Source organism: Apteryx mantelli, chromosome 4 (genome assembly GCF_036417845.1).
Source record: "Apteryx mantelli isolate bAptMan1 chromosome 4, bAptMan1.hap1, whole genome shotgun sequence".
Classification (NCBI taxonomy): Eukaryota; Metazoa; Chordata; class Aves; order Apterygiformes; family Apterygidae; genus Apteryx; species Apteryx mantelli.
The window spans coordinates 67,270,957-67,404,383 of record NC_089981.1 but is presented as its reverse complement, the minus strand read 5'-3'; the positions used below and the strand labels follow the sequence as shown (position 1 = coordinate 67,404,383).

The 133,427-nt window shown below is 40.2% G+C and overlaps 2 protein-coding genes across 4 annotated transcripts; both read left to right on the top strand.

Annotated features, from left to right (window-relative positions):
• Window positions 1–25,812: 25,812 nt before the first annotated feature.
• STON2 (stonin 2) lies at window positions 25,813–89,251 on the top strand. Of its 2 annotated transcripts, XM_067296885.1 has the most exons (8): window positions 25,813–25,900; window positions 26,352–26,606; window positions 33,394–33,591; window positions 50,561–50,589; window positions 56,061–56,067; window positions 74,907–76,742; window positions 83,674–83,876; window positions 85,026–89,251. In XM_067296885.1, the coding sequence occupies exons 1-8, from the start codon at window positions 25,813–25,815 to the stop codon at window positions 85,107–85,109; spliced, it is 2,700 nt and encodes an 899-aa protein (XP_067152986.1). In that variant the 3' UTR covers window positions 85,110–89,251. The 2 variants fall into 2 exon arrangements, with proteins under 2 accessions (XP_067152986.1, XP_067152988.1); XM_067296887.1 differs by lacking the exons at window positions 25,813–25,900; window positions 26,352–26,606; window positions 50,561–50,589; window positions 56,061–56,067 and having other exon boundaries at window positions 33,272–33,591.
• Window positions 89,252–102,567: 13,316 nt separating this feature from the next.
• Window positions 102,568–133,019, top strand: GTF2A1 (general transcription factor IIA subunit 1). Of its 2 annotated transcripts, XM_067296889.1 has the most exons (10): window positions 102,829–102,844; window positions 107,666–107,813; window positions 110,804–110,905; window positions 112,692–112,899; window positions 115,442–115,506; window positions 117,679–117,754; window positions 119,737–119,870; window positions 120,736–121,056; window positions 125,074–125,163; window positions 128,411–133,019. In XM_067296889.1, exons 3-10 carry the CDS (start codon window positions 110,891–110,893, stop codon window positions 128,516–128,518), a joined length of 1,017 nt encoding a protein of 338 aa, XP_067152990.1. In that variant the 5' UTR covers window positions 102,829–102,844; window positions 107,666–107,813; window positions 110,804–110,890; the 3' UTR covers window positions 128,519–133,019. The 2 variants fall into 2 exon arrangements, with proteins under 2 accessions (XP_067152989.1, XP_067152990.1); XM_067296888.1 differs by lacking the exon at window positions 107,666–107,813 and having other exon boundaries at window positions 102,568–102,844.
• Window positions 133,020–133,427: the final 408 nt, after the last annotated feature.

The following is a 133,427-nucleotide window of genomic DNA, read 5'->3' as shown; positions in this document are numbered from 1 at the left end:
AAAGACCCTTTCGGAGATGGGTTGCTCACACTTTCATTTCTTTAGAACCCAACTTTTGGGCTTTCCACATGACACTGGTTGCAATTCCAGGTTTGGGGAGATAACTTGGAAAAAAAAAAAACTGTGTTGCAAAATGCTTAAGTTATATTTTTCCAATTCTCTTGGGTGGAATCTTCCTTATTTACTTCCTTCTAGTTCTTTTCTGCACTTTTCTTTCTCATTTCTTTCCTACATTCCAGTCATAGGCAAAAAAAGAAAAGTACTGTATAAATTAGATGTTTCAGTTTCAATCTATGCTTTCTTATAAATGAGATCCATTTCTGTACGATACTCATTTTAAATTTTTTCTTTTTTTATTGCTTCTAATTGCTTTAGGTGCAAAAAATTTGTATCTTGGAGTTTTTCAGCCACAAGGGGCCATCAGATATTAAATGATGACTTGGTCATGTCAAAATATTGTAATTCTGAAAGTTTAGAAAATAACTGACTTCTACATTCTTTCAGTCATTGTCACATCATGGGAGGTGTGTGTGTGTATGCATTATATATATATAATATAGGAACTGGCTTAACTATTTGACTGCAGGAGCTTCAGAAACATGCCTTACAAATATGAGAGAATTACAAATAGTTGGCTATTGAGTTTTAATAAGTAAAAATTCCAATGAAAGTCCTTAGAAAAATCAGGATATCTTACCTTTATATTCTCCCACAAACTCTGCCTATTTGTCTTGGCCATTTTAGCTTCTGGAAAGATGGGCTAAAGAATTACCTTCCCTGGACTACTAAAGCTTTTCTTTTATATATACATATGCATATGTATATCCACTAACCTGCTAGTACCAAGTGGTACAGTGATGATCTGTGACAGGTTGCCGAGACTGTATACATTGTATTTCTGGATTATTTGCATCTAAATGTTTGTCCTTTACATCTAGCTCTACTGGATCACTGTCCTAGAGGATAAAATCTTAAGAATGAGTTTTCACATTGTGCTTTGGGTGGGGGGAAATAACTTCAAAGATATTCTGAGTCTATCTGGTCTCTTTTAATGAAAGAGCACAAAACTTAGAATATGTTTGCCCTGGAAAAAAAAAGCATACGGAAGTTCTTCAAAAACATTGTTCAGATTTAGTGTGCAGGGTCTGGACAGATTTATAATCCAGTCAAAATTTTTTGCTTAAATTTATTAAGCATGAAACTGTTCTCCAATCCCCAGAAAAGATTTTATTCCTGTTTACTTCTCATCCAGGGAAGTGTTCCTTAGCCAACACTTGACTCTTCCTGCTCTTCTCTCTCATCTTATATGATACTGTAATTTTTTCTTTCTTCTTGGATTTTTACAGAAAAATCTTACTGCAGTTTGTTCTGTCATCATTGCCCTCTTCTCTGATTCTGTGGCAGAGAGTATAGCTTTACTCATTGCTAGCAACTTGGCTAGAAATTCAAATATTCAGATACCTTTCCCTAACAATATGAAGGTCAAACTGCAACAATTTCAGTAGCTAATTCTCCTCATGGGTCAAGTGCCTGTTCTGTCTGATATTGTTCAAGTATTTTTTTCAGCTCTTTTCTCCTTCTTTTTAGCGTTAAAATTGCACCCAGTAGTATGAGGGGTAGAGGAGAGAGAGAGAGGAAACTATGAATAATCTGTAAATATACTGTGTCCTCTAGTTGTTTGTGTATTTTTTTCCACATAAAATCTTTTCATGTTCCTATTTAAAAAAAATTAAACTCAAAACCAGCACTTTAGAACAAAATCTTTACAAAAATGTTCACTCACATTTAAAATTGAATAGCTTTCAAATCGATGTTCCTCTAAACAAAGTTAATCTAAATGAAATATTTCTAAGCCTTGATCTTTGAACTCTTAAGTTAGCTTGTATACCATCTGAGTTTCTCTCACTTTGTTCCCTCTTTTCTAATAAATATTTTCCCTAATGCTCACTGTCCTTTTCTTGCTATCAAATAGAACTTGTCCTTGTAATTGTCTGCATTTTAACATAAACATCATTACATGAACATCAACATGGAAAGCACTGTGTTGCTAAATATGCTGGGGAGTATGTATTTGCATTGTATTTACTATGCAAGACATGGCTTTTTAGTAATGCTTCTGCTGATTTTGTAAAAATCAAATGGACTAAAAGTCAGAGATTCAAGAAGTTGGTCCATACATAAACTCACTAGCAAAAAAGAAAACCTTAAAATAGACTGCTTCCTATAGGTCATGCTGTCCATGCTAGTCTGTCTTGCTGTATCTTTTTGGAATATTATGTACAGACAAATGTGAACTAGTTGAGCCATAGCTTCCTGGACAATGGCTACTGTTGCAAAGTTAGATCCCCATTTTCTGAGAGTACAAATGCTTTTTCACTAAAACAAGTGAACATGTTTTACATCAGTTGGTTTAAAAAAAAAAAAAATTATCTTTTTTGCTAATGAGACCATCTGGTGAAGTATTTATAAGCTGTCCAAATAACTTAAAATATGCATTTTACAAAAGTGTTTGCTTCTGTCCAATCTTACTTTGATGCTTGCTAGGCTCTGAATTTTGCTATGTACTAGCAATGAATTCTGTGACTTAATGGCATATTAAGTGCTTTCAGATACGATGTTTTTATGTTTCCCAAAATCTATCAACAACAATTTTAAAGAAAAACCTTGCTTGCATTGCTAGTATCAAAAACAGATACGTGATCCAAAAATCAAATACACTTCATCATAAACATAAAGACTAGGAGAGATCATTATAGCTGATGTTACAGCTACCAAAGAAATATGTGGCATGCTGCCGTTTACAGCTTACAAACACTGGCTTAATAAAAAGAATCTCTCTTGGAGAATCATCCGGCTTTGAATTAAAAAACTAAAGGCCTGAAAATCTACTCTCAATGAGTTTTCCAGTGTTTAATTACCTTTGTTACTGATGCTGTGGTTTACTCTCCTTAAATGCTGTTGATGGAGAGGAGTTGAATTAGTTTTGTTCAGGCTGTATTTAGTTTAATCTCTGGTTCCCATCAATCTGATGATTAGACTGGACAGTTCAGTAAGAAGAATAGCCACACATGCAAAAAAATATATATATATTTTATAGTGTAATCCAAAGGTTCATGTCTAAATATTCATCTGTAAGTGCATAGGTAAAGCATTTCTCTTACAAATAATTTTGAGTCTGACTTGATTGTTGAACTCTATTTGGAGGAATATTGCACAGAAGGGAGGTGACTATAGTGAGGGAATTCAAACCCAGTGAGATAAATGTGGTGATCTCACTGCATACAGCTGTGTTGGCTTTTTCTGCTGCTTTGCTAAACAAACAGCCTTGGCGAGTTTCCTGCTAGGAATCTAGTCTTTCACCCCATGGAAGGCAAAGGGTGCATGGTGGTAAGAGCTTCTCAAAGCAAAACAAGAATAAAGGGGCTTCCTGGTTAATATATTTTCTCTCAGCAAAGAAACATTTTTGTGACTATGACTGCATTAACTGCGTTTGCCAGCTCTGGTGTCTTATATATTCAGTGAAGAGCTCCATAGAGATACAAAGAAAAACTAAATTGTTTTGCACATGTGAAACTTCTTTCTGTTACTGTTTTGTTTTGAGGCCCAATTATTACGCTTGAGTTTACAAGCCCCCAAAAGTTTGTTCTGCGCTGCCTTTGTCATTCTTAGTTCGAGTCCGAAAGATAGACTGATAGGAAGTATTTTTAAATGTTTCTGATGGTATTTGTTAATCATCATAGAGCACAGCTGTCTTACGTTTCGAGTAAACAGTCTGCAAGTCATCCTTTGGCTGAAAACTGAAACACTATATGGTAAATACTAAAAATGGACAGTGGGGGAAAGAAATCACTTCACAAACTAGGAATAAATCTGTTCTTGTAGCATTTCACATATAGTGTTGCATTAGTCTTTTAGGAGCTCTCTGGGACTGTGAAATGTGCTAGAACAAAAGGTAAACTGTGTCACTTTAAAACATTATTCCTTATTTAAACACAACAAATAAAATATTCATTTACACTGTCTGCTCAGGATTTCCAGATGCCAAAACCTAAAGATTTTCTTGCAGCTACAGGAAAGGAGGTTTTCAAATGATACAAGTAAGCTTGTTTGCTAAGTCTTGAACTCTCCCTGTGATGCTTCTGTGCTACTAAGCTTTTGATACTTCCAAATTCCTATACTAACTATATTATTCATAACGCTGGTATCTTACAGACTTGCTTAAATCACAGCAGAACATTCTCTGCTGATGATGATTGCTTCAGTTTTCTGTGCATGGCAAAACAAAGGTGCTTAGATGCCTGAACAACTTTTCTTTGTGGAAAACGTCCCATCTGTGTGGGGAAATGAAGGTGATGATGATATGGCCTAAAAAAGAGCACCTTTGGTGTAGTGCCCCAGCGTTACTGGTTTTAAACTCATCTTGCCAATTATGATTCTGAGGAACTGAGACATGACAAATATATGGGCCATATTAATCTCTCCTTTCAGGCTTGCCTGTGTCAGCTGAAGCAAAGACTGTTCCTGTGCCTCAATATGTGCACAAGGTAAGGAAGGCAAGCAAACAATCTTTGGGCATGGCACCTTTATAGGCATTTATTTTCTCTGCATGGAGTCGATATCAACTTACAGACTGAGGAGCATGCACAGGCAAACACCGGTGAGGCTGTACTCTCTGTGATAGTGCATAAACAAGTATGAGATGTACAGAATTACTTAATCATGGAACCAGTTCCATGTAGGTATAATTTCTGGAGATGCTTCAATACACTTTGCATTGGGCTTTTATTGGGATACTTCTAGGGGTTAAATCATTCTCCAGAGATTGCGCTGGCATTGCCTCATTTTGTTCAATACTATGAAAAATATTTCACTCTCTTAGCTAATGTAATTCAGCCAAGCCTGCAGGGAGATTTGCTTGAGAATCATTCATATTTTGGATTGGAAAAAATTAGAATAGTTAAGTGTTTCCCAAAACAGAATGAATTATTAGTATCATTTTTAAACTAAATATTAATATAAAAATAAATTCTGATAGGCTGCCAAGTTAAAAGAATGAAAAATCAGGTGATGTATGTATACAAAACAAATTAGAACAGGGATCCTTCTAGCATTAAGCAGTTGTTCAGTATGTGTATTCATAATTATGATCTCAGATTCTCTAACCTTGTAGAGTTTCATGTTACCTACATTTTGAATGTAGATCAGAATTCCAAAATAAAATATTTTATGGTTAATATGCAATACTATGTCATATTCTAGAAAAGGGAAAGACATATATAATCTTTATTATTCAAACCCTAACTGTTAGAGTAAGCAAACCAGACTCTTCAGAGTGCATTAAATTATTTTCTTATTTTGGGAAAAAAAGGTGTTCTAAATGTGTTCCTATTCGGATCAGCAGTTTTCAAGCAGAAATTTAATATATAGTTATTTAAATACAGTAATTTGGTTTCTGATTCTCTAATTCTAATTCTGAGAAGACACAGGAAAGCATAAGAACTGTTTTATTTTTTTAAGCCAACTTCTATGTTACCTGCTTGTGCTTCCATTCTAGATCTTATTAGTGAAAGTGTTTAGGAAACCAAAAGGTAAAAGTTGTTGAATCATATCACAAGTCCAAAAAGAATAATGGTATTAAACAGAGTTGTCTGTGGTAATGGTGATGATAATAATGATAAATAATTTTGATGGAATAAATAGTTCAAGAGAGTCAAATGTTCTAAAGTGATCATGCAGCTGTGTATTAAACAGGTGTTGAATACAGCAACTTCAGTTTACTTAATATCAGAAAAAGTAATTGCTATTACACACAGCTTAAACCTCTTATTCAATCTACAGAAAAGAGGGGAAAGTACTAAATAAGCAATATATTACATGCAAGTCTTCTTACTTTAATGATTTTTTAATGAAGAAACATCCCTTTCCTCATCCTCTAAACCATCTAAAGACTATTAATAAACACACCATGGTGGGGAGGAGGGGGAAAAGATGGCAAAGATGGAAAATATAACTTCTATTCCTGACGCTGATTCTTAATTACAACCTGACTGATAAAGAAAGCACACAGCATAAAGTTTTATTTATCAGTGCAAGATCACCACTGCCAGTATTGGACTATATGTGATATCGTTTTATCTACCTTTTTGACTATAGGCTTATAGCACTATTGTAAAAAGTCAGCCTGGAATGGCTAATCCTGACTGTTATTTACAAGGCAAAAGAGGAAAAAGAAGAAATGGGGCTCAGGGCTTGACCAAAACCAGGGAGGTCTTGACAGCCTGGGAGTCCTGATCTGTCTCTATTTCTGGTCAGGGTCTCTCCCAGGTCAGTACATTAGAGGTTGATGATGTCATATGCACCCTGGATTTATTAAAGATGGGGAAGGAAGAGAGAAACTATTAGAATATTAATCCACAGTTATTTTGGTCCACAAATTAATTATGAGAAGGAACAGAGAGGCTACCCTTGTGAACATAGCCTGTGTCTATGTTGTAAAATAGTTAATCTTTACATGTGTACATGGGTATGGCTGCTTTTCTAAATCTGTCACAGCCCATGAGGATTACATGTAACTAAAAATAATTTTTCCAGATAGTTTTATCTTGAGAATCAAATTTTTATGTTGCTGGTTAAAACTATGCATCATGTGCAAATAGTGTTTGAAAATCTTTGATCTGCCTGTTATTTTCTCCCAATTACCTCTAGCTGGCACTCCTGTCAACATTTTATGCTAGAGGATTTACCCTGCTTGTGTCACAGTGGCTTTGGTTTTTCACTGTGTGGCGGTCCCCAATTACTATGTACCAATAGTAAGTCTTTGAAACGTCTGTGAAAGCTCTTTCAAGACAACATACAAAATAAGATGAACGAGATATGCTAGACTGCCAGGCCTAACGCCAGTTATCATAATTGTGTGGTTATGTTGCACTTTTCATTTCAGAATTCCCAAGTGTTTTACAAGAGTATTTTTAAAACTGTTTGTTCCTTTGAGGAGGAGTTATAAACTCGTGTGATTTTTAGAATGAGTCCCCAGTACTACTTAGGGCAGTTAAACATTATCATAATTTATTAAGGTTATTAACATTTCTCAGCTTATAAGGTTCAATTTTCTAGGAAGCTCTTTGGTGACTTAATACTTGCCAGCTCTGCAGAATCACTCTCTAAATCTGCTAATGGATGTGTACATATGCATCTGTGCTCATGTTTGTACGCATGGTACACGTTCATTTTCCATAACTTTCCTTTCATTAGAAGTCTTGAAATTGTAGTAGGGTTAAAAGTTAAAGGTTCTAGTCATTTGTATATGCAAATTATGGTCTGAAATCTTTAAAGATAAAGATAGAAATAGAATTCATATTTTAGATTAATATGGTTAGCTCTGTAATACTGCCATATAATGCTTACACAGTATCTGTTTCATAAGCATTGCAAATAATTATATTAATCTTGATTAATACATAATCTGAGGATATTTGCTCATCTTTTGTGAAATTCATCAGGGTCTAACAATGTAAGTATTGAGATAGCTATTCATATTAGAACTGGGTATTACAAAAAAGTCAAGGTTGTAAAGTTATATTGACACATTTGAGCATTTTTAAGAATTCCATTTGAATGACATTTATATCTTATATACCATCGTGTATACCTTAATGAGATATTAGTGTCCTACTATTAGAAGTTCTTAATGTGGAAATCTTACACCGAAGGGCTGACCGTGGGTAGGATAGTCCATAAGGGAAGGCAAGAAATAAGCGCCAGTAAGGGTAGGAGGAGAGGCAGGACAGTGCCCTGATTCGGACCCATCTTCACAGCCAGACGAGGACAATGCTTACATGGATTAACCCCGGGAATAAGGCAACAAAAGTCCGTTTCCAGATCCGCCGCCGCGTCCTCGGGACGTTGCCCCGAGCGCCCCCGGCGCGGCAGCGGGGCCGGTCGCGGGGAGCGGGGCAGCCGCTGCTCCCCCCCCCCGGGGGCTGCGAGCGGGGCCCGCGGGCAGCAGCGGCAGCGCAGCCCCGGCGGGACCCCGCGGCCGGGGCGGGGCGGGGCGGGGCGGGCGGGGCGCCCGGCCAATGGGGCGGCGGCGGCGGCGGCTGGGCGAGGCGAGGCGAGGCGGGGCGGGGCGAGGCGAGGGCCGTGCCGCCGCCGGGGCTGCGCCTCAGCGGGCGCCGCTGCGGGCGCCGGGCTCCTGCCCCGGTAGGTGTCTGGCTGGTGCCGGGAGGCGGCGGGGGCCGGGCCGGGCCGGGCCGGCGGCCCAGCCCAGCACGGAACGGGAGCAGGGAGCCGGGAGCCGGGGAGGGGGCGCGCCGCTTCCCTGCCGGGCTGCTTGGTAAGTGCGGCGCGGGCTTGCGGGCTGCGTTTGAGCAGGGGTAGGTCAAGGAAAACGCGGAGTCGGAGCCCGGGGCAGGTCGAGGCAGGTCGGGAGCCGCGTCCTCCCCCCGGGCGCTGCTCGCACCCGGGCGGCTCAAGTTTTCCCTCCGCTTGGCGGCTCGCAGCTCCCCGGCGGGGCTCAAGCATCGCTCCTGGCCGCCGCCGCCTGGACCGTGCTTCAGCCTGTCCCGCCTTGGTTCTGGCACCCTTTTTGGTAACTGTTTGTGCTGAAGGCTGTTTACGATGTGCAGCCTAGCAACCCGCCAGTGTCCTCTCCCAAATGAGCGCTCTCCTCTGCGTTCGTGATAATCACAGAATCACAGAATCGCTGAGGTTGGAAGGGACCTCTGGAGATCATCTAGTCCAGCCCATAACGTACATCATGTCCGTGTACAGGCACCGGGGGCTTGTGCGCTGCATCTGCAGAAGGGTTAATGAATCATTAACAGCAGCGTGTGGAAGCTGCCTGTATCCACCTACCCCTCAGCTGCTCTCTACAATTGCTTCTGTTTGGGATTTTTCTTTCTTGATTCTGCTGAAATGTGCTGTGTTTTAAATGATTTTCTGTGCTGAATATTCTGCAAAGCAAAGACAAATTGCCAGTGATCTTTCTATGGTCTATTTTGAATATATTATATAAATTATAGATTAAAAATTGTCAAAGAACGTATTCCCACACAAAGTGAATTTTTATGTTGATATACAACTGGGCGGACCCCTCCCTGCCCATCTGTAAGTCCTTGTGTTAGATATCCTTTCCACACTGTAGCTCCACTTTTCTTTGTTGATTTTTGCTAATTATTTTGTTGAGTGTAATTTGCTGAAATCAGACTAAACTCTTCTGTTTTTGTCCCATGATTTCATCTTTTTTGAGACTTGGATTTTTTTTTTTAATTTGTTCCTCTTTGAAAAACTAACGTTTGACTCCTTGACTGGATCAGGTGATACTTTACAGCTCACCTCTTCCTCTACTTAGTCAGGCCTTTTGATGGGAATTATCCTTAGAATAGCTTCACATGGTTTGAGGGCATTTTTAGTACTGTCAAGGCAAATATATGATGAACACAACGTTTTATACTTGTGAATCATCTGTGAATCATTCTTGTTTTCTGTGAAATGTATATTTTGTAAACTTACTAGTTTGGGCAAGTAAATTTCATGGTAAGGGTTGCTTGCAAAATGCTTATGCCCACTGTGACAGGTGATTCTTGGATTTTTTTTTTTCTTCCTCTGCCTAGATGACTAAAATGTACCTTGTGTTACACCAACAAGTGAGCTGTGGAATTTGTATGAATATTTTTCAGATAATCAGATCTATTAGCAAATAAAATGTGTTGCTTATCACAAATAAGCTTGAAGACCTGCTTCCCCCATCTACAGTGAGATGTATTACCTGGGATTCCCTAAATACTTAGAGTTTCCAAATGCCTAGGTTTGGAAAGGTTCCTCTTTAAGGAATTTTCACAGGTTTAGCTGATTATAACTTAAGGTGGTATTTGCTATGAGTTACCTTTAATCTGTGATATCATGCTTTTCTCAGGTAGTAGTTTTGGGGTTCTTCTGTGTAATATTAAAGGCTTTTCATGATATTCTTATGGAGATCTCAAGTAGAAAGCAAGTAGTAAGACTCTACAGTTCCTCAGGCAGATCTAAAATATAGTATTGCCTAGATACAGGAATACAGCTGGCAGCTTTAGTGATCACTGCTCTTTTATAGTTGAGCCTTCTAAATTATTTTTAAAATATCAAAGCCATTAAGAGCATGACAATTAACCTTTCCAAGAACAGAAATGGTGAGTTTTTTTCTCTCACATGGTGCACTGTATCTCCATTCTGACTACCTGTACCCTCCTATGATTCGTGCCCTTAGTTATCATTAAGGTCTTGCCAGTCTACCTTGCTCTTTAACTGCAGGCCTCTCCTTTATTCCTTTATCCTTTGGCTCCCTAGTTACATCAGTGACATAATTAATATTCTGCTATGTGGTGGTTTAGATAGAAGTCCAATGGGCACAAGGTAAAGAACAACAAATACATCTCAATAGCTGCCAGTTCCAAATCCCAAGTCCCTGTTTGTGCTGCCTTGCCAGCCTAACTCGCTAAGCACTAGCAGCTGGTACAGGTTCATGCTTGAGAAACCCAGACTGTGTGTGGGCTAAAACCATGCTGTGAGTGGGCTAAATACATCATGTTTAGAGTCCTTTCTTTTCAGCTATGTCAAGTCTGGCATCAGTAAATGAAGATGAGAAATAGTATTTATGCAATATGTGTACTAGAAATCGCTCAAGAAGATGTTTTGCTGTGTCAGGCTTCTGTTGCCCCTGTTCTGCAAGTGATGAGTTCTCCAGCCAGAAGGCAGTTGCCAAGGTGGGACTAGCTGCAAGCTTTTAGGTTCTCCTGCTTTAATGCTGCTCCTGATGGTATCACTTCCTCAGGAGGCTTTTAGCCCAAGTATTGCACTGAGGCTTTATGCAAAGCAGCCATCCTAGTCTTTGCCAGTAAACAGAATAAGTTAAATTTAAATTGGTGAAATGCTTATAGACAGGCTGAAAGTAAAAGTCTGACCTAAGTCTGAAGCTTTTCAGCAATGTTAGCTTTCACTTTGAAAGCAGGAAAACTAAAAACATTCTCAAGCAATAAGTTATAGAGCTTTAAGGATTCACGTGGTGGGATTCTGTGATATAATCTCGGCCACTGAAAAACTGGATGTGTCGAAGCTAATCATTTTAGTTTGCTCTGTGGTCAGCTCAGACAGGAGAGCCTTCAGAAGGCAATTCTCGCCTATCATGGGTGTGGAAGAGCTGAATTCTCCTCTGGAGCTGTCCTTCCCCCTCTGCTAACTGTAGATAGAGCCTTAAAGGCTAACTTAGAATACATGACTTTAAATTGGCTTAAATTAGGTAGCCTGAATCCCACAGAATTCATCCTACCAAACTAAGGCTTATAGAGGCCCTGATCAGCAAAATTCAAGAGAGCCATTTTCATGGGTCTCTGTGGCTGTTCACTGTGGAAGTGCTTCCAAGACCAGTTCAGAGATGATCTGAAGTAAAAACTCCTAAAAGCAGTAGTATTGAAGCTATACCCTTAATGCCAAGTGTTTCACCCTACAGATCTGCTCCTATTGGTAAGGCTTACACTGCTTGCTAGTGTAAACTTAACATATATCATCTTGAGCTACTTGTTTCAAATTTTTCAAATGTAAACTAATTCTAGGTATATATTTACAGGAAAGTATGAAGGAAATATAAACACCATAACATACTGTTCAAAAAGAAGTTACAGTAAAAGAAGACATTAATGCATGTGTCCCTTGAGTAGCTATAGACACAAACAGTACTTTACTATTAGAAAATACTATTATAGAAAGTATATTACTGACATATGTAGGTTTCTTAAATATCAGTTCTGTAGAGATGCAGTTGATGAAAGGGAGCCATAAAATTAGAGCCTTCCCCCTCACCCATTCCAAAACTGCCCTCAGTAGGTACTTTTCTCATAGTAAATATTTCCTAAAATGTTGAAAATATTTTCTCAGCAGTCATTTATTGAGGTTCATCAGTCTGCTTCAATGACTTGTCTAGAAATATATGTAATACTTTTTTTGGAAATTTACATTTTTATTTACTGGAAGAGGTCGTGCTGTATGAACATCTTGATTTGTTGTGCCATTACTTCAAATCAGCAGTTGGTGATTTCATCTTATATTGCTCAGAGGCATTCATATGAAATGTGAAATAAGCCTTTGAATAACAAACCAGTGCTGGTTTCTCTTGTTCATTCTTTGCAGAGTAAGGCAGGATTGTGTATTTGGTATTGACAAGAAAGATGGGATACACAGATTGTGATCCTACTTATATTTTTCATTGTGTAAAGTCATTTATCTTGAGTGTTAAATGTGGCTCCTAAGCTTTGTTGCAGGCATTTTCTCTCTGAGAAGACAGAACTAAGTGAAACTCTCAGGGAAGAGTCCTAAAAAAAAAACAGGTAGCGGCCCTAAGGAGAGTAGTGAAGGAGGAAGCCAAAAAGCAGCATCAAAAATACCCTGAAAAGGATGGGGGATGTTACCTGGTAGCAATAATAATAAATACCTGCATAGAAGCCCTGAGGGGTCAGCAGTACATACCTTAGGGTTTGGGGAAATAGCTGGATTCCCTGGAAGAGGGAGAGATTTTACTGGGTTAGGCAGGATCTAAACTAACACAATGTACCAATGAAAGGGGAAATTGAGGCAGACAGTAGAGACAGGCAACATTATTTTTGGCTGAGATTCAGCTGCCATAACTTAGGTGTGATATGTGAGCCTAAGTTAGTTGCCGTAGGCTTTCTGGAGGGTGATTCACCTCCTTCTCGATAGCTCGGATGAAGGGTGCTCTGGGGGTGTCGTCTTCTTTCTATTGACTATAAACAGAGTATCAGGTGACTAGCTTAGATGTCTAACTCTGGGTGTCTAAAGTTAGATGATTCATCTCCCTTTATTCAGGTAACTGAACTAATGTCTCAGCGTAATTCCTTTGGCTTAAAACTAGGATAGAATTGGCCTGTGTGCCTCAAGAGCCTGTGAAGGTGCTCTACTAGTACAAACCATCCTCGTATTCACAGAGCAGCCAGTGTACCCTGCTGCTGAGGTTCAGAGCAGGGCTCCTGCGGTCCCTGGACAGCAGACCTGCCTGGTGAGTGAGAGAAAGTCTCTTTTTGCTGAGCTGTGCTTCTTGTCTCATTACGTTCTTTTAGGCCAAGTTCTAATTGGCATTTATAGAAGTGAGTGAGTATTTATAGAAACTGAGTCCGTCTGTGGGCTCTTGGGTTTGCCCGCTGTGAGCTGAAATGAAAGAACTATCTTTAATTTACTTTTGAAAAAGGGGATGGGTATATTATGTAGTAATTTTGTTCTCTCACTATCTAAACCAGGGGCCTCTTGTGAACAGAAGGTACCATTTTGCAGAATTGCATGGTGGTTTTGTGGTTGTGTGGGTGATTGAGACTCATGGAAAAAGCACTACTAAGCATTTTTGAAGAGAATAAGTATTACTAGCTGTGTTTCTGAAACTTGAGCTACTCAAGCTCCATAGCACAAGGGCAGTTTACTTTGCAATAAAAATGTTTCAATAGAACAGCTGTAGGGAAGAATTTGGCCTATGAAGTTTAATGATTAGTTGCTGTTTAATGACTAGCTGCTCCTCAGGACTGAAACTTGCCACCCATAATTTCTCCTTACTCTGATTCTCGACATACTGTTTCCAGTTTACTGAAGTTGAAATACTTGCTTGGCTGAAAATTATATCCCCTCATATCTCATTCATGATGGAAACATCAGGTGTATGTTCCTAAATCTCATTCCAAATTATAAGGTACATGAGTTCAGCATGAGGAGTAAGTGCTCAGAGGGGATCTGGGTGCCTGGGCTTTTTCAGTATTTTCTGCCAGAACCCCAGGTGTCACTAAAGGGGGTAAAACGGTGGTAGAATCTGGGCAGATGTTGGCTTTTTCTCTCCCTCTAAATAACTCATCACTGTGACCTCTGCAATTTAATTTAATTGTCCAGGTCTCTCTGAATGGAGGCATCTGTACTGGTTTACCACAGTACATGTGTGCTCAGAGTTTGGCACCAATATATCTATATTGACTCTTTTCCAAAACAGATTGCAAATACTCCCTGTATTCGATCCAAGCGATTGGTATGAAAATGCTTGGAGCTCAAATTAATTGAGGGTGGCCACAGACATTTGGGAAATGCAGTTTCAAACAGCCAGATTAAGCTCTTCTGTGACAATGAAACAGGCATGAACTATGAAGTTTTAATCTCTTCTCTTAAGGAACTTTGTCAGCCAAAATTCTTCTAATTTTGCTAATCTTCAGCAGTGTATAACATGCTTTTGTTTGTGTCTGTATGAATTATGCTGGAGTCAGATTTACAGCTCTGCTGCAGTGAGTCACTGGCAGGCCTGGTAACGGCACATCAGGTCCCCGTCCCTTTTGCTTACTCCTGTGCTTCAGTTTTTTGTGGGTCTGCGTCTCTGTGAAGGAGGGAGGTAAATATCACTAAAGTCTTTTGAAATCGACTTCTCTGCCTCCCATTTTCAAAACTGGTCCACTGAGTAGACAGTTTTTGCCAAAAGTTAACTGGACTCGGCTTCCTACAAGCAGGGGAGAGAACAGAAATGCTGCTTTAACATTTGCTTTGAACTGGTATTTCCACATATCATAATGCTGTGCAACTCAGAAATACCCTGGGCTGAGGAGCAGAATAACCATGTTAGCTTATTACTACGTTAGCTCTGGTGTGGCACCAGGGTAACCTGACAATCACAGAATCACACAGAATGGTTGAGGCTGGAAGGGCCCTCTGGAGATCATCTAGTCCAACCACCCTGCTCAAGCAGGGTCACCTAGAGCACGTTGCACAGGATCGCATCCAGGGGGGTTTTGAATATCTGCAAGGATAGAGACTCCACAACCTCTCTGGGCAACCTGTTCCAGTGCTCTGTCACCCGAGGTGTGGGTTTGTGTGTGTGTGTGTGTGTGTGTGTGTGTGTGTGTGTGTGTGTGTGTGTGTGAAAACCAAGTAAATAGAAACCATAAACTGATGCACCAATAGACAGAATTTATCTGCAAATCCTTAAAATTCTTGCTCTTCCATGTCCAGAGCAGGCTCAATAGGCAGCCATGCTGCCAGACACAAAGCACTTTTGGTTATATTACCTAATAGGAATTTCAAAAAAGGAGAATATTCAGATTTTAAATCTTGCCTTTGTTGTCTGAGTGCCTAGCATCCCTCTCAGTGTACGCAATGCATTATATTGATTTCTCAGCAAGATGAATGAAATCTTTATGAAGTTCTTTCTTTTGCTTTGTTTTTGTGAAAAGAATTCAGTCTTCAAGAAAAAATAAGCCTGTCTTAAACTTAAACCTGTTTTTTGTTTTGTTTTGTTTTTTACAATATTGCTCTACTAAAGTACAGAAATAACGCAGAACATGTTATGCATAAATCAGACCTGATACCTTAATTTAAAGAAAATTATCTTTCTAGTTACTTAAAGTCTGACAGCATCCAGGAATGTAATAAAAGTGAAATTCTTGTCTAAAAAATTTGGGAGGCAAAATGTTCCATCAGCCAAGTCCAGTTGAGAGCTGAATATGTCGTGACTCTAATTGTCTTACCTCATAATATTCATCTCAGTGTCTTAGTTTCCTCATGCATAATTTAAAATATAGGTAAGTAGAACATTTTTTGTTAGGTATACAGAATGTCTGATAGCCTTATGCATTTAAACCTTACATGATTGAATGTTAAATCAAATGTCTGCTGTTTGAAAAGGAAGACTATAAATTTTTTTTTCTTTGAAGGACTAAGAACTGAATCAATTGTCTGAATAGGAAAGAACAGTGAAATGCCTCACCGTAGATTTCCTTTTTTTTTTTTTAAGGAACATTAGTTTGATATAGCCAGCTAGCTTGTTCTGTATCCTCAAAATGCGGAACTTGGAAAGATCAAATCACATTCCTATTTATGTGTGAAAGCTGGAGATTTTTTTTCCTGCACATATAAATGGTTGTTTGTTTAATTTTAGATTTTATATGTATCATATGCAAGTACATATACCCAGAGAGCTTGTATACCACTGGCTCAAGCCAGGATAAAAGGGGCTGCCATCACTGAAGCTTCCCCTAAAAATAATACTCAGTTCGATCTGCAGCAAACCTTCTCCCCAAGGTCTCTGCACACTCTGTTAGTGTTCCTGTAACACAGTGCTCCCTGCTATTCAGTTTCGTGGCAGTCTGCTTCAGCAATAATGCCCTAAGCATTGAGTGATTGACCAATGTCCATTTCTTTTTTTAGTCTTAATCATTTTGTTTGACTCCCTGGTGGCTGATAGCACTGCACATGTGTGTTGGCAGTGCCCCTGACTATTCCGTTTAAGCCGTTGCAAGCACCCTGAAACCAGGGACTAGTGTCGACCTTTCTATGCTCTTTCTTTGACAGCGAATTTACATGAAGTTCAATGTATAATACTGCATATTTGTCAATATCCTAAATTCTTCATAATTGAGCATTAGTATCAGATTAAAAGATGAGCACCTCATGGAAGCTCCACAGTAATGTTTGCAATAACTCTTTCGGCAGTATTTGATGCTCTTGAGTGCAACTGCTCTGTGTTCCTATGGCTGATATTCAGGCCTGAAATGGCTCCTCCTGTTTCTTCCTCAGCAAAATCCCAAGTGTAATAAAAGGCAAGTGATTTGCTGTCCCCAGCTGAGATTTCCCCAGCCTGGCTCCATGTACCATTGCGCTATTTGCATGATCTCGTGTAGATACATAGCAATGTGTCTTGGATGCCTTTTCTGGAATGCACCAAAATACCTGCTGTCTCACAGGCAGAGCTGATTCTATCGAAGGGATGCCACAGTACCATAAAAGAGAGGAGCAGCAGGCACTCACTGAAACCAGTCAATGCCAAAGTGCTGGTAGTTAGCAGAATATTTTGAATTTCATTTTCAGCAAAGGGGTCCACCCCTTTGCATCAGAGGTAAGAAACCTTTTGTATTCTGTTCAAATTCCCAGTGAACCCAGAAGATGAGCTAGCAACACTGAGGGACTGTCATCTTACTGTCCCTTCTTTTTAGATGTGGTCTTGCTGTCAGAGATATTCCATAATAGGTTCTTTTTTTGTCCCTGTAACATGTTTTATTCTTACTAACACCACTGTGTTTTCTTATATGCTCTGTTCCAGATCAGGTTAGTATACCGCACACTGTAATTCATGTTTTGATGATTATAGAGAAATTACAATTAGAAATAAAAATGCATTAGACAATACTGTGATGCAAACATACTTTTATGTATTGTGTACGAGTTTGACTTGTCAAGAAATCTGTTTATGCTACTTAGATAATTTTTGATACTGGCGCCTCAGGTGTTGGGTCCCTTTAAGTACAAGCTTTGCTCAAGCATGCCTTTTTCCAGAGTTGCTTTTCACTCTCTTGAAACAGGGGTAGTCATGCTATAAACACGCAGAATCATCAAGTCTAATGGGCCTATATTTAGAGCGTCTAAAATAGAGAGTGACAACAAACACAGTATTTGTGGATTGCCCTGAAGGATTGCAGTGTCCTGGCATCATAGTAAATTGCATAATCTCAAATGGCTATCCAAACACTGGAAATGAGGAAAGACCAGTTGGATCATCCAAGGAATTTTTCTGCCAGAGCAGGCTTATTTCCTTTGATACCTCTTCCAGTTTGTTCTATTTTGTCTGGCTTCAAATATTCAACCAGGACTTCCTCAGACTGGGAGACAGCCTCACATATTACAGTTCCATTTATACAAAGCCCTCAAGCAGTATCTCCCTTCTAGCAAGAATCCCTTTTTAAAGCCTTTTCCTTTGAAAGGTGCTGATACGGCTTGGAAGTTACAGCTTTAAAGTATAGCGAAGACTCAAACAGAACACAGTTTTCTTGCTCACTGTTCCTAATCTCCCTTTCCATTCAACTTTCTGCTCGGAAAAGTTTCTTTGATTTCTTTCAGGACTGTCATCTCCTTAAAGGTTCTTGTTTTTCTGCTGCTTTCACAGTCAGCTTCTGTGTTTTTTCCTCCCTCTGAATCTGTTTTCCCATTCTGAGGCTCACAGCTCAGCTAAATGAATACCCACCCTCTAGGCAGGCATACAACCTGCAGTGAAGCATCTCTATCTACAGAATCCAGTTTCTGACTTGTCTTGAATGTGGCTAGTGTTTTGAGTGCTTGACTTCTTTCTCTTAACTTTCTTAGTCCCAAATGAGTTTAACTGGTACTGAATGATGGCAACTAAGTATACTCACCATTTTCAGTGAATTTTTTTCACCTAACTGCTAGCATGAACGATAGCATGAATTCAGCTGGAATTCAGAAGATAAAGCCCTGATTTCATTTGTGTGACTGAAACCAGCCTTGAGGTGTAGGAAGAAATTCACTGGCTCTCCTTTCACTGATGGAGGCATTACCAGTTGTACAGTGAACACTGTCTAAAGCAGTAATTTGTTGCAAGACATATAGGCAATGCTAGAATGGTAATATCTGGCAGAATAGAACGGCTTTTCATAAAAGCCAGGATGTGCCTTTACTAGAAGAATGCTTATCATCCAGCAAAATATTCCAGTAAACTTTTATGATCATTTACTTCCCTGTTTCTTTTGTCATTAGTCCCAGTTAAGATGAAGAATGTGTGCAGGCAGAGCTTTGCGACCTGTGTTCACCTCCTGCCAGGTTTATGTAATGATATCAGGCTGTAATGCCATAGTTGGTACTAGGATGATTAATTATAAAACACTGTGCTTTCCACTTCAGTGACTGTAACAGGAGAGAGGAGATGACTGAGGAAAAAAAAATACAGCTTGATAATCATCACAATAGCAAGTAAGGTAAAATAAATTTGGGGGGATTCAGTGAATGGAGTACATCTGTCTAGTTTGTCTGTGCATGACTTAGACAAGAACATACTGATAAAAGCTTCCATACCAGATGTGCAAACTGAGGTGCTCCGTGGGAGCTTTCTTTTGAAAAAGGTGTCCCTTACATGATCCACTTTTTCAGGTTTGATAGAAGAAATCACTTTTTTAACACAGTTCCCTCCCCATCTTATGGATTGGAATGCACAAGAAATGATATGTTGTGCAATAGGTGGCACTATAGCAAATTCACCATCCTGAACCAACATAAATTAAGCTTTCATAAGATAAAGTAAGTATGGGTCAGAGAAAGTTCGAGACAGGTGTAGTAATGGGGTATAGAAGTCTGGGATCTGAGCAGAGATTCGGACTTCTGCCTCATGGTGGTTTTGAGAAAACGAGGAAAGGTTGAAGAGGACTGTGCTTGTGTCCTCTCATAAGGGGATGTTACCACCATTGCCCCACTTTTATTTCATTTAGATTTTTTTGTTGCCTACTCTTATGACCCACAGAATTTCAAAGAACAAGGAAAACCTGATTTAGCTGTAAAAAGATTCTGAATTAGTCTAGCTCTTGGGAAGTTAAACACTTAAATAAGTGTTTTGCTTATTTTTTTTCTCCTACTTGTGCCATGGTGACTGGAAAAAATCACAGATTTTAGAAATGCAAATGACCTGCTGAATAACTTGGCATGTTTCCTACTGTTACCTGTGATTTTTTTTTTTTTCCCCCCAGTCTAGTTTTAAAGCACTGTTGGTCTATAAAGTAAGAGTAGTGTTTGACAAAGACCAGTCTTACTTTGCCTCAGACTAGTTTGAGTCGCAAGGCTGGCAGTTTGGGAAATTATTCTTACAATTTTAATGCAGTTATGCTTTGAATGTATCATGGGCCCACAGTGAGTTATATTTAAAGAGCCCCAAAATATAAAGCTTCTCCTACTTTCCTAATGTGACTGGGGATGTGAAGTATCTCTGCCAAACATTTTGTCTGGTATCCTCCCTTAGTTTCTCCCTGTTACGTATTATTAGTAATTGTCAAAAATAATTTCATTTCTATTCTTTTTCTGTATTGCTGATCTTCTACAGTGCCTTTCTACATTACTCAAGTTCTTGGGAGTACAAGGAATAGAGGAAGAGACTGTACAGTTTTCTTCCAGTATCAGCTTTTTCCTCCCTCTAAATAGTATCTTATCTGGTAGCCTCTAGTTATGAGGCATTCAGAATTCATGAAGTGTTTCTAAAGTATGGCCTTAGCAGAAGAAAGAGAGTGCACTGCCTTCTGAACTCCCTAAATATCCTGATATTGTCTGCAAGAGAGGGTCTTAGGTGTTCTGTCTCTCAGATGGAAAATAGAGGAGCTTCTATGACAGATAAATCGTGATGTAAAGAAAACAGCAGCTGCTGACCTTTGGGATATTAGCCTTGACAGAAATCTTCCTGAGGGAGACACTTATCACTCTTATCCACACATCACCTACAGGCTCTCTTTTTTTACTGTCATTAAATGTGGGCTTCCAGCATTTGTGGGGCATGGTTTTATGTTTGGTTGTTGGTGTTTTTGTGGTCTAGAGAAAATACAGGCATCCCTAAACATCTCAGCTCTAACACTGGTTCTGTCACTGATTTGCAATGTGGATTTAGACAGATCATTTCTTATCTGTTGGAATAACTGGGCATAGCCATTACCCGGTGTGACTGGGTCCTGTGCTCAGGAAGACCCCGACCACTTTTCTGTCATTCAACGTGCCAGATGGCCCTACTCTGCCTCGCTCCATCTCTGTCTAAAATTGCCATTTCTATCATCAGCCCCAGGGGATAATAATATACTAGGCTGTATACAGAGAGTGCTATCAAGGCTCTTGTTGCTGTTCACTCAGGAGTCAGCTGTAACAGGCAAAGCCATTCCTGTTCCAGGGAGGTCAGAGGAGCCACTTATGAGTGGGTTCAGTTTGGGTCCCTTGGAGCCCTAATTCTTCCCTATATATCAATAGCTTTCACACAAATGAGTAGTGCATGCACCAAATAGTGACTGAACCTATTAGGGCAATGCTGAAATCTAGGAGCTCCGTATAATAGCACGTATGAGTCACAGAGTACGTAAAACTGGTGTAAGTTCTAAAACCTGGTGTAACCAGAAATTTTCTCAGGGGCAACTTATGAGCTGGGGGACCTGTATACATGGGGAAAATATGATCTACAATATCAAGAAAGCAATACATAAAATAATTGAATATGATTTCTTTTCTCTCATCATTTCTGTCATTCATAAACTTAGGGATAATCTCAGGCATTTAGGTAGAGGCTGGTGCAAAGATTTTTCAGTAATAATAAAATTCAAATCCAGTTCCTTTTTTTCATTGGGTTTTTTTCAAGGTTTTTTTTTTATGACTTTTTTTACTTGGTTGTGTTTTGTTTTTGTTGTGGTACTCTGAGGTAGCTAGGATTTTCTTTTGATGCTTCAGAACAGACATCTAATTTGGGGTTTGTTTATTATTCAGGTCATGATGTGCTGATGGTCAGTGCTTGTTACAGGCCAAGTTGAGAGGAAGAACCATGAGCTCTCACTCACTTGGAAATTTGCCCAAGGCAGCAGTCATTCTGTACTTCATGCCATTAGAATTGTTTTGTCTCTACAGGTTTGCCAAACAGACATGGTCAAGATAAAAATTACATGTTTTACCTTGAGACCTTCCTGGCATTAGTGAAACTTGGGGTTGTTACAACAAAAGCCGTGGTCAGAAGGATGACAATATTTCTTTGTATCTGTTAATAGAGCAGGGGTAAACAAGAGGGGAGAGAGAAAACCTTGTCACAAAAAAAGAAATGTCTGTGAACTGGCTGTGAATATATGTAGATTTGAAATCAGAGGATGCTTCCAGTTATCAAAGCCATTCTATCATTTTAAATGAAGCTGCTTCAGTTTTAAAAGGGGATTATGTAATGTGGTTGGTCAAAACAGCAGGGGACCGAACAACCAAGGAGTTTCATTCCAATTCTATGATCTGTGCCCTTTGGAGAACTGGGAATAATTGTCACCCATTTGTCACTGAGTTACATGTCCTGCTGTGAAATTGTGGTGTTAGGAAGGGAAACCTGAAGCAGAAGTTGATGGTAAGGATCATTGGGGTTAGCATGTAGTATCTGGCTTTGTCCTGTATTTGCTATGTAATAGTTGAAGACCTTCACAAACATTTTTGATTCCCTAATTTTTGATGACCAAAATCTTATAAATAAGTTCATTTTTTTTCCCAATTCATCACCGAAGGCTTAATCCACATAATAGCACAAACCCAGAAATAACAAAATCCAAATACTTACATGAATTCTGTTTATAAACAGAGATGCAGTGCTGGCCTGGCCTGGGAATACTTTGTTCCAAGAAATGTTTTCATCTCCTTTTGCATGAGCTCTACAGCATTGACTTTTTGCTTTAATCATAGGTCACTTGGAGTAGAGAAGGACCATTTGTTTTCTCAATACTTGTAGGGTCCAAAATCCATTTCTCTAGGAACAGCTATGGAAGTTTGGGAAGTCTGAAGGATGGGGAGAAAAAAAATCCAAAATTCACTTGTAGAGTATTCTCTGCATTGTTTAAACAGTGGGTGCTGGTTGCTTTGCTAAGAAAAGGATTTGGGTTTTCCCACAAAGTCAAATGGATCCCCTAGAGATATGCACCTCGGTACTAGTTCAGCAAATTACAGCATCATTTTGTTAACCGAATGCACAGTGGCATTGGTATCCTGCTGGCTAAGCCTCCTTGGTTCACAGCTGGGTTTTGTTGTTTTGATTTGTTTTGTTTTCTGTGGAGGATTCTGGAATGTGAAGAGTGGTAAAAGTAATTCAAGTTGAAGCTGTGTAGCCTTTTCTGCACAATCTGCAAAGGAATTAACTATACACGATTCATAATTCTGTAGAAGTGTCTGTGTCAGGTTGTTGGGTTAGAGTAGGCATTGTGAAAAGCTGAGAGAAATTCTCTCCTTTTAATATTTTTTTCATCCTAACATATGCATCCTCAGATTGCCTCTGCTTTGAAAGTCTCTGACAGTACAATCTGCTCAGGCTGACTTTCCTTTCTTTCAGGTTGCTTCTCTGAAAAGTTGTGATAACCCTGATAATAAGTCAACACAATCTCCATCATATACCAAACTGGGAAGTCTGTAAACAATTCCAGCAGTGGGAAAATCGTATGATTGGAATATACACTTAATGGTGCACTTTGGTACTCTCTGATGCTTTCCTGGGCTCATATTGTTCACTGTCCACATTAAGGTGCGTGGTCACTGTATATACTACACAAATGAGGAGACCCTGAAACAAGACCACATCTAGCAGACTGGATCTGGAATTCAAACTAGGTGTAGTCATTCCTCATGCTGTGACATCAGTATTAAAACTCGGGAGCAAATCAAATGAAACAGAACAAATAAAACTCTAATCAGATATTCTAAACTATGACATTTTGTTTAGTACTGAGTGGATTTAGAAAGTGTGCTGGTGCCAGGTCAGCAGGGAGAAAGAAGAAATCCTTGCCAAAAAAATGGTAAAATTCTCCCACCTAATAGCACATCTGGAACAGTCCATTTTTTGTCATCTTTCCTGGCTTTTCTCCTTGGACATAAATAAATAAATAAGGCTCTACTGGAGTCTGTGTGCATTAAGCACAAGATAAACTGTTTTCTTTTTTCATTTCCTGTCATTTCATGCTTCCGTCATGACTTTTCCAGGAGAATGGGGAGAGGTCAGTACTCAGATGTTCAGGAAAAAAAGACTTAAGTTACAGATATTTAAACAAGACAAAAACAAGCAGCTTAATTGGTCCTATGGGGAAAGCAAAATATCAAGGTCATCCTCTTCCTCCCTCATATGGAGTCCCTGTGACCCTAAACATCTGATTATTCTTTTTCTGCTAGCTTGTCTCTGTGTTAAGCTTTGTCTGTAGTTGCTATTAATAGAGCCCATAATGGGTTCTCTGCAAGGCAAGCAAAGGTACCTGCCCACACGGCATGAATGCAGATGTCCTGCCATGGGAGCTGTGCTCAAGAGCAGCTGTTTCTCCAGCGTTAGGGAATTAGTGGTGTAAAGAGGAAAAGTGTATGCAGGGTGACTGGCTGTGGGATGGCAATAGGCTCTGGAAGAGCTGAACTGAGACGCAATCAATCTTCTTCTGGCAAATTGCACTCAACAGTCACAACAGTCTTCAGGAAATCATTTTCCCCTTGCAGGAAATTGTATATTTTATGTTAGATTCTGGTTGAAAAGGTCCAGTTTTCAGCTTGCAGGCAATTAACATGGATCTATGAATTCTCTCTGTCAGGTGTCAGGCTGTTTTGTGACATCCAGGCTTTTGAAGTTTTCAGCTCTTTCACACAGTTCTTATTTGCTGACTTGCCTTTAGTAGACTAATAACTTTGTGGATGTAAAGAGAATAATCATATCGGAGCTAGTTAATGATCTTCTGCTTCTTGCAGAAAATGCTTAAAGGGTAAATACTTTTAAATGTTGTTCTGCTCTGTGGAACTCGACGTTACCAATGTAGGGTAAAGAGATATCTCAGTAAAATATCTGTTCCTTTAAACCAACATGAAATTTCACCAGAAAAAACATTGAATTAGGTAAGAGGCAGTAGGCCAAGAGATGCCACTTATACATCATTAAAATAGCCAAGTCTGAGCTTGTTAGTATTTTCAAGTACTTAGATACCATGGCAACAATATTTCAGATAATTAGGGAGAGAATTCACACACTTCCCTAGGAGGAGGCAATAGTCTTGTGAGAGTTTTAAAGTAAGCTGTAAACCTGAGCCTACCCTGGATGCTCGTCAAAGGACAGTTTCTCTCCCCAGACCTGACCTTCCAAGTTATCAGCCAGCAATCAGACCCTTTTGCTAAATGTCCCACCGATTCTAGCAGATTCCCAGATCTATGAGAGATTCACCCTGTCAGAGTACATCCTAATTAAACTTGTCAGTTCTGTGAAAATGGTTGCTGGGCTACAGCAAAATCATGCTCAATTCCATACAAGATTTAAAGAAGGCACTGATTTTTAAAATTAAGATGTGAAATTCCATTCAAGCGGCAGAGCCACAGCTAGCTGACAGGGCATCTTTTGATACTTGGACTGCAATCTGAGTCCTGGACAACCCCATCCTTCAGGTATTGTTTTCTAGCTTATGATCCTGTACTTGGCATAAGGCTTCTCTCCATGTCTGCCTTCCTCACATGGACACGCTAATCTCACTAACCAATTTAATCAGGTTATTAACTTTCAACTTTTCTGTTTATACTCTGATATTTTTTTTTTTTCTGCATAGACAAGAGTGTTTTTGAAATGCACATCTTTGCTGGGGAGATTCAGAGCTTCCCACTAGTAAATTTGTATGATGCAAGTATTAGTCCCGCTTACCAAGTTCATTGTAATTTTGGATCTGGCTCTGTAAATTTTATTGATAATAAGAAATGCGGCTTATTGCTAGTTCTTGAGAGGGATCAGACATTGCAAGTAGCAAGAGGAATGAGGACATGATGACATGTTGGGAGTTGGATTAAATTACATCATAATCAAAATTTGCTAGATTTGGGAGAATCCCCTCACAACCTCTTTTCCAGGGTTATGTGACACATGGATCTCTGAGTTAGGAATGAAACATTGTTTTCTGTGATTGATGAAAGCATCTGAAGGTCTTTAAACATCCTCATCTTAAAATAGTCATAGAGTTGCTCTAGTGCAGCCCTTCCCTGTACACAGGTAACGTTCCTCTCTCAAAGGTAGCAACATTTTGGCAGTACTGTACCTGTGGTAATCAAAGTGTTTTAATATTCTGTAATACTAGAATGGTGGCACTCATTTTTCCATTTAATTTTCTAAAAGATATGATTTAATCCTTTCTTATCTTAACAGCATTTGAAAAGAAAAGGCACAAAGGAGGTGTTTCCCTATACTGACTCATCTTCACTGCAGTGCTTTCCCATTCTGATTACTCCTCATAATCTCTAAGGGAAGATGAGGAGCCTTTTGCGAATATGACGTCTCTGACTGGTGTCATTGCTTCCCACCAATCTGAGTGGGTGTCCTTCAGTGATGACCTGCTCCTCCCTGTTAAACCACAAGGTAAGACATCTTTGATTTTTTTTTTTTTTTGAATCTTTTAAAACTTACTTTATTTAAATTAGACCAAATACTGTCATATATTTAGCATCACAGAGCCTGCCTTCTTAGAGGAAGCAGTATGAACAGAGGTTGAATTATCTCCTGCTACCCTTGTATAATAGGAGCATTTGGGCAAAAAAACGTAAAGCGCTACCCTTATTTGAAGTTTTTTTTAAAATAGGTCCATTATAGGCTTTGGTTCTCTACTTGCTTTTAAAGGGCAATGTCCAAAGGACCACAGAGGAAGTCTCACTTATTATCAAGTGCAAACCTAAGCCCACTGCTGGATTAAAATCTGCATTAGGTGATGCAAAACTTTGCACCTACATTTAATGGCAAATTTTGAGACTTCAGCAAAAAATAAAAAGTAATGGCAATTGCTACCCGTCTCTCCATTCTGTCTTTATTTTAGGTAGCACTGAGGAGCCTCTGGAAAAATGTTTTTCCTCCTCAGACACCTCCTCAGAAGAGAACCATAATGTGGATGGAGAATTTCAGGACCTCACCCACAACGATCTGAATGATGGAGCTGACAAGCCCAAGGTGGATTCTGCTGTGCTTGGGAACCATGTGTCTCCCAGAGGTGGTCTGTCGTCATCCATCAGTGCTTGGGTTCAGTTTGAAGATGCACCATGGACCAGTGCTCCACCAACCCATCCACAAGCAGGTGAGGCACATGCATGAGAAGGTCCATTCTAATAATGCAACAGAGTACAGTGAGGGCCTGGAAAACTTTTTCCTTGCTCTTTGATTTCCAAAGGTTGAATTTGGTTAGTTTGTATTGTATTTTAACACAGTTAATCTTATGAGAGTTTCAAAAAGGGTTCATAATTTAGTTCTGAGTTGAACAAACACTAGTCGGTGGATTGAACAGCAGTATAGACCCAATGTCTTTTCTTTTTGGAAAGAAAATGAAAGGGTTCTGTGATTCATTCAACCTATGTCTTGTGTCTTGAGACTGCCAACAGGTGCATTCATGGGGAAACAGTGTAGTGATGTTTTCAGTAGTGACACTTCTTATGTTCATGTATGAACAGTCATCTGAGAAATTCTGAGCCATTTTCATCTCTGCAACCTGGAACTGAAAGAATGGCGTTCACTATTTCCTTTGTGGTTGTTTCCTTTTTTAATTCATGTTAGTTCCCGTATTGCTTCTGGCAGAGTTCCACAACTTGGTAGTAGGCTGTGTTGGGAGAGAAGGTAGTCTTGTGGGGTTTCTTACTGTGTTACCGTTATGGGCTAAGTGTCTGTCTAGAGTGCTAATGCAGCTCTTGCTATTAAAGATTTCTGGTCTGAGTGCTATCCAAACAGAACCAGAGAACAAAACTGGGGAAACACTAGGAAAAACTCTACAGATTCCAATGCATTTCCAAGAGTTGCTGTGTTGATGATCCAGTGACTCAGCGCTCTGCAAAGCTAGCTTCCATCATGGGAAAGGAAATGAAAAAAATGTGTTTGCATGAAGTGATAGGACAGGTCCACAGCTACAATGTGCATGAATGGGAAAATATAGAAAAAAATGGTTGATGGAGGCCTTCTGTCTTTCAAGAATAGCTGAAGACTCTTACTACTTGGGCCAAGTCTGAGCTCCTAACAGGGGACATGAGGCTCTTGGAGACTGGGAACAAATTTCCACCAGAGAGCTCTGGTAGCATGAATCACTCTGGTATCTGTTCCGCACTCCACGTGCATATCAATACTAATACTGAAATTCTTAGTATGGCGGAAGCTCTGGTAGTGTTTGGTCAGTAGCTTGCTGGCAAAATAAATGGAAGAAAATGATATGACTTAGACGAAGAACTAGTATGCTAATTTCCATCAGTACTTTTTGCTGCCTATTGATGATATTAGTAGTTTGAGAATTACAAAGACAGCAGAAGCTGACCCTAACTCCAAGATTGCATGTGCTTTTGTTCCACTGTAAAAGTTCTTTCGGATTTACTTTAGATATGCATGCCAAGCCTTTGGGTTACATCTTCAGACTATGTTAGCAGATACGGTTATATGAGCTTCTAGCTTTTCTTTATGCACAGGGTTCATATGAAGTATTGAAAATTTCACTTGGGTTCATTTTTTTCAGCAAATGGTTTATTCACTGATAAGGGCAAATTTTGGTCATTTTGTTTCTTTTTGGATAGAATATGTTCATCTAACTCTTCCAGACGTGTCTCAAGTAAAGAAATTTTTTGTCCCTTCTCATAGGAGACTCTGGAAAAATTGCCCAAAGAGAAAGTATGTTTACTTTTTTATGTTTAAATTGAACTTCTTGTAATAATTTCATTTCATTACTTCTAGTTATTTAAAGTAGTTTAAAGAGTTACAGTTTTACTCTGCTTACTGAGTCTGTCTAAATACTCCCTGTAACATCAATAATACATCTATCAGAAAACTTGAGTTGGCAATTTTGGGTTGGGTTTTGGGGCTTTTTGTTTTTCTTCTGTTCTTTTTATGGGTGCTACAGTCTAGTCCGAATGAGACTGTGATTAGCACTTTGTGCAGAGGAAGGTGGGTGAATCTTGCAGCATAAATTTTTCTCTTAAGCTCTGCGTAAGACCACCTCATCTTTGTTTATTTGTTGGCTATTCTTCTTAGTTATAAATACTTACTGATCCTGGTGTCGAAGAGAGAAGGAATAGTACTCATAATTGTAAAATTGTAAACCTGAGGTGCTCTACCTCTCTACTAGTTAATTCCATGGTTAAGTAAAATAGTTTCTTGTGGAAATGATAAGGACAAGAGTTCCTGCTCTTATTCATAGAGGTTCATAGAGGCACATACTTTTTCAAATGGTGCTGTTGGTTGCTGTTACACCATATTTCATTACTAAGCTTTTGATCTCCTTGTTGATTGGAAAACATTAAGTGCACTTTCTTATTAAACAAGAAAATATGTATTTTTTGATGAAGCTAAATAAATCAAACATAACGAAACGGCTTTCATAAAACTCATTTCACAGTCTATTACTTCATTCCTTTTCTTAAAGGGCTGTGGCCCAGTCTCAATGGTCCATGCTCAGCAAAAGTAGTGCCTCTTGGTTTGTGTTCTTGCAGTCACACCAGGTTGCAGGCACAGCTCTTGGATATCCAAAATAAGTGATCAGAGAAGACTTTTCAAAAGCGCTAGTGTTTTAAGAAGGCATTGTTGCCCTGTAGGGGCAAGTGATCTATGAGTGAGGGGCAGAGTGATCTATGCCACTAGGGGGGGACATGGGGACATCCACACTCTGTAACTTCTGGCATCTGAGATTAATGGAGGAGGATGTTTCCTCTAGCAATCAGATCAGGAACCTTACTTTGTTGCTCTGTATAAGTCTTGCATGGGAGGCTGTTTCCCCTCTATTAGCTATATAACTAAGGAGACTTCTAAAATGCAGTGACGTAAATATCGCTTACTTTAGAAGACTTATTTGTGGGCTAACGCCATGCCTGTTCTGGAGATCATCTTATAAATGGCCAGAAAAAGTGCACCTGACAGCCTGTAAAGGGCAGGTCACAGAGCAGAGTGAATGACAGGGCTTTGTCTCTGGCTGTCTACCCTGGGGGGGTTTTGACAGCAAGAAGTAGGATAAACTTCAGCCTTGTTGTTTTCAATTAATTTGCAGGTCACATCTTTCCTCTATGGGCAACCACAAAGCCAGAGACTTTTCTATTACAACCTCCATACACTGACACGCTCTGTGGAAAGCCTGTGGTGACAGCATTATTCATTTGCAGTAGCAAACAGCCCTCATAAGAACAATAGCAAATAGCCAGTTACGGGGGCAGAGTAAAAATGCCAAGTATCAGCAGACACATTGGAGTGAAAAGGAGGGAAATGTTTGAAATCTATTTTCTGTGTAGCTAGCTGTAAGGAGCAATGTCCTGAAGATTCAGCGCCCTAACCATGTTCCTGTCAGGGCTCCAACACTGTTAGGAAATCGTCTGTGTGTCCTTCCACACTGAAGCAGCTGCAGAGCTAACTAGGCAGTTACCCAGACTGATGGCCAGGCTGCCTGAAAACACATTTTGAAAATGGCTTTGCAGAATGGCATTTCCAGAATGTCTGAAGAACAGAGAGGACAGGCCCTAGGAGAGAGAAATGCTATCTTGTTCAGGCTTCAGGGCTACAGTATTTTTGCACAGATTCCCTGGAAGGTGAATCTCTTTCCCAAAATGATCACAATCTAAAAAATTAACACTTAACCACTACATGGGATTCATTTTTTTTATCCTGTAGGAAATATGTTTACAAGAAAAGCAAGTCTAATGCTGGGCCTTTGTTTTACTGGGGAAAGTGGAGACCTTATTGGAAGAGCAGAAATCAATGGGAGTGATAGCCAGGGACAGGGCTGAAAACATAGACAAAGTGTTCGGAAGGCAGGAAGAGAGGTTAAAGCATGAGGTGCAGAAATGAAAGACACACATTTTGAGCCTCATAGAAATTATCTTTATTCAGGACATTCTTGTAAACCCTTCATTCTACCAAATCCAGCCAGAGTAAATGCTAGCAAAAATCTTTCTTTCAAAATACTTCTGCTTTTCAGGTTCATCAGCAGATAACTGACAGCTGCTAAATGATGGGGATTTCTCCCTGGGAATCAATAACTCTTAAGCAAGGCCACAGATATATTTAGTCACAGAAATGATGCATTCTGATATCCTTTTCCCAATTCTCCTTTTGATGGAAAAAGAAGAAATATGATTTTTCTCATAGTTATTATCAGGCTAGCCTAAACTGATACTGCAAAAATGAAAAATGAGATTTTTAGAATTGCCCAAATGTTCCTATCAGAAATGTTACACAATATGTAAATAATCGCAACCAAGAGGTGACATAACATTTACATTTGTTATACAATGGGCCTTCAGCTAGCAATCTCATATTCTACTGGTGTTAGCTGCAGTCTTGAATTCAATGAGGTATTCAGCAAAGCACCAAAATTAGAGCAAGGCAAAATCTATTACATCATCTGTTCCACCCCCCTCCTTCCCAAGAGCTTTGTCTAGTTTTCAATGGCTCAAGTAACTTGGACTCATACCATGTCCCTTGGGAGGCTATCCCACAGTAAGGCAAATCTCAATTTAACTGTTTTGTGCTGTTCTGTCTGAAAACAGGAAGTATATGCCACACAAGAAATCAGTAGTTGAAAACTTGACAAACTGTGGTGCTGTCCTAAAATCAGAAAAATCTAAAGTGCTATATGATAGGAAACAGTGCTGATGCTAACAAGGCCTATTGTAATTCAGTATAGGGATCAAGGAATAGGTCCCCAAAACACCAAAAAAGAATGAATGCTTAAAGATAAATCTGCATATTAAAAACCAATCCAAGGTGCCATGAACAAATGCATCAAGAAAACAAAATAAAATGCAAGTGGAGAGAAACATATTTTTTAGTTTGGGAAACAATGAGTTGATTTGCAGTATCTATGCATGCTACAGGATTTGCATTTTGGGGACAATTCTGGCGCTGCTCTTTCAACGCAAACAGATTTCTGAGAATTCCTGCAACTGAAAGGCCTTAACTTTGCATGTAGCAACAGTAGAGATTAAATTCTAAAATCCTAGGGAAAAACTACCTCATTTAGGAATTCTTTTGCCACAATTTTGAGAGGCTGGAGAGCAGCAGGAATATCTGAAGAATATCTGAATATTTATGCCTAAATATGTGCAGATGTTTACTTCAGCTTATCTTGTTTTTCAAGATTGGTGGTAGTTATTTGACATAGTATGAGAAAAAATACACTTTTACTAATTCTGAGTTTCAGTGTTGAGGAACCTAGAACATTGATTTACTATAGGGGACAAGTACAAAGCACACTTAGAAAAACTTGGCTCTTGCCACTGGTTCCTATGAGGAGCTCAGTTTTTAAGCTTGCCTTCTGTGTCCAAATAAAACATTCCATCTGTCAAAGCAATTTCAGGTGAAATTTTTAAGGCTGGCTTTTCAGATACCTAATGCCATGTTTAATGAAAGTGCTGAGGGAGAAACTGGCAGATTATAATCATATGCTTGTCATCATTTCTCTACAGGCATTATGTCTTTTACCAGACTAAGCACAACACAATGCAGAATTACTGGGGAGAAAGGTGGGGTTTTGGTCATGTCATTCTAATTCAACAACTGTCAACATACATAAGGGGGATAGCTCGCCTAACTTTCAGTCCCTCATTCTTAGGCATGACTCTACTTAAAAGCAGCTCAGTACATTGGCCACAGCTGTGCAAATATAAACAGATTAGTGTCTGCTTACCTGTAAATAAAATAAATTTACACTTCTGAACTGGCAAGGCAGGGAGCACTGTTTGCATGGTCCCTGTATGCATACAGCAAGGTAGGTATGTTTCCATAATGAGATGAAGGCCCATCACACTATTTCCATTAAGCTATGAGTAGATAGAGATAAATCCTCCTTAATATTAATTTGCCATTGTCTTCCAAAGTATCAGTCAATCTAACAAAAGCTGGATATGTATTATGTGCTGAGAAAAGAACCTCTGTATCACAGGTTATTCTGTAAATGCAAGATTTGGGATGCATTGAGATCTCTGTGGGTTTAGAAGATAAACACAGATGTACTAGTTTAAAAAACAGTTGTTATGCTGAGATTAAATTAGAATTGGTCTCTACCAATACACTGTTCCTTAATTCAGCAATTTTTTTTTACTACATCTTTTTTTTTACTTCCTCACTAGAATCACTCATTACTCCTAACATTCAAATAATAATGTGGTCAAAGAGTATACAATAGAAATTCAGAAATGGATGTGTAAGATTGTTTTATCAGTTCTGGATGGTGGTTAGGCAGGAGTTGGTTTTTGGCACTTAAGTCTGGCCAGTGAGTAGAACAAGATTTTTGGCCTAAAGTGAGCAGAAATTTCATGCAATTTATTTAAATTGGGGTAATCTATGCTGTATCTGCACCAGTTCAGAAATAAAAGCCATTTTTAGTTCACATCAGTAGGTCATTTTCATTTTATTTTTATATTACTCCTGTGTTAAGCCTTCCTAAAATGACTACTACATTCAAGTGGCTGGCACAGATGGGGAATGCTTAATTAAATATAATAAAGCCACTTTATAAAAATCTATGATGATATAAGAACCCAACTGTGTTGCACAATAAAGATATTCAGATCTTGTTATTAGTGGCAGAAATATGGAATCTTCCTGCTCTGAAAAGCCTCAGCTTCTAAAATACTTGAGCAGCAGGAAAACTTATAGTTGTCAGCATCTGGGATCCAAGGCAGACAGTTGAATAGTTCTGATTCCATGCAGTGGAGGGTAAAAGTGGCAGTCACTAGTTAAATTACTGTATGCTTTTTTCTAAAATAACTGTTTTTGTGGATATGGAATCTGTTTGCAGAATCTCAGTACAATGACAGAGCATATCTTTAGAATAGTTGCAATCTTCCACTTCTGCAAGATTCCTCTGGTAAGTCCATCACTGATGCCTGTTTCTTTCCTGCATCCAGTGTCTCCATCAAAAGCACCCAGCTGGACTTCCCCCTCCTCTGACTCTTCTGAGAGACGAGCCCATGCCTCAGAGAGCAGCTGGACAACCAACTCAGAGGACACTAGCAGCCCAAGCATTGCTCCTTCCTACACAGATCTGCAGTCGATCAATACTGAGGACTTGACAAGTGGTGGAACATCTGCAGCAGATTCAGCTGGTAAGAGGGAAGGCTTCAAACTTCTGTCTGTCTTTTTGATAATAGTCAAACTCACTCATCTTGGGTCCAGAAACGAATTGATGGATTAGTGGGACAAAAACTTGGTTCTGGTCCAATTCCCTGGTAAGCACACCTGGTTTTAACACACCTATGATGTTTGCAGACTCCCAAAGTAAGAGCAAATGCAACTGCATACCTATTGCTGGACTTAACTGAGTGAAATGCTGGAGTATTTCTCTTTTCTGTGTGCCACATTAGCTGAAGCTGATCTCAGAACTGATTCTCAGTATATTGTGGGAGAACTTGGCTGCCCATCCTGAACTTCTGGGCAGAAATGTTCTTAGCTCACCAATGTATTTGGCTGAGGCAGTTTCAGCTCTGCATGCTTCTCTCTGTTTCAGCAAGTGCCAAGCACACATCCAGTGCTGTGGATGCGCTCTTTCCACTCTACCTGCACTGTTACTGTAGAATAATACAGAGACAGTGTAGGAGATGGCAAAGGGTGGTTTAGTAGCAGATTTTTGATCCTTAAGGGTATTACCTGGCCTTGTAGAGATCCATTCATGCCAGATGGTGATGTGAGTGTGGAGGGATTTGTTCCATGGCATTGTAGCTCCCTGTGCTTTAGTTGTAGTCCAGAATTTCTGGAGCAGCAGAAGTAGAGCACAGTGGTGGAATCAGTGTCACCCAGAGCTGGGATGACCAGAGCACCTGCGTGACAAAGCAGACTTCCACAGCGCACAAGAAGAGCTCCTCCTTATCCTGCAGTGTCAGGATACAAAAAGAGAAACCAAGCCACTCCAGAAGCAAACACCCGAAGTACCTTGGAAGCTGCCTACCCCAGTCTGAGGAAGGTCAATGGCTAACCAAGTTGGTAATGAAAACTGATTTGCTGGTTCCATGATAGTGCAGACATATGAAGCAATTAATAATGTGTTTTGCTCTCAGATGATGAATGTAACAGTGTTTGTGAAATAAGAACTGTTTTGAGAAAATGGACTTCCTAAGCCCCACTGATGTCATATGTGCCTTTCATGAGGAGCACCTCCATACATCAGTTGAAAAGGGTATTTGCCTGATGCTTCAGTGAGACTGGGTTGAACATCAGGATAGGTTCATAAACAGCAACATAGTAGGTTCTGACCAGGTACCTTAGGACAAAGGGTTTGAGAAGAAATGTTCACTTCTTTGGACAAGTAGAGATCTTTCTTCCTTCAAATAATACAGTTGTCACATGTCTGTCTGCCCGTTTTTATTTTAGAATACCTTGCTTGTCCTCTGTACCTCAGATTTGTGAAACCACTAGCAGCACAGACAAGATGGCATTGTCTACCAGTGGTTTGGATGCCAGTGTGAGCATCAATTCTGTTTTGATGAGCTGATGTCCATTAGGATAAAGCTTAAGAGTTTTCATCTGGATATTGCTGCTTTACTGATTTGATACAGGCAGCCAGACTGTTGTCACTGGGAATCTGACTAGGTGAGCAAGGGAAATTAGGGATGCCCTGTGCATCTATATCTTTGCATCATTTAGGGAAATGAATGGCAAAAGTCATGCTGTATATTGGTGGCATACATATGGGACCATTTGCTATATATGGCTAAAAGAGACGTTGATACTTTATTAAAAGCTTTGTATACAACCTTATTACTCTTCTTTCCCAGTCACAAACCAATATATTTCTTAGCCAAACATAGGTCAAAAAAATCATTCCAATCATTCCACTCACCTATAACTTTTAAAAAGTAAAAACAAAACAAAACAAAAAGCTAACATAGGCACGTCTGTGTCATTAGCTAAAACACAAGCTACACCGTGTCTTAGTGGTACTGGAACTGGAAGTAAGAAATATATTGAGTCTTCTTACCACCAGATGTGCGGTTTGCAGAAGGGCAGCATAAACAAAGAGCATCTATTTGTTCCAGTTCATGGGATGGCTCGCAGCCCACCCAGTCCCTGAATTGCCCATTGGCATCAGGCATGGTTCATGGAGGTGAGGAAGCTGAGGGCCTGGTGGCCATGCATCTGTTGTACAGTTCTGGCTACTTTTCTGTTGTTCACTCAGCCTTCATCCCATCCTCAGAGTGAACAAGTGAACAAAATGTGTGACCATTTTTTTTCTCTCTCTGCATATGCACCTTCTCTGCCCCTCTCCAGAAATTTGGTTATTCAAACCTGACTTGATTCAAACATTTAAAACTTTTTTCTTCCTTGTTGATTCACATTTCTCTTCTCAAAAGACTGGTTGCCTCAACCTCTAGGGGAGGTTGAAGGCTCCATCAAGACAATGAAATAGCATTTTTTTCCATGAAAGAAAGAGAGGAGTTCTCTCATGTTTGATGTCATGGCAAAGTCATAGGTTGATGTCGTCTTTGACTTAATTTGCTTTCATTTCATCTGTATACACTGGCCTGTTTACAAGCTCTCGTTAGCCAATATGTTGATTCCAAGGTCAAGCTTGATTTAAAAAAACAAAACCAAAAAAAAACAGATTCAATTTACTGCTAAAAATCAACAAAAACAAGAAATCAAATTTTAATTTGTTTGGTGATGGTAGAGAATCAGAATAAGACTAGCTCAGGTTTAATATTGTTTCATGCAAGAAAAAAATCTATGGACAATAAGAGTGAAAAATTCTGCTCAGTGGTTAAGCACTAGTTATTTTGGCCTCAGAGAATTTTTATTGCCTGAACAACACAGAAGAGAATCCAGGTGACCCTGTTCCAAAATCTCAAAAACTATCTTGAGTTTCTCCTGCACACACAATGCTTAAGCATCAACTGCTTGTCAAAGTTCAGGGCATGGGATTTTGTGCAGGAACAGATAAAAGCCCAATGTCAGTCTGAATGTAGACATACAGAGAGCTGGCTCCCAGCAATGAGAATCTACATCTTAATGTCCAAGGGTGTTTGGCTGTAAAGCAGGTAGAATTGGTTGGGAATCAACTTTCTCATAATTTACAAGATTTAAATGCAAAACAATTTCATGGGCTTGATCTTTATTTAGAGCACGTGTTTACATAAGATATGACCTTGGAAGATATCTGAGATAGATGGTAAAGACTAGAGCAATCCCAACCCCAGAGTTTACCTTCAATATATTGCAGAAAGCCTCCCAGCTGATGGAGTCAGGATAGGCTCAGTGATTTCCCTTGAAGGCAAGCGAGTTCCCAGCAGTGAAGATAAGTACTGCAGGAGTACTGCGAGAAGATGGTGACTGGCACTTTATTGCCTATGCTAGTTTCAACTCTGGCTCCAAGAGGCCTGTTATATTATCTTCATCTCCATCAGTATGAGGACCTAGTTCAGCCTGCAGTAGCTAGCTGATAAATTTGGATCAAGTGATAGCAGACTGCCCATGTAACATGGCCGTGCTTATATGGTTACAACAAGCACTTTACAACTCCCCACAGTTGTGGCTTCATGGTGCTTATGAAGCTGTATTGGGTGCTGGTAAGCGGCCCATTGTCTCAGAGCTTCCTACTACACGTTGCTGCATTGCTCAACTTGTATCAGTGAGCATGCAAAGAAGCAGGAGCTTTTGGCATTTGGGCTGCACTCTGCAAGATAAGTAATGCAGGACATCTCTGTTACTGATACAATAGAAATATTTATTTGTTCTGGAGCAAATGCCTTTCTCCATTATCAAAAAAGGCTGAATATCTACATGTGAGGGGAGCAAGGGAGAGACAATCTTTTAGTTAAGATTCCAGATCTGGAAGTACTGGGTTCTGTTCTGAGGTCTCACACAAATACCTCACAGCTAAATGTTTCGCATTAGCACAGTGGTTTCCCTTACATGGCTTGACTTAGATTTCTGTGTTTCAGTGTTCATCTCGAAAATAATTTATATTTATATATAAATTAAAAATTAAATAGAGACTATATATAATATACTAAATAAAATAATTATATTTGTGCATATATATAAAAATAAAATGCTGGTTAGCCTTGTAGACATAAATTCTCTGATATATTTTTGGTGCTTAGTAGTCAGTTCTGTTGTTTCTGTTCTGATTTGTTTCTTAGGAGAGCTGCTGCTACACAATGTTTGGTGTTGATAGTTCAATTCACTGACAAGTTGTACTGTTTGACATTCACCTAACGCTTTGGGACTATTGGGATTATGAGGGAATCACTATGTTGTTATTTTCTAAAGACATCTGCATGTTTGGAGATAGAAGGTTGCATGTGTGACCCCTAACTGCTCAAAACCCAGAAAGTAAGTAAATAACAGAAAGAATTAACTTTCAGAATTTTGTTATTTTTGAAATAGATTGCATGGTTTGAGGAGGTTCTGATTCTTCATTTTTAAAACTTGGAGGTGACAATACTGACAAACTCAGCTCCAGCTGTTTCTTGAAGGCAATGGGGGCAAGTACTAACTTCAAACCTTTTTCCCTCCTCTATTCTGCAGTAATTCTTTTTCGAATACTGTTTATTGTGACTTTAGCCAGCTAGATACAGCATCCTGATATGATGATTGCAAGAATGATATTCTGTAGGTTTTAATCAAGAAACTTTAATCAAGAACAGTTTATACAGCTGTGCAATATGTTAGCACTGAATGTCAAAAACAGGCTACAGGCATGGTTACAAGCTCTGAAGATGTCCAACAGTAATTATCAGAGCAAGGGAAAAATAGCATATGCTGTTTTCCACCCCAGAAAAGGCTGCACTCCAGTTATAACTGTGTAACTACTAGCCAACTTGTTCAGGTGTCTAAGTCCCAATCACGGGAAAAGTTCTGTATGGGAGAGCCAGCGAAAGCCAGCTGGAGAAGCTGCACGCAGGAACAGCTAATCCTGTGCTCAAGGGGGAGAGGATTTCTAGAATATGATGAGCAAAGAGTACCCAAAATGTGTTCTTACACAACTCCAATCTATAAGGGCCAAATTCTGTGCTGGAGGCAGTTCTCTTCTCCCTCACATCCAATACCAGCCACAGACTAGCAGTTCGGATGTTTTATACCCTTGAAGGATTGAGGGTGTTTTTTTCAAAGTTCTGTGGGCTTCAGATCACTTGATTTGCTTAAAGAGCTTTTACTTGAATAGTTTCAATCCCATGTTTTTTTCAAAACAAGACATTTCTAGCTTCTTGAAGAGTAATGCATATGTGGGGCAGAACTGGAAAGCTTGGTCTAGATAGTTCATAAGAGTAGGGAAGTTCTGATCCCAAATCAGAACTGTGGATTTGGAAATTAGTTCTAACCTCCTCTTTAATACTTTTATGGATGCTTTAAAAAAATCTAAAATATCCCAATATCCTCTGCAGCAGTGTTGAATCCTCATCCCTTTTTGCACCGGGCGAGACTGTGGCTCACAGGCTGGCCATGTGTGATGTAGGACTAGTCTTTGCTTTACAGTCTGCTGGTGGTCTTGCTGGCTGAAGCAGGCTGAAGACTGTAGATATAAGTAGTGAACAAGCAAGAGAAATTGAGTCACTGTCTTCATTCTTCCTTATGGCAGGAAGTAAAGACATAAGAAATCTGTCAGGGGAGTGGGGGAATGTTAGAATGAGGAAAGAAAAGGTACAACAAAAAACAAAAGTTTATTTTGATCTGTTCAATAGAGAGAATTACTGAACAGGCTTGGTCTGCGGACAACTGATTCATAGACTTTAAGGTCAGAAGGGAGGACTATGATATTATCATCATCTAGACTGGCCTCCTGAATATCTCAGGCCAAAGAACCTCACCCAGTCATTTCTGCACCAAACCCATAACTTCAGTTTGAGATGTAGCATATCCTTAGCGAATATCTCTGTAATATTTTTCTGATCAATGTCAGCTGTAGCAAAACTTGTCCCTCTTCAGCTGTCTCCAGCTACTCAAAATTCTAGGAGTTTTTAGCATGCAGCTCAATGGTTTTATTTTTAAAGACTGTCCTCATGTTACTGATAATAATTAAAGCAGAATTGAGGTCTCAGTGATCTCAGTTCAGCCCTGCCAGGTCTTGTGATCCCAGCTGGGGCTAGAGCTAGTTTCCTAAAGTCAAAAGGTTCAATATCTGCCTCATCTATGCCCTAGAAATTAACTCTGGTTACTTATCTTCTCCACATCCCTGCCTCCCAAGAAAGAATACTTAAAGAAGCTGCAGGAATATCAGATGCTTGCTTTCTCCACGGAAATGATGAGGAATTCTGGGATGCAGGAGGAGAGGATATAACATGGCTTCCATAGGAAGAGGGGAGTTAGAAGAAAGAGCTTGAGTTTACTCTTGCTAATTCCTACCAGGCTGGGTCTGATCCTGCTTACTCCTGTGAATTAGTCTAGCCTCCTTTGCTTCTCTACATCCCTGCAAATGCCAGGTCTAGGACAGGGAAAAGGCAAAGTGCAAGAAGATAAAGTGACAGCGTGGAAAAGCTGGGTCTTGTTTTCAGTATTGTGTAGGAATGTTTCAATTAAAAATGTTTTTCTTTTTAAAAAAAAGAAAAAAGTTACATATCTGGTCATTTTGCTATTAATGGAGTGTTTTCTTGCCTGCTTGTCATGGTAGAGTCAGTTCTGCTCTCATATGTGTCATTAACCTTGTACTGCAAACAGCTAAGGGAGCATCTCTTCGTTTAGATGCTTGGAGTCGGAGTTTTTTCTCCATTGCTACTCTGAAGTGCAAACCACAGTGACTGTGGATTTGTAGCAGGATTATATATGGTGTTATAAAGCTGCTAAGTGCTGAGCCTACATGATGTCCTTTATGAATTTCACTCTTTCCACATCTATCCACTGATGTTTTTATGTAGTCAGAACAGCTGAAAGGAAAGTGAACAGAATTGCAGCCCCAGTCATGGGACCGAACTGCTGATCCCCTTTTATGTAGCCACTGTCCCAAGAGAATAGCTCTGGGTAGATGCTTTGTAATTTATCTCATGTCAGTGAGGTGAAGTAAGTAGTGTGAAGCTCTCCATCTGTGTTTGTAGTGCTGTGATTCCTCAGCCACTGTGTTTACATTGGCCCTGGTTGCTCTCTAATGCAGTGTGGAGAGCCACATGCCTATGTGATAAGCAGTACAAGTTCATTAGGAGGTTTTGCAGCTGGGCAGGACAGTTTGAAGCTTAACTGAAAATTGAATACCTATGTGCAGTGACTAACTGTAATTGCTGTGCTGAATGAAGAAAAACTAGGTTTGTTTGGATCACTTCTGCAGGATACCAAATTGCTTCTGAGCTTAATAAAGCTATTGGGAGTGAAGAACACCAAAGCATCTCCCAAAATCAAGCTCTTTGGCACCATATGGAACTGGAAAACATAAGTGGCAATCTTCAACAGCGTTATTTTGCCTTTTGCATTCTGTTCCTGGCAGCATGCAGTGGTACCACTGGCAGGAGGCAAAAATGGTACTATCACAATACAGCAATCGTGCAGCACTATTCCAGATTCATGCCGCACTGAGACCTAACTGGTCCCCTGTGGAGCTGTCTGCACCATATGGAACCTGATTCTGCAGTGCTCAAACAATATCTGGATTCGCAATACAGAGAAATTAGCCAGCAGAGAACTTACATTTTCACTGTAAATTCTGAATGGCAGAGAAATAAACAAGATGTCAGCAGCAGTACTGGTTAACTGGAGCTGTAAATCATTTCATGTGCTCTTAATTAGAGATATACTATCCCAATTCTGTGTGGAATTTCCTGTCAGAATAATTGGGGTTGAATAGAACTGGCAGTATAAAACAGCAGGTAAAAACACTGGCAGAGGCGTACGGCAAATAAGAATGAGAAATTTCAACAAATAGTGTTGGAGCACAGATGTGACATGAATCCTGCAGAATGAGTTTGTTCAGTTGTTATTAGAAGCAGTTTGGTTTTAATTATACTTACATTTGCTAGCTGTGAGACTGAAATCCTCTACTTAATCTCAGACTAGATGTAAACTGGGATTTACATTTTGACTGTGCTTGTTGCACAAGAATAAGAGGAGATTTCAGGCTACTTTGTTCATTCTGAGCTTGCTAACTAAGAGTGAGAATTGTCCTGGATTTTGTGACATGGATGCCTGTCCACTGAAATAAGATACCTCAGTTTACTTAATATAAACTACCTAATGGTATTGCACTACATCTCTTGGAGACGGATTTGAATTAATCACTTAAGATTCATTTTTTAAAATCTCAGGGGTCAGATTTTCAAGTGCTCAACACCTAAAGTGAAGGATTGCAGATCAGAGTTTGGTGCCTGAAATTACTTCCAAAATGCTCAGGTCCTAGCTATTCCTATTATGGCATGGCAAAATTTTCAAATAGATGCAGCTTAATGTGCTCCTTTCAAAATCTAACCATTTAGTTTAGTGCCTAAAATGAGAGTAAAAATCCTTTCAACATATATCCTGCACTTTGTGTTTTCATGCACATTACAGGCTTTGTAAAAGTTGCACCCTTTAAGTGCAGACTTAAGTCACCAGTTTATTGAAGCTGGTGTATCTTCACATGTAAACATTTAAAGAGAGCTTTCAACATGACTCGCTTAAGATCATAGATATTAGATAGAAGATATTTCCCAGGACATCAGAGTAAATTTATTCATGACCATTTCTTATCCACTTGTCCCTGTGCCAGTATTCTCTTTTAAACAGCTTTTTGCCTTGTCTAGTATAAATCCTTTAATGTATTTATACAGTGTAATTATATTCCCCTCTCAGCTTTCATTTTGCTAAACTGAACAAGACAAGCTCTTTTGTATTTTCTTGTAAGACAGGTTCTCCGTTTTCCTCCTCACCCTAGCAAGCCCTTCTCTGCTTGTGCTCCAGTTTGAATTAATCTTTCTTGGATGAGGTGACCAAAACTGTACCCAGACTGAGGTCTCACCATAGCCTCATACCAAGATGCTACTATTTCCCTATCTTCTGGAATTCTCTCCCTGATAACATCCCAAGATCTCATTTCCTTTTGTGCTAGTGTATCAGTACCTTTTCACTATATTCACTAGATTTTTTCACTATATTTTCACTATACACAGTTTTCCAGGTGGTCTGGCCCGGTATTGGCTTTACTGAGCTTTTATCTTCAATAAGAGTTCTTGCTGTAGAGGATAGTTAAATGGAGAGAGTGACAAAATAAGTCAGCTCTGTAACTCAAACAAAAATATCTTTATTTTCAGTGACTTAAATGACATTAGACCATGGAAGAATTTTATCTGTAGATGTATATGGATGTGTGAAGGATATATGAATTGGCTAAACCAGCTTTGAAAAGCAAAATATTAGGGCATTAGGAATCCCTGTCTGTCAGGTTTATATGCTGATTAGTACATGCACAACTAAACTAACATTTGGGAGACAAGGGAAGAAATGTATTTTCACCATTTGTATTAGTGCATTGTCTCAACTGTATTATTGTATACTGTGCACTATGGTCGGGAATATTTTTTTACACCTGCTTTTACTTTAACTGATACACCCAAAGAGCTGGCTCTACACATAAATTTAGTTTCACAGCGTGAGTGGAGTTGGTTGCAGGGGGGTACGAAACACTGAAAGAAGAGCAGAAGGTGGGACAGTGGGGTCGGGAGGCTAATGTTGAGGAGGAAGGGCTGAGTGAGGATGAGGGGTTTCATGCTCCAGGGAGCTGTGGTTGTGTTCAGGACTCTTGCTCTTCATTCTTCCTCCACATGTCTTCCCCTCCATGCCTGAGGGTGCAGGACCCATATCGCCTGCCTCCGCAGTGTTGTGGAGAGGGGAGAGGCAAGGCCAAGAAGAGCAGGAGCTCCAGGCTTTCTGGGGCTCCTGCTGTTTGGGGTGTGGGAGCTGCTGCTAGCAGGAGAAACTGCCTGCACCCTTGGCAGGACTCAGGCCAGGAGCAGAGGACTCTTTGAGGTGGGAATCAGCTGTTTGAGCAAATGGTCTCCTATTTCCTGGCAGAGGGTAGCCAGCAATCTGCCACACCTGGAAGATCAGTACCTTGGGCTGCCATTTACTTTTGCTTTTAGCTGACATACACAAACATGCACACTGGCACTGGAAGGAGACATAACTCACTACTAAGACAGTGAGATATTAGCCTCTGTGGTGCAGTTGCCTGCGGGAATCTCCTGGCTGATTGAAATCTCTGTGTGGATAATGCTTGAGTAGGTAGGTGCCTGTATAGGCGCCTTTAGGCTCCAGCCCTAAGATTTGTTGATCGTTTTCACAAACACAGTAATGGAATGGTGATTACAAAGTGCACTATTTCCTGAAACACCCTAAGGCAGATATTGGACCAATGGAATAATTTAATGTATGAGCAGCATAAAAGCAGATAAGCTAACACTTAGGTGTCTTTGACGCTCCATGCCAAATATGGAATAGAGTGTAGGACAAGAGGAGGTCAGTGGTTACTGACAAAGGGTAACTCATAATATAAAACAGACATGTGGAGGTAGATGTTCTATCCCAGTAGATGTTTTGATTATTATCTGAAATACAGATAATATTTAAGCTTAGACTTGCCACTTTCTCAGGTTCCAGGTTATGATAAAATGAACTTTTTAAAATCTTGGTCTTCTGTCTCACTACATAAAGAGGATGGCTCTTCACAGAAACTTTGACAGGGCTAGAGGGAACAGGGTAGGTCTAAGTCTGGATTCATACTGATCTGGTAGATCTGTGAGTCTTTTGAAAAGATGGGGGATCTGCTATACTGTCATTAATTGCATAGGTCTGATAGTAGTCAAAATAACAATCTCTACCTGTACAACTCTGTACATGAAGAACAGGTGTCTAGCACTGGCAGGTGACAACCTTATTTAGTCCATTTCCTGTATCCTTTTTTTTTCTCTTTTTTGAGAATATCCCCAATCTGAAATAAGTCCTCTTTTTTGGGAACTTATTTGGTTGCATAATAGTGAGCATGGTGGTTGAGATGTACATATTTTTACTAGATATATATGGTATGAAGAAAGAGTGTCAGTTTTGAATGAAGCAAAATAAGTTCATGTTCTTGCATAAGCACCAATGATATTCTTGATTCTCTTCCTAAAACATTCAGCCCTGTCCTTCTCCTGAGAAGCCCAACAGTAATGTTCATTCAGTGCAAAAAGCACAGGGATTTCATTGTGGTTGTGCTTGTTATACTCTGCCTCCACCTATTTGTCATGCATTTGTGTGCTTTGTGTTAGGCACGAATCTTCAGGAGGGATCTGACCCAAAACCGAGTGCATGCCAGGGCACAGGGTGCAAAGAGTGTTGCAGGCACATGGACCAGCCAGCAGAGCAGACAACTGGAGGGTGTTAGTTTATTTGACACGCCAGCCAGCATACCAGCTTCATTGCTTCACTGCACTTCAGGGCAGCAGCGCTCTGTCGCCAGCACAGTGAGCTGGCTCTGAAAGTGGGACATGAGGTTCCCCCAGGATGCTTTGCTGTACGTCCTTAGTGGCTGGCCCTTCGCTAATCAGGCAGAATTAGCATCTGGGTGGGAAAGTTTCTACAAAAGAAGTAGGGGGGCATTACTGCAGGCTTTGCTTTCGTGAGTCCATCACTCCTCCTCCCCCTGGATTGATTTGTTTGTTCAGGCTTCGTTGCCTCCAGCAACACATTATTAGTGTGAACTATGGTGTATCCTGGGAGACCTGCAGGATTCCCTGCAAACCTTTTGAATCCTTAGTCTCCAAGGAGGGTGAGACAGAAAGGCATTTCACTCTGTTGATGCAGTTGCATGTACATTGTTCTTGCTTTTTGAATGCTGGTATGTCTCCTCAGCAGATGCTGTAGCTGCATCCACAGTCCTCATCATCTTGCTTCTTCTTCCCAGTCAGTGGAATATCCTTTTTTTAAGAGGGGCTAATACCACTTGGTAGAGTCACAAAGCTACACTGCATTAAAAGGTCTGTTTGAAACCAGATAGTCTACTATGCTTAGCTGAGAAAGTTTCAGCAGAACTGCAGACTTGCTATCTCTGCGCACACACAGGTCAGTCCTTGCTGATCGCAGACTTTAGGCTTTCTGAATGTCTGGCCTTCAGGTAAATATGGCTTGTGTCATTCAGGAACAACTTTCTGCTTGGTTTAGCGTGGCTACAAAAGTGGCAAAGACACAATGGCATGGATTAGCAACATGGGTACATACCCAGGGCTCTGATGAGATCATACACCTCTGCTAAAACCAGTGGCACTGCACCTTCCTGACAGAGATTACCTGAATTATATGAACAAGTATTATGTGAGCCACCCAATGCTGTGGTCATACCCTGTAGGTACACTTTCTATCTCTGTTCCATTTGAAGTTACAGGACTCGGAATGTTTTTCCTCAGAAATCTGCTTGCTTCAGCTTCTTTGGCTGTTTTGTGTCCCTGACTTGCAGGGACCAGCCTATTGTCACAGCATATGAAAACATTGTGAAAAGTGTTTTGATTTCCTGATTAGAATCACATATGTGTCTGGAGACAGACAGTGTCAGATGGATTGAACTCCCATAAAGGAGTTCAAGGTATGTTAGCTAAGACAGGTCAGTGCTCTAATAATTAAGGCATCAACACCAGATGGCATCTCAATAACAGAGCAGAGTCAGATATAAGGCTTGTTAGTGTTCCCCATTAAAATGTTGCTGGTGATAGCAGAGGACTATTGGGAGGGCAAGAAGACTAGGACAATGTCACTTAAACATGTTCTTCTTTGACCAGGTAGTCCAGTTAGCAAGAGACTTGCATGCTGAAGAGTCATGCAACTTCTTCTGTGTATTCAATTTAAGGCTCTGTGAATAGCAAGCCAGTTTCTCAGTGAAGGGTACTGAATGCAGACCCATGTACATGCTCACTGCTGTACCTCCTGCCCCACAGGGAGCCTTGTACCCTCATCAGCCAAGCTGCTGTGGGGAGCTGCCTCTTGTCCGCAGCTGAGCTTTGGGCTTAGCCCTCCAACCCCCTGCCATGCTGCTCTCTGCCGCTCAGGGCATTGGGGTGTGCTGGGGCAAAAGGGTTAGCTGTGCTGTGCTGAGATTGACAGTCCAGCTGCATCCACAGAACAAAACCAGTTTGTCTCGCGTGTCTGAACAACCCAAAGGCTGAACTAATGGAGCAAACAGGTGTGAAGGGAGAGATGGGGAGGGGAGAGGGTTTTTGCCAGTCGCTCCTTGTCTGCTGGATAAAAGGGAGATCAGGTCGGTAGGAATCAACACATCCCTCATCAAGTGGCAGGGAGAGGGAAGGCACTTGAGATTAACCCTTTACTTCCTGAGGGCTCGCTTCAAAAGAGATCCCCAGTCAAATAGCCTGTGACCCTGTCCCAGCAGGCTTGCCGCTTTGTACTGTATGTTCCAGCCCATCCACTCCTTTACAGAAAAGTTTCAAAGTGATTCCTGAGTCTCCTGGCTCCCAGTACTTTCTGAAGAGAAGGAGCAGCTAGTAAAGGCTTCCCAGTCAAAGACAGTTCTGTTTCAGGTACAATAACTGTAAATGATACTGCCTCCTTACGTGTTCTTGCCATTTTAAGGAGAAAAAGCTATTTTTACTTGCTTATCATTGTACACTTTCAAAAAGATCTTGTGTTTTATCTCAGAGGTGACTCCTTTTCAGGATGCAGTATATACTTCAGTTCAAGTTTGTATAATGTTTTGGGATCCTTTTGGTTGGAAGCTGCTTTATTCTATATAGGTAAGATCATAAGTGAGGTCATTCTTTTCCTCCAGAATTGCCAGCTTTACACAGTTACTAGATTTTACTAAAGCACTCAAATACATTGTCCAAACAGCCCAGCAGCCTGTCTGTATGAGCTGCACTGAAACACCATGTTACCAAAGCTGGATAAAACTTTTAGCAGTGGACTTTTCCTGGAGTTTTAGTGTTGTCCAGGAGGTTTTCTTTTCCTGTGTTACATGACTTTTATGCACCTATGATGCAGAAATATCCTGGGCAGAGATAAAACTTACCCTTCAATTGTTGAAGCCTTTTATGTCTATGACCTAGCTCTAAGAATTGCTATTTTGACCACACGGATCCTTTTGCCTCCCCTTACCTCAGGTTTTTCTCTCTTCCTTTCTGTTTTTCCTCTTCTGGGTGCTCCTTTTCAGTTTAGAATAACTTAGTGCTCAAGAAGTGTAATGCAGGGCACTCAGCCCTTTCCTAGCAGGTAAACCTGCTGCACCTTGCCTTCTGTCAGTGTAGGTAAAATGGGTAAAGGTACCGTCCTTGCCCTTTGCTTGCAGAAGACTCCTAAACATGCAGAAGACTTCCCTCATATTCAACTTAAGAACTTAAAAATCTTCCATTCATTGATTTGATAATTAGAGTGGCACTGTTGCAAAGTAATGAAGTAATGGTGTTCTTGGAGAAAATACATACTGCTTCTAGTAGTTGCTAATGCTATACTGAAATGCCTTACAGTGCCATTTAAACTTCATCTGTGATGATTTTTGTGCCTTATAGAAATCTGAAACTGCAGTGTTTTTCCAGTCATTTTCACTTTCTGGTGTATATGCTCTAGGACTCTGACTCTTGTATCTGGATTTCTCCTGTTGCATACAAAAAGCATGTTATCTTTCAGATTCAATTTTTTGGAAGTTTCACTTTCATTTTTAAAAACTCATTAAATCAATTCCACTAAAAGAAATTTTTATTTCCTATACTCTAATACCATGATTCCAATCCCACTTAAAGTCAGTGGGACTTGTTTTGGAGGCAACTGAGACAATCATCACACTTTAAAGTGTAATCACCTAGAGTGCTCAATGCAACCTGCAAAAGAGCTACATAATACAGGCAAGTTTGCTGGAGTTGCATGAAAACTGTCACATAACCAAAATTAAAGTGTAAAATAAGTTATTGTGTCATTTTTAATTTGCATAGTAATCATTGGGAGGTAAATATTCCTTACTGTTTTGACTCAAAGATTTAAGAACATAACACTTCTTTTACATTCCTGAGGTTTTTGTTTTAAAAGCCTTCAACTTAGAAAATCATAGCTCTGTTTGGAAAATGCTATTTTCCATATATCTCTATATAAATGGAGTTGGTTTTGTGTTGTGTTTAGCTAATTGAGTCAGTTTCCATATTGTCTATGTGCAACCAAAAAGAAAACCATTTTAAGAGAAAAACATGATGGTGGATATACAAAAATGTTTAGGAAGATCTCTAGGCTATGTGTCAAATCTGCCAGTATAGTTTATTTTAAAGTAATTTCAAGTTAACATCTGTACAAAATGGTCGACATGGAGGTTAATGTTTACATGGCAATTCTGATGAAGGAGAAAAAATAACTGCTAGAATCATTAAGGCAATTACTGGGGACACAGATGGCACACATTATGTTCCTTACTGTCTCACTGTCCTCTGTGATGATTGGCAGAACTGATGATAATTCTCTTTATTACAAGCACTATAAAGATAAGGTCATTTTTAATTTCTGTGATGGTGGGAACAGCGAAGACCCTCAAACATAATGTTCTCCTCTATGGTTTCTCCAGCAGAATTTTGAATACAAAGATTGCCTTTAACAATTGCATGCTGATTTTCTCAGCCTCTTGATATATTTAATAATTTGGCTATGAATTTTAAAGAGCATCAAATGGAGCAGAGATTAGAAATTACCACCCTTTGTGTCCTCTTGAAAGCAAACCAGTCTCTCCTTCTCAGACACTGCTGAGTTCTCTGCTAATAAGGCTGACTGAGCAAGTCTTATTAAACTTCATATTGCGAGGTTGGAGAATTTATTTGGTTCCATCCTCCATTCAGACCATGACCTGGACAAATCAACCGTAATGCCTCAGATTTGAAAAGCTTTTGTTTGGCTTCTCGCATTCTTAACACAATTAGTAGCTCTGCAGCTTGTCTCCTTGGGCAAGGTAGGGTCACAGGGTCTCTTGGTGAAACTACTGCTCTTAAAGTAACTCACTTGGAGGATCCCTCAAATGATTCAGTAGCATATGAATTTAGCTGTGTAATTCCCAATCCCCTGAAAATGAATGGCAGACAAGGATACAGCCAGTTGCATCCAATTGTCACAATCACTCTGTGCTTTCCATGTCTTCAACCTGCTAGAAGACAAGGAGACATAACAGGCCAAAATCTCCTTTAATTGGTGTAAAGAAATTTAGTTTTGCACTACATCTCTCACTAGGGTGACTGAGGCTTGTCCCCACTTCCATACACTGTGGACCTCTTTTTCAATCAGGAATAAATTACAAGGATGCGATTTCTGTGTGTCATTGCAGACTACATACAAATCCGATTGATTAAAAATCATCTTCCACTTGAAATTAAAGTTACTACCAATAATACCAAACAAAACAGCTTTTTGTAATAGTCATTAAAGCCTTAGGAGTTGTTTCACAAATATGTAATTCCTTGAGCATGTTGGAGTTTGCTTTGCTCCAGAAGAATGAAAGGCCAAAGTTTTAAATTGTATTTCTTCATCATAAATCCTGAGGATGATGCATTTACTTTGGCACTAGTTTCACTGCTCCTTGAAATTAGGTCTCTGTTCCTTTCAATATTACTGCACTAGGGGGAATGGTATGATTTCCATTTATTACGGTCAGGAGTTAAGATTTCAGATTTCTTCCCCCAGGCACTGACTTGTGTAGCGTTGAGGCCTTTGCCTTTTCTGTGCCTTAGAGTCATAAGGCAATGAAAGCAAGCAGCAGGTAAGCCAGGGCTCTGTGTATGTGTGTATGTGTATATATAGCTATATATACATTTCTATGTATACGTGTCTATATATATGTATGTGTGTGTGTATTTATGTATGCCGTCGTTTAATTTTAGATTCTTGCATGACACAAAATCTAAGTAGTATTTGCTGTTGGAAGGAAAGGGCAAGCATCAGACAAACCCAACAGAATGGTTACGGAAACAAGCATTTCTTAACAGCACTAGAAATGGTTGCCTTCCTTTCTTGGCACTCTCTCTGCTCACTTTTGTGCCTCCATATACATGCAGATCTAAGTCCCTTAATCTGAAGCACTGATTGCAGCAGCAGGCTCACGGTTTGCTGTTAGGTCATCCAACCAGTTTGTAAGGAAAAGAATATTTTAGACTCTCCTCAGCCAACCTCATCTTTAAGGAGGAGAGAGCTCCAGTCTGCAACTAAGAGTCAGAGAAAGGCTTGATTACACGATAGGAGAGACATATCTGAAGAGATCCATTCTAAGCACAGGAATCACAGAATCACAGAATGTTTGAGGTTGGAAGGGACCTCTGGAGATCATCTAGTCCAACCCCCCTGCTCAAGCAGGGTCACCTAGAACACATTGCACAGGATCACATCCAGGCGGGTTTTGAATATCTCCAGAGAAGGAGGCTCCACCACCTCTCTGGGCAACCTGTTCCAGTGCTCTGTCACCCTCACAGTGAAAAAGTTTTTCCTCATGTTCAGATGGAAGTGTCGGTGTTTCAGTTTGTGCCCGTTGCCTCACGTCCTGTCGCTGGGCACCACTGAAAAGAGTCTGGTCCCATCCTCTTGACACCCTCCCTTCAGATACTTGTACACGTTGATAAGATCTCCTCTCAGCCTTCTCTTCTCCAGGCTAAACAGGCCCAGCTCTCTCAGTCTTTCCTCATAAGAGAGATGCTCCAGTCCCCTAATCATCTTTGTGGCCCTTCGCTGGACTTGCTGCAGTAGTGCCACATCCCTCTTGTACTGGGGAGCCCAGAACTGGACGCAGTACTCCAGATGTGACCTCACCAGGGCTGAGTAGAGGGGGAGAATCACCTCCCTCGACCTGCTGGCAACACTCTTCCTGATGCACCCCAGGATACCATTGGCCTTCTTGGCCACAAGGGCATATTGCTGGCTCAGGGTCAACTTCTCGTCCACCAGGAACCCCAGGTCCTTCTCCACAGAGCTGCTTTCCAGCAGGTCAACCCCCAACCTGTACTGGTGCATGGGGTTATTCCTCCCCAGGTGCAGGACCCTGCACTTGCCTTTGTTGAACTTCATGAGGTTCCTCTCTGCCCACCTCTCCAGCCTGTCCAGGTCTCTCTGAATGGCAGCACAGCCCTCTGGTGTATCCGCCACTCCTCCCAGTTTTGTATCGTCAGCAAACTTGCTGAGGGTGCACTCTGTCCCTTCATCCAGGTCATTGATGAAGAAGTTGAACAAGACTGGACCCAGGACTGACCCCTGGGGGACACCGCTAGCTACAGGCCTTCACCTAGACTCTGCGCCGCTGATCACAACCCTCTGAGCCCTGCCATTCAGCCAGTTCTCAATCCACCTCACTGTCCACTCATCTAGCCCACGCTTCCTGAGCTTGTCTATGAGGATGTTATGGGAGACAGTGTCAAAAGCCTTGCTGAAGTCAAGGTAGACAACGTCCACTGCTCTCCTGTCATCTACCCAGCCAGTCATTCCATCATAGAAGGCTATCAGATTGATTAAGTGTGATTTGCCCTTGGTGAAGTCATGCTGACTACTCCTGATCACCTTCTTTTCCTCCACCTGCTTAGAGATGGCTTCCAGGATGAGCTGCTCCATCACCTTTCCAGGAAGCTGAATGACACCCCCAGTTAGGACGTCCTTGGGAATGGAGCAGGTGTCTATGAGAGTCCCAGCACAAGAGCTGGACATCCTGGGCACTGGTCTGTTGCTTGTGACCTTCTTTCTATACTCTGCTCTTCCCACAGACCTTAAATGCTTGCTGGCAAAACAGTGTTTCAAGCATATGGCAACATGTTACAAGCAGAAACTCATCTTAGACCATGTCTCAGAGAGCTCCCTGATATTAGTGGGTTTGGCTATTCATTTTTTCAGTCATGAGAAGCCATATTTAGAGCTAACTAGTGCCTGGATTGAACCATGTGTTATATAGCTGTGGATACTCTGGCTTCAAGTTACTCTTCCCTCCCATTGTATCTTGATGTTTTTAATTCCTTAAGGCTTTGTTCTTCGTATGTGGGTTTTTGCTTTGAATAGATCCGGGCCCAAACATCTTTTTGTACTGCCAGGATGGTACGCTGGTAATGCATTCTAGACCACAGAGTTTTAATCTTGTGATCTTTTCCTCCCAAGAAAACAATCCTGGGATGGCTCCTGAACAGAAGTCATTGGTTGCAAAATAAATTACAAACACTGAAACCAAACATGGCTGACATGGGATTGTGTTCAGCTGAATTTTACAGGCTGGATTTGGTTCATTGTCTCTTTCTCTCTCTCAGCTGCTGCCAGATGAACACACTTAGACCAGCAGTGACAAGTGCTTAAGAGGAAATCCTTATCTGCTATCTATACCCTAAGTGCCTCAGGAAACAGAGTTGAAACAGACTTTGATCCAGGTTTCACCTTCTGTAAAGATGAATGTGAATAAAGCTCGATGAACTGTGGTGAAAAATAGAGCAGATCATGGGTAGCCTGGAAAGCTTATGGCCTCTTCAATGATTTGTTCCTGCAATGAGATCCATTAGTCAGATAGGTCCGTAGCAGTAAAAATAAAAATTCCACTGATTAGTTATTTACAACAATGTCTGACATAGAAATGACAGGCATCAAAAAGCTAATCTCATGTTGTCTCGGAGGAGTCTTGGAAGATGCCCAATATATATCACCTCTTTTTAGTTTTCCTGCTGGGGGTTGTTGGAAAGCATCTGTTCACAGAAAGTTTCACAGCTGTACTGGGTTTGGCAGAACTTCCATAGAGGTCCAAGGTGGACTTTTGAAAAAACAGTCCCAGAATGGGCAGTAATGTGGAGACATGGAGCTCAAGTTTCTGCTCTGTGTAAACAAGAATCCCTGTGTAAACAAGAATGCAGAGTTGAACCTAGGTTTCCCCTCAACCAAAGGGAAAGCCACCAGCCTAACAGGCATTTTGGAGTGGGCTTATCCTTATTTTCCACAAAGGCTGCTGAGAATCCTAGAGTTTTTCAGCTTAGAGATAACAGCAGTCTTTTAATGCATCTATTTTTTGTGAAGCAGAATTTTCTTTCCACAGATCTGATTCTATTTCTATTTTAATTATGGTAAATTCTGTGCGCATTTTAAGATTTTGTAACAGACTAGCGATCAAGGGACTAACGTTGTGTGGAGGAAAAAAACTGTTCCCCGAGAAACAAGTTTACTTTGGTATGTCCGTGACATTCCAGTGCCCCGTGCAGTGCTCCATCTTGGTGGCCAGATTAATTATGGACTTTAATTGGGAACAAGAAACAAAAGAGGGAGACCAGGGGAAGATGACTTCATCCCCCTAGTTATCTTACTTTGCAATTTCACACAGAAAGACAGAGGCAGCAGACAGAACAGCAGACAAAATTATCTATGTAAAGATCCTCTCCCCTGGCTGAGGAGAGAAAAGATAAAAGCAAGTAAAGGATCATTGCTCACTTGGAAAGTCATGAGAGCAGGTTGCAATATTCATTTTTTTCCAGCCAGGGTGTTTGTTTAAGCCCCACACCTTTAAAAGTTTCTGTTTAAGCAGTTTGTCCTTGGGCTAATTCTCCATCTTGTTCTGCCTTAGCCTCAACTTGCTACAAGCCAGGGAATTTTTAGCCTTTGTGAAACAGAAAGTGCCTTTTCTTAATGCTGATAGAGAAAATCCTGTCTGCTCTGAAAAGCTATTGCAACAGGGGGCAGGAGGGAAGTGAGCAGTGATAATCTTGCATAAGGAATGGTGTCATGATTGGCAAGCAGACTTGGGGGCATTAGAAAACAAACCTTCCAGCTCTTTAATTAACTAAGTAATTTAGGATGAGTAGCATAGGCTCAAATTTTCAAAGGCCTAGATGGAGGGGCTAGTGCAGGCTGGAGGGCATTAGCTGGTCACTCTTCATATAGCAGGTGTTTCTTCCTGGGGAGAGGCATCAAATACCGATTCTGCCCCCCACCTGCCTGCACTGGAAGCCGTGATCCGCCCCTCAGCGAGGCCAGCATCCCTCTTTCGGGGCTGTCGGCATCAGCTTTACTGCATGTTGTTCTGCATCTCTGCCACCTGAAAGACTTTTGTATAACACACTTGTCCCTATGGCACCTGATCACCTCATCATTCCTTAATCTAATCCCTCTTCATCATTTAATTCACTCCTGCCATTAGACCAAGCCGTGAGAATCATAGCTGGGTCTTTCCTTGTTGATTCTGAACACTGTCATGCTCTACCATTCATCTCATAAAACCATTTACCTTCTGCAGGTAATTGAGTGTACTTCAAATAATTGCTGTACTGATTTATTTTAATGGTTAAATGTCAAATCAGTGAGTTATATGTAAGACAGATACTTTCTGGCATGATTTCCAAATTATCCAGATAACCTTGCCTTCAAATGTGTTTGTTTTCCTTAGTGTGTCAAAATCCCAAATATGTTTTGTTTCTCCATACTAACCATCAAGGGGAAATGAGAAAAACCTGAGTAACCCTAAAAATGTCACAATGGAGCGGAAGGATGTTGGCTGTTCCTCAGCAGCCCTGACAGCTTGTCCCTGTGGTTTTGAGTCTTATAGCCAAACTGCTGGGAGGCAGGGGGGGAACAAAGGCAGGGGAAGGGGTAAGCTAGATTGGGAGATTTGAGAAGACCTAGAGGTACGTTTTGCATATAGAGTACTCTGTTTCGGTGAATCTGGCTGTTGGATATATAGGCTATATTTCCTTTTTTCACTTGGCTTTTATGGAAAGAGCTGGAATGAACTTCCTGGTTGTGAAGTCTAATCCCCTGCTACCACAAATGGACACATCTTGTTATCTGTGTCAAAAATTTGTCATGTTTCACCTTAAAAGACAAGATTTTTATGCCCTTGATGTTCCTTCTGTAAGACTGCATTAGAATCTCACATACTTTTGATGATCAGAAACCTCCTCCTAATTTCTGTCCTTTAGTTTGAAAGAGACGTGGGAAAATATTTCCAAGGAGGTGCAGAAGTATAGATTAAAAAATTACTAGGTTATTTAAAATGTGGTAAGTACTTTGCATTTCAAAGTTATCTCTATATTTACCCAATCTGGAATAAATCCAAAACAGTTCAGCTAAGAGGAAGGGAAAAAAATCTGTCCCTAAACCCAGTTGGCATCTGAAGGGTTAACTGTAGAACGTGATTCAGTTGCTGACACAGGGAGCAGGCTGCTGGGTTTCTTGCAAGGTGATCAGCTGAAAAGTTTTTGGTTTTGTTTTGGATTTGTTTGGGTTTTTTGCCAGAAAAGGTAGCTTTTCTATGAAAGAAAAAAGCTTAGGTTTTTGTTTGGCAGGGTTTAACATGAAGTTTCCCGCCCATTCAGTCTGTAGCTCACCGCCTCACCGCCTGGCTCCCACCGCCTTCTTTTCTGGGTGTGCCAGAGCTGAAAGTAACCTGCACATTTTTTCATATCTGCCCTGCCCACCCGAGGCAGCAGGGCGGATTGGCAGGCAGCGAGCCAGGGGCCCTGCCGGAGCACGCAGCGCTCATACCTCCCCGCACGGCTCCCGCGCCAGGCCGCCCGCACACGCACGCACGCACACACACACGCACACGGGGCCACCGGCCGGCCTCGCGGGCCAGCGCAGCAAGCGCCTTGGCTGAGCCCTGGCTACCTGCAGCAAGAAGAGGGTCCCTTCATCAGAGCAATCGGAATTGCTTTCACCAGTGGGAAGAGGAGAATTCATTTAGAAGAAAGGTACGATGGCAGCAGGGGCCAAGGAGCGGATGGGTAGGTGGGCGGGTGGGTAGATGGAGGGATGGTTGATGGATGAACTGCAGAGAGAGAGGACTGGGAGAAATGTCCTAGCTGCTGAAGTCTAAGGGAACCTGTAACACGATACCCCTGACCTGGGAAACTTCTATTTACAGGAAGAGTTTGGTGCTGTGAAACTGGTAGGATGAGGCAGAGGGTTGAATTTTGGTCCTCCAGCAACGAAAAACTTTTGAAAGTTTGAAAACTTTTAGCAGAGTGATTGTTGCAAATAATATGTATACGATTAAATCAGTGTGTAATGTCCTCCTGTGCCATATCTATAGTGCCCACTGTACTGGTACAAATACACCAGGCTTGAAAATCAAGGAGGATGTGGGGGAGGAGGACAGTTTGGTTCATGAACTTTTGTGGGAGGTTATTTCTTTTCTGATCAGAGGAAAAGTAGGCTGTTTCCTTGTTGATAAAAGCTTCTCTGTGGTGCAAGGAGATAAACTGAAACATACAAAAAGAACTATATTAATTTTCTCCAAATATTGCTGAAGGGATAATGGAAATCTGTGTCTGTGCCCACTGAGGTGTTCAAGAAAGGGAAGATTTGGGAGCAGGTTTTGCTGCGAGATTAACAGCGTTGAGCTGTTCTGTATAGAATTTCAGTGGGTGAGTGAGCAATTCAGATTAGTCAAGTGCTGCATTGTTAGAGGACTTCAGTGTTTCAGTATTTGTTGAAAACACAAGAAATCCATTACCCTTGTGAACACAGGAATAAGCAGCTGGATTTACAAATAAGCATACACTTAGAACTGAGTTCTGAAATGCGAAAAGCAAAGGTCGGTTAAGTCTGGATGCTGTGATCCATGAGAAAGTATAATTTGATACAACTCCTTTTTTTCTTCCTCTGTTATTTTTAAACAGTAGTTTGTCCTGCAGGCTCATTCTGTGTAAGAGCATGTATGGTCTGTGTGTCTGAGCACTTTTGAGATCAGGATGTGTGAAGACATCCCCACAGATATGGAAATATCAGGCCTTCTGAGTACTGTCCTGGCTTTCTTCACAACTTCTGCTTTCAGTTCCTTACCACCAGTTCCAAAATCCTTAATTCAGCATCAACTCTCCATACTTAATCTTGTTACATGAATGATTTTCTGTGAGGGAGCAGCACTAAAATTCATTCAGCTATTTTTAAATTCATAAGGCAAGAGGGGAGTGAGATGGAACTGGTTTTACTTAAATAACTGTTACTGTTTTTCCTGTGCATAGTTACAAGAATAGCTGTTTTAAAATTTACTAGGCAATTCATAGATTAAAAGGTTAAAAAGCTTTAAAGTGATTGTGCAGCTGGGGCATCTTCATGTCGCAAACCATAGCACATCTCTGACTTAATTCCTACAAGAACTGAAATAATCTCTTAGAACAACTCCTAATCTGCTTGAAACACTCCAGTAATGTTTTGATAAATTGGTTGAGTGGTTAGTTGCTCTTGCTGTTAAAAAAATCTGCATCTGATTTCTAACCTCAATTTTTCCACTCTTGCCTTCCAACTATCACATTTTGCTTATTAGATCAAAGAGCTTTTTTCTTTTACAATTTTCTGTGTAGGTGTTTGGAGACTGCTTGTTCCTGAATCTCCTCTGGAGTAGATTGAATAGACAGAGCTTTTGTCTTTTGGTATATGGTAGGGTTTTTATTCCTTTAATGTTCTTGTGGATCTTGTGAACCCTCTCCAGTTTTTCTACCTCCCTGAATTCTGGACAAGAGAATGGGTCGTAGTGGTCCATCAGGAATCATGCCATGCTGTGTACACAAGTAAAATGAACACCCTTCTACTTCATATTTTTCTCTTTCTAATATTATATCACTTCTTTTAGCCTCAATGTTGCACTGGAGGGTGATTATTCAGCTGATAATCATCTAAATCTTTTTCAGAATCACTGCTTCTAAAGGTGCCCTCTGTCCCATAGTGTTGCCTGCTTGCCTCTGACCCGCCTTAGCTGAGTCAGCGTCCACGCATCCTTATCCCTAAGTACATACTATTGAACATACTGTTCATGGTAGAATACATTTATAGACCACAGTAAGTGAGATTTACAAAAATGTCCTCTAAGAGCAGCTCCTACTGACTCAGTGTAGCGAGAGCGGCTCCCCTTTGTGTCTTTAGGGCAATTGCTGCTCATGGAATAGAAGAGTTTTGGTTTATATCTCACCTGCTGCAGTGCGCGGCGTGCACAGAGCCCAACCAGCCGAGGAGTGCCTGCGCTGAGTGAAACCTGCTTGGCATCTGGCCATCTATTGGCAAACATGGCAATCCACTTTGCAGGTGGTCCCTTGCTAGGAAATGAATGAAGTAACATAGATAAAAGAGTCAACCTGAGCTTTCTCCTTCCCAAATTTAAGCTGAACTCCAGAGCTTTTCAGAAGCTGGAAAATGTTCAGTTGCGCTTAGTTTCATGTCTGTTGTGCAGCTGCCTCAGCATGTACAGGTTCCAGCTGGGACTAACCGAGAATCACTGAAATGCTGTCAGGAATGCTGATCCAGGAGGCTTTCTGTCCTGACCTGAAGTGCAGAAACTCTCGTGAGAGCTCCTCTTCTCAAGAGATTTTTATTCTGCTTTGTAGGCCGAAAAGAGGATTAACAAACATCCAGACAACATATTTATATGAACTTAGTTTACAAATTAATTTAAGCATATAGAATTCCAGTAACTATCCTACTATTAAAGTCTACCTAGAATCTGCAGAGGATAATAATACCAGTGCGGTCTATATTTATTCTTTGTGTTCAGGAAGTGTTTGCCACCTTCATTAAATGACTTGCTAATCGTTCACACTGTAGCATGCTGTGCAGGAGAAAGAGATAAAATATGCAGGTTTAGTTGTTGCTGTACGTTAAAGTTGCAGAACCACTACTCGGCATTTGTTATCAACCTGAGCTCCCTGGAAACTGAGTACAACCAAGAACATTATGAATTTCTCCACTCTTTGTTATTATTTCTGGTGAACCAGAAGGATGTCAGTTACAAACATGCCGTGTTTTTAACCCATTTGGGGCCAATTATTTTTTGATCTAATTATTTCAAATTCTGTAATTAGCTCCAAGGCTACACAAGCAAATAGTCTAGAATGTCTTTCATAAAAGCTAGCCTGCACTAATTCAGCACTAGCAGTGGACTTTAAATATATTCCTTGCCTTGTTTTTCTCTACCTTTCCCATCTAGAGGTCACACCAGTTATCTCCAGTATGGTAATACTGCCCCCTTCATTTTGCTAGTAGAGGGCAACTAAGGGTTAACATTTCTTCCTATTCATTAATAGCTGTGCATAGCCTGTGGGCTAGGCAGTGCAGGGCCCTGGAGTGGGTAGGCCACCATGCCCTGGCGTGGCAGCCACAGCGCTGCCCTGAATTGCATTCACCCCGCTGCTATAGCAACAGGTTGAAAATTCATCTGTCTGAGCTGTAGTTGCCTCCATTCAGAAATGTCTGGTTTGCAGACAGCTTCATTGTCCTCAGGACAGTTGTCTTTCCATGAGCTTCCAATGAAGCAGCTTCTTCCCGAAGACAAAAGGTCCAGCACAAAGAAGAGACTAAACAGGACTAAAAGTTTTGAGGAAAAACTCTCTTAATTTACATTTTAACTGTAGGATAGAGATGAGTAAAATAATTCTGCCTTTTCTGAAATGCCACTTCATGAAGGAGGAGAGGAGGCATAATTAGATTTTGCTGGGATTTGCTCATTGCTTCCTGATGCCTTGTGAAACTATTTACAAGGAAACTGGCTAGCCCACAAGACTCTGTGGCACAGTCTTTCACCCCTGGGTAGTCAAGCTGCTGCCATCTGATAGCTGCTCAGATCCTGTGATAAGAGTTGGGTTTCAGTCTATTTTATGGGGAAACCATTTTTCATATCAAAAATCATCAGCTGAATTGATCGTAAGGAACAGTTTTGTTCACACCCTGCTCAGAGAGTTTAAACACAGAATTAACCACATGTCAAGTAGATATCTTATTTTCCTTGAGGCTGCCTCCTTATGTTGTGGTGCACAGATGATGGGGAAAGTTAGGGGGAGGATACTGCTGAGTTAGTAAATACAGGATTTAGTCTTTCAAACTGTCAGCCTTTCTGCAACATTAAAATTCTGATTCAAATAAATACACTCTCTTCCAATATAATCTCTTTTCTTGTTCCAAGCAGAAACCTTCACCTTCATTAAGCCAGAATGAGGGCAGAATTCTCCTTCATGAGTGCAAATGTTCGTACATGTGCTCCTTAGCAAATCATACAAGAAATACCATTTTCATGTGAGATGTTAAATTCGGAGCTTTCCATAAGGGGCCTGTTCTTGTCCACTTGGCTGGCCTTTTCCTTTCTAGCATTTGGCCTCAGTTTGACCTAGGTGAGTGGTATCAACCTGCAAACTGCAGTCACTGGGGAGATGCAGCTCAAAAGGTCAAAGATTACATCATGTTCCTAAATCCCATTAGATACTTTTTTCTAGCATTGTTAACCCAGTAGAAGCAAGCTGAGATGATCCTAATGGTACATTCTTCACCTGGCATCTATTTCAGACACTTTATCCATACCTTATCCCAGTAAACCAGTGGGCAAAAAATCCCCAAAAAACTCATTTTCATAATGTAGAAAAACAATTGTGCAACATTATCTTATGAAGAAAAATTCCTCCTTTCTCAGGCAGTGATCAGCTTATTTCTCAAAACATGAGAATACAGTGTTTCCCTAGGGAACTGAGGCAGTCACTCTTGTTCATAGCAGTGCTGGTCTTTTTATGTAACTCCTCTCAGGCCTCCTGCAACAGTGAGTTCCAAAACTTAGTAAAATAGTGCTTTAGGGTACTTTTATTATCTGTTAAGAGTTTGTTGCCCATTCTTTTCCTGAATGTCCTTCTGATGTTTTTATAGGAATACACTGATAATTATTTTTCATTTTATAGTCTGTATACCTTTCTTTTCAAACTCAGCAGTCACAGTCCTCTTAGTATCCTATCCTGTGGTCCTCATTTCTCTAATCACTGCTGTTTCCTTCTGGCAGACCTTAATTCTTTCAGGGTGGTTCTGCGAAATCTCGCACAGCCTTTCAGAAAGCTGCGCTTTGTTTACAGGGCACAGCTGCTGTGGGGCCCCTTTTGTTGTCTTTTGCATCAGTCACATTCTGTGCTCAGCTCTTGTCTCGCTGCCGGCCACCAAACTGGCTGCACAGCGCTCGAGGTACTTCCCCTTTCGTCTGATAAAGGCACGAAGGTTTACTATAACATTGGCCATCTTTCTTGGTTTTCACCTGTAAATTTCTCCTGTACCCTGAAAACCTGCTAGGTCTCATCCACATTACAAGAAGGCAGAAGTTTCTTTCTGCTTAGTTTTCTGTGGTAGGGAATTGCCCTGACCTTATCAGAGCCACATGCCATCCAGTCTCTGTACCTGCCTCATTCCTAGGAACTGCTATTCCATGACAGAAATTTTCAGGATTCCTTGTCCCTCACCTTTAAAGCTGACAATTTATTCCTTTCATATACTTACACATGTGCACATATACATATATATTTATATATACACACACTATATATATACACATATATATATCTATATGCACACACACACTATATATATGGCACTTAATTCTTATACCACACTGAGATGGCTGATATTTGGGGACTCTACTTCTCCACAAGATTATTTTAATGTTCTCTGCTCTTTGTTTCTATCTCGCAAAGAAAAAGAGATGACTGGGCAGATTCCTCTCCCTCTCAAAAGAATGCAGAGCATCATTTGGGGAAGAAGGGAATACACAGCTTTGTGGTGGTGGAGGGAGCTGAGGACTTAACAAGAAAAGAAATCAGCATAGTTTATAAGTTATACAGGACTAGCGTAAGAGAATCTGGGCACTGCATACTGTGTGTTTTGCCCACAGGTGCAACTGTATCTTGGGAGAGAAGATGCCTGCTAGAAATGGAAATATAGGAAGTTAGAATTTGTGCAGAGAGGAAGGAAGCATGGGTTTCCTCTTCACTTCTCACCACAGATCACTATGAAAATACCATGGTTTTTTTCTTTCCAGCCTTCGTACTTGGGTCTCTTTTGGTAAGACTCTCTTATTCAACAGTGAGGTTCATACCTAACTCTTCTTTGTAAACACACCAGTATGGCCCAAGGGAGAGAGGAAGAAATGACTTGCTGGATCATTCCTGTCTGGCAGCTTCCATGGAGTGGCCCTAAAAAACCCTGTGTAGTGTGGTGGCTACACACACACACACACACACACAAAGGAAAAACAGATCTCCAAATGACATAAGAAAGATAACAGCCCAGTATTTGGTTCTGTTGATTTCCTGCAATTGTGAATAGTTGCACAACATCTGGGCTTTTACGATGGGAGCCTGGGCTGAAGGAAAAGGCTGTGTTAAGGGATTCCCAGGCTAGGAGCTGATGACTGAGTGTGCAAAGTGGGGAATGGCCTGATAAGTCAGAGCAATACATCATAAATGAGAAATTCCCTTATAACAGAGCCTCCTGGACTTGTGGGCAGCTACCTTGAGTTAGAGATGAGGTGCCGATAGTATCACGAGATAAGTGACAAGACTCTAAAACTGCCTTATAGCAGGAGCAGTTAACTAAAGTGTATTTAGATGAACATGCCCACAAGCTTTCTCTGTCCTCACCCATTCTCAGGAACCCTTTCATTACGTACATATGAAAGGTGAGCTGGATCAGCTCCATCAGTTCCAGAAGCTGGCTTAAGTTGTGAGACTGTCTTTAGTATGGTTGTGCTAGTCAGACTGGCAGGGCAGACTTTTGAACTACGATTGCTGATACAACCATGCTATGAAAGGTACTTTCCAAGGCAGCCCTTGTAACATGACTATAATTTTCCTGGATGGACAAAAACTCAGAACAGTCTTTAAATGTTACTGTAAAGGAGGCTAAAGTCAGGTTACTGCTAGTGGAAGTATTCCTTCTTATGTCCTGTGTCCATAAAACAACTTACTCAGCGTAGATCTAAAACACATCTTTAAAACACGTCCTCAACAGGTGAAAAATCACCATGCAGAACCCTGATTCAACCCTGCAACCACTTCAGCAAGGGCGTAATATGGATTTGGAAGACAAAGAGTAAGAGTGTTTATGAAACAAATTGGTGCCCATCTGAGTATAACAAGCATGGTCCAGTATCTTTTAAATCAAGAGTCTGCTTTCCGAGGTCTCAGTAACTGTTTGGAGCTGGTAAAGCTTTTTCTTCCAGGGTTTCTCTCAGTATTTTCATGCAATGCAAAACTTTTCTTATTTGGGATCTCGGAGCAACCCCATAGGCCTTAGTTTTATCAATCTATTTCTTCCTGAGCAAATATTTAGGTCTTTCTGGTGCACAGTTTAAAAGAGTGGGTACAAACAATCCTCATATCCTTATAATCACAGGATGAGGAGCAAGCCCCATGCTCATCAGAGAGTCCTGGAAAAACACCATCTCTTCCCATTTTATAAATGTTCTCCAACCCACCTTACCACTTGATCTCAATGTCTCAGGCCTTTGTCCCAGTCCCTGCAGACTCCTTGAAGCAAAATCAGACATGAAATACTAGCAGACTAATACAGATACTTGAATCATCTCTTTATCTCTGTTTTTGTATAATATTGTCAACATGTCTACCAGATAGTGATTTTTTGGTCTTCCAGGATTTTGCAAGGCAGACGCATTCAAAAATGACCATGTTTTAAATCATTAATTCCTATTATAGTTTTGAAAGCATCACTATCAAGAGCTGATAAAAGCCATTTGTTCCAAATATGATCGGTTTTGCCCCCTATCAATATTAGGTCAGTCTGAACCTCTTTTTGGCAGAGGGAACTATGCCTCTCTCTCTCTCTCAAAATATTTGTCTTGCCTAGATCTCAGGAGGGAGTATTTTGTTGACTGTTGCTTGAAGTCTTTCTAGCTTAACTCCAATATTTTTGGTTTAATCCTTCTTGCTTGTAAATAGTGTGGATAGTGCTCTGTTCCTCTGTATAGAGGAGGAACAAACAGCTGGGCATGTCTCTTTCCAGTTCACAGACAGTCCTGTGCTTAAGCATCCAGTCTTTGGTGTCAAAGCCATATTATTGCTGCAGTTTCTCTACCTTTCTGCTTGCTCTCATCCAGATATACTCGCAAGCGGCCAGTACACAAGAATATTCCTTGGCTTGTATGCGTTAGTTTTTGCTCAGCCATGGGCCCTAGTTTCTACTGTCTCCAATCATTTTATTCCCTGAAGGATCTCCTTTGCTTATTCCATTTATCCTGAATGGTCCCTGGAAAGCCCACAAGTTTTAACATGGTTTATGATTGCCTGTTCATCAAACACACTTGACAACAGCCATTAACACTTTCCATTGTATCAGCATTTTTGCTTTGCTACAGAGAGGAAACTTGCAGAGCAGAGAACATAAATTGCTAACTGAAGGTCACTTAAACAGCAGCACAGGTCAGGTTAGCACCTACACCTTTTTCAGCCCATTCCTATGTCATATCCTGTGCATCATGCTGCTTCTCAAACACCTGTGATTATCATTTTTTGTTGAGGGTGGGGGTGTTGCTTTGGTGGATGCATCCTCAATGACATCTACATGGATTCAAGCGTTACATGTAGATCAAGCTACTCTTTTTGTTTTTGTCACACTGTTTCCAGCTTGTCTTCTTCAGTCCTTCATGTTATGCATCAAAAATCTACCTAGGAATTTAAAACAGACTTCACGTAACATTATAACAAGGCTGAGACATGGCTTTGCTACAGCTCCTCTCACCTTAGCACTGAGCACCTCACATGTTAATTAATATACCTTCACTGTAGCCTGAAGCTTCCACATGCTTTGTCCTGCATTGGGTCAGGAAGGACTGGCCAAACTGGCTACCATTGCATGGTTAAATGATCTTCTCTGCATTTTAAAACAAAAAATGTTTGCATAACAAGTTACAGGGGGAAAAAAATACTAGCATAAGCTGCAGCAACAGTGGAGCACTGTTAACTTCCATAATTTATAAGTATGTATCAGCTGTGTTGTCTATGGAACAAATCTGTCTTTACAGTCAATCAGGTAACTAAATGATTAAAATATGAACCTGAAATTTAAGTTTACACAGAATCTTACATTAGAAATCGGGAAACAGGTCTTTGGATTTTTGAAATAACTGAGCAGTGGCATAACTTGTAAATCATTTTGAGATTGCTTAGGTTAAAGACAGTGTATAAATATGAGATTGCCTCTTGTCTGGATAACCTGAGATATGCAGACAAATCTGGTAAACTGAAGCTGAGCTGCTGACTTGATATAAAACTTGATCCTGGGAAATGCCTTGGGTGCAGGAATCAGGAAGTCAGTGCTACTATTTTTAAGTGTTGTGGGGAGCCAAAATTGTTGGGCAATAATGTATTTTGGAGATAATGTATTTTAGCACTGCAACTGTCAGGTTTATCCCACGTGGTGCTGTCTCAAGCACAGAAGAAGAAACCTGAGAGGTCTGCAAACCTCTGTACTTTGTTATCAGTCCATTACACATTGCTTGCAAAATTATAACATAATGAAGTACCATATTGTCTGTGCATGAGAGATGTACACACCTGCTCTGTGCAAAAAAGAGCTTGTCAGTGCATGCTATCAGCTCCTGCGAGATGGAGTGGCATTGTCTTTGCATTTTTAGGATTGGCCATAGATTTATTCTGTTTACCAAAATATCACGAGCTTCCTGAAACTTCTTTGGCTAGCAGTAGCACTTCTCTTTCCTCATTCACCCTCAGAATGTTTCTTCATGAGCTCCATGTTTTCAGTTCAGTGGCAATTCCACTATTGAAGTATCTGCTCCATATGCTGCTGATTAAAATCAGAGGTGAAGCAGACCTTTGTAGATTGAAGCAAAGTCCAAAGTACATTCAGAAGCAAGCTGTCTTCATTTATCTTAACAAATGTACTTTGCAAAGAACTGCTTTTAAAAAATGTCATGCATGCATCATTTGTTGTTCATGTTTGTTCCTTTTTCTCCTTTTGGATAAAGATGAAGTAGAGAATTTCATTCTTCATTCAGTCTTCTTATTGAACCCTCTATTGGAACAGGTTCAGCTTTGTATTTCCCAGCTCTGCTCTGTCCCCTCACATACAGGCTTTGTCTCACCTAGCCAAATTGGGAGCTTAAGTACTCCATTCGTAGTAATAATGGCTAGCACTGAGGTGGAGTCATAGTCTTGATAACCTCTGGATTGAGCATGCTTATTGAGAATGAGGTTAGATGACACAGTGGTAAAAATACCAGTCATATCCTATGATATGTTATCAAGGATGGAAATGAAATTGCTTTGTAATAATTTGTGAATCATGTATGTACACTTAGTTGTTAAGGTGGTTACTTTATGAGTATATTAGGTGTGTTTAATAGAAAAAAGCTCTAAGGAAAAACAAGCAGGTTTTAATGTTCTCTGCACCGCTTACCTCAAATCAGTCCATAACTTGGCTCAAATGATTCCTAATTATAAAACAAGAGTTTTATGTCACATACATATTATACATTTTTTGAACAGGCATTGTCTTGCCCAAATCTTGTAAAAATCTTGAAGACTTAGTGTAATTATATTAGTCTTAATGTACCACCTTCTGGCCAGCTAATGGAAGAACACAGACTGATCTACAGGGAAAATATGTGCTTTCTAGATCAATGAATTTCAAATGTGTTTAAATCAAGCATCCTTCTTTTCTGTAATATTTTTGGGACACACTCGCTACCATTGTTTTGCACAAAGGAGGAGAACACCACATTTTGTAAGGGTGTTACAAGAGTAAACTGTATTCAATTCAATTTCTCTTCAAAGTAGCAATCTTTACTGAAAAATCAAAGAAAGCTGCTTTTTAAGTGGTAAATAGTGCTTTTGCTCAGAGTTCATAATGTCTTCTACTTATTACTAGGAAAATTGTATTCCCTTTTTAAATTCCTTATCGTCAATAACTATTGTGAAATAGCCAATAGTTATATCCAATTTGATGAAATAAATAATAGCTAAATTAATTGCGTTGCTCCCATCTCCCAGTTAATATTTAATTTAAGGAACTTTCAAATATGTTTAGCTTTCTAATACAAGAAAATTCTTTCACTACATGATTAGCCTTCTGCTCGTCCCACAGTGTTGAGAATGGCGGATATAGGCCATATGGGGACTATGGACAGTAGCAGTTTCATCAGTCTTCATTAAAATATTCAGTTTATTTTGCATATATCTCTGGATACAAAACATCTAGATATGAACTTGAGCCATGATTTTAAAATTTTATGCAAGAAAGATACAAATGTGCTGGCAAAATAAGTGGTAATAATGATGATGCTGTTTGTAGAAAGGTTTAATGTTTCTGATGTATAAGATTGTAATAAAATTTTAAGTCTTTTGGAGAGGGGCTGTACTCTGTAACTGCAGTTGTCTGTGCAACTTTGCTTAAAGAGGTAAAGAACAATAGAAAGCAATGAAAATTTTCAGAGAAGTTGGATGTTGGCTTGAAATCAATTCAGTTTACACACCAAGGAAGAGTGACAACATAAGCTGTTTCTCAGTTTTTTCTTGAAAGTGTTATGCCACCTTTGTCTTCTGCCTTCAGGCTTTTTCCTCTAACTAATGAATCCCCAAAGTTTAAGCTAATAAACAATTTAAATTAGTAAGTAGTTTCCTTACTAATGTAAATGCTAGTAGGGAGTAGTTACAGGTACTTTTCACTCTGCTATACAAGGAATTGACCTGTTGCTCTCTTGTCTGAGAAGAAATGTTGGTATTTCTTTAGGAGCAGGACTGCTTTATGGTTTTCTCAGAATTTTGGCATAACGCACAGTTTTAGAAACTAAACCCCAAAATTTTAGAAAGTAATCACATAATTCCTACATGACATGAAGATCTATCAGTTTCTTTGAGACACTAACAACCTTGTTCATGACTTATATGAACTACATCTAATTTGGAACCTAGTGTTGAAATGATAAATTGGAATTATTTGGAGACTCCATCTTTCCTCTGCATCTGTTGTGCTTACTGTGGCCCCTGGCACACAGTCACTTATATTTCAAAGCTGTATATCTCTCTGCTGTGCTATTCATATCAGGATTAATCATTAACCAACAAATTAAATTTCCAAATGGTAAATGTTTTGGTGAATTTTGGATAGTTTGTCTGTTTTTTCTTCACTGTAATTCTAAGATTACTGATATAACTTCTAGGCATTTCCAGACAAAATCCTTAACAGTGTATTTGTACACATCTGCTAAACATGGACATCTGCTGTAGGAATCTAATTTACCAGTTTTGTGCACTGGCTATGTTACAGATGCTTGGTTCTGTTTAAGACTAGCCAGGCCCGTTCTGATCACCTAACTGACTGCACAGGACAGACTGCACAACATGTATGAAACTTTTACAAAACTATGGTTATAGCCAGAAACAAACTACATAACTGAGAGATCTGTATAAGCAAAAAGGGAGTTAGCTGTACATTGATTCTGAGTTGCTGAAATATCATTTCAGTTGTTCCATACCACATCTGAAATTGAGATTTTTTTTCCATGTGCCAGATTTTAACTAATCAATGGATGTAATACAATGAAAATATTAACTATTATTACATTAATTGATGCAGGAAAGTTCTAAGGTGCAAACTAATTTTTGTTATCTTGAACATTTTCTTTACTCAAGGAATAATGACAGGGCTGTGATTGAACTTCAGACTTTGTTTAATGGGTTTCTCCCGTTGAGTAAAGATAAACAGAGAAAAGGAAAACAGGTGAGCCAAAAAAAGGACACTCATGTAGCATTGTACATAGGTGACTGCTATGTAGCTTCCAGCTGAATCTACTGCTGTTCCTATGCATAGTCTGATACCAGTCTCCTAATGGGTAGGCCAGGCTCTTGGAATGATGTGCTCTTCCTTCTTCAAGTAGCAAGAATCAATGTCAGTGAAGGAGACACAAGCCAAATAAGTAATTCAGGACAATAAGGCACAGTAAGCACCAATGCCTGAAGTGCAGTAGTCCTACCTACCCATAAATCCATAAGTTTGTATAGATACAGAATAATAAGAAAATGGCAAGACATCAACAAATAAAATCCACAAAATCTATGCCAACCTCTAAAGTCCTTTGGGATTTTGTTAGTGTTACAGGGAAGACAGTCCTTTTCAATAGCTTCCTTGCAGTATGAGAGCTGCTAAGGTCTGTGGGAGACTGAGTCATAATTTGCTTGTATTTCATCTTCAGTTTAGTATCTTCCTGATGACTTACATTTAAAATTAAATATAACAATTCTTATAAAACTTAGAGGCACATTCATGGGGCTAAATTCATTGAATGTGGATGAAATTCGTTGTGTTTTAAATAGAGCTAGAAGCTTACTAGTGATAATTTCTTTGTGACTTCTGCCAATTTAACTTCTTTTGATGGTTTAACTTCTTCTGGGACTTGCTGTGATGAATTTGCAGTAGTTAACCAAGGAGCAGGAACCATATTTATAAGTAATCGTTAACCCACTGGGAAGAGACTATTTAATACTTCAGATGAGAACTACTGCAGAATCAGGGTGAAACTCCACTGGGTTTTATCAGGCCACTGATTTACATGGCCTAAATTTAGATACTCAAGTTCAAACAGCTACAGTGACAGAATATGACAAGAGTATGATAAACTGAAATGTTATTTAAGGATGAAGCCATTCAACATGATCTGAGAAGCCTGTCAGGTGGGAGGAGAAAGAATAAGAAAGGGAACTGTAGTGATTAGGTCTGTGACTTTAGTCTTTCATCTTGCACCTACTTCTGCTGGTGACTTTGTCTGTGCTGTTTTTGAAATCTCTCTTCTGTTCTGTGAAATATAAAGTTAAAAACATAACTTTTTTATAGACATGTTCAACAAGCTGAATAACTAGACTGCTGTTAAATTTTTGTATGTATGTGGTGGGTTAAGCAGCATGAGTAGAGAGCATGGACTGTGTGAGCAGCCATCTCTTTCTCACAGCAGATCTTGCAGAGACACTCAAAATCTGCAAGAATGCTTACAAATGTACCTTCCAACCTGTTGGCTGTTGGTGCTGTAGGGGTTCAATGCCTTCCACCTCCTTCCCATAATCCTCACCTGTGAAAGGTTGAGTGCCCCTTTTCCCTCTCTGAAGTCCTTTCTGAAGCTAATGGAAAGAAAGTGCCCGGCAAGTTGGAAAACACATTTCTAGGAATTTCTTTAATGTTGCTGTATGCTGATTGATAGCATAGGTACCCAGAAAGCATGTGGAAGTAATAACTGATATCCTCATAGGGATATCCTCTGTGCAAAATAAATAGGTAGTAACTTCCCATTGACAAGAAGCCCTCTGTGCTTTGAGCTGCAGATAATTGCAGTTAATATCCATGGCATTTTTCCACTGTAGCCTTGTTTAGCTGGAGAAATTTAGATTGATGTCTGCAGCAGTAACACATCTGACTCTCCACCATTTACAGACCTGCGATAAACAGGAAAGCTTACAAAAGCTGGCTTGGCTGCATAGTTTGTACCAAACTTCAAGCTCTTCTCAAGTGCATAGACATAACAGAAATATTTGTTGAACCAGTTTATAGGTTTATATACAACTTATGTGACATTTACATACTTACACTGTGTTCTAGGTGAGTTCTTCGTAGTCCTTTGAGATAAGATTTGATGTGAGACAGACGTTCTGTTTAGATATTAGGAAATACTTGCATGAACCTATTCAAAAAATAAACTACCCATTTTTACTTGTCTTGAATTATTAAACAAGAGTTTAATGTTTGAAAATTTAATGATTTTAAATGATTGAAAATCAGAAGAACTGCGACTTTCCCTTCTAAACTCAAATTATGACATGACCAGTTTTGTAACTGGCATTCTCTTGTCCTGGCTGATCTACAAAGGCCAAGTCTAAAGTACTACCTGCCCGTATACTAATGTCTGGTAGACTTTCTGTAGATTGCTTTCCAGCAAAAGTCCTAGAATACGCTCAGCTATGCCAACAGAAAAATTAACAACGTCTACTTTGTTTGAGGGGCTGGTGTCAGCTATATCGGAGAAAAGTACCCCATTGGAAGCTGTGACAATGTTAAGGGTATGCCTGTACTGCACACTGAAGTAAATTAGAGCTATCTGAATTGAATGTAAATGTATTTATTCAGGTAACAGAAATAGCCTGGCTATGAAGCTCAGTCCAAGCTAATTTATGTCAAGAGGCAAAACAGACAAGTACTTAGAGATTTGGAAATGCAGGCTTTTGCTCAGATCCATTTCTCTATTAATAATCTTATCTCACTTTCTTTTTGAGAGGTCTCCAATACTTTCGTCTTCCTACTTCTGTGGTGCAGTAAAATGATACTACCTGGCTATTATAAGATGTTGGTTTAGGCCAGAATAGTTTAAATAGAAAAATGAAAGATGAAACAACAGAGAGATACAAAGCCTTCTTTCCTTGTAGTGAGTTATAAGAGATTGATCACAGTGAGACATTCTACATCCATTATAATGTAATACTGTTTTCCAGTTTATCATACTGAAACAATTAACCCCTTTTCTACTGAACACTTGTAAAGCCAGCAAAACTTTAAGAGGACTGTGGAAGGAAAAACTTGCAGTGCAGCTGGGCATTTTATTGTTCACCTGGGACTTAAGTTTCCAAATTATTTAATGGCTTAATAATGATGTTCAGGCATGTATATAATAATGTATGGCCAGTGCTGGTTGCAAGCACCACGCAGGCGGGGAGGGAGAGCTGAGCTGCACAACTGTGTGGGCAGTCTGGCACAACTTGCCCTAGAGTGCACACATTGTTGGTCTCACTGGGGAAGGAGACGCAGCCACCGTCCCCTTCATCTCCTTGGTAAATCTGCTGCTGTGTTTTGTAGCTGGGCTGGAGCAACCTGTTAGACTGGAATCTGGCAAGATCATTCAGGCAATTAAAAATGTTTTAATTTTGCAAGAAACACCCATCAAAATCATTTGCTTAGTAAAGAAATGTATGTCAGTCAGGAAGGAAGAACTACCTGCTTTATTCTGACCACATTTTGACATTTTGACCATCTTTTGTTTATGCAGAACTAACCTTTCGCAGTCAGGAGCCACTTTCTGTCTGGGTGCAGTCTGTCTGCACCCTATCAGCAAGCCATCTTCTTGTTTTATTTTGTAGAAAGGAATTTTTAAAACACTGAGGAAGGCAAAGGAGTCAAGTGATGAGCTTAACTGTTCATCTAAGGGACTGCTTTCTTAACTGCCCTCTCCCAGACCTACTGGGCTGTTGCCAGATTGAAGAATCTTTGCATTTTAAACATTAGCATTCATGAACTTTTCAAAAGTCAAGATGGGAAAAATCTCAAATCATCATCTAAGCCATCCTCTAGCAATGTCAAGATTTTTCACCATGCTATATTTGCCTTTGTAACAGAGGTTTCAATATTTCTCTTGGGATATACAGACTATTTCATCTAGTTCTCAGGAACTTTCTTTGGATGCCTAGCTGCATTATGGTGTTGTTATTTTATCCTCCCTGCTATTAGTCGTATTCTCATTGACAAAGCTAAAAATCTGTCTTTTCTAGAACAACCTTTGTATTCTTCAAATATGTGTAAACCCAACTGTATGGTTCTTTGGAAGCAGGAGAAGGTACTTCTAATTTTACTTTGAGAAGGAAAGACTCTCTCACTTCCTAGATTTGGCATTTCCACATATCAAATCAAATAACAGTTTATTGATTTCTCCATAAAAAAAAATTACACAAATGCTTACATTTATAAAACCATCTTCTCTTAATTCTTCTGCTGTATTTCAAGACATCTGTATCAAAAAGCTTTACATTTATAACTTTTTATAACGTTTTATAAATGTTTAGTTTAGAAAAAAATGTTATCAGGTGAATTCTATGTATATTTCATGTGGACTCCCAAGGATGTCTGCTCTTCTGCCTAGCTCAAACTTAACAGAAGTGTTAATATTTTATTTGTGGAATCACATTGTGTTTCTGCAAGTTAAAAGCTAAGATACAGAAAAAGAGAAAATTACAATTGCAGACAGGGAAAAGGTATGGTCATAAGAAACCCTGATCTTGTTAACACAGGAGTATTAGAAGTCCTCAAAGGAATGAGGAATGTTTTCCCAGAAATACCATAAAAGCAGGATTTTCCCTATCACATCTTTCCATTGCTTTTGCTTTGCTTCAGAGAACTACATGTTTGCTGACCAGGTCCTTGGGAAGGTATGAGACAATGTAGTGGTGTGAGTGGTGTGGACCTGTGGATCAGGACAGTATCAGATTATTTTTCATGTTTTCTTTAATTATTTTCTGGAGCTCACTTTAGGATGTGGTTGTGGATGATCAGGATTTTTTTACACAAATCTATTTATAGATTGTGGCAAAACTTAATGAATAAGGGACCCACCATTGTACCCAGTGTGGTACAGCCAGTAGCAGGGACTACAGATAGGCATTGTGAAAAGCTTGGAATGAAAGGGCAAGATGGAGAAGAAAATCTGAGAATTTGAGATAGTGCCTCTTTTTTTCTGAAAACATTTTGAAATGTATGGATAGTGTATAAAAGCCATGCATTGTTCCTGTTGTTGTTTTTCCTTTATTATTATTATCACCGCCACCACAAAACCATGGCTTGAAAAACAAATTGGGGTCATTCTGCTTCATGCATAATTCCCAATTATTATAATAAATCTTAGTACTTACAATATGTTTGAGGCAGAAGGAGACTCAAGGTCATCATTTTTGGGAACTGGTGGCAATTTAAATGCTGACTTAAATTTTGTTGTTGTTGTTGTTAATAATAATGTAAAATATGCTCACATCAGCCATGTACAGTCATACCAAAGTGCTGCTTTTTGCACTCACTTTTCTGCTTGTACTGGAGAACGGTGACTTTGGTAAAACATATGATCTATATATTTACCAGCATCTAATGCATGAATGCTAGCTAGCACTGCTTTATCATATGCAGAGCAAATCTGTGGTGCAGCTTCAGGTTATAATTTCATGCAGACTGCCCATTTTGAGAAGCATTCTGATTCATCAGCCCAGTGGGAAGGAAACTCTGTAATCTCCGAACTCTGAGAAATTATGTTCATTTTGGAAAATACCTTATTACCACTGTAACTATCTTCTCCAGAAACAGCTAAGACTGAAATAGCACAGGATGATGCAGGCTTCTGGGGAAATGTCTTGGCAGAACCTGAGACTAGGAGAATAGTGGTCATGGGTGACATGTACTGATAGACTGTGAGGACAGCTTCCACAATACAAGTCAAAAATGTGTTTTACCTTATCCTAATGTACATCCCTAGATCACAACTTCTCCTAGAGATTTTTCAGAGACATCCAGGGACTGGCTGACTATTTTCCACTGGGTAAGCCAAAGAGCCTCTCTTGTGCAATAAATGTTACCTAGGCCCCTTTTATAGTGCCTTCACCATATCCCCATGTACTTTTGCAGTAACAGCAAAAGTGCAGGCAGGTACATGGAGACGGAGTGGAGAAGTGCCCTTCCTCAGCGTTCATTTCATCTTCCCACTGGATTGTCCTATAACGTAAAGGATATGCGGACAGAATAAAGGAATAAAACAGAACAAGGAAGAGAGGGAACGAAGCAGGCAAATGAGAGAAAAGGAGTAAGTCTTTAGCATTTTAGGCAAGCCTTTTGAGTATCTTTCTTGTCTTTTTCAAGCATGCAAAGTATTGTACCAACTGTGTTTTTCTTTTAGTGGAGAGAGCTAGGTAACTTCAGAATAATTAGCTGAAATTTCTCTTTTTTCCCTCCCTCCCCTCTTTTTTTAAAGACAATTCCTCGTCTCTTCAGGAAGATGAAGAAGTAGATATGGAGGCTGTCAACTGGCAGCTGAACAACACCTCCATGAATGGGCATTCTGCTAACCCAACCACAGCTCGCTTTCCCAGCTGGGTGACTTTTGAAGACAATGAAGTCAGTTTTTCACCACAGAACCTTTCTCCCTTGAAAACAGACACCCCACCTGCAGAAAAACAGACTCCAGATGTCAACTTTAACCTCACTGCATCCTTTAAGAAAAGAGAACGTCCTAAAAGCACATTGGGTGACCTCTCCAAAATTCAAAAGCTAGATCTTTCCTCCTTAACCAAGTTGCCTTCTGTTGAAACACCACCATGGAGTGCTACTAATCCCTTCTTGGATGAATCTCTGCGAGATGTCCAACCCTCACCCATCAATCCTTTCAGTTCATTCTTTGAGGAGCGAGACAGGCGTTCCCAAAGCTCTTCTGTCTCTAGTGCTCCAGGCAAAAGCCAAAGAGACTCTCTTATTATTCTCCACCAAGAACCTGATACCATCAGTTTCCATGAGTCAAAAAAAAGTGTAATCCACACAGATGCTGTAGAGCAGCTCAAGCAGCTCCAGATTGGAGACCCAGATCACATGAGCAGCCCTACCTTGCCTGATGATGACCCCAGGATGCCACATGATCTGGATGCCAACTTATTTAACCTGGCACCAGCTCAGCCAAAGGATGGATGGCCAATGATGCTCAGGATCCCAGAGAAGAAGAATATTATGTCATCCAGGCACTGGGGACCAATATATGTCAAGCTGACTGACAGTGGATGTATACAGCTTTTTTATGAAAAGGGATTGGAGAAACCTTTCCGGGAATTCAAACTTGAAATCAATCATGAAATTTCAGAGCGCAAACTCCAGAACTATGATGAGAATGGAAGAATACACAGTGTGCGGATAGACCGCACCATTTACAAGGAGAAAAAGAAGTATCAGCCTAAGGCAGCTATTGCTCACACAGCAGAGAGAGAGCAAGTTATCAAGCTGGGGACTACAGATTATGAAGACTTCCTTAGCTTCATCAGTGCTGTGCAGGACACACTGATGAACTTGCCAACCTCATCAACAGATCTGAGCACAGTAGGACTGAACTACCAAGAAGAAGAAATCACTGTTGACGTCAGGGATGAGTTTCATGGCATCTTGGCCAAAGGAGACAATGTGATTCTCCAGCACAGTGTGCTGACCCATATCTATGTTCTCAGCTTCCTTTCTGGCCTGGCAGAATGTAGACTGGGCCTTAATGACATCCTGATCAAAGGGAATGAAATAGTTGCAAGGCAGGATATTATGCCCACTACTACCACTAAGTGGATTAAATTATACAGCTGTCGGTTCCATTCATGTGTGGATGAGGATATGTTTAATAACTCCCGTATTATCCTATTCAACCCCTTGGATGCCTGCCGATTTGAACTGATGCGATTCAGAACTGTCTTTGCTGAGAAAACTTTGCCTTTTACTCTGAGGACAGCAGCCAGCATCAATGGTGCTGAGGTGGAGTTGCAGAGCTGGCTGATCATGTCCACTGGGTTCTCTTCCAACCGTGACCCTTTAACTCAGGTCCCTTGTGAAAATGTGATGATCCGCTACCCAGTGCCAAACGAGTGGGTGAAGAACTTCCGCAGGGAGAGTGTCCTGGGGGAGAAATCTTTGAAAGCCAAGGTGAACAAGGGCGCCAGTTTTGGATCAACCAGTCTGTCTGGTTCAGAGCCAGTAATGAGAGTAACTTTGGGAACTGCCAAATATGAGCATGCCTTTAATTCCATTGTATGGAGGATAAACCGACTGCCTGATAAAAACTCAGGTGAGTGGTGCATATCATGTCTGAGTGAGTAAACTAACAGGAAGTATCTATTTTGGAAGATAGGGAATACTAGGCTTACACAGCAAGAGAGAAATCGTCATTTGTAGTATACCTAAGTACTTCAGTTAGTTACATGAAGCATTTATCTGACCCTTCATTGCAGTAGTTTTATGTATCCTACAAACATTGCTAATGATAGGGAACAAATTTAGGTTTACCAGATGCAAAATTATGCCTCCTATCTCTGTTTTTATGAGTACATTATAGGACTTCTACATCAAATGTCTCATAATGCCTAACACTGCTAGGAGAAGCAGAGGTTTCTCAGGTAACTTATAAATGTAAGGTATTATGCTATGGGACTGAATTAACAGGACCAGATAAATTGCTGTAGCTCTAGCACATGTGAATTTTTTTCCATGCTTTGCCAAGTATAGTGGGCCAGTGCTATATATTTCAACCCATGTGCTGCAACTGATGCCAATAAGGTACGTGGAATGAGGGTTGTAAGAGGAGACAAGGTATTGTGTAACCACTACAAACAAAAAAAAAGTTTTCCAAACACCAGTTTGTGGCTATGTTTTTTCAATCAGTGCAGACAGGTCCTAAATACAGCTTAACCCTGAAGAGAAAATACCAACGTAAAACCCACAAATCTTTATGTTTCTTGTAACGTGTTAATAATTAAACATTCAAATGATATGAGCAAGCTACTGTTCCCTTTGGCCATCCCTGCCATTTGTTCCACTTCCTGCCTTTCATCTGCTCTGGGCAATAAAGCTAGACCAGTCAGGTTTAATTTTTTCATAGTGAATTCCATTTTCTGATTTCTCTGATCTAGATTAGTCTTTTAAAAACTAAATGTAGGTTTTTTTTAATTAATGCTGTAGTAATGCAGCTGCCTAACCAAGTGGGTTTCCGTATTTAGGATTCCCTGAAAGAAAATACATCATTGTACCAGATCTGGCATTTTCTAAGGAGATGGGGTTTTTTTCCTGAGGTTGAAATACAGTGTCAGCAAAGCATTGATCCAAGTCTTTTAATCTTTTGGATAACATTTCAACCCAGTGAGGCCAGGTTACACCATACAAATTTGGAGCGATATCACTGACAAAAATGAAGGCTCCATGTTTTCTGTTAGTGCAGGATATAGGAAGAGAGAGTTTTGGAACTCAAGAGAAGTACTGCAATGAAAAATTAGTCTCAGGCTGTATAAGAGCAATAATATGCTTGTGAGGAAAATCTCACTATGCCATCTGCATGAGCTCTGGGAATGAAACACTGTGAAATTGGGCCTTCTGTGGCTTCTTCTCTCCAAAGATCTCAGTATACCCTATAGACTTTACAGCTGGGAAAATCAAAGCCCCCAGACTTTAACACAATTACAGAACATGCCAGTAGCACAATAGGAAAAGCAGCAGAACTCCTGGCTCTGTTGTCTACTACAAGTTGATGTTCTCTTGCCTGTTGCCACTTTGAGGGAGATGTTAACCCATGTCTCTGTTTCCTTGGTCCTGGTCTTTCCCAGTGTGAGGCCTAATCTACCCTATAGAAGGGGAAATGAATCACAGACTTGGCGCTGCTGTTGGAGCCCTGCCACAGAGCATCTAGCCATCAATGTCACCATGCAAAGCTCAGGACAGTTAATATCTGTTTACATCCTGAGAGGAAGAAACTCTCCTCACCCCTCCGATCAGGTCAGATGTAATTTCAGGGAAAGGAAAGGGCTTGCAAGCACTGTCTTGGCCAGGACACACATGAGGTATGTGAGAGGGAGGGAATCCCACAGTAATGATGGGGACAGGCCAAGTGTAATTTAAATCTGACCTTGCCTTTCAAGGACTATTTCTTTTTCTTGATGGTACTTGTCCCATCTTGGAGTTTACTCCAAGTATATGGCAAACAACAAATTAGACAAAGAGGGGTATCAATGAAGCCACTCAAAAGCACTGATTTACCAGGGGAAACTAAGGAGGTTAGTCCCACTCCTTCTTAGATTTCCCTGGTATATAGCATATACTACTAACCATATGATACAGATGTGTAGTCTACTCACAGCTTTGTGTGTGCTTGGCTGTATCCAGCCCTACCCACAAGTTTATATAATAGCTCACCTCCACCTATTTACAGAAGTATCTGTAAATGATACAGGTCCCAAGCACTAAGAATAAGAATTATTCCTTTGGCTCCCCCTTCATGCTCTCTCACTGCAGCACCTGCATCTCACCTCTAACAGCTCTCTGGCTCCCTCTCTAGATGTCTGATCTACAAACAGTAGATCTATCATGAACTGCTGAGGTGCCTGGGACCCCAGAGCAGGAGAGATGCAGAGGCTCTGCACTGCAGCTGGCAAAAAGGCTGCCACAGCCCCTCTCTCCACCCTGCCTCCAGAGCCTGGCACACAATCCTCAGCCTGGGGTGGATGCACTGCATGACCCCTCCAGCATGCGTGTCTGTCATGAAGCCCTACACACCTGTCAAAGGAGTGCGTACGTGGGCACACCTATGAGGCCCTTCATTCATCCCTGTTGTGCTCCAACACGTCAGTCCCTCACACACGTGGTCCCAGGTCTCCAGGGAGCCACCAGCAGCATTTATGCTCTACCCCATTCCCTGAATGTGGACGAATGCAGGCTCTGCATAGGCGTGAGGCATACAACACCATCCACCCTCCTTGTGGTCCAGCCTCCCTTGCCTGCCCCGAGTGCCATACCAGTGCTGCAGCGTGGCAGGGAGGCAGCACAGGGTGCTCACTGCTTGCATGCAGTTTGTAGCATCCCAGCACTCAACTTGTTAAGAATTATTTCAATCACTTCACTGCCTTACCCAAACGTCTTCTCTTTGTGCTTTCTAATGGGATGGGGCCCTTTGCTCTCTCACTTTAGGAACTTGTTATCAGTACTGTCTGTATTATTTTGTATCCAAGGCATCTGCTTATGACTAGAAATTCAAAAGCATACGACAAACAAAGGACTGTGTGTACTCTGCCTATGATGTGACCTAAGAAACAACTATGGACTGGATTTCACTAAGTACATTGCTGAAATCCTTTCCAAAACAGCTTGGTAAACTTTATTGCCCTTCTCTTATTCTCAATTAATATGATCACAGCAGTTGATAAAGAAGGCCTATTTACAGGCTCTGCAGAGTTTCAGTTGCAACTGGCTGGGCTCCACATGTTTTTTTTATCCACCATCATTATGTTAGGAAAACATCCACACACAGCCCTCAGTCGCAGGAAAAAGCTCTTCCAATGAAGCGGGGATGTAGCCTCTGAGCAGAACCTTGGATCTGGACATTTGAACTTTGGGCTAGTTTGGCTGTGGATCCCAGGCATGCTGCCTGGTATACTTTCTGAAACAGAGTAAATTAAATCCTTAAATCCAAGCATCTTGGGACATCAGAGTAGCCTGGAAGAGATTCCCTGCAATCATGGTAGCCCAAGCATATATATGAATTATATTATCAGATTCTTGATTGATAGGATGAAATGTTAGTAGCTCAAGGAAGCAAGATGCTCAAAAGAAAATCAGTCTGTTGATTTCATCTTGTTTTTACTACAAAAGTGTATCTATCCATTAGAGAAAGAGTTCTGAATGAGCCTGATAAACAAACAGTAAGTATATTGAAGTTGTGCTTTGTGTGCCTCACATGCAGGACACTAATGGACACAGATATGCTCAATATTTTTGTTATAGATTCAGTGGAAGAGTTGCTTTCTTAATCAGTTCACTTAATTGCCTACTGTGCTTATCTGGTTTAAATGAACAACTTCGGTATGTTTTTGAGTGTTGAGTCTGGTCTTTTCTGTTAGTAGGTACTACTACTAGAAGAAATTAAATTACTGAAGAATTGCATCATTAAATTGAAAAATAAATTCAGACTTTCCTTGATATCAGAGTTAAATCAGCAGGGCAAAGATAACTGACTATTTCATGAGATCCAGTTATTTGTAATTTTAAACTACAGTTGGTTTAAAAAAATCACATCACAAATTCGTTACAGCAGAGACTGTGTTTGTCTGTTTCAGACTACATGCATGGCATTGGATAATCAATCAACAAGTATTAATTCAAATACATGCACCATCATATCTGTTCTATGGCTTAATCACCTCTGTATCCAGCCCTTGTTGCTGAACTTTGTTGCTCAGTCTTCTTCTTAAGACCTTCTGTCCTGAACGGCTTTCCAGTAATGCAGGGAGGACAAATAGCCTTTTACTAAGGTGTCCTCACATTTTGCATTTCAGGGTCTTGCTTCCAGCTTCGCTGAACATTAACTATGTAGGCTTAAGTGTCACATACTGAATGCCTGCCTTGAGCAATTTTTTAAACTGAGTTTCAGCCCAAATGGTTTCGCCATGTCAGAGAATGAAGTTAGGGGAAAATACAGTTTAGCCCCTACTCAACAGTTATCAGAACTAGGGCTGCCATGTTCTGTATCAGGCAGGCAATATTACTTGTCTTTGTTGTTGAGCTTGTACTTTTTTTTTTGGTCTGAGCTTGTGAAAATCCACTGATATTTAGATGCATTAGAAGGGACTGAAAGATTGCCCTTTGCATGTGTCTGGTTGAAATTTTGAAGAGTTTAATAGCTCAGATCCTTTAATAGCAAAGAACCTACTGTCACTAGGTGTGCTCAAGCCTAGTCAAACACTTCTAGTGTTACCTTCACTTGAATCTGTCCAAAAAGCAACTAAGCACACTCCAGCTCAGGAGGATGGAGGTAGAAGCTCAACTTTTTGTAACGGCTGCTCTGGATGCGATTTGTGCCGGAGCTCAGAGCTGCCTCTCCCATGTGTCGTGGGCCTCCACTGAGACCCAGGCATCCAAAGGAGGGAGCAATCTGATAGAAATTAGGGGAGAAGAAAACCGTAGCAGAGTGGATGAGAAGGATGGATTGCAATGAAGAGTGTGCCGAGACTGGGACAGGGTGAGGAGAGAGAGATGAAGGGATGGGAGTTGGATGCCAGTGCGCAAGTTCTGAGCGTGGGATTTCTGAGCCAGGAATTATTCATCTTTAGGCATCTTCATCATGCAGTGCCACAGGGCAGTGATTCCCAGGCATGCGCAGTGGCACCGTGCATGCCACAAGAGAGGTTAAAGTGCGTAGCAGCGGCAGGGGCAACCTGGACATTCCTCTCATGTGCCTTCCACAGCCAGCCTCAAGAACTGGGCAGAAGCGGAAGCCCTGTGGTACCAAGGGGTGCAATGCCTCCGTGCAAGGCACGGCAGCTATGACTGGGGCTGCTGCTAGCCCTTGCCAGGTGGGATCATCTCAAAGGTCTGTTTGGCATCACCGCTTTTAATCCAGAAAAAGAGTGATATCCAGCTATTAAGCTTGGGAATCACTGTCAAAGAGAGATATCCCAGCTTGCTCTAGAGCCAGGCCAACTGAGTCAGCACTCCACTTGGGATAATTAATCCTGAGGTAATACTCTTCTCATGCTTCCAGGACTCAAGCTTTTATATCTGCTTGCTGCTGTACCAGCTCATTCATAACTTAATTCCAGCTGTGATGCTGCAATACCTCTGTGGTCTCTGCTGAACTGCATCACCTCTCATTGCATTTGCTGCACAGAAACAAGTTTCTAAACCTTCCCATCATGAGGAAACTCCAGATAGACTGCCTGGAAATATCAAGTGCACTCTAGATGAAATTTGCACCCAGACTTGCACCAGGTTGAAATATTTTTCCAACTCTATTTCAGGGGTTAAGTGGGATGTTGTGATGCCTGAGCCTTCTGAATAGTGCTCAGTCTCAACCTGTCAGAATGATATCTCAAAATCCCACATCTTGCTTTTCAAGCTTCAGCTCAACAAGGCTGAATTTTGGACTGCTCTAGATGAGGAGCTGAATTGCTTTCAAGGGCCAGGTTTGCAAGTCCTTCACACATGGTGTTTTCCTGCTGCTCCCAGGGGGAGCTTTCAGGCTTTCTCCATCTGGTTCTTTTTACTCTGCCTGCTCTCCTCCTTCCTTGCCTGTTACTTCTGTACACCTTGCTGAGCGATATGAAGCACTCTTCCAATGAATAGTCAGAAATCCTAAGGCCTGTAACAGTGTCAGACAAGGATTCCTTTAGTTCCATTATACATTAATTTATGCATACTTACATAATAGGATCCCTTCAATCAGAAATCCCAGGGTGACTTCAAAAGCTCTTATCCTCATTTTGCAGACAGAGAAACTGAGGCAGAGAACAGTTAAAAGACTTGCTCCGGAACTTAGGGAGCAGCTGTCAGAAATAAAACCAACTCAGCCTGACTAGCAGTCCCTACTGTAATTCTTACTCCTCACTGCTGTCCAGCAAAACAAAGGGGGGGAGGGGGGGAAGCCCCAAAGCTTATTATTTACAGATGACAAGAACTAAGCATGAGTACTTCCTCACCTTGCCCTCTTTAATGACTAGACCTCTTGTGATGGGTTAGAGTAAGGAGTTAACAGTTATTTCCTAACTGCACACAAATTTGCTCTTTGAACCCAGCAGTTATGTAAACGTATCCAGTATAGTTTCTTTTACTAAAAAGGGTAACAATTTCAAATAAAGGCAAAATATCTGCCACATCTCATCTTTGCTTATGATCAACACATGACATTTTAGAAGGATGTGTCACAGTGTACTTATCATGTTACATAAACTGGGGGGATCAGAAAAGGGAAATTCCTTTACCCTGTGGTGCTTGATTTACATCTTGCATTTTCATCCATTGAAACCAAACTAGCATGACTGACAGTCACTTTCACAGTTTATTTTGTTAATTACTCTGGAAGCTCCAATGGCATTGATACAGGTAAGATTCTGTAACTTGCTATGAATTAGTTCACCAAGGCAGATTCTCAGTTTCTTGCAGTTTTGAGATACTGCTTCCTAGATGTTGTCTTTCCTGATCCATTCAACAAAACTTTCATGCCTGTTGCTCTCTTTTTCCAGCCTCTGGCCATCCTCACTGCTTCTTCTGTCACCTAGAGCTTGGCTCTGACCGGGAAGTGCCTTCCAGTTTTGTCCACCATGTGGATGTGGAATTTGACATGCCCACCACATCTGCATCCAAAGCCACTGTTCGATCCATCTCTGTTGAGGACAAGATTGATGTGAGGAAGTGGGTCAACTATTCAGCACACTACAGTTACAAGGTAAAATGAGCATCTAGCAATCACCATGGTTACTTTGCATACTTCATTTTCTTGAAAAGTGTGGGCAGACAAGTAAAATAACATGAGCAGATGAGGTATGAATTTGCTGCATGTCAGGCTCTGCGCAAGTAGCTACCCATGTACAACTTCTTGACTCATGACAAATAGGCAGTAGATTATCCCTCAGTGAAGATGGAATAAACTTGCTCACGGTTGCTTTGGGGGAAGAGCATAAACACAACAAGGTACTGGGGAGGAGCTGATAAACTACGAGTGTGAACAGGGAGTGTTGCTGGTCTTGATAGTAGCTGCAGTGGGAGTGCTGCAGTGGGAGTGCTACAGCAGACAAAAGGATTGCACTATTTCTGTACTTAAATATTTCTTTTTCCTGCCTGTCATAAGGAGAGGAGCAGATGGGAAAATGCACTATGTAATACCTGCCAAGAATCTCAGTATGCCAAAATTTGCTTGTTAGCTGATCACTCAGGGGAGAAACTGGCATTCTACCTGTCTTCTTTAAGAGAAATGATGAGAGATATTGAAAAGATTCCCATGGAAATTATTTTTAATAGTAATTGCAATTACATTTTTAGTAGTCTCTTAAATTCCCTGGAGACAGTGTTTGACCTTCCCTAGTATCCCTTTTAAGAATTAAATACCAGATTATCTCTGAATTTTTGAAGGTGTTGAAATTTTGAAAACAAATGTAGATATGCATTTTGTAAATGAATCTCTTTGCTTTATACCAGTCTTTGCAGAGTTTAAAACTGAGGCTTCTGCTGTCCCTTAGGAAACCACTTATCCTCTGCAAGTTTGGTTCTGGGTTTGGACTGGGTTGGATTCAAAATACCATTACCATCGTGGGGACGAATGAATATAAACTCATGTGAGACCTGTTCTCTTCGTGATATTGGCTCTTCTGGAAATGACTCCATGACACTATTAAATCATAAACCTGTTTGGATTGAACTGAAAAATCCTGTAGTAAATCAAATCCAGGTCTCCTTCCTCTATTTCTCTTCACAAGCCTTTCAGTTTACCAAGAGTTTCTTCATCTGAGCAGGACACAAACGAGCACTAAGGAAGACTTTTGATTCCTTTTTTCTCCCTTCTCATTACAGATGTTCTCCCTCTTTTTTCTCCTGCCAGGTAGAAATAGAGCAGAAAAAAAGCTTGAATGAGGATCTGAAGGGAGAAGATACTGAAAATCTCAATGAATGTGCCACACAGTGAAAGAAGATCAGTCTGCAAATCCTGAGAGGAGCCCTGGAGGAGGAATTAACAGCCCCAGAAGAAAGGAATTGCAGCATTTTGGTATCGTTCTTAAAAAGTATGGATTATTACTTTCAAAATAATGCTCCACAGAGTATTGAGTATTTTTGCTCATGATGATCCATACTTTGAAAAGAAGCTCACCAGTGGTTTGTTTGGAGTAGACCCATGGGCTTTTGCTGGAATGATTTAAGTACAGTTGGTGTACAGACAGACTGACTTGTATTACAGTCAAGCTTGCCTTCACTGACTCCTCACCGTGTAGGTTCTGCACTGAAATATGGTGTGGCCACCATCACAGCCAAATCAGAAAACAGCCTTCATCTCACTTGCAGTCTTGCCCTCCTATGTTAAGCATATGCTAAGATGGTTTGGTCATCGGCAGTTTCATTTCTTTCTGAACTGCCTAATAAAACCCAGCAAGCACTGAGTAAAAAATGATGCAGTGTCTCATTTTTGAAGTTGTCAACACAGTGAAAATCCTGACCATCATTCCGGAGAATCAATGAACTCTGCATCTCAAGCATAGTAAACGTCAAGCAGATGAATGACCAACAGTACAGCTGATCATCTAGCTGTTCTTCTGTTCACCCTTTCCTGTCTTGTCCTCTGAACTAGAACATGTCACAGTGCACCTTTGCATTTTGGGTCTGGACAAGTTACAAGAAAGATTCTGCAATTCTTAAAATTTTCATTTTTTTTAGTCTGGGCTGTTCTATTATCTTGACTGAACATAGTTATAGCTGCTAGTAACAGAGGATGTGGTTATAATAGAGATGATATAGAAGGGACATTACTAAGACTAGCCTAGAAAGATATTTAAGGAAGACATTCTTTTTTTTTATATGTTTTCTTGGATGGGTAATGTGGCTGATTATTGAAAAATGCCAGAACAATATTACTGTCTGTCCTTGCAACATAGTATTACTTTCATGTTCTATTTTGAACCTACAATACAAGTAATTTCTGTGCAACTATCTATAAAACATCCACTAACTTGCACTCAACTTTTTTTTTTCAGCACTAAAACTGTAGGCTGCCATTGTGGAGGTTTTTAGATCTCCACTTAGCCAAAAGTAACAGCAGGTCTTAAACCTTCATTAACAAAAATACAGAAGGCAAAAAAATCACTTATTCATATATATTATCATTCAGATAAAACTGTGTTCAAAATACCTAATTTTTGTAGTTGTTTTCATGACTTGCATAATATTTTGTCTCAAAGTAACTTTAAATAGAAAAAAGTAATTTATTAAACCATTTATCTTTTAAAAGGTTACTGCTGGCTTTAAAATCACATATTTGGAAGGCCCTGGCAATGTAATTTAACATCATAATGAATTAAAATGAAAACTTTTTATAGAAGTTTATAAAAGTATTTTACATTTCACATAAGAGATAATTAATTTTCACTTCTGATTCATCACTGCTTTCACTGTTTCATTTTTCACCATGAAAATCACTACAGTGGTTAAGGTCCCAAATAAAACATAAGATTAATTACACTGAGTCTAAAACCTGTAGTGGTAGACTTTAAAGCAAATTATAGGGAACATCTGAATGTCTTTCTATATGCACCTAAATTTCAGGCCTAGATCAACCCAGTGATATATATTTACCCAGCCATGCACCAGCAAAATCACACTGCTGTAAATTAGTCAAAGTCTCAGTCCTTCAAGGACTTCTTAATAGGCATGTACTATTGTATTGCAGGTAGTCTTACTGAAGCCCAGAGAACTTCTCTGAGCATGCCAATTAGGACTGAGTATTTGCAACATCTCTCTGTAAATGGGAGAATGATACTAATTTTTACAAAGCATTTTGAGATCAGCGGACAAAAACTACTGATAAAGTGTTAATTATTATTATTTATTAATTAATAATTTAAATAGGTCCTGAAATGTGTAACAGCAAAGATCTGAATTCATGCTCTCAGCTCTGTTACAGGCGGGCTATTATGAATTTCATGGCAACTCCTCTGTACAAAATTCACTTGTCTTCTCACTGTTCTTTCTTTTCATTAATTGTTTGCAGTACAAAATCATTCAAAGAACTTCTGGGTGTTCTTCATGTTTTTCTCTGCTGCTTTTATGGTACAGTTTCTGAGAAGGACGAGCAAGAAAATCAACAAAACAGACTTGAATGTGTTCTGAGATATTGCTGATGAAGTGTGAGCTTTGTGAAAGAAACAGTTAAGGAGATTTCCAGCTCTGATCTGCAGACCCAAAGGAGTTGGCTCACTCAGTGTTCAACTTTTTGCATATTTTCCTCCAGCCCTTGTAAACACAAATAACAGCAAATAAGCAAAAATACATTGTATTCCTTAAAGTGGGGAGAAAAATCAAACGATATCATTTCCCATCTCTGTTGAATTCTAAACCGTTCAGTCTCTACCATACTCCACCCACAGAATATTTCATGCCCAGCAAACTGAAGGATGAACATAAGGGATATTTCTGTGTTTGCTTTATTTCTCTAACTCTTCATCACTTTCTCTCTTTTTTTTTTTTAATTTGAAGTTTGTAAATGAAAATAAGAGCCTGACTCTAATCTCTCTTACCTGGTTGTAGAATAGAAGTATCTCTTCCAAGCCTAATGGGGCTATACAGGTAAAACTGGAAGAATGCCATGGCTTGTAAAAAAGCTATTTTAATCCATTTTGGTCTTTGGAGAATATCTTTCCAATGTTCCTGCCATTGAATTTTCAAGATTTTGGTATGATTCACCTTGGCCAGATTTTTCAAAAGATCTTATTTCCCATTGAGACACTAGAGTAAGTGGTTAGATTTTTTTCAAAAGAGCACTAAGCACCAAATTCTTTAGAAAATCTCTTGTTGAGTATGGCCACTGAATGCTTTCTTCCATCCAGCCCCATTTTGAGCACTGAGCATTTGAACACTGGGATCTCACTGCCCTTTTAGAGGGTCCCACTGTTCTTGCTTGATTAGACAGTGCCAACTTTTCAGTGTTAGACAATGTCTGTCACTGTATGAACTGTATGTGCATGAACCATATGCTCTTCATCCATAGGTAGTAATTTGGACAGATTGTTGATGGGAATGAGGGGAAGAGAACTGAGAGTTTTGTCAGTTTTAGAGTAGTGGAAAGGATTTAGATAAAAGATGTGCCTGTAGTAGGGATGATTTTATCTTGGGGAAGAATCTCTTTAACTACGTTGTTTAACACTCCTTTTGAGAAAGATATAATCACTGTTCTTTAGTTTATTTGAAAACTTTGTAGTACTCAAATACTTCATGCAGAAAATGTGCCTTCAAAGTATGCATACATTTATTCCCTGAAGCTATTCCCACTTTAAACCTTCTTTCTATTTCTCATTATGGTTTTATTTCATTTTTGTACTGTGGTAAGACTTGAGCTATTGCAGGGAATTTTACATAGAAAAATAAACAGTCTCATCACAAGGGGTAAAGATGAACATCATCTCTGGGCAGCTGAGCTTATTTGAGCGAACTCCTCTTACATTTATTAACTGTAGATACTCTGCTAGCAGAAAAAAATGGGCAAATTCAGCTGAGAAGTACTGTATCAGACCGATGATATTTGTGTCCTTTAAAACTGCTTTATTTAGAGTCAAAATTAGTCATCCCATGAAGGAGAGAGAGATTTTAGGTTCTTCATTGTAGGAGTTCCATAAGAAATTGCAGATATACTTTGCCTTTTCTGATGGGTTGCTGACTGACATATTTACTTGGCAAGACATCCAAGACCTGTTGGTCATCTGTGTTTCCAAGGTTGAAAAATTCCTTTCAGTAACTTGTTGGCTCATATTTTTAACTGTACTCATCTTTGGAACTGCTCAGTGTAAGAACCTGCCCTCTTCTGTCACTTAAATTAAACCTACATCATCAGCCTACATGCCAGCTGATAGCTGGCATACCTGTTCTTAGCCTTCTTTTCTGTTCAGCCATCTAACCATCCACCAATCCACCCATTCATCCGTTGTTACATCCTTCCCTCCCTCCTTCCATCTATACTTGCAATTCATTCTTTGCACTATTGACATTGATTGGTTTGATTATTATTTTGTAACATGTTCCTACCTTTTTTGTTTTGTAAAATAAGAAAGTCTATACACTGGGTAACTTTGTGAAGTGGTTTATTTTTTTTCAGTGGTTTATTTCAGCAGTTGAAGTGGGATGTCATTTTTTGTTTGAACTATGGGAAAACTTAAATAAATGTTAAGATGAAACAGAATATCCACATTTTCACTGTGAAATTGAAGTTGTATGTAGTACATGCTATGTATGCTGATCACTCAGTACTAACCCTCTAGAATTCAAAAGAGAAAAAGGAAGTGCTTTGAATGGTACATGGAAGGACATAAATTAGAAGTAATGGGATTATATACAGAACAGAGATTATTTCATCTGATCATCCAGACTCAAAGATGATCTGCAAGGATGTGAAGAAGGCCTAGAGCTTGAACCAGGTAACAGACATATGGACCAGTGCTGATATAATACAAAGAGAATCCTACATTTTGAGTGAAGCCATATTGAGAAAAGTACTTGAGAATTGACATTTTACTCCCTAATTTAGCAGTTGTTATCTCCTACTCAGTGAACCTCTTCTGTTCTCTAACCACTAAGGTCATGAATCCCTGAGAGGGCAATGTCCTCCTGTGATCAGAACATCTTTTTTTTTTTTGCAAAGCAAGAACGGAAGCACAAAGGAGATACTTAGTGGGAGTATTTGAGGCTATGGGTAAGGTCTAAACTATTTACAGAGTCCTGGGGTATTATTATTTGTATGCTTTCAAACTTGAATAAGCCATATATCATTTCATATATCTTTCCATTTCTCTCACAGTCACTGAGACCAGGTGCAATCTGCTGTTCTTTTCAGAAGCACTCCCTGAGTCAGCCTGAAGGGCTGGGTAATCTCATTACCCAAAGAAAATCAGATACCCATCATAAAGGTTGCTCAGATTAGTGCTGAGCGCTCAATATGTTCTCCCCAGTATGCCTCAGCAGTACTGACAGTTATTAAATCAATCATTTTACAGTATAAGAAAATGGAAGTACAGAAGGGTTGATTCCTCCTGATCGTTATTCAAACAGTAAATCAAGTCAGCCAGAAAAAAGAAAGAACGTTAAATAGGAAAGTTCAGTGGCTGCTAGCAATATCAGTTTATTTACATTATTTGATAGTATCAAAGTGGGAGGGTATGATTAAACTGACCATGATAGCTTTATAATATGCAAAAAAAGTTTAATAAAAGGAGAGTTACAGAAAAAGCAAAAAGTTTGAAACCAAGCAGTGGAAAGTTCCTTGGCAATAGTGCTGTCCTTCGAGACAAGCCAAAGTATCCCCCTACAAGAGATGGGCACATCAGAGTGCCAGCACGATGTGTACCCAAACAAAAGACATCACTAGAGTGAGATAGCAGAGTCTGGAGTGAAAAAGCACCACAATTTTCTTCCAATGCTCTTAGTTGCCATTTGCCTTACCACCTAATTCAGCTCTGTTGTAAATTTATGAATAGGACAAAAACTGCTGAAGGTTAGCTGAGGACAAGCAAAAGATCAGAGAAGCAGCCCATTGCCTCTTGTCCAGGAGCCTGCTGCAGCCCAGGTGTAGTCCTGTATTACAGCAGATGCATTTGAGCCATGAAGCACGCTTATCTCGGAAGAAAAATCCTGTCCTTATAGTCGCAGCATTAGAAGCCTAACAGCAACTGCCATATATAAACAAAGTACTTGGAGTAGTATTTTAAACACAAACTGCAAAAAGTGCTTTTCTCGACTCTGAATTGTGGAACAGCAAAGCCTGGTGGAGAGGGGTAATTCTACCATTGCCTGCAGCTGCACTTGGCAGATCCAAGCTGGTGCTCAGGGGTTAGGGCAGACTGTTCCTTCCCTCGTTCTGTTGTCTCCCAGTTGCAGCTGCCTCAGGGGCTGAAGATAAGCTGGGAGCAGTCAGCCTGTCTTAAAGAGCTTCTGAAGTGATAGGATGAATGCAGTGTGAATACAGCTGAAAGTAATTTTCTAAGGTGAGAACCTCTTTTGTAAAAGCTTTCCCATATGCAGAACAGCAAAGGAAACATCTGCTTTTCTGTATAGAAGCAGAGAAATTTATTAGGGCACAGCCAGTTCAGAAACTTTATTAACACAGCAAGCACTCATATTGAAAGGGAGTAAAAGGGGAAAACTTCATGTCAGCTTGCAGAAGCAGATAGAAATATACAGGAATTCTGTCTTCTGGTCAAGAGAAAGAAAAGCAAAACTGCAGACAACTATCAATTAAGAGACAAATAGAGCTCAACCACCTCTCCCCACCTGTCTTTGAATCAAAATCTTGTTTGAATTGGACTGCATCAGTCAGCAGGCTATTTTTTTTTTTTTTCCAAGCTGTTATCTACCCTTTGCACAGGAGGAAGAGATGTCCCTGGCAGTCGGGAAGTGACAGCTGGTGTGAGAGGAACAAACAGGGGAGTGAGGGTGGCCGAATAGGATATGCTGAAGTTACAATCTCAACAGAGAAAAATGTGTGTTACTATCTCATGAAGTCATGTGATGAGTCAGGAACTAGGCAAAATATGTGACTTGAGTCCCAGTCTACAAACACTGACCCTGGGAACACAGGAAAAAATAGACACTAAAAACATTAGTATGAATATTATGAAAAATTGGAATGTTTGTGAACAAATATAATTGGGTTTGGGACTGAATCACATTGTCAAAACCAGTTCTTAAATTGTACAGTGACAGAGGACGTAAAATATCTAGGATGATAAAAGTGTAATTTGAATGTGATATTTCTGCATGATAAGTTATGGATTTGTGGTATGGGTCCTATCTATAGAAGTGAATTGCAGATTCAAACAAGGAGTTTAGCTATGTGTTCACCCTCCACAGCTTCACTGGAGGCTAAGGGACTATTGCTCTCTAGTGGTCACTGGAAAGCACAGGGAGCTGAGATTGCCTATTTCCTGGACTACTGACCAGCTCCATAAGGCAAATCCAATGAAAAATAATTCTCACTGGTTTTCAGGGACTGTAAATCCAATGTAGAATTTGGCCCTTTGTGAGTCACTGACTATCATCTGGGCCCAAGATTTCAAAATGAGGTGTGAGAGCTGACTACCTCAATTTATTTTGTGCTTAGTCGAAAAAAAACCAACAGACAAAATTTTCAGTTGTGTTGACTATCCTCTTCATTTGAGTAGTCCACACCTACCTGTGCACAGCCACTCACAGAATCAGGCTGGACACTGAAAAGCACAGACTCTAGCAGCTATTACTCTAGCACCCTTAGCAGTAGCTACTTTTAAAGCTGTGGCCTATAATGACTCTGTAAAATGGGGGGGTAGTAAGAGTTGGTCATATCCAAAGACTGAGTTTAAATTTATGTTCATAAAGTGCTTTATGTGTCCCCCCAATAAAAAATGTTGGAAATGGATAAAGGATAACTATTAGCTACTGTCCGTTTAACATCAAAAGCATATGTGTGTGTTATACAGACATGCATAGAGGTATATGCATCATACAGTGAAAAGACCAGTAGGCTGAGCTTTTTCTTTCCTGACTATTCTTTTGAAATGCAGGCACCCCCCCCCCCCCCAAGAAGTACACCAGCGGAGCTAAGTCCGAGTCTGAGCAGCTAAGCTCAATATTCCCATCCTATGAATGCCCATACAGCCTCATTCGGGAACTACCAGAAGTCCCAGGCAGTTGCATAAATTTACATGAAAGACGCCCAGGAACACCTACAGTGCAGCTCCTGTGTATGCCTTAAACTACCTCATTCTTGGCAAGGTTAAATAGCCAAGTCCAACTTGGATTTTCAAGCTAAGCATTTTCCTACATATCTCTCTTGAGGGGCCTAATCGGCCATTGTGTTCAGAACATGCATCGTGGATTGTGTCCTTATAAATTTCCTCAGTGGTTAGAGCTCTGCACTGGAAGTAACAGAATGAGATTTGGCTCCCTTTTCTTCCTCATATGAGGCTACCCTGAGGGATGGGACAGCTGGCTCTCCACCTGCCAGAGGCAGAGACAATTCAAGAAAGAACAAGAGTGAGCAAAGGCTTCGAGAGTTTAGAGTACCAACTGGGTATGTCAACCCTTGACTGCAGTTTCTGCAGCTGTTGAGTAAATTATGGAAATAGTCCTTGGCGGAGGAACTAGAATCCAGATCTGCCCTCTGCCTCCAGACAAGTATCTTTTGCCACTGTGCTCACTGAACCTGGAATTCCTTCTGTACAGTGGAAGTACGTTATAGGAGAGGTATTTAGCACCACTGGAGGATCGTGCCTTGTCTATTCATTGAGAAACTAAGGAAGCAGAGGTGTTTAAATACACCTTCTGCTGTATTTCCTAAAAAGTAATTTGTTACAAAAAGTCTCCCTCCTGAGATAAAGTAATCCTTCTGTATTAGTGTCTGACAGTATAACCATATGCCTTCAAAATGAATCCCTTACAGTAGGGGGACAATTTGTTTTCCACCCACAAAAAGCACCTGAAAATCTGTTTCAGCCTGTCATAAAGTAATTTCTTACCTAATTTTTAGGTTTAATCAAAAGATGTACTGGTTATCTGTTTTCAGTGTATTTAACCAGTGAACATTTATTATGCATTATGAATACACTTTTGCAGTAGTCAGTCAACAGCCATTGCTGTCAATGAGGGTGCTACTGAATCATTTTAGCACAAAGAGGGAAGTTTAGAACACGTATTTCTGTTTTATTTTGTTTTCAGCTGGGGTTACTGTACCAGCACCCATAGGAGTTCTCCTGCCTCCTTCTTGTGGCTACGTTTTTTACTTTCAGCTTGGAAAAGACAATTGTGATGCAGCCACAGTAGGAGTTCATGACAGCTTCCTTCCCGATATAAGACTCCTCTCTAAGTTTGCTAGAAGAGCCTCTTAAATTGGGAATCTCCCATTAAAAAAAAAAAAAAAAAAAGCCTAATGGAAAGATTCTTTTTCCTTTTTATGTTTTACGTTTGTATTTTAACATGTTTGATAAAATCAGTGGTAATTCATGCTGCTTACATTTCCTAACTGATTCTGGATGTTTGGATTCAAGTCAGCCAAATGTAAGAGCTTCACACAGGAGTTATTTGTTATATGTTCCATGGTATGTGATATTTTCAAGTAGTGCTGGAAAGTCTAGGCTATCAACTTTGGAGTTAACTGCTCAGAACACATTGACCTCCAAAAACTCATACCCTATACATGTTAGGATATCACTTTGCCCTTTACTATCATCTTCCATTTAAGAATTACACAACCCTTTTCAAACATTAAGTTAAGCCCACAAGAGCTAACTGAAATAAAAGAGTGTACCTCCTGTACTGATAAGAAAGCCAAAACATAAGTCGCTACCTTGGAATGATAGAGCCCCAACTGAATGCAAATCTAATGGTCCTCCATTGTTTCCTAAATCCACAAGAATATCTTTTCCTGCCAAGGTCCTCAGCAGACTTAAAACATGTGTAGTGGTATTTACCTTGAATGTCTCTGCTCTGTGCCCTTATATTCTTCATTCCTTAGTAATTTACACTGATATCAACATAGAACATTGCCTGCTGCAAGATTTGTAAAGACATGTGAATTGTTTCTTGAAACCCATAACTGAACACTGGGCAGGGACCTGGATATTTGTAGCAGAGGTCTACAGTAAAGGAAAGAGAATGAGCTGCATAGCTTAAAGAATACTGCTGTTCTTCTTACTTTGTTAGGTCTAAAAGAAAGTGACCGCGGTTCTGCAACGCTATTACTTGGCCACATCATCCAGCTTCATCTCCAACTTCAGCTGGCTTTGGCAGCTGGAAAGGGGACTTGATTTGACCACTCACATATTTATGTAACTGTTGGGGTGATGTGGATAGAGACATTATCACTTTGGCTTTGAAGGTACTCTCATCTGCTTCACATTGATGATAACCATCAGCTTCTCCTTGGCAGCTGGCCAGTGAAAACACTCAAGGGAGCTGAACCTAGCCTATTGCAGGCTCTGCCAGGGGTTGGCTGCAGCAAGAGCTAGAACCATTTGGGAAAAATCATTCCTGCTTGGTACTTACAGACCATAACCCATAAAGGCAGCATCAGACCTCGGTTCCATAATCATTAATACTGCATCTGCATCTGGCCAGCTTACTTGGCAGAACAAATTCAGTCAGACTCAGGAGCAAGCACATAACTGCATTGGATTAGCCAGTATACACAATGCAATGTGTAGGTTGGCATGCATTATGTCACCAGGTTACCCAGATTGCAATGCATCCAGCCATCTGCTCACCCACCCTGGGTACTGGGAGAGACTGACTGTGTTGTATTATGGGGCTGCTTGCAGGGGCCAGCCTCTTGGTCCCGAGATTACCCAACATCCAGAGAAAACCTTGACAAAGCTCCATGCAGCTGCTAGGCCATCATTGCATCTTTCCCACATACTTACAAGGTGTTATTTCCCAGATATCACATCATCTGTACCCCATCACTTCCTTTAGCAATACCTTTAGCAAGCCAGTGTGTTGCAGCATGGATCAGAGCACAGTATCAGTCATTTCAGCATAAATGCACCTATCTGAAAACTCTATAAAATGGAAACATTGTTTTCTGCTCACCAGGTGCTCTGCCCATATCATAAGATAGACTGCAAGGAAAATTGCAGGTTCAGTGGGTGTGATGGGATGCCTTGCTAGAAACGTTTTCTTTTAATAGAGACACAGACATGCTGACTACTAATCTGCCTAGGGTCTGTGTCTGGGAGAAATGAGATGGCTGATGACAGTGGGTCATACTGCAAATATGAGAAGATTCGTAGTGGAGGATGATGCTTAAGATGGAAAAACAATCTTGCATCTAAAGTAGCAAGGCAGGGACGAGGAACAAACAGCTGAGGGAAAATGTGACCTCAGATCTGAGTGCAGCTTCACATTTCTGCTCCTTTTACATAAGATGTTTTCAGCCATCAGAATCCTCATATGCACAAGACCCACAGGTCACACATCATTTAGCATGGAGACTCAAGCAGAAAGGAGCTCTGGGAACAGGTCACAGGTTAGAAACAACAATTGCCTAGGGTCCTGCAGCTCCATTACAGGATGGGGTTGGGCTGGCTCATTCCCACTGTTTTCCTTTCTCTCAAAGCCAGGGATTCTGATTACCCAGCACTCCTCACACCAGTACAGCTTTGCCAGTTAGATAATTAGCCCCAGCATGGGAACTGCACATTAACTGCTCAGGAGCCATAGGCTGGTCACTACTGAGTTCAGATCTTTCTGCCTTTCTAAGACATTGTATGAGAGAACTGGGCTGTGTATATGGAGACATATTCTGGAGGGAGTGATAATCTTGGCAAATCAGAGCCCAAGATAACCATAATGGAGCACAACAGAAAAAACAACAGACTGCAGTGTCAAGAGCAGTACTCACAAAGGTGTTTGCTAGCACAGGAAATTAACAATCAATTAAATATGAATTATAATAGACCATCAGCTGTAGCCTACATCTAGCCTACATGCTGCCAGGACAGCAATGCCCAGTGACACACAGTAAGCAGTGGAGGAAAATCAAGAAGGATGTTAAAGTGAAGATATTGGTTACCTTTAGTAAGCAGGTGAGAGCCTAGTTTCATCAGTGGGGTTTCATCAGCAGGGTCTGCAGAGTAAGCCATGGTGGCATTTGCCTTTGCAGCTCCTTTGCATGTCTGTGGGAGGTCTGGTTGCACTGACACCATAGCCAAGCTTTATGGCTCTGCAAACACCCTGAAGTCAAGAGGATCTCCTCTGACCCGCCAGCGTCATGCTCACTGTTCCTCTCTAGAAAGACTGAACACAGCCAAAACTGAACTGAATTAATTTGTTTTGCACAAATTCCACCTGATCTTGCGAAAAACAACCCTGGGACTCATCTAGGAAAGAAAAAATCCCAAAGACTTGTCTTGACTGCCTGATGCCTGGTCCCAGATGGGACATATGATCACCTCCGGATAGGCTGTAAAGTGTGGGGCACAGCCATATATTTTCCAGGAAAGCCGTAGTCTGTTTGCCCTTAAAGGAAGGGATACTCAGCAAGTCAGAAACTTGCATGGTCTGCAAGGCCACTCACGCACAGCACAACAGACACAACTGAAGTACACGCTAGGTGAGATGCAGTGGGCATTCAAAGTGGAGCAAAGCTGCTTTGCCCAAAAGCATTTTTAGTCTATGGGCACTGAACATGTGACCATCAGACAAACTAAATTGTAAAATGTACAGCAGCACATCACTGCTTAGCAGTAAAGGTAGTTAACCCCCTCCACACACACACTCTCTCTCTCTCCCAAATGAATCACAGGGTATCATGTAGACTGCCTAGCACCATACCATAGTTCTATGCTGCCCATTTGTATTCTGGCATACTCTAAGGAAACTACTTTATCATAAATCACCACATGGAGTTAGCCTGAGGTGTTTAATGCTTGCAAAGTCATGCTATAGATTACTCTATGCAAACTTTTCTCTATGGATATTTCACACTGATGCCTATAAAAGTCAGGAATAACTTTGCTGAAGTAAATTCAGTTTTACTGTAGATACCTGCACTTCATAACTGTTAGCTGGAATATATGGTATCAGTCAGGAAAAACATTTATCAGCATGCTAAATAAAGCTTTGATAATGTCAGGTGTTGTGTTTGTTTTTTAAATTGTTTTTAAGTTAAGATTTTTTGTTACCTGTGTTCTTTGTTGTTAGGCTTCATGGATCAGAGCCAGCACTGTTTTTGTTGTTGTCAGAACCTCATCGCAGTTGAGCAGCTGTGATTCATAACAGTTGCAGTTCAAGTGATTAATCTTACCATTTAAAAAGCACTTAAGCTAGATAGTACTGACAGAACATGTAACTTGAAGGCAGTCCTTTAGCTCACACCTTTGCTTATAAGCTCTAGCCTTCAGAATTTTAGGGACTTTTTTCAGCTATTTAAGAGTTACACACTTTGCATTCAAATTATGATTCACTCATTCTGTAGAAACCTAGACAGTGTGCCCAACATGTATACACATGCAAACAATAAAGAGCTGGTCTCTGCTCTAAGACCAGTAAACTTCCCATTACAAATGTTATAGCTTGCAAACAGCAAGTGGGGTGTGCATTTTAGTAATGGCCAATTCTTCAATAAAAGGAATCCTAAAGACTTTTCTACATGACAAAGCATTTGGCAACAATGTTATTTTGAAGCATTTCCTCCTCTGGTCACTTATTTCTACTCCTGCCAGCTCCCTCAGTAACACTCACCCCTCTTTTGTGGGATTGCCCTATGAACCAGATCAGGAAACTGATCCAGGTTAAAATTTAGCCAGCAAAGAAAAAAAAAACAGCACAGCAAGGAACTGGCACAACTGCAAAAGCAGAGTAGTGTGGCACAGGGCTGGAACCAGCAAACAGTGGCATTGGAAGGAAGCATGAATATCTGGAATCCACATTATCACTGAACACCGTGCTCTTGGAAACAAGGGAGTCAGTGTCTCAGTTAAGTTTTGCCTTTACAAACTTCTGTCAACATAGTTTGGTCAACCAGGGATGTGAAGGGGACAACCTCTGATATACAAATCTATGCTAGCAGAAACCACTGCTGAAGTGTAAATCCACCCTATGGCAACAGCCTGGAAAAGAGCTTGTTGCCTCCTCCAGCTGTAACTGGTCAGCCTGCTAAAAACAACTGTTAAAGTCCAGTTGTGTGGAATGCACAGGTGAAGTGATTTAGATGGAGGCTACAGAGAGCCTCCCTAAGTAGAGGAGGAGGTAAGACTAGTCTTAGAAAAAGCAACGGTTTTGCAGAATGTGATACAGAGTCTGTGCTAAAACAGAGAAGAAGCTGTGGCTCTGTTAGAGGGGAAGTCATAATGTTGAGAAGAGGAGATCTAGCAACTAGATAGTGGCAACTTTAGAAGGAGATCTTTGGGGTGTACAGACTTTTGGATTTTGTGGTATGGTTCCTTAAACAGTCTTTAAAGCCTGAGAAGTGAAGTCCAGATTTTTGCAGAGAGAAGGGGTTAGAGCACCAGAAGAACTGGTCATCTGCTAGCAGAATCCTTTGTGAAGATGCAACTTCTAATGTATTTTGTTTGGAGGAGGGAAGGTAGCTTTCTAGTACTGATTTTAAAAAATGTATTTTTAAAATTATATATAATATGATGTGCATGCTGCTGCATGTCAGATGTGTAACTCATCATTCTCCTGGGAAATTGTCAGTTCAGAGAGTGGGGCAGAAAGCTTACATTAGCAAACTAATGTTGCAGTAATAAGTCACTTTCTTGCTCCACTGAGAGCAGGAGATGCTTCTGGTACTAACAGAACAGAATCATCCAGGGCACTGAATGTAGACTGTGTACCTCTGAGAGCATGGTATTGCCTATAAAAGATGATCTGCGTATCTTTGTCCTAAATGTTTGCAGAGGTTGATTGTTGATCATACCTAGGATTGAGTTTGGGACTTTTTTCTTTTAATGTATGTCCTCACCCAGCACACCAAGGATTGTTTTTTGATCTACGGCACTAACATGCTTTTCCCTGCGCTATTCCATCTTTGGCACTATTCCTGCAGTGAAGGAGGGAGATGACCCAAATGTTGTCATCTTCCTACTGGGTATAAAGTGATAGAATGTGCATCATTATGGAGTTCAAGTCTAGACAGTACAGTGTCCAGTCAACACTAGAACTTGCGCTACTACTAAATCTGGCAAAATCATTCTGACTTGGCAATGACAGAAACCTTAAGGAGAAAGAAGACAGGATAACACACAAACTTAATATGATCTACTCCTGACTGGCAAACAAAACAGAATGCTAGTGGATAAACACAGTTAATTTTAGCGGTTATGCTGTCTGTAAGTTTATGTATACTAGCGCTATCCAGATTATCAGCATTCCTGCTGTACCATATGTATGCACATGTATTATTATAGTCTAACAGAACTGCTAAATGAAATAGAATCCACCACCATGAGTACAACAGGACAGCTGTGGATGCTGGGGAAGCATGGAGGTGAACATACTTCAGAAAGTGACTAACTTACTTGTTCTCCCTAAGTAGCAAATCTTATTGCCACTAGATTAGCCAGAGTGCTGCCTGACTCAGTGGGGTGTTTCTTATGAGGCCTTGATTTTGATCATAGCAACATTCCTTTAGAGGTGAAGTACTCGGGAGTTGCCAGTGCCACAGGTTTCCTTGATATCATTGGTGTCTGAGAAACTGTGACAGGGTTATGCGCACAGGTCTAACTTGGGAGCCTAGTCTACTCAACTGTGTACCTGCTCCAGAAAGGAGTATGATACCTCACTGAATCATTACTGCTACCATGTCCACCTGTAAATTTTTGAATAACTCAGTGAGCCACTCTCAAAACCAGGGTGGGTTTGGGTCTATCTAGGAAAGGGAACTGTAGCTTTCCAGTGCCTCATCTTCAAAAGAGGAAGGGTACGAACAGCAATATGATTCATTCCTGGTGGCATACCAGTCACTGCCAGTTGCTTCAGCAGCATGAGAGAAAGAGCGTGAGTGAGAAAACTAACTATATGTGAACTCAGACTGTCCCAGTTGTGAGAAAATAAATGTAACTTCACTGAAACATCATCTTCAAGTTTTGAGTAACTATTTGTGTAACTACTTTAGCTGTGGAAAATGCAGCTTTGGCTGTGAGTGTTAGACAATTTACAACCCCAATTTACAAACTGTCTATGCGAGATCATTTTTGATGTCTCTAAGTAGGCAGTAAAGTATTACTAGTATTTCAGTCCCTGTAGCTCATTCATGGTTTAGCTAATGTTAGATCATGAATTATGGCTGCTGAGGAAGCAGAACCCTTTAAATCCTGTTACTTCTGCCATGGGAGTGGAAAGGCCCAGCAAAAAGGTGGAGTAGACAGCTGAGAAAGGCTGAATATGAGACTGCTAGCAGAGTTTATGAAGTTTTACCTATTTTTCTGCCAGGGCTCCAGCAGTATACACAATGAAGAGTGGGTTCATCAGCTGGCCCACTGTAAATCAGTCATGTCCCTATACAAAGTCTGCATTTCAGATGGGAGAGGAGGCATTCATTACTATAGAATCGAAGGACTTAGAAGAATAGGATGGCAGGGGAAGGTCTTTGTATCGGCCAACACATTCGCTCCTATTGAAAGATACCAAACAGGAGTTCTCAGACTTGCTACTTGATGGGTGGACCTTAGGTTGAAGGTAACATAAATCTAGTCTGTAGCACAGTCTTCAAGCTGAAGAGATGTAACATGCTATGCTCTGTGTGTGGAGAGTCAGAATTCAGCATTACTTTTAGTTTATGTTTGAGTGAAATTTATACAGGTGACATATTGGTGATGATCTAGGGGATGAGTTGGATTCAAAATTTGCACTAAGAAGGACTGAGTGAAGATGGCAGTGGTGAACCTAATTTTGACTTAACAGCATTCATGGTTGAGAGGATTTTCCTGCATTATATGTCTTGCAGGTTGCTGTGGAGAAGAGGGATAAGGAGAGGGAATGGAGAAGGAAGAAGAGGCAATAAAGAGAGGGAAAAGGGAAGTTAAGCCAACAGGCATGGCTCTGACAACTCCTCATGCAGCTGGGAGATCCTGTGGCCACAGACTCTGTCACGATCAGCTAAAGGAAGCAGTCCTGCCCATCACAAGATTGCCTGTGGGCCACAGTGAGTCCTTGATGGAGGATACTGCTGATTTCCTTGATGTTGCCTTCTCTCTTCCTGGGCAGCTGTAGCCTAGGTTTCCTATCACCAGCCTAGAGAGCGTTACAGGGCCTGGAAGCACCTTGGGGCCTGTGGCTGACAGAAATAGGCCTTAGGCCTCCGGGTCCTTTGTTTAACTGCCTGTGGCTGAAGGCACAAGCACCCACGGGGCCAGGCTGAGTGCAAGACGTGTCCTTAGGGGGCAGGGAGAGCCGTTTCTGGCCCGAAATGCTAGGCGGGGGGGTTCTGCTGCTGTTAGATTATCAGGGAGCAGACTGCTCCGACAAATATAGTCGGAGTGGCTCAAGCCCTGCTGTGCCTGGCTGGCGGGGGCTGCTGGGTCACGACCGGCAGATAGCGCCAGCTCGGCTGGAGTCGCCCCCCCCACACCCGGCGTAACGGCTGCCGGGAGCATCGCAGCAGCCCCCGGGACCCGGCCCGCTGGGGGCCGCCCCGCCCGGCGCGGTGACATCACGCGGCGAGGGGCGGTGCCTCGGCACACCGCCCCGGCACGCCTCGCTCCCCCCGCCTCTAGCCGGGGAGGCGTCAACGCAGGGACTTCCGCCTCGGTAAGCCTGGCGGTGGCGGGAACGCGGTGCGCGACCTTCCGCGGGACTTCCGCCTCAGTAAGTGTCATGGCGGCGGGGCGGGCGCCTCACGTGACACGCTCGCAGCGGCGCGCTCTCGCGCAGGCTCTCGCGGTGCCTCGCTGCTTCCCCCCCCCCCCGCCCGCGTCCCCCTCTCGCCCTGGCCGCTCGCGCAGCTGCTCGGCTCTCGCTATATAAAGGGGCGAAGCGGGCAGAGCGGGCGGCTGGCGGCGGCGGCTGCAGCCCCAGGGCCGGCGAGAGAGGCCGGGCCAGGCCGCGGGGCTGCCCGTGAGCCGGGGCGGGACGCGCGCGGTTTCGGGGGGACGCAGCCGGGCAGGTTTATTGTTTTAGGGGTGACTCCCCCCGCGGTTGGGGGCGTCCCGGGGGGCTCGGGACATGGCGAGCTCGGCTAACACAAACCCCGTGGTAAGGACCGGGTCGGGGGGCGAGGGGGGCCCAGGGGCAGCGCAGGCAGCGGGGGCCGGCAGGGCTCGCTGCCCCCTCCCCCGCTCTGCTTCCCGCCCGCCGCCGCCTCGGACAGTCCCGTCTCTTTCTCTCTCTCTCTCTCTCTCTCTCTCTTTCTCCCCCCGGCGGGAAGGGGCAGCCCGGCGGGGGCGGCGGGGGGCGCGGCGGCGAGCCCACTTGTGGCGCCCGGCGCTGGCCGCCCCGGCGGCGGCGAGCAGAGAGCGGAGCCGCGGCGGGCGGGAGCGGGCGGCGGCGGCGCCGAGGGGCGCGGGGCGGCGGCGGCCGGGCGCGGAGCCCCGCGGGGAGGCCGGGGCCGGCGGCGGGGGGCGCGGGAGGGAGCCGCCGCGACGGGGACGGGGGCGAGAGCGGAGCGAGGCGCCGGGCCGCCGCCGGCCGCCGCCGTCCCGGCGCGCGGGGAAGCGGCGCTCGGGCGGGTTTCGGTGTTGCGGTGTCCGTGAGGCGAAACCCGCCCGAGCTCTGCTGGAGCCATTTTATGTTGCTTTATAACGAGGCGACGATGGTTGAAAAGCACTTATCCCAGCCCTGCAGAATCGGCTAAGCGAGGCGAAAGCCCTTAACTTTTCTCCAGCGAGCGAGGAAGTATTTATTTAAGAAACAAAAACAAGACTCTTACCCCCCCTGTCCTTTCTTGTGCTTTCTGCACCTTCTGGGGTGGCTTGCTGTTTTGCTGGTATTCACATAGGTTTGCAATAAGCAGTCACACAAACCTGCGCAGCCACCGAGCCCCACCGATCGCTTCGTGCCTTTTTCCCCTTTTCTACGCCAAAACCGGCCCCGAGCGCACCCCCGCAACGCCGAGACAAACCGGGAGGGGAATCCGGGCGGGCTTGGCCCCTGGCTGGTGGCGCGGGATCCATCATGGCCGCCCTGCCTTTCTGCCTGCCTGCGCCTTGTGTTCCTCCTCCCTGCGGCTGCCCTGTTTATATAGAGCTATTGCCGCTCTCTAATATAGACTCTGCCTGGATGGGAAGGTGCTTTCCAGCCCCACGTCACCGCCTCTCCATTTAAACACCACATCAGCCTTTAAATAGGGAGAGAGCCGCGGAGAGCGGGCTGGGAGGTGCATGCATCAGAGGCAGAGGCTGAGACAGTCTTTTTGTCACTCGGATCCTGCTCCGGGTTTAGCTGGGTTTGCTTTTGCGCCGGGCTGTGGCTCTTTCATCCCGGTCGCTGGAGCTAGCGGGCTGTAGAGCAGTTGGGCTTTCTGTCGGTTTGAGTGGGGGGGATGCTCTCCTGACTGGCGGTCGCTGGTGTAAATGGACTTTCCCCTGTATTTATGCATTGCACAAAGGGAGAGAGTTTCCACCCTTTCCCATGTTGTGATGAAAGCGGGTTTTTTTGTTTGTTTTGTTTTGTTTTTGTCCTTAGCTAGTGCAGAGTCCTGTGTGCCCGTAAGCTTTTCAAAATAGTTTTTCTGCTGGGTAGCAAAGAGAAAACTAAATGATTCGGATCTGATATGTCAAAAAGAGATGTGGTGCTTATTTTAGGCACTTTGCCAAGGTCCGAGTGTGGTCTGACAGCAGCTCTGGAGCTAAAAACATCATTAATTGAATATTAAAGTTTTGTCTGTGGGTCATGGGCCACAGGATACTGCTTAAGTATTTGTGAGTACTTCTGGTGACAAAAGCTGATGAGCCTGCAAATATTTTTATTACAGTCTAGGAAGAGCAAAAAGTTTAGAATTCTCACTATTTTTTGGTTTAACTGCAATACTTTATTTACTGCTTAAAATAACAATAGTAGCAAATGTAAAACATACTAGTTTTTCTTTCATTCAAATTTGAAATTTCACAGACCTGCCTATGATGTAGGATCATGTACTTGCAAAGTAGCATCTGTTGCTTTGATACTTTACCAGATTTTGTATCAGAGAGTCTTAGAAAAGTAGTCAGTGATTACATGCAGGGCAGTTACTCAGTAAGATGCATATCGTTTGTGTGACCTAAATCTGTTAGTTATCCTTCTCTTTATAAACCTCTGGCTTTATTTTCTTTAGTTGAAAGAAAAGGTTCTATTTCTGTAGAGTAAATTAGAGGTTTCACTTCTTTCTCCTCCTTCTCCTTCTCCTTCTCCTTCTCCTTCTCCTTCTCCTTCTCCTTCTCCTTCTCCTTCTCCTTCTCCTTCTCCTTCTCCTTCTCCTTCTCCTTCTCCTTCTCCTTTTTTTTTTACCAAGTTAGTAATGAATAGAAGAAAAAAGACATCACTGTGAATAATCTTCAAAGTACTTGTAAATCTCTTTGTTGCAGCAATTTACTGAGGCTTGTTTTCTCTGGGCTGTATGTCTGTACTGGCACAACAAAACTTCTATAAAGTTCTCTCGGAAAACGTCTGTGTTTGAACATTCTGTTCAGAATAACAAAAGCAAAACTTAAAATGAGCCTGATGAAGCTAGCTATGCTTTAGGCTAATTCTCAGCTAAACAGAACAACCTTGCAAAGATCTGCCTATTGCGATCAGTAGTGCGTGGTTAACTTTGTAAAATTCAGGTTCACTCAGTAGCAATGATGGCTACACTTACCATAGGATTATCAAAGTGAATAAGAGCAGTTCAAAATACTGCAGCTGGATGATGACTTTAGCAGGCTGGACTTTGCCAACAGCATCTTATCAACATCTGATCAAATCTGAATTGCTAGAAGTGTGTTGTCCCTAATACAGGACATGTTAAATGTTAACATTTATATGCAGTAAAAGATTTTGTAGGTGACAAAAGCAATTCCTTTGTAAAAGTCAGACAGCTTCAGTAATTGCTTATAAATGTGTATTATAAGTGTTACTTCTTTTTATGCACCTGTTTGATGTAATTGTAACTGAAACTAGTTACCTTTACAATGTGTTCTTTTAGCTATAATTAAAAGAGCTCCATAGGCCAGAGGAATTGATTAGTGACGTTTCAGGGATAATTGCAGAAGTAAGCAGGGACAAACTGCTGCCAAATGCAGAAAGTGTGCAGCATATATCTCTTCATAATATGTTGGTTATTGGAATCCCAACTGTTGAAATCCTGAATGTTGTAATAATAACTACAAAAAGGTGCAGTTTCAGTACCCTTGAAACACTGGTGGAATGCAGGAAACATAAGCCCCCAAAGGCATGTGGTGTTTCTCAAAATAGCTTGCTGTTTGCTTCGTGGATTCAGTGTGTGTGTCTTCACCATACTCAGGGTTTTCTTTTACAAGATGCACAGAGAGAGTGAGACACAATCATTTCCTTATGTTCCCAGAGGGGGAATTACTAGATTTCAAACCTTTTCTATGTGTTTGCGGTTATGTCTAATAAATCAGGAATTTTAATTGTTGTCTTTAATCTATAGTAAGTGTTTGGAACAGTGTTTATGGAAGAGCAATTTGAGTATGCTTGCTCTTAAAAGGGCTTGAAGTTTACAATAGCATACACTTTATGAGGGAGGCACTTTATTATAAACCAAATGAAAGCGTGATTATTTTAATAGTAATTTTTTAAGTTTCTATAGAACACCAGGTGAATTTATTGTTGGGATTTCTCTTAAATTTTGTTACATATGACTCAGTAATCTAAACGTGTAATTATATCTTTAGGTCTAATGCAGTAAAGCTGAAGTGATTGGTTAGTCTGGTAAACTACTATACTAAAGGAATATGAGAAAACTACTTAAATTTGGAGATGATTCTCTTTATGTATACTTGTATAACTCTGTCTCTTGAAAATGCTTGTTCCATGGCTACCAAAGTTGTGAAAAAGTGGAAAAAGGAGATGTGCAAAGGGTTTGGATCTAGTTGTCTGGAGAGAGGGTTTACTAGCATTTTACACTTTGAGGGGAATGATTTCTGTTGCATTTTCATTACCTCCTTTGAATGAATATGAAAATCAGTCAGAAAGCCTAACTCACAGAGGATCCCATCTCTAGACTTGTTTAGTAATTGCATTCTCAGTTTTTGAGTGAGCAAGTGGTGTATGAAAATGATTTTGTCATTCAACTCGAGAGTTTTAGGTGGTTTATATAAACAGCTTGAGTATCATATAAGCAATAGTTACAGCCAGCACTATATATCTAAGACAGTGCTTTCTGCTCCCTTTTAAGGACCAGGGCTTAAGGCTGTTCTGTATAATTGTACTCTCTGGATTTGCATCTGCTAAAGTAGCAAAAGAGAACATTTTGTGATATTTTCAAAATTCCTCTGTAGATGGCTCTTGAAAAAGGCATTGCTGCTCTCATTTATGGAAGGAGTTGCATCCATCTGAGCTGGATGTTTAATAAGAGTGCACTCAGCCAGATAAGATAATTTTTCTGAGTATTATATAGACATATATGGGTAAAATGAGGAAGTGGGGGAGGGGGGAGAAGGGGGACAGATGCAGTTCCATTATAAATGTGCAGATGCTTTCTTCTATGTTCCTTTCCTCTTTTTCCTGCTCATCATACAACCATAAATGTATTGGGTACTGTGATAGTATGCGTCTAGAATGCTGTCCAAAATTTCTGACCCACCCTTATGTCCAGTGTGCTGTGCAGCTGAGGCAAAGAGATGCATGGATGTGTCTACTGCTTGGTGTGTTTGTTGCCCGCCTTGCGTTAGTCTCACCGCAGGCCTGTGGTGCAGTTGTCCTTTGGAGGTTTGTTGGGCTGTTGGATATTGGAAATTCTGCGGAAGGACATAGTATCAAGTGATACAGTGAACTCTAAACTCTTAATGTGAATTTCTGCTCTCTTCCTGAACTAGTGCTGAACACTTGAGGAGTGGGATACTGTTTTCTGAAGTTGTTTTTTCCCTTATTACACAGGAAAAAGAAAATGTTCCCAAGCAGACTGTTTGGCTGTAGAGTCAGCTTGCTGTATCTGATGGTTAATATTTTCCGAAGGGCTTTATTATCTGACGAAGCTTTGTAAATGCACCTTACAAAAAATGCCTGACTCTGGAGAGTGGAGGAGGTAACTGCTGGTTGAACTTACTAGGGCCTGTTTGTATAAATTTGTTTTTAGTAGTAAAGTGGATCAAAAAGATGATTTAAGAAGAAAACACTGTCTGCATCCTGCAACAATTGTGACTGTAATTTCAGATACACAGGCAGTTCCATTGACTTAAGTGAAGCAACTCAGGTGCCTAAAGTTAAGCATCTTTATTTGCACAATGTGGTATTGACTCCAATAGACACTTCTAATACAATAAGCAACAATGTGCAGTAGGTCAAGTAGCATTTCTGTGCTAGTTGCGTTCTATAAGCTTTGTGAAATATGTTTGATTATAGGAGTAATATGACATAGTGTTATTAAATGGAATGTCTATTTTCATCTGCTATGAATTACCTAAGTAGAAAAATAATCCTATTAATGAAGCCTGGCATTTCTAATTTTCTCGCTACACAGAGCTAGAAAACTAATGCTCAAGAGTAGTCTGGTTTTGAATGCCTGTTTGAAATGTCTGTATTGATGCAATTAATGCTCTACTTAAGGCTTAAATGCATAAGTATGTAGTATTATTTTGAAAGAAAAAGTTCTCTGAAAGTAATCTGGTATGTTTTACTTCTTTTGGAGAAGTTGAGTTTTGAACATAGCTCCTGTAAATATAGTTTTCAAGTAAGGCAGACTTATCCTGTTACTTCAGGTCAGAAAGCTTGTGCAGAGGCAAGTAACAAAATGATAAATTCTGCCATTTCAGCCACTTGATTTGCAGCAATACGTTTTAATGCTGAAAAGTGGCAAACCAGTGGAAATGTAAAATGAAGAAAAAAATAGGGTGCTATAGCATGCCATCTGCCAGAATATTGAGGTATGGACTTTCTGGGCAAAGTTTTTTTTTAAGAAAAATCATTTGAGAATAACCCATCACAGAATCCTTGTGGGTTTTAAACGCTAAGGACATAGTGCACTAAGCAACCATCAAGACAGAATATCCTGTTTCCAGACTTCTAGATAGCTTCTTTTTTTGCTTTGTAATATCAGTACATTTCTTTAAGCTTTCTTACATTTGTAAATAATGATATTCAATCTTTTTGTGCGTACTGGCTTCTTAACTTTGTCCTGGGCTTGTAAATCATGTGCTGCTTCTCCCTCCCTTATTCCATAATGTACCTACTGCATATGTGCAATATAATCTTTAGCATATCTGTAACAAATTCAGTACTTCTGGGACAAATTAAGCAACTACATATGCATAAAATAAATGTTTAAGTGTATGGAATAAATTTATCTAGTCCTAAAAATGCTGGTCTAGCTGCATGTGCTTTAGTGTAGGTTTTTTGCGTGTACATTGGAGGCACAACCCTCCTGGAGTGCAGAACCCACTACATAAGTGCAGGTTGATTGCTTTGTACGTGTACAACATATCTGATGTGTACAGTGCCTTTTGGGGTTTACTGTTTCAGTGAGGTGCTATGGCTGGAAATTATGGAGTAGGGGAGAAGGCTGTGACAGTTAAAAGAAAGTTGCAACTACCTCCAGATTAGTTTAGCAAAAGTCTACAGCCAGCCTCAGAAACAGTTGTCAGTGAAGTATACATGGTTCACAGGCTGCAAAGCTAATTCAGAACTCCTAGCTCTACCTTGCAATTAGCTAGCATAGGTATTTAAACCTAACCAAAATCCCTTTGAGGTTCATACACCATGCAGAGGTCCAAGCTGTAATATCTGGTTGAAAAGTGTGGAATGCGTATGGTACGATTATCTTGTGGATCTGTAGAGTTAAGTTTTATGCATTAACTGATAAGGTTAAGCATTTATAATCTTCTAAAATTGTTCCTGTATTTTTAAATTCACTTTGTCAATGACAGTTTAGGTATGAACTCAGCCTAATGAAATAAAAATGTATGTGTAGTTTTTCCTCTGAAAAGTTTATAATGTAAGAACAGAAGTACTGATTGAAAGCAGAAGTCTTCAATAGTCTCTGTAAACAGATGTCAGTGGAAGAATAGGGCATTCATGTGCCCCAGTTCTGAGTCTTCCAACAATTTTCATCTTGGGAACTTCCTGAGGCAGATTTGGTTCCTGTTCAATTAGCAAGCATTAAAGTTTTTTTTTTTTTTAATGTATTTATGTAGTATCCTTTTGAACCTTTATCATCCTTTGACCTATTTTACAAACATGCAAAGACTTTTGCATGTCCGACAGTTACACTGGCAAGCAAGAAAAAAAATTGCTGAATGGAGAACTGTCTTTTCTTTGTTTCAAATTCAACTCCATAGCTTGACAGTTCTTTTCCCGTAGTTGTATTGCAAGATAGTGAATAGTCCATTCCCTTTTCACCTTCTTTGAACCGTTCTTAACTTTTGTACAGCTTTGACACATTCCCATAGTTTACCTTAGCTTTGTATGAGGAACGACTTTCCATACCTTTTGATTGTTTTTGTTGCTTTTCTGTAAGCTTTTATGGTTCTGTATGCATTGTGAGATTAGGGAACCAGAAATACATGCGCTATTCAAGATATGGGCAAGAAACTGAATTACAGAGTACTCTGTATACTATTATATAAGTACCTGACATAGAACATAATGAATATTCTCTGTTTTGTTCTCTATTCTTTTCCTAATGTTGCCTAACACTCGGTTTGCTTTTTTTTGATGTGGCACGTATTGAGCTAACGTTATCATGGAACTGTTGCAATTCAGGGTCTTGCCCCTGAGCGATAACAATTGATTCTGAGCCCATTATGTGAAGTTATTGCCAGTCTATGATGGAAGCACAGTTGCAAAAATAGAAGACTAAGAAGTATTCTTTTTCTTGAATTCACTCCGTCAGAATTGTCTTTTTTTTTTTTTTTTTGTTATTGCTGATTTATACTTTCTTTCCTGGAAACTTTAGTCACTCGGAAGCGTGCACTCTATTCTGTATGCAGTTTGCGGATATTTTTCAATGACAAATATCTCATTTTAATGTTATAGTGTATCTTTTTAAACAAATGGCACTGACTAGTTACTTTTTTAAAGCCTAAATTATACAGGTCTGTAATTGAAGATGTCATCAATGACGTCAGAGAAGTTTTTCTGGATGAAGGAGTGGATGAACAAGTTCTTATGGAACTCAAAACAGTAAGTTGTAACTTAAAATTTTTTTTACTAGACCAGTACACTGATTAGTTATTGAATACTGCTTACTGTTGTACACAGTAAAAATGATAATTTTTAGTTAGCTTAGCAGTATATTAATCTCCATATCTGTAGCCCCATATTTCAGATTATTCTTCCGTATACAGAGATCTACACACTATGTTTATCTTTCCTTATTTGGCAATTACTTTAAATTTGATGAAAACTTATGACAGGCATCAGAATTCCCTGCATTATCATTTCAGTCCTGGAAAAGTTGCATCATGTTTTCTTTAAAAAAGAAAGGTTGGGGATATATGGTTATTTTAGAGCTAAATGATTTTTATATTTTCTCTGCTGCAAAAATAAAATGCCTGCTCTATTTGATGTTTTTGTCTTACCAAAGAAGAGATTTATTGTCAGATGCTCTTTTATTGCATATACGATTTTTGATTTGCAGAAGTCTTGTTTTTGTGAGATGGTGCATAATGGCTTGTACTGCACACATCACACTTTTCCTAAAATCTGTGTAGAGTATTCACTGTATATTCAGTGGGTTTGAGCTGATACCAAGGAACCAAAAGTGAGGCAGGAAGTTGATCTGAGTTTTAATGTGCATCTCCTATGGGCTTCTTCAAAGTCTTTCTGAGCAAAAGAAGCCCTTGAAAAGAGAAGGAGAAAAAGGGGCAGCAGAAAAAGAGGAAACAAAGCAAAAGGAAACTGGGAAAGTAGATACCTGCTCAGTTCAGCTGTTGAACAAGGAGTCCTTCAATAAGTGGAAGTCCTGCACTCAGTACAGAATACTAAAAAATGGATGGAGTGTGGAAGGAATATTGAGTTTCAAAATTGGCTATAAAGAAACAAGTGAAGACCTCCCCCCCCCCCCCCCCAAAAAAAAGAACAAAAAACAATATATCATGACCTGGCTTGATGGGGAAAAAAGAGAGAGTGAGCACCCTAAGGAAAGTACCTTGATGTTTGTGTCATACGTGTGTTTTGTGAAGGTTTAAGAAAAAGATTGAATGAGGAAAGAGACAAGAAAGAAGATAAAGTATTGAAGAGGAAGACTGAGGAAGCCTTAAGCAGGATTTGAGATCAGGGATCCTGGGTGCCTGCAGTCTTTTTTGACTGCAGTGTATTATGGAATACTTACATTACTGTCTTTTTGCAAGAGCTGCTTTTCTGTGGTTGTGGCTTTTCTTAGGAGACCTGTCAGCGAGTCAAGGAATTGAAGGGTTGGAGGCACTGAAATTGATATTGTTGTGGTAGAAATTGTGTAAAGGCTTGTATGTTATCATAGGTATTACTGGCAGTTTCTATTAACGTGTGTTATCAGGGAAAAATCTTCAAGCATCTAGTATTTAGAGGTTTTAGGAAGAAATGACTTAGGGGATAGATGTAAAAAGGAAGTGTTTTTTTTCTGGTTAAAGAAGTTTAAAAAAAAATGAAGGTAAGGAAACTTGAAAACTGATTTAAAGTTGCCAGTTCATCTCTATTTGTGCTTCTGTTAAAGTTGTAGTGATTCTTCCATTAATGAAAGAAAGAATGCTAATTGAAATTTAAGCTTGGACTGACCATTCTTATGGGATATTTAGTTCCTCTTCTTAAAACATTACCTCTTTGGAGTTAAATCTTCAGTTTATATATGCCCAAAGGCTTTTTGGTTAAGTTTACTGAACCAGATAAACAGTGAAAACAAATTCAGTATTGTTGTATTGTGTTTATGTCATTGCACATCCGACTGAGTAAAAGTCGTACACAGAGACTTCTCTTTCCTTTTTCAAACTAGCTGTGGGAGAACAAGCTGATGCAGTCCAAGGCTGTAGATGGCTTCCACTCAGAAGAGCAGCAGCTTTTGCTGCAGGTGCAACAGCAGCAGCAGCAACAGCAGCAACAACAGCATCACCATCACCATCATCATACACAACCTCAGCCACAGCAGACTGTGCAGCAGCAGTCTCAGCCACAACAGGTCCTTATTCCAGCATCTCAGCAAGGTCAGACTCATTCACTAACATCTATGACGCAAGGCTCTCAATTTAGACCAGATCCTTTGCACATTAGTAATCCAGGGGAGGATATTTATCTCATGGTTAACTTGTGTCTTTATGTTAAACTTTCTCTACCTGCCTCTGTTTTATGGGTCAAGACAATTGTCTTGAAAAATAGCGTGCCATAAGAAAAATATCCTTCTATTTGTGTCAGTCACATTCTGCAGAAGATGTTGGAAAAGCCAAATCTTTTTTTTTGGTCTTCTACTACTGTGTAACTTAAGTTTTTCAGCATATATTGACTTTAAAGTTGTGGCAAAAATGTGTTAGCAACTCCAGAGTTTCAAGCCACTATACGTGTGCAGGTGACAGTGTAGTCATGAGGTAGAAATGTCATTAGGATTAAAGTAATTTTAAAAGTGTATTGAAAGGGACTGTTTAGCATAAATGGATGCTAGAATGTGAATAATATTTTTATAACGGTTTGAGTGTATGTAGGAGATGTTTTTCATGTTAGAACAAGTTTTAAGTGAGAAGCATAATGGCTATTTTTCTTGTGGTCTTAGCAGATTGCACATTGTGTAGGTGTGAGGGCTCAAGGTATGTTTTAGTTAGCCATAACAGTATTGTTTGTTGTGATTATTGTCTTGTGTATTCTCCATCAATAATTTGAGGGGAACGTGTTATTTTCACCAGTTACAATTTCAATTCAAAAATAAGATAAATACTACTAGATTTTACTGGATCTGTACTGTGTAAACAAACTTGCCACCCCTGTCGTATTTGAGTTGAGAGAGTTTTTGGTGCACTATTGTAATTGTGGCATTAAAAAAATAATAATTTTATCTGTTTAGTCAGTCATGGACTTGAGCCTTTTTCTCAGACTTCATGGAATAGCACCTCTGTAATAGGTACAAAAGATAACTATGAGATGATTCCCCCCCGCACTCAAAAAAGTTTATATTCAAAACGGAGGAGGACAACTAGTGTTTCCGTGCAGAAATATTATGTTGCTTTATCTTTAGTGTAACAGTAACCTGTTGTTGGGTTTGGGGTTTTTTTCCTTTTTGTAATACTCTGTATGTGGCTGGACATAAATCAGTTTGAGCTGCTAAGATAAAATTCATTTTGAGATAAAGACCTGTAAATACACACGTCTCCATGTGAGCTAGGTATCTCAGCTCAAGTTCGTCAGGGGATTCTGGAGGGTCCGTCTGCTCATCTACTCTAGACCTCTAGTGGCTACTTAGCTGAATAGCTCTGACTCTGCTGACTAGTTTTCCCTGTGCTAATATGGAGTCCCTGTCCTCCCATTTGTGTCTTCCTCTGGAAGATCCTGCCACTACTAATACATTTAAAACTGATTTGTTGTTGCCGTGTGTTGTGGTTTAAGACCAAATGACACTGGATACTAAATGAATTTGGATACCAAAGCACTTTAATCACAGATTTATGCAATTTTATGAATTACCTGACACCTTTCCTCCCCCCTCCCCCATCCTGTGGGGGACATAGTGCAGTGAAGGAGAAAGTCAGGGGGATTAGCATAGCAGTTTCTTCCACAGCCTCCTTGTTCTGCAAGAGAGATGGTCCGGTTCTGGAGAGAGATCAGGTGGGCCAATGTGGTGGTTCCTGCAGTGCTGTGTGCAGTCCTGGCACAGGGTCGTGGGATTTTCTTGGGCTCTTTCCGCTCCCTGGGTTCCCTGGAGGTTGGGGTGATGGTCCTGGATCATGGTGCAGGGTCATGCGGTGTCCCCCACCCAGAGCCTTTTCCAGAACTCTTGGTTACCCCCAGTATTTGTAAGTGTCCTTAGTTACAGGATTGAGTAGAGAATGCCTTGTTGATGATTAGTCTGTTCAAATTGCACTGTTTTCTTCCAATTTGCTGTCACCAGTGTTGGCACTCAGTTTGCTTGTTCCATATGCTTCTGGATATTTCGCACTTCTTGATGATCAACAGGGTTTTTGCATAGTTTAGCTGTCTGTTTCCTTTAGCACACCAAAACTGTTGTTTGGGACAGGTGCTTGCACATATTTCATCTATTTCTACTACAGCAAAAAATTGGTGAAGTTCACGGGCTTATGCTAACAGCTGTGCTAACTAGAGGCCTAACTCAAGCTGACTGTTAGGCTTTATTAACATACTCTTTATCTTACAACAGTCCTTGCATAAGTCTGAGGAGTTAATCACTGCTAACTGATGTTTTTGGAGAACTCGAATGCATCATCAGGTTTATTAAAATTTTACTGTAATACCTTTCATTTCAGAAATGTATTTTAAATCTTGTTTTAGATAGAGTCGGAGTAGATAACTGAAACCATTGAAATAAGTCTCTAAAGTGAAAATAGCCATATCGCCCCTAAGAGCTGCTGTTTTATGTTGTCTGGAGTGTAAAACTTCACAAGGTCGGAGCCTGCTCAGTAGCTGTTTTGGTTATAAAGCTCAGCTGATGTTTGTGTGATGTCCTATCTATAATCATTCTGTCTAGGATGTTATTTTGGGCAGACTGCATAGTTTTCATACAATGCTATTTTTTTATGTTTCTAGCACCTCAGCAGCAGGTTATCGTGCCAGATTCCAAGCTGATACCACATATGAATGCATCAGGCATGGTAAGAAAAGCAGAAGGTTATCCTTGCATACTCCATCATTATGTAAGTTGTTTTGATTAAATAGCAAACATAAACCTGGTATTAGTCATCAAATGCTTAAAAGTAAGTTGGGAAGCGTTGGTAAAGCTGGCTGCCATATTACTGAGTTTTTCTGCTGTGCTGACAATTCAGGATCGGTTGTCCAGGACTTAGTTTTGGTAACACATCTAGGGCTTATCTTGATCTTCTGCTATACATGTCTTCGACCAAAACTTTATTTTATCAGATGATAGAGTACTGTTGGTGTAAATCTGCATTATGATGAGCTTGTTGTGTACTGACACAACACTGTTAACTGGTATAAGCATATTGTATTTGCTAGATGCAGGAAACCATGTTAAGTGTTCTGAAATTTAAGATTATAGCAAACAGGAGATTATCTAGTCATTCACATTGATCTTTTTTGGTTGTATTGTTTTGATTATTTTGATAATTTTGTAAAAACACATAAAACTGAGTCTGGTCTTTTACCCATTTCTTGCAGGTTTTATCTTTAGAGGTTAATTTTTTAGTATCTTGCTTTAAGTGCCATGGCTTAAGCTAAAAAAAAATAATACTTTTATTGCAAATCCATGAAAACAACAGCTAAAACAAGTTAAATATGTATATTAAAACAATATTCACTACATTCTTACTGCTTTCGTGGTGAAAGCACATTAAACAAAGTCTGATGATTAGTCAAAGCAGCAGTAGTTTGCTTACCATTCACTTCTCCATTACCTGATGGAAGGACTGTTAATCTTATAGAAAAGAACCTGAACTTCATTAACCAAATAGCATGATTTGCCTGGAGGCTTAGAGCAGACTAACATCTACTTTTATTTTTCTTATGCTTCACAACCATTTCTATGGAATTAGTAACTTGCCTATTCCAGCAGTTAAATCTTTTTTTTTTCCCCTATCTCTTCTCATTGTTAGATCTTATTGATGAGTATTGCAGAAATGAATATATTGAGCTTTAAACTCTGCTGCTGTCAAAATGCAGTTGAAGTGTATGCTCCAGAAGGCTGCCAATTCAATAAATACTGTGTTAGAGAATCAACTTGGAAATATTGTGTGCTTTCTAATAAACATTTAAGTCAGTACCAAAGAATGGATCAGACAAATCTTGAATATTTTGGAAGGCAGAGAATAATGAGAACTTATGCATTTGCACTTGCCTGGGATGTGAGGATGCAGAAGAGCACTTTTTTAACTTTGCTCAGTGTTTGCTAATTTTGGAAGTTGTAATTACTACATTAGTGAGATGATAAGGAGAGACTGTGTATCTTACAAACAGGAAATATGCATTCAACCCAGTGATAAAGTTTAAATCCTTTTAGTAGAGGAGAATAATCTTCCTTGGTGGAGAAGGAGAGGCTTTTCAAAAGTTAGATGTTATTAGACCCTTGAAATGAATAGGCCTCTGGAGAAGTCCATCTCCCTTTGTGACTTAAGGACTTAATGCAAATTTTCATGTTTTGAGCTCCTTGATTGTGTTGGAATTTAGCTTCCTTATAAGTTAGAATCATTACCCATTAAAAATCTTTGGTTTTCTCTCCTAACTGACTATCTGTGAGAGAAAAATGAGTCATTTTGTTGAACAGTCAGTGCACTACGTGTATATATTCAGTAGAGCTGTGTTACACAGAACTTGAAATGAAAATCATTTGCAGAATTAAAAAAACAAAAAGTGCAGACTTAACTACTATTCCATGTGCAAACAAGGCAGGCAAACATGATCATTGTTCAAGTACCTTGTGTTTCTTCAGGTGATGTTTATTGGCCCATACCTTAAGCTACTTTGAAAAAGTAGAAGTAACATTGCCATATGTGCAGTCCAGTATTGGACTCTATTAATAATGTCAGCAGAGATGGCAGAGGAGAACAAAATCCGAACTTTTAGGTTAAGTTGTGATGCTTAGTGATTGATGCTTAGTGGTTCTTCCTATTAAGGAAGAAGATACAAAAATAATTTTTATATGTAGTATAATATACAGTTAATTAATGACCATCTTTTAATAGCTGCATAAACTTATTTGCAAACATTGTAAATAGCAATAAAAAAGGTAGATATTTAATTTTCAGGTAGTATGTTGTGATGTGAAACACTGACAATAACATTTGCAGTTAAAAATTTTTCCTATGTTTCAGAGTGCTGCAGCCACTGCAGCTACTTTGGCTCTCCCTGCTGGCGTTACTCCTGTTCAACAGATACTTACAAATTCAGGTAACTATCTCAACACTGAAGTCAAACGAAAGTCTTGAGGCTGACAGTGCTTGGGGGAGAGACATTCTGGGTTCTACAAGACCTTGCTATTTATGCGGTTCATGCACTTCTTCTAGTCGTCGCTCATTCATAGTGCATTGCAATGTCATTAGATTTAAGAAGCAGAACCTGGAAATCAGCCTTCACAAAGTAGTGCCATCATTGCTTTGCTAGACTCCTAGTCTCTTTTGCTCACAGACTGGTTAGTTTTTCAAACCTTGCAGTTTTGACCTAACAGTGGTGTGGGTTAGATTCTATGCTAGTTTTCTGTACTTTTAAGACAAGTGCATGAAGCTAGAAGATGGGCATTACTGTCTCTCTGCTTCGTGTATTTTTCAGCTTTGTGAAGCATGATCCAAGCCCAAATACTAGATTGGGGATTTAAGAGCAGGAACACCCTCTCTGTGACTTTCAGGTGGGGGAGTGTCTTGACGTTTCTGGTACCTCCTAAGCACGCACAATGGAATTTCCAATTTTGCTGGCAGTGCTGGATATGTCATGTTTAAATACTGTGATGCTGTATATTTGGAATCTAATGTAAGTGTCACTTTTATGAACAGTGTATCTGATGCTTCATGTGCAGTATTCTTGTATTATGCTGATTTCATAAGCTTGGTTCTGGATATACTCTGATATGGACAGTGAAGGAAGATCTGAGAAAGTTCATTTTCTAGACACAGGTGATACTCTTGCCAGAATAATTTGCCTAGTCTACTCAAAATCACTTGCTGGGCTACTAATTTAGCCTTTCTACTTTAAACATTTGAATGTTTAATGGATCTTTAGACTAACTAAAATTGAAATGTATAGCTATTTTAGGAACTTGATCCCTTCCAATTTTAAGGAAGCACATTTATGCTTTACAGCCAAATTTCATGGCATGTATTTCTTATGCTTGTTACGGTCATCACTTTTTGTTCAGTTACAAATATTTGTAGTATGTTTTCTTACACAAGGACAGGAGGTTGCCTGCAGAACCGTATTCCCTTTTTCAGGTATACTTCGTTGTTTCAGTAAATAGGCCTTGCATTTTGTACTGTGAATGGAAGACAGGAAAGAATATCAGCCGTTGAGGGAAATGTTTAAGGTTGAGCAATTATCTAACGTCTTTTTTTTTTTTTTTTTTTTTTCCTACGTCTGCATCTTTCAGAATAGAAATGTGAAGAACTGATGTTGGAATATGTCTTAGATCCCTTTTTCAGAGTTGGAGGCCATTTGTAAAGATGTATAAGTCTTAGACGTATTTTGCAAAGTGAGGAAAATGGCAAAATAATAAAGCTAAAGGGTAATAAAAGACAACAGAGCTGGGATCAGAATACAAGAATTATGGGAAAAGGAAGGAGAGATGATTAATAAGTGAAAGGATAGAGTTTTCAAAAAGACAACGGCACATTAATAATGAAAAGGAAGTAATGCATAGAGGAATTTCTTAAAATGGGTAATCAGAGGGACAAGAATCTCTGGGAAAGGGTATTTCATCTGACAAGACCTTGGAAATACTACAGCATTAGTAGTGGATAGAATTTTTTATGTGAATTCCTGTACTTCCTGTTTTGGTATATATATGTTTTGTGTTCTATCTGTAAAATTTATCTTACAATACATGAAGTATGTTCTTAAGTAGGAAGTTAATATTTGAAATATTGTGCTGCTTTAAAGGATTACTCTTTGGCTTCAGGGGTCTTGTATACATAAATTATTCCTGAATTACACACCTTGCAATTATTTAGGTATTAATCTTGTCTCTTTGTTTCTGAAACAGTTGCTATAACAGGTTCTAAGTAACTAAAATAGTTGTATCTTTTCTCTAGTGAAAGACAAAGATAAATGCTGTCCTTTAATTGTTTTTGGTCTTCTTCCAGGAAACAAGCTGCTAAACTAAGATTATTTTAAACATGCTTTTTTTAAAAAAATTAATTTGATTATATATTTATTTATTCCAGGCCAGATCCTCCAAGTAGTTAGAACTGCAAATGGAGCTCAGTATATCATTCAGCCGCAGCAACCGGTTGTTCTACAGCAGCAGGTCATACCGCAAATGCAGCCTGGTGGTGTACAAGCACCTGTGATTCAGCAGGTAAAGAAAAATTTTTGAACAGATAGATTTGAAGGAGAAAACTTGATAGAAATTACTAGAGAGGCTTGCATTTTAAATTGAGCAAGTTGAAAGAGAATACAAACTTGACAAAATCAGAAATGGTATATGAAAGAAAAGAGAATTATGTTAAGTAGTGTGGGTTTTAAAAATGAACAATTTGGAAATGTCATTTTTAACTGACATTTAAGTCTGTACCAAATTCTCACTGGTCTCAGTTTAAAATTGCTTTTATGTGTCCCCTGATGAAAAATATATAGAATGTGTATAATTTTAGTCTATGCTCTAAAAATTTTTATTAGTTAAAATAATTCTTTGCCACTTAGCATTTAGAAAGAAATACTTAAAAAACCTGTTTTTTTTAACAGTGAATACAGTATGTCATGGCAAGATTTTCATTTGGCTACAAGGTTGAGTGTGCATCCAGACTGCATGGGTACTGAATTTAATACTGTGTCACAGTTCTGCAGTTTAGGCCTGAATAATAATACATAGAGAGTTTAAAGTTACATGTTTTGTAAAGAAGGTTTAAAAATAATCTTTTATTTGAATTTAAAAACTACTGTACTTCGAACTCAGTATGGTGAAAGTGCTAATGTTTTAGAATGGAAAATGAGACAACAGATTTCCTTAGGTTTAGTGCAAAATGCAGAAAATGAACACCAAATAATGAGAGAAGCTATGTTGTTGAAGATGAAATTGTGTCTGATATAAATGGAATATTTGTAACTCTTGTTTCTCTAATTAACATAAGTCAGACTGATATGTTTTAATTGTTTTCTGTGGGTAATTGGTATGGTAGTGAGTTATGGTAGCAGCCACTGTACTTACAATGATATTCCATCAGGTTTTGGCTCCTATCCCTGGAGGGATTTCCCAGCAGACAGGAGTGATTATTCAGCCTCAGCAGATCCTGTTTACAGGAAATAAAACACAAGTCATACCTACAACAGTGGCTGCCCCTACACCTGCCCAAGCACAGATTCCTGCAGCTGGTCAACAGCAACCACAGCAACAACAGGCGCAGCCACAAGCACCGCTTGTGCTCCAAGTTGATGGAGCAGGGGACACATCTTCTGAGGAAGAAGAAGATGAGGAAGAAGACTATGATGATGATGAAGAGGAAGACAAAGAAAAAGATGGAGGTGAAGATGGCCAGGTTGAAGAGGTAAACTTGACAATATTTCGGAAGATTGGAACATGCCTCTGTCTTGTTCTTAATTTTTCCACAATATTTGAAAGAAAACTATATGCCTCAAAGAATGTTGTATTCTTGTAATTTTGAGAATATCGCTTTATCCTTTTACTTCAGTTTCTTTATTTCCCATACTGAGGTGGTGGAAACTTTTCGTACATTAGCAAAGCACCCTGAAATGCAGCAGAGGGGGCAGTGAAAATTGTAATTATTGTGAATGGCCTTATAAAATCTGTAGTAGCAGTATTTCTGGTATTATGGAGAGGTCAGCCATGAGATTATGAAACCATCATAGAGATCAGAAGTAGTCAACTGCATTTGGGACTGAATGCTGCATACCAAAGCAAAGTTATGAAGGATAAAAAGAAGGGGAGTATGTTCTTTGTTCACTGTTTTAGGAGTCTGTGCTTCAGATTCAAAACTCTTAGAAAAAGAGGGGACAAATAGGTCTGGTCAGACCAGATCTCTTACAATTCAGTTGCTTTCAGTTACCCTAAAACAACTCTGAGAATTCAAATTTGACAATAAAACACCTTCTAGAAAAACAACTGACCTTGATTTAACTAAAGCAAGAGATAGGAGCGGGAGTGAATACTCTTAATAACTTGTTACATTCTTAACTGTGTGCGCTTAATTTAGACTTTGAATGATTTAGGTTTCAGACTTCAGCCAGTGGCTCTTACTAAACCTTTTTTTGTTGTATCAGAGCCCTGCAGAAGAAGAAATTAGGATATTAATAAACTAAAATTATTTTCCAAAGATGCATTTTTGAACTGCCAGATTATTCAGCCTCTTCTACAGTTCTCTGCAGCCTTCCAGTTATTTTAACATTCCCTTTAAAATGCTAGTATTGGGAACATATGTAGCATTTTATCATCCGTATCATCTATGCAGTGTATGCAGGTAAAACTTCTAATTCTTATCAAGGTTTTTTTGTAATATGTCTACAGTGGTGTCTAACAGTATTTTCCTGTTGTAACTTACTAGTTGGGTCCACATCTACTTTTCTACTTTTATGTTGACCAGCACTGATGTCAGTCTGAACGTGTTAGTCGTTGCCCTATTAAGTATACATCATCATACTTAAGTGTTCTTTAATATTGTCTTAATGCCAGGGTTCTCGTGGATTTTTTTATATGCCAAGGCTTTATTTTCTGCATGCGAGAGATCTCCTGTTATTTTTGCCCCCTTCGTTAATCTGCAGTTACATAACAAGTAGAGCAGTTCATTAAAGCTTGTTAAGTCACTTAAATATAGTATTACTTTGGAAGGAATTAGGAACCCTGTGGTACGCCTTTGTCTTCTCTCATTAGGATCTCCCCAGTGTAGCTTATATATTTTGAGGTGGGTGGGAAAATGAGGATTATGTGGAAGACTTCAGAAAACTTGTTTTGCATTTAGTAATGGTTGTACTAGCTTTTGAAATATTTGCTGTTTACATGAGATGGAAGAAATTTCTGCTGTGACATTCTCACCGCAGTGCATAGGACTTTGTGCATCAGAATGTTCTTTTGGCTGATGGACACTGTCAGACCAGAGAAGGAGCAAGAATGATCTAGAAGAGGTATCCAGTTCCAATATGAGCTTCAGGATGGTCCTATCATGTTCAGTTTGTAGCAAGCTTGTGGACGGGGGTGGAAAGGTCATGCAGGGAAGATGAAATTGGACACACAGTAGACTTGCAGTTCAGAAGGGATATTTGTGTATATTGGGGTGGCATTTAGTGATCCTGTAGACATGTTTTGATTAGAAGACTCCAAGCCTGGAAGTGCAGGAATGAAGGAGTAGTAAAGAATGGAAGAAATTGCTCAATTTAGAAAAAAATGAAGGGGTGAAGAGACTGTTGTTGGAAACGAGAAAAGTAATTCTTAAGAGACATGAAAATACTTAATAGAACATCTGGAGAAGTTAAGTTTATATGGATCTATGCAAAATTATCTTAAAACAGCGTTTTTTCCCTCTTCTAAAAACCGTATATGTGTCGAGTTCTATTTCAGTTTATGGTGCACCAGACAAGCATGAATAAGTTGTGGCTGTTTCTGTATCTATTGACACATAGGGAATGATGTGACTAATGTTGCATTTCCACTGCTTAGCTGCCTAAGATATGAAAACCTGTATAATGATAAAATAAATTTTTGTAAAGATGAACTGCAAGCACCAGAATGTTTACAGTTAAGGAGTAAGCATGAGCGTGGTGATGCAAGGCTGTGGTGCCAAGATCACAGAATCACAGAATCACAGAATCACAGAATCGCTGAGGTTGGAAGGGACCTCTGGAGATCATCTAGTCCAACCCCCCTGCTCAAGCAGGGTCACCTAGAGCACATTGCACAGGATCACATCCAGGCACGTTTTGAATATCTCCAGAGAAGGAGACTCCACCACCTCTCGGGGCAACCTGTTCCAGTGCTCTGTCACCCTCACAGTGAAAAAGTTTTTCCTCATGTTCAGATGGAAGTGTCTGTGTTTCAGTTTGTGCCCGTTGCCTCGCGTCCTGTCGCTGGGCACCACTGAAAAGAGTCTGGTCCCATCCTCTCGACACCCTCCCTTCAGATACTTGTACACGTTGATAAGATCTCCTCTCAGCCTTCTCTTCTCCAAGCTAAACAGGCCCAGCTCTCTCAGCCTTTCCTCATAAGAGAGATGCTCCAGTCCCCTAATCATCTTTGTAGCCCTTCGCTGGACTTGCTGCAGTAGTGCCACATCCTTCTTGTACTGGGGAGCCCAGAACTGGACGCAGTACTCCAGATGTGGCCTCACCAGGGCTGAGTAGAGGGGCAGGATCACCTCCCTCGACCTGCTGGCAACACTCTTCCTGATGCAGCCCAGGATACCATTGGCCTTCTTGGCCACAAGGGCACATTGCTGCCTCATGCTTAACTTGGTGTCCACCAGCACTCCCAGGTCCTTCTCCGCAGAGCTGCTTTCCAGCAGGTCAACCCCCAACCTGTACTGCTGCATGGGGTTATTCCTCCCTAGGTGCAGGACCCTGCACTTCCCTTTGTTGAACTTCATGAGGTTCCTCTCTGCCCACCTCTCCAGCCTGTCCAGGTCTCTCTGAATGGCAGCACAGCCCTTTGGCGTATCAGCCACTCCTCCCAGTTTTGTATCATCATCAAACTTGCTGAGGGTGCACTCTGTGCCTTCATCCAGGTCATTGATGAAGAAGTTGAACAAGACTGGACCCAGTACTGACCCCTGGGGGACACCGCTAGCTACAGGCCTCCAACTAGACTCTGTGCCACTGATCACAACTCTCTGAGCTCTGCCATTCAGCCAGTTCTCAATCCACCTCACTGTCCACTCATCTAACCCACACTTCCTGAACTTGTCTATGAGGATGTTATGGGAGACAGTGTCGAAAGCCTTGCTGAAGTCTAGGTAGACAACATCCACTGCTCTCCCCTCATCTACCCAGCCAGTCATTCCATCATAGAAGGCTACCAGACTGGTTAGGCATGATTTCCCCTTGGTGAAGCCTTGCTGACTACTCCTGATCACCTTCTTGTCCTCCACATGCTTGGAGATGGCTTCCAGGATGAGCTGCTCCATCACCTTTCCAGGGATGGAGGTGAGGCTGACTGGCCTGTAGTTCCCTGGGTCCTCCTTCTTGCCCTTTTTGAAGACTGGGGTGACATTGGCTTTCTTCCAGTCTTCAGGCACCTCTCCTGTTCTCCATGACCTTTCAAAGATGATGGAGAGTGGCTTAGCAATAATGTCCGCCAGCTCCCTCAGCACTCGTGGCCCAGAATCTGACCTGGACACTGAAATTTCACACTAAGATTGATTAAAAGCCTGAGGACATCCACAGCATGGAGGGCAGAAAGGAACTGCATGTCTGCCTTCCCCTGGAAAGCCTAATACTTTCACCTCAAATGCTTTTTTCAGGACCATAGTTTGTAGACAGATTGTATCCTCATGCAAGTAATCAAAGTAACAGCTATAATCTTACTAAAAAGCATAACTCTCTGCATGTGTTTCTTTCAGGAGCCCCTAAACAGTGAAGATGATGTGAGTGATGAGGAAGGGCAAGAACTGTTTGATACGGAAAATGTTGTTGTGTGCCAGTATGATAAGGTAAAATCTCTATAGAACAGAAAGAAGAATTTTGCTTTCTCTGTTCTTCCCTGTCAAGTCAGATTTTTTAAATGATATCTTTGTGTGACTATAAAGTAGAAATTACCTTGTGGTAGTGAACAAGACTTGGAGAAACTTGGTGGAATTTTTTTTCCATATCACATCTGTGTGTGTTCAACAAAGGGTTGCTCTTCTGGGCTCAGGAAAAGTGAACTATTGCAAATGAGTTTTGGTACGTTTGCTGTGGCCATAAATGAAAGCAATAGCCAGTATGATTTAGGCTTGATGCAAAACTGTTCACTGATGACTAAAAATGTTTCTTCTTGATGACTGAATAGGTATCGGAGAGGAATGATCTTTCTGTGCATTCTTTTCAGAAATGGCAATGTGGAACACTGCTTATTTTGCTTTAAATTCTGTTCAACCGTCTTGTCTCTCCTCTGTAATGACTAATTTCTTTTTGCATATTTGCCTGGAATATGCAAGGATACATTCATGTCTTTAATTTATTTTTTTATTTTTTGTCTGGAGGCTATCAGACACCTTTTTACTGAGGTAGTATGCATAAAGTTTCTTTGATGTCGATTTTCTTCCTTTGCCTAGGCTGAGCTGAGTTGAACAGCCATGACTTTCTCCCTTTTTAAGGGAGAAAAAAACCTGCAAGACTTTTGAATACAATCTACATTATAAAGAATGACTTAAGAAAAACTCTTCAGTTATTTAAGTTATTTTAGTTAAGTCAGTCTTCCTGACTCTTCTTGGAGTTGTCATCAGATTCAATAAAGAATTTTAGATGCAAGATTTAAGATGCTGCAAGCAGCATCAGTACCTGCACTCCAGCCAGCTGTCTCCTCCAGACTGTAATCAAAAATTGTTACGTTCCAAGGGTCCTTACAGTCCATGAGGATAGTGAGCTACCTCAGAATGGCAGTCAGATAAGCTTGTTGGGAGCTTCTAAAGCTGGACAACAGGATCTCTTCTGAAATCCTTGCCTTCTTAAAGATTAAGAACTTTAACTCAACAGGGAACAGTACCCATTGTGAACCTCTAGTGCTGCGTGCTCTGAAAAATTTCACCACTTACCAATAGCTGTTCAGTTCGTCTGTATAAAATACACAGGATCAGCTCTGTTGTTCTGAGCAAGTTCCCCCTTGCACAATGTTGTGTCTTGCAGTGACCAGTAGTGGGTGCCTCTGGGACAGTGAGATGAGGGCAAATGGGTAGCAATGCTCACAGCAAGCGTGCTGCCATCCTTTAGACAGTGCTTTCATTTTGGAGAACCAGCAGTGGATTTTTTCTGTCATTAATTTGTCTGATTACTTTATGAATCCTTGTGAAATTTGTCTTATGATAATAAGTTTCACAACTGAGATATGTGATGTGTGGAGAACTACCTTGTTTTGAACCCACTAGTTTCATGTGATATCTCCTAGCTATTTATTTAGAGGAGTGAGTAGTGTTTCCTATCTGCCTTATTTGTGTCTTTTATGATTTTGTAGTTCATCGTATCCCTCCTCAGTCTTCTCTGTTCCAAATCAGTCACATCTCTTTTTGTATACACGTAAGTTAGGATTGTTTTTTCTTCATTACTACCTTCATGTGCCTTGAATGTCGCTGCTGTTTTAGTACACAATGAGTTAGGACAGTGACGTCGTTCTGCAGCTCTTCAGTAACTGTTCTCCTTTGTATCATCAGTGATCTTTTGTCATTTTCCAGATGATCAGTGAATTCTTAAAACCATGGACTCCAGCCAGCAAAAATATCTTTTGGAATGATCTCATTGAACTGTAAAAACAGTGTTCTTACTCCTGTTTTCCCATCTTTAATCATTTATTTGTTCATCTGAGGACCTTCCCCCTTACCTCATGGCAGCTCAACTGTCTCTGAGGGATTTTTGTTGAATGCCATCTAGAAGTGCAAGCAGAGTATACAAGCGAGACTTTTTCTTGTTCATTTATTTGCTGATTACACTAACTTCTTTTAGTTTAAAGTAAGCACAGAGCAAATAATAGTACTAATAATTGTTTGACTACTATAGTCATATCTGTTCTGGTGCTACTTTATTGTTTGGATTTACAACACTAACGATAGATGGTTAGGCTTCCTGTCCTTGATGGGTCTTGAAAAATTGTGATGTGGCTTCCTTGATTTTATGCCCTTTGTAAAAGATGGATTGTTTTTGTTTTGTTTTGTTATTTAAAGACTGGCAATTATATCTTCAATCTGCTAAAGTTCATGAAGTTCATGATCCTCTTTTCTCATTTGTTCAACGTTTCAGCTTTCCAAAGGATCCTTGCTTTCTTTGAATAACTTGTTCTGCTGGTTGATCATGCTGGTCTTTTGCTCTTTTATACAAAGCCTTAAATGTTCCATATTTTAACTGGGAAGACTATAGGTTAAAGTTGAAACTTGAGTCTTAAGAACATTCAGCTTCATTCCATCATCCCCAATATCATCTTTTTGTCTGGAGATCTTGCTGTTCTCCCCTGACACTATAGGGGAGAATTAGAACATAAATCACCCTCCATTAAGGGGAAAGAATAGAATATAAGACTGTGGTATTTCTTTCTCAGCTATATCAACCTGTGTGTTTTGTACTATAGAGATTTTCACACTGAAAAACTTGCGAATATCCACTTGCCTTTTAACCCATACGTACTTGCTGAACTCCAGAGTCATTCTCCTCTCCTCTGTCTAAGCTCCATTCTGCATGCAAACAAGTTTTGATTCCTTTATACACAGAGATATGGCAGACCTATTTAACTTTCTGCTTATTATAATATTGGAGTTTGACTCTGCACTTACATTTTTTTCCACCTATTCATGGCTGGTTGAAAGTGTTATGTTATGCTGATTGAATTGGAAATTTTTGGCTTTCAAGTGGAGTTTCATGGATGTCATAATTGAAGATATATTAATCAAAGCAGCAAAGGTGGATGGATATATATTTTTCCACTTTTTTCTGTCCAACCACCTCTAAAACCATGCTGTATATGTTGGATTTCAGAATGCCCCTGTGGCTGCATGATTTCTTGACAGTTGCCATGACAGCTCTCCCTCGTTTAAAAAAATGTAAGCTGAAGATAGACAGGTGTTTTTTGGAACTAAACGCAGACTTGATTTTTCAAGATGTTTATAGTAATCTATTGGTGTCTAATCATTGTGGGTTTTTTGCCCTTATAATTACTGAAGCATTACTACCCTTTTCTGATGCAAAGTAATATTTCAACTTTTTTCCTATTTTTAGATCCACAGAAGTAAAAATAAATGGAAATTTCACCTCAAAGATGGCATCATGAATCTTAATGGAAGAGATTATGTATTTTCCAAAGCCATTGGGGATGCAGAATGGTGAAGTTTTTAAGACAAAGAAAAAAGAAAAAAAAAAAAAAAAAAAGAAAAGAAAAACTCCCCATAAGAGGAAAAAAATTCAAAAGCAGGAAAGGTTGAGACTTGGATATATATTTCAACCAAAATACGTATCTGCACATCAGAAATAAAGCATAAACAAAACTATCGGAACAAAGATAAAATGTGGCAACAAAGACACTACTTCAGATGAGCAAGCCATGGACTGTAGCAGCTATAGCATTGTCTGGGAGCTGGTTTTGTGTGTTAGGAATACCTTAATTATCAATTCTACATACAGGTACCTTCAGCTGGTATTTAGCATGTAAGGCTTTGTCTCCCCCTTCTTCCCTTGGTTTAAGATTTTAAAATATTTCTTCCACTGATTGAAGGAACTCTTCCCTTTGATAGATTATTAATCTGAAAATGCTTATTGTGTGTACAAATCTTTTTGCTTTGAACACTTCCTTTTGGTAGTGAGGATGGTAAGAATGTTACTTAAACTGCGTGCAAGCTTTGTACAGAAGGGTCAGAATTAAGGTGTTAAATTTTAAATAACATGTATAAGGAAAATATTTTTAATTCTGATAAGCTCATTAATTATTATATCTATTTGTTGTTTTCAATACCATTCCCCATAAACAAGTTCTTGTTCCTAGCAGTTAGAAAATGGTAAAACGATCATTTATATTTTGAAATTATTTTTATTTCATGTGAATGGCATCTTTTATTTAGGACTATATTTTTTAAATACTAAGCACCTGTAGCTCCCCCCAAAAAGTCAGACTGCTTAACTCTAATTGTACTCTTGCTGTTTGGTCGTTCAGCATCATTGAACTGAGAGGAATAATAATAGTTTCTACTGTCTTCTTATAAAGGCTTTGGAGACCTTTTGAATGAAATGTGTAGGTAATCACATAATAGATGCATTCCTTCACTTACATACTACATCTGTAGTCCAGACATCCACAAATATTTGAACGGACCACAGGAATGACTAAATTTTTAATGTAGAAAATCACACAAAGTTCTATTAGCTGCAAGTTTGTTAATCAAAGGTTTGCTTACTGAATAGTATAGCCTTAAGTTACCTGCAGCAGTAAATCTCTCTGAAGTTTCCAGGTGGCATGTAGTTTTGTGAAGAGAGCTGCACAGCTTTGAGAACACGAACTTTGTTAGAGTATCTTTAGGCTGACTTGGTAATGAAAATCAAGTAGTCCGATGCACTAAACCTCATGTAATAGCTTTTTCACTTGCCTTTTCTAGAGTGATTTTTTTTGGGGGGGGTGGTTGTTGTAAAAAGCAGCAAAGTGGTTCCCCCCCGCCCCCACTCCCCTCCTCCTCTTAGAATTGTGAACACCTTTTCTTCGTGCATTGGTTATTCTTCCAAACCCTGCTTTCAGAAATGTGGTTTTGAGGGAGGAGAGGGAATGGTCATTGTGCTTAAACTGTTGAGGAAGGAATGTTCATGTGGCTCACCATTTTGGAAAATGCTGTTTTGTTGGGTGCTTGGAAAAAACAATGAAAAGGACACAGCAAAGATAATTAACTGAACTGGGGAAGAATTTCAGAAGCAGACATTTGACCAACAATTCTGGCCTTTCTTCTTGAGAATGAAACTTTTAAAATGTTATTTTAAAAAGTCATAAGTGTATTTTAGCAGTATATAAGCACTGTTCTCATTTTCATTCTGCTTTACTTGCCACCAAGTGCATTCATAGTCTCAGTAGCGTGTAGAAAATTCAAATACGTTGTAAAAAGAGGGGGTTTTTTTGCTGTGACTTCTCACACCTGTGGTCTCATTGACACAGACTGAAACTATCTGTAGGTCTTGTCTAGAGCCATGTTTGTTAGTAAGTCATCTGCATACGTAAGCTTTTGAAAAGTTAATTTCTGGTTTTACTAATTCATTGTTAAGTAGTGGCATAATCATATAGAGTACATTTTTGACTCGGGGCTTCAAGGTATCTGAAACAGACTGGTGTTTGTTTTCTTCTGAACAAAGCAGAAAACTTTTTTTTTTTTAAACCACTGTTAACACTTAAACTATGTATAACTGCAATGAAATCAATAATGTATCAGCTACTTCCTTTCCTCATCTTTCCCAAATCTATTACGAGTAAGTCTTAAATAATGGACTTCAAACAAATCCCATAATGCTGCACAACTGAACCAGTAAAAAGGAAAAAAAAAATCCCGTTAGCTATAGATTCCTGTTTATGCTACTGGAAACTGGATTACTGTACAACACTTCATTTTCATACATTGATTCTTCACCCACTTGTGTATACTAGAAGCTGCATAGCCTTTTTATTTATTTCTAAGGGATTCCAGAATTTTAAAGGTAACTTAAGCGTAGCCTGTTTTGAAGGATATTAGAAGCTCTCTGAACTTGCACAGTCTCATGCAAGCTAACTTATGGTATGCTTGTCAGATGAGAAGTTTTGTCTTCAAATACAAGTACCTGTGAAGTTTTCTGAAAGCCAGTCAAACATGAACATACCAAACTGTGCTCTTATTGCTACATCAAGTGTTCCTTTTTTAAATCAAAAAAGCATGTTGTAATTTCATTTTATTGTAGCGACTTGCTGTAAGAATGTAGTTTGCTTAATTTTATTATTGTACTTGAATTTTTAATCATGGTTTTAACAATGTAACTGAACAGACCATTTCATTAGGTTCCACAGAAACCATTCCTTTCAGAGGGCAAGGGATTCCCATGTTCATAGTCTATAAATGATTCCCACCTACCTACCCCCCCAGAAATAGATTTTTTTCATTTAAATAGTTCAGTATTATGGAAGCAATTAATGATTTCAAGAGGGCTTATGTTTAAATTTGCACAGATAATGGAGCACCTTTTTATGATGGAAAAATATGGGGAAAGATAACTTCATAATTATAACCACGATGGCTGATGGAAACTTGCAGAGGAACTAGGCAAAACCCTGAGTCTTGTGCCTTTTCAGTTTGCAGAATACCTGTTTTGCCAGCATGACAAAATTTTTTTTGGATTCCTGAGAGAGTAGATTTCCTGCAGTGCTTCAATCATAAAAGCAACTGTTTTGCTCTAATTTTGTTGCGTTTTAGTGTGTGCAATCATTTAAAAACATCTAAGTTGAAAACCAATTGAAGTGTGTTTTCTGTTAAGGAGGTAATAGAGAATTTAGTCACATAAGGAACTTTATATTGGACTATTTAAATAAAAAGTATGATTTTATTCTCCCCTCAGTTGCTGGTTAGTGACAAGATTTCTTTAAGGTTTCATACTCCTTGTTCCTGCATTGTAATCAGAAGTTGCATTTGAACATCATTCAGTTCCCTAATCACGATTTAAAGCAAAAATTGTGGTCAGAGTTTATTTCCAAGACTATGATACATGATTCTGAAGCAGTTTCTGGAAAAGAGCAAAGAAAATACTGTGTTATATAATGGAATTTTTCATAAATGTTTTTCTATTTCTTCTGCAGAGTAGGAGTGTTAAAGTAAACTTCACTGGGTTTTAGTTCTGTGAAGATAGTTTTACCATTTGGTAGTTAACAGTAATTATGGCACCATAAAACGATGTCAGAGTAAAATTCTGTAATTTCAGTGCAGGAGTTAGAGACCTGGTGAACTCAAGTTCATTTTGAGTCAATCTCTTTGATTTATAAAAGTTCCTTTAAACAAAAAAAGCCCCCAAAACCTAAAACTCCCCCAACCCCAAAGCTTCCCAACAGAATGCAACAAGAAGTGCAGGAAGTGAAGAGTGGTTTTAGGATAACGCACACCGGGTTAATGTGGGGCTGCCTTACAGAGCGCTGGGGGCTGTGGTGCCCTGACTGCCCCCCTCCCCTCCCCTCCCACTGAAATCAGAGTTGTTTTCAGACTTTGAGATTAATGATTACAAAAGATGAAGAAACTTGCACATTTTTACGTATAGGTGTCTCGCATTTAAAGTCTTGTTTTCCCATCACTGTGATTGGTTGGGAAATGTGTAAAAACAAAAAAACAAAACAAAAAAAAAAAGAACAATCCTTTGGTTTCCCTGTTGTCTGCTTTTTTTTAATTATTATTACTATTTTTTAAAGCAGTTCATGCAGTGTGTCTTTCAATTATTATTTGGTGAATTAGACATTGTGGAACAAAAGAAACTCTTTTAACAGGAGGAACTGCCTTGGGTTAGCTATATGTACAGTCATCCTATGAGACGTGTTCCAGAATGCATAGGGTACCAATAAAATATGGAGTGGGGGAATATCCTTTTTTGCTGTTCTGAGCTACTATTGTCAACTGCTGTTGTACATATACTGTTATGTGTAAGGGGGTAAATATATTTATTATGTTTGTAAAATTCATTCTGTACAATTGCAGATCAAGGTTGCTCCTCTGTGATATACAGGATATTATGTTTCAAAGGCCATGCTTGGAATACAATTAGAGAACTTAGTATTTTGATGTACTAAGACCTATTTTAAGTTTAATATTTTGCCTTTGCAAAAACTTTAATTAAAGATGTTATTTAAAAATGTTTGCCACTTCATTTACTATCTTGCATGTGCATTTGTTAAATATATGATGTTTAATGCAGGTTGTAATAACACTGAAGATTCTGAATTTATTTTCATAACAATTTCTTCAAGCTCAGGGAAACTTTTTCTCTGTCACCTACTTATTGAATTTCCTTTGTGGGCTCTCCATTTAGCATAATTACATTGTTATATAAAATTGGCATTTTAATCTTGAGGCTAGATTTTCAAATTTATTAAATAATTATCCCCCTACAGTAACCTGAGACTTAGATCTTGAGACAGGATTGGTTGAATAACTCATTGTGCCATCTGGAACAAGAATCCTTTAAATGGCAATGTGGGACAGTCTTAGAGGAGAGCTGGCTGAGTGGAAAGGCTTCACCAGTGAAAGTAATTTGACAGAAC

Coding starts and splice junctions, on each gene's coding strand:
- STON2 (XM_067296885.1), top strand. CDS start 25,813: ATGACGTCTCTGACTGGTGTCATTGCTTCCCACCAATCTGAGTGGGTG. Junction 25,901..26,351: donor CCTCCCTGTTAAACCACAAG/GTAAGACATCTT, acceptor TCTTTATTTTAG/GTAGCACTGAGGAGCCTCTG. Junction 33,592..50,560: donor ATCTGCAGCAGATTCAGCTG/GTAAGAGGGAAG, acceptor CTCATCTTTAAG/GAGGAGAGAGCTCCAGTCTG.
- GTF2A1 (XM_067296888.1), top strand. CDS start 102,815: ATGGCGAGCTCGGCTAACACAAACCCCGTG. Junction 119,871..120,735: donor AAGCACCTGTGATTCAGCAG/GTAAAGAAAAAT, acceptor ATATTCCATCAG/GTTTTGGCTCCTATCCCTGG. Junction 121,057..125,073: donor AAGATGGCCAGGTTGAAGAG/GTAAACTTGACA, acceptor TGTTTCTTTCAG/GAGCCCCTAAACAGTGAAGA.